The sequence below is a fragment of the Notolepis coatsorum genome, assembly GCF_963971535.1.
Source record: "Notolepis coatsorum genome assembly, chromosome: 9".
Classification (NCBI taxonomy): Eukaryota; Metazoa; Chordata; class Actinopteri; order Aulopiformes; family Paralepididae; genus Notolepis; species Notolepis coatsorum.
The window spans coordinates 48,268,943-48,413,121 of NC_140173.1; the positions used below are offsets into that span (position 1 = coordinate 48,268,943).

General features: G+C 42.4%; 2 protein-coding genes across 2 annotated transcripts; one reads left to right on the forward strand and one right to left on the reverse strand.

Moving 5' to 3' along the window:
- Positions 1–9,710: 9,710 nt before the first annotated feature.
- Positions 9,711–10,049, reverse strand: LOC311234617 (tubulin-specific chaperone A-like; the record flags this gene model as incomplete). The annotated part of the gene is made up of 1 exon (XM_084321864.1): positions 9,711–10,049. Exon 1 carries the CDS (start codon positions 10,041–10,043, stop codon positions 9,711–9,713), a length of 333 nt encoding a protein of 110 aa, XP_084177990.1. The 5' UTR covers positions 10,044–10,049.
- A 27,092-nt stretch (positions 10,050–37,141) lies between these two features.
- Positions 37,142–102,081, forward strand: fam204a (family with sequence similarity 204 member A). The gene is made up of 7 exons (XM_084321333.1): positions 37,142–37,517; positions 45,339–45,423; positions 46,633–46,675; positions 52,384–52,486; positions 54,269–54,358; positions 94,748–94,854; positions 101,134–102,081. The coding sequence occupies exons 1-7, from the start codon at positions 37,263–37,265 to the stop codon at positions 101,183–101,185; spliced, it is 735 nt and encodes a 244-aa protein (XP_084177459.1). The 5' UTR covers positions 37,142–37,262; the 3' UTR covers positions 101,186–102,081.
- Positions 102,082–144,179: the final 42,098 nt, after the last annotated feature.

Sequence of the window (144,179 nt, forward strand, 5' to 3'; positions counted from 1 at the left end):
TGATTGGATGAAGTGAGAACGGGATACCAGGAAATGTATTTTGTGTTTACTGCAGAGCAGGAAGGACTGGGAGACCCATGTTACTGACCAAACACTCTATATCAGTGATGGCTGTCAGAATGTAGAGCTATTATTTGGTAATGTAGACCACTTATTTTGCTGAGTTGGGCCAGAAAACAACAACCAAACCATTCCTTTATAGACCTAATTGCCACAACAGGAGTTACAAAATTTTTATGTGACAGCACCAATATGGAGTAAAGCCACCTCTCTCTCTTGCCATCAGTGTTGTAGTCGAGTCACTAAATCGAGTCCGAGTCCCCAGTGTTCAACCGTTTTTTTTCTCCCTCTCCTCAGACTAATCAATATGTGTGAACTGGGTAGTCAGTCACACGCTTATCCAATCACTGGGGAAATGGGCATAGTGTTGGTATTCTCCTTATTCACCTCGCCGCCGTCGTCTTTGTATTCATAGGTTGCTACGAACGCATTTCAATGAACTGATGACTAATTCACCTCCATGTATCTCAAAACACGAAAACTACGGCGATGAAAAAAAATTGGAATCCAGTAATCATGACTATAATTCCAATAGTGTTATTTTAGACTGTTGTTTTAACTCCAACTGTGTTTTGACTATTTTGATTCTTGGCGTGGCATTGTTCCAGCAAAGTTTTAACATTGAAGTGAACGGGAACTACCACATCTGTACCAAGGAAACTATAAAAGAAGGAAGGGTCAAGTGTCAAGTGTGGAAACGTTCAGTTTGGCCGACATCGAGTTAAATGAGATCGCTACGTCATCATCATTTAAACAGGTTATTACCTCAGATGTCAGAATCTGCAATCTGTTGCATTGTTAACTAGCTGACATTTTCTATATTGGTTGATGCATTTCCTCAGATAGCTTGTATATTTAAAAATTTGAATACAGGCTTCAATAAAACTGGCACCAAAAAATCTGGCACCAAGATAGAACGCCGGTATTCTGATGCGATGACCCTTCCTTCTTTTATAGTTTCCTTGATCCGTACCTCACGTTGCATCAAACCAATGTGGCAGGGAGAGTGAATAAGGTGAATAGGACAACCATCCTCCACACAGCCTGGAGTAAAGCAGACAAAGAGTTCTACACGAGCTTGTACGCAGGTACCCCGCGAAAATAACCGACGGACGTGACCGAAAATACTTACAGTAGCAGATGTTCTTTTGCCTCAAAAGAATCACGTCTTTTGAAAGTATAGATTCCGGTTAAGTTGTAGTACATTAGTTTCCACAGTGAAACAAATGTGAAACTCGTGGCAGCATAATCTGTACACCAGGGGTCAGTCACCAAAGATTTTGACATGGAGGGCAGAGAGTCGAAGATTAACATGGGTAGAAGGCCTAACCAAGTAACTAACCACAATATCTTAGGTCATAATGTCAACAAGGTTATTTCAGAATCACCCCTGATATATAAAAATGTTATTGATTAGAGATTAGCCACCAGGGGTGTTCGCCTCCTGCTGATTTGTTGTATATAATTTGTAAGTCGCTTTGGACAAAAGTGTCAGCTAAATGACTAAATGTAAACAAATGTATTGCACCAGTTTTTGTAAAATGCTGAATAATCCAAAACTGTGTCTTTTCCTTCGGTTTTTCCTGTGCAGATAATAATGTTTTGATGACTACCATATTTGTGTTTATAATATGTCGTTATCATCATCATCATCATCATCATTATTATTATTATGGCCCTATTAATGTCATGTTGTCTGGAATGGAAAAAAACAACAACCCACAAATGTATTTAGAAATGTCAGGAAAATGTTTGTTTTTAAGAGGCAGGGGGAACTTTAACCACCAATGGCAGATGTGAAGACACAGCTGTCTGGCCTGCAGTACTACAGCAGTTAAACATAGACTTCAAAAAGCAACACAAAGACATTACTTGGAAAATTACCAGCTTGTGGGAATAGTTGAAAAAAACGGTTCAGGTATGTGGATCAAAGCTACAAACAGGAAAAGACAAAACGACAAAGTTCCACTGAATCTGCCTTGCTACTGTATGATCAGGTTTGAGTGAATTGCTAAAAGTATTAAAAAGAATATACAGTATATATATGCTATGCATGTGGGGTCCTGAAAGGCCCATCTGGGGACCCAACACATTGTTTAGGAAAGACTGACCTTGACAATGTTAATCATCTTGGCCATTAGATGTATCCTATTGACTTTTATTTTGAAATCCGCGGACTATGTTACATAAATGTGTAATGAAGTTGCTATAGATGTTGATTCATAAAACTTGCCATGAAACATGACTTTCTAGATAGACTTGTTACATAAATCCCTCACAAGACATTTCTTATATGTAAAACAAAAACAAACAAAAGGGGGGGGGGGGGGTGTAAATGATTACGTAATATTTTCTAGATCAGTGTGAACGTAAACTTTTATTTATTTTTTTAAGTAATTGGATCAAGTTAGAGACGCTCGGTCAACTCCTCTGGCAAGGATTTCAAAAGATTGAATCTCCCTTTTTAAACCACTCCACAAACACAAACAGTGATAAGTCAGATAAATCAGATTTTGATATCTACAGTCCACAGTATGCATCCCCGTCCAGAAGAGGCTTGCTTTGTGTTTTGGCAGTGAGCGCACCGCCTGCATCGCTATGCTGCTAATAGTGTGCCACGCCGTCAAAGCAGCTGATCTCGGGCTGCAAGGAGCACAGCGAGGCCCATGAAAGAGCCACAGTATTTTAATCATATTCTGCAAGCCGACGGGCGTTTTCACATTCATTTATCAACTAGATTGTGGCCATTTTGCACGACTGTCCCCTTGTTGTTAATGATCTAGAGGTCTAACCGACTTACGGTCTGAACTCCCTTCTCCGCTGTTAATAATAAGACACTTGATAAATGCGGTCGTCGCTTGTGGGAGTTCATCCACTTCAAATCGCCGTCGCAGTTCAACCTCCCGCTAATATCTGTGACCAAATCCCGGATGATTGACAGACAGGTGACAGCTCCTGGGCCGCCGGGAGGGGGGGGGGCGTTTGTTGATACAGGCGTGTTTTCCCTCCCTTTGAGTGACTGATCTGCAAAGGTACACATAAAGGCCCTCCTTCAGCAATGTATACAAAACACTTCCAATGGAGTACATAAACCCCCCACCCCCCCCTCTCTTCCCCCACGACATTAAACAGCGTGGCGGGGGAGGAAGGAGGGGGGGACTCAAACAAAATGCTGGAGAGTGGCAAGTTTGCATTTGCCCACACCAACAAGCCTCCTATCTCATTAACAAACCGCTGAAATAAAAGAGTGCTTTTTTGGCTCACAGCTATAAGAAAAAAAAATGAAAAAGAAAATTATCATAGTGATGATGTTCCTCAGCCGTCAACAGAGCTGTGATAACGTTGTTTGATGATGACTTTCCCATGAATGTTAAGCAGCCGCGGCGGCGGTGGAAAGGAGCTTATCAGCGCCTAATGCCCATCTCTAATTCCTGGCCTTCTTGAACTAGCCATTTTATAACAGCATTAACTGTCAAATTTACATCCCGTCTTAATGCCACTAAAGAGAACGGGGATGAAGAGTAAATGACAGCAGTGTAATGAGGAAGGCAAGGCCCCCCCCCCCCTCTCTCTATCTCTAAGGAGTGGGGAGATTTCCACCATCTGAGAGCTCTTTCTCCTCCCTCCTGTGCCGTGATGGGGGGGCTTACCTGTGAACCCGAGGTGTAGACGAGGTAAATTAGCGGGGGGATCTTTTTTTTGTGATGGAAAAACAAGGAGGATAAATAGATTCCTTTGTTGTGTCACAAACAAACACGTGGCGCGCAAAGATGAAACCTGACGATGTGGTGGACGGGGGGGGGGGGGGGGGGCAATGCATTTCTGAGAAAGAGACCACAGTACAACTGTACTGTACCACCGTAACATAGTAGCAGCCGATGACAGCGGACGAGGAAAACGCAGTTGGCCAAAAAGGGGGTCATCCCTAGGTTCTCTCATCCCTATGTCCCCCCATTTCTAAGACATTTTTCCCCCATCAAAGTTAGGCCCCATGGATTCTTCCCCCCCCCCCCCCCAAATTAGGACCTACGTTGCCTCAGCCCTATGTTCCCCCATTTCTAAAACATGTTCCTCCCATCAAGATTAGGGCCTACAGTTCCCTCAGGCCTACAGTCCCACAGCCGTTCCCTAATGCACATAACGTGTTGTTGCCCCCCCCCCCCCCCTTAACACTTTGAGCGCCTAGAGGTCGCTGTTTACCTTGTGGTAAGAAGGCCAGCGCTTTAAAGAATAGGGGTGGGTGCGGTGTTTGCAGGGCTAAAAAACTATATTAAATATTATAGCTATGGATCTAATAAACACGTCGATTGTCAGTGAGTTTCTTCCGGTCAACATGAAAAATACAGATCATTTTTTCATACATACATTTCTGTTTTATACCGTGGTGAATATGGGTATAGTTTTAGAGTGATCCTGTCGAATCCCAATAAACTCCAGCAAACGGCGCTTCAATGCATTCCTTAGAAATCGTGCCATTTGTCGCTTGATTTATGAGTCATTCTGAAATAAACGCTAGATTATCTGTATTATGTTTCATCATGCACGCACGATAGCGGGGGAGGAAAAGTCGCCCCTCTGTCGGCGCCAACGGCACACACACACACACACAGACACGTTGTGATCGTTACGAAAAAAACATCGGATTAACCCAAGATTGGTAACATAGAGTCCTTACCTCACATCTGATGTACTGCAAAAAGAATAATCCAATTATCGCGGTCATCTTTCCAACGTTTCTCAACCAAAACACATTTGTTTGTTTGTTTGTTTGTTTGCGATCTCAGACCCATTCCCAATGATAACATCAGGCTGGATGGATGAATTATGAATGGATATAGCGAATAAAAGAAATAACGATTAAAACTCGACTTTTCTCGTGATTGGCGCTCAACCACCGGCTGTCATAATCACAGCGAGAGCGTACTTCACCCCTCCTCCTTCTCCCCTCACATTCACCACGCACTCCTGTTCATCCTCCCTTCCATCCACCACGCACTCCTGTTCATCCTCCCTTCCATCCACCACGGAAGCCTCACGCCCTTTTATGGTCAGCATCCCTTCACCTCCCGTCACTCAACCCAGCTGCACCTCATCCCGATTCACACGCTGTCAGGCACCTCACTCCTCACAGCTGTATCCCATCCCCTGATGATGAGGACCCTACTTCAACCGGACGACGCTGACCAGAAGTCGTCGTGGTGTTAGTATCATTACCTAGGTACGATGCCTCAGTCCGAAGACCTGCTAGGCATCCCTGTGTGATTATTCCCTGTTCTAAGTTTCCTCTCTTGTGCCCAGGACCTCCGTGCCAGCGTGTCCCTGTCTGGACCCCCTGGAGCCGACCAAGGAGTTCCTGCTCCCAGTGGCGTTGCGTGGGTAAAATAACAGGGGATGCCAAAAAAAAAAGTTATAAAAAAATATATATATGTTATTAATATTTTTTTTCTTTTTTCTTTTTTTATATTTAAGCCAAGCAGTCACCATGTACACCACCACTCTGTCAGGATATATGGGTAACAGTACTGTATATTTGGATACCGCAATGTCACAAATGTATCAGTACTAAATACCTATATGTCCCTATGCCATAAATGTCATGTATGTTGTGTATGTCATAAATGTCAATATGAATTGAAAATGGGGGACCCTGATGTAAACAAGACTAAAGTTTTTCATTAATTCATTAATTTGCTGTCTCGTTATAACACAAACAGCTCACGTTAGTCACCATGAACAGCTTACGTTAGTTAGCATCCAAGCTAGCCTGATAACGTTAGTAGTTTAGCTAGGCTGCTGGCCAATAATGTGGTCCTCCTCGCTCCTCCTGGACAGATAGATCATAATATCCACAGTGGTGTGCTGTGCTGGTCCTCAGTAAATGTCCCGCCGGCGAAAAATAAGTGGCTAATAAAGAGCTAAATGTTTGATACACTAATAGAGGATTCGAACGTGCCTGCTCTTTTCATAACATTTTCAATCAATCAATCAATCCCGCGAGGGGATGACGTTCAAACGTTGTCACGTGACTCACGTTAGATGCCAGTATGTGGATGTACTTTTCTGCCAGAGGGACCTGTGTTATCATGTGGAAAGTGCTTTATTAAGCTCGAATCCTATTGGCTAATAATTGGTTTTGGACTCTACACCCATGAATCACGTGGTGGAAGCTAGGGAAAGACACCTCCCTCCTCCCCTCCTGCCTGAGCTGCAGTGACTGACTGAGCACTGAGCACAGTGACTGCCAGCCTGCCTCAGTGAGTCTGACAGTGTAGAGAGTGAGAAAATAAAAAAATAAAAATTATAACTATATAATTATAAGAGATGAATTATAAGAGATGAAAAATAATGATTTTTGATTATGATTGTAAACTATATAAAAAATATATATATTCTTTTTTTTCCACATTTTAATGGGGAAGCCTGGCTTCCCTTGGCTTCCAGGAGGATTCGCCACTGCCTGCTCCCTCTCTCAACACGGACCCGTGTCTTCCGTCTGCAGTAGCACTGGAGTGCACCTGCTCCCTTTATCCCCAATTAATATCAGTTGTACATTTCTGGATGTAATTCTTGCCTACTTGGGAATACCATTAAAACAACCTGAAACGCTCCATTCTCCTCTCCTGTGTTCAGTGATTGGGCTCTGCTTAAAACCCATTCTCACACCGGCGAGATAACCCGACTTTTTTCATCCTTGGCGCCCAATGTGTTAACCTGTGCCACCCCCCCCCCCCCCCCCCCCCCGCCCAAAAAAATACCCCACTCCCCTGTCGTATTGCTGCAATAATAGTGATAATATTTGCTTCCATGAATAGCAGCCATTTTAAACTGAAGAAACATATGGCTGTGGGAACATATGGTTGTGGGAACGTAGGGCTGTGGGAACATACAGTAGGGCTGTGGGAACATAGGGCAGTGGGAACATAGGGCTGTGGGAACATAGGGCTAGGAGAATGTACACATGCTCCTGCCAAAAGAGTGAATTAATTTGCGCTAATACAAATGGCACTGCTAACAAAGCCATCACCTCATTTTGGTAATTGGAAACCTGGAGGGCAAATCTCTGAACACGCTGGGCCTATGTATATTATCAACCAGATTATAGGTCTGCATAGACACATAGTTGCTTCACATTTTTGTTATAAAGATATAATATGGTAGATTCCTACTAGGTATAAAGACAGTATGGTAGTAGTCATACTGGCCAGCAGCGTAACTACTAGTAAGAGTAGGTAAGGGATAGGGTCAATGACGTGACGCCTATTTTTTCTGTCCCACTGAATTTCTTACCTTAAAAAAAACATTAAAATTCATAAAAAGATTACATGTATCTCTAATACCTTCCCCATATACAGACCCACTCTAACTCCTCCAAACATTTGAGTTATTGGTAATTTTTCTGCTATCTGAAGTGTCAAATGTCCATGTGGGGCGACCGTCCAGCATTGACTTCTATTTGGACAACCGGCTTAAAATCACTTTAAATCTATTTAAATATTTCCCTTGCCCTATTTGGCATAATTTCAAACATGTTTTGCATTCATTGACAAAATTATGAAGCATTTGCACATATACTTCCATCATAATATACAAACGAATGTTGTCCGCATATGTTAATTTTATGAAATATCATCTGGGGCAACCATCAAGAAAACACAATTGTGGGACTTTGATTTTGAAACCACCTCAAGGACAGGATGTTGCATCAGAGGGATGTGAGGGACCCAGAGAAACAACTAGCAGGTTAGTAAGTCTCTTTCATATTGGCAAATAAATCTCTTTTTTAACTGCTGTAATGTATTTGCCACTTTTGGATGTCTTGTGGGACGACCGCACCAAAACTGTGAATAATACGTTTTATCTGAAAATCTATATTTTGATGATGAATTTGATAGTGACATGTGGTAAGAGCTAGCTAGTTTGGTTTCTGTAGCTAATGGTTAGCCTGTAATATTTGACTGACCTTAAAAACATCATCTGGGCGACAGAGTATCATATGGGGCGACCACTGCTGAGTGTTTTAGATGATAGATATATGTCCTGTATTTGTAGTTTCTGTATATTTATATTTTATTTATGTTTTATATACATAAAGTTCTTTGTTTTAGCATAACTCTTTGTATACTTTAACATATATTTTTCAACATTTCTGTCATTTTTCATTCCTATTTAGGAATTAACGTTTCTTTTTGAGTATTGTACCATCTTATGAGAAAATTTTTAAAACGGTATAGCATGACATTCCATTTAGGTAATTGTACATGTATTAGTCATGTTTAACTAGTTTACCTATTTTCTAGATGGCACAAACAAGCAAACAGAAGACTGCTCACTACAGACAGCGGGTCAATGCAGACTATCTTGCCAGGAAAAGAGAGGTAAAAAAAACTATAGGTAACATGCAGTATATCATTCTCTGGTGTATTTCAAACTGTCATGTTAGTAGGATTAGGAATGACCTTTTCTGTAATATCTTGAACTTAAGTTTGTATGTAATTTAGCCCACCAGAATTAGTATCTCATTATACACTATTGTTTCAGCGAGAAGAAAACAACAGGGCAAGATTCCATGTGAAGTCAGATGAGCTATCGGAGAGGGAGAAGGCTGCATCCAGAGGTTACAGGGAGAAGGAAAAAGATGGAAAAGGCGATGCTGGACCTGACACCACCATCCATGGAGAACACTCCACCAGTTCTGGCGGGTGTAGAAGTAGAGAAGAGCAGCAGGGCAAGCTGTGGTGGATCCCCTACCTCTAAATGAGGATTTGAATCACTAACATTTACTTTGATTCTACAGTAGGTTTAACATCCCTTGAAACCATAGGTTATATATCCAGCTCATGATCAACAGTGACATATTTCAACAATAAATGTTCAGTGGATTGCACTGTGCAACATCTCCATTATAATCTGATCAAAGTTTGTTTCGTGTTTGATATATCTTTGGGGAATGTTGACTGTAGGAGCCAAAGCTATATTGTATTGTATGAATGTTTATATGTTTATTTTTATAACCTTACATTGAAACGGCATTAGGAATATTGATTGGATTTAGATAGTCATTGAACCGTCTTATTTGTCATAATAGAACATTCTAGAACATTTGTGATGTCACAGTATGTCATGAACGAACGTTCTAGAACATTTGTGATGTCACAGTATGATGTCATGATCGAACGTTCTGGAACATTCGTGATGTCACCGTATGACGTCATAACCGAACATTAATAATTTAACAAAATTTTTGTTAAATTATTAATGTCAGTTAATTTTTTATTGAAACACATTTATTTATTCAATAAAGTACAGATTCGACTCCAAATGGAATATTTGTCAGAAAATGTTTGTATATGATATGTGTTCAGATAGGAGGGGGGGGGGGGGGCAAACAGGCCAGTTCTGTACTCTGTTATAATAATAATAATAATAATAATAATAGTAATATTAATAAAAAACTTGAGAACGGTTATTTGAACGCTTGTGAGAATTGAACACACAGGATAAGCTTGTTGAAACCAGGTGGCACATTGCAGTCAAACGTAGAAATGAATATAAAAGAAGAAAGAAAAAAAAAGAAGAAGAAAGAGTGAACGTCTCCGTGTCTGCATGTTGAACTGAGGGAATGGACGGTACGTCTGGCTGCGAGGCGGCCGTCAGTCCAGCTGCACCGCCTCCAGCACGCCCCGCGCCTCCTGGTACTCCACCGCTTCAGTCAGGTCCTCCTCCGTCTCCAGCATCTGCTTTAGGTCTGCGTGTGTGTGGAAGAGTCGGCGGTGTGTGTCTGGGATCATCATGTTGCACTCCTGCAGGACCTCGTATTGTTTCTTTATGACGTATTCGTCTTCCTCTGTTGTTGATTTTACTTTCAGCTTCTCGATCCTCTCCTCCTGCTTTAGGACGTCCTTCGCGTACATCTCCTTCTCTTTCGCAATCCTTTTAACGACACCAGTCTTGATCTTAATTTGCCTTATCCTCGGATCGGCCATGATGATGAGAGATGATGTTGTTACTGCTGGTAACGTTAGTTAATGTCTGTTATGACATCATACGGTGACATCACGAATATTCCAGAACGTTCGATCATGACATCATACTGTGACATCAAAATGTTCTAGAATGTTCGGTCATGACATCATACTGTGACATCACAAAGTATGATGCACACAATAAGAAGCACACCAAAAAACAAAACACTGATATTTTGTACATTTAATGTAAAAAATATCAGTGTTTTGTTTTTTGGTGTGCTTCTTATTCTAGGTGTTCAGGTTGCCTGATTTGTTAAAACATGCACATGTACCTCAATTTGAAATGCCTGCAGTTTACCATGAGATAATATAAAAGGAACTAGGGATGGCACCAATCCGATACTCAGTATCGGTATTAGTCCGATACTGGCCAAATTCACAGGATTGGATATCGGAAATACTTCCTGATTTTCCGATCCGATACAGGCCGTAAAGCATGCCATCACGTGAACAGTAGTAGCGTGACAACAACGTTAGCATTAGCTAAACGTAAGTCAACTTGTTAGCAGCGTGCCGCGATCATGTCAGCTGTGTGGAGTTATTTTAAGCTCAAAGAAGAAAAAGGCAAAACAGCCTGTGGTGTTATGCTAATGTGTGTGCATTAATACGACAGAGTACAGGCCACCGTACTGGGGTCACAGACAGGTACGCAGGGCAGCAACACTGGAAACTTCAACACCACACAACACTTGCAGATTAATCATATGTTCATATGTGCAACGAATGCCAAGAGGAAACGTTTTGTCGCAGCAGCTAACATAGCTGGAAACCATTCAGAAGCGAGAGAAACTCCCTGCAGACAGTAACAAAGCAAAGCTGAAGAAAACCGAGAAAATAACCACATTTATTGTGCTGGACGACCAGCCCCTTTCTGTTGTTGAAAATGTAGGTTTCCGACGCTTAGCCTCACTTCATGTTGCCAAACCGTCATTATCTCCGACACGGCTATCTCAAATAAGTACAATGTTGTGTTTCTTTTTCAAATGTAGCCAAGAGTAAAGACCCTAACCCTATCAAAACAGCAGTCAAAGTGTATATTTAGAGCCTTTAGCACAATATATAAGACAATCCCAATCCATAGAACCAATCGTAATCAAGGGCACACAACATAAAATTAGTTTATATGTGGACGACGTAATACTGTTCATGCAAAACCCCAACACCACACTGCCTCATCTGCTCAAGTTGATTGAGAACTTTGGAGATTTATCGGGATTTAAGATAAATTGGCCGAAGTCGGCTTTCCTTCCACTTAACGCCCCTGCAAAAAAAGATATAACCCTCCCAGGAGAGATACCTATGGTAAAACACTTTAGATGTTTGGGAGTGGAAATATTCCCCACCATAAGACAAACGGTGAAGCACAATTACACAAAAATCCAAAACAAAATCAAAGACGACCTTGATAGGTGGGCAAAACTTAAAAACTCAGTACAGGCACGGATATCAATAGTTAAGATGGACGTACTACCTAGAATCAACTTCTTCAGCTCAATGCTACCGTTACCCCCTCCAGAGGGTTACTGGAAAAAATTACACTCCTCCACATACAAATTTATTTGGAATAACAAACCACCACGTATAAAAAGATCCACTGCACAGAGAAATAAAGCAGACGGTGGTATGGCATTTCCAGATTTTTTCCACTATTTTAAGGTGTACACTTTAAGACCATTGACAACATGGTTTGATCCCCAAGCATTAGTATCCTGGAGAAAATTAGAAGAAAATATAGTAGCCCCACATAGACTGAAGGACATAGCATACACTAAACTATCAATTAAGCATTGCGAACGGAAATTTGGCCCCATAATTACTCATGCGATCCGGATATGGCATGAAACACAAATAAAATATCCTAACCCACATAAATGGCACAATCATACTCCCTTATTCAATAACAATGCACTCTTGATTGGAAAACAACCTATAAGATTCCCTATATGGGAAAAGCAAGGCATACACTCATTAGGGGATGTTTTTAACAAACAGGGTTTTTGTAGTTATGAAGAAATACGCAACAAATTTAATCTCACCAAGTCCACACATCTTTTTTACATACAGTTATTGTTATGTTTGAAGACTCAAGGTGTTCCATTAAAGAAACCAATTGAACACCACAGATACCACAAATTCTTCTATGAAAGAGAGACATCGAGAGGTTTTGTTTCAGATTTTTATCATCAATTACTAACGTCCTCGTATGAAACCCTCCACCTAGACTCTGTCTGGAGGAGGGATATACCAGACCTGGAAAGTGATTTTGATTGGCAAGAAGCCTGGGCAAATGTTCGACTCACATCAAGGAACCCGGACCATCAACAAATCAATCTTAACTATATTCACAGGACATACTTGACTCCTATAAGACTGAAAAAAAATGGTCTTATACAAGACTCCAAATGCTCCTTATGTACAAATGGGGACGAGGGGACATTTATGCACATGTACTGGGACTGCCCACCAGTTAAGATATTCTGGAAAGAGGTGACCCAGCAATTATCAAATCTCTTAACTTGGAATATACGTCCTGTACACCCCTCTGTATTACTGCTGAATGATGTTTTTGAGTGTGCAGTACATCCACAGCTAAAGAGATTGGTTTTATCGGGTATCACAGTGGCTAAAAAGCTGATAGCATCACGATGGTTCCAACCGGAAAAAATGTGCCGAAAGGTCTGGATTATTACATATCTCGATGTGATCTATCAAGAAATATCTACAGCAAGAATTTTGGGTCTCAATGAATCCAAAATGACATTGTGGTTAGAAGTGGTGGAGAAAATAAAAGCTAGCATATAATGGTAATGTCTGGTTAGGAGCGAGGGAAAATGGATGGATTATCCAATGGGGGGTCCGGGAGGGGGGGGTACGAGCTAGAGCATATGTGTGTAGGTTTTTAGATAACAGGTATTAAGGGTATATCCTGTATAAGACAATTAACTAAAATGTGATTTCATTGGATGTGCACTGTCAACTAATGCTTGTATATCTTATCGTGTGTTGTCATGTTTGTTTATGTGTTTGTTTAAAAAATAATAAAAATAAAATACAAAAGTGTATATTTTCAGCACTATGTTTGTTTACCAATGATTGGAAACTCTCCACGCATTGTACCGGTAAACAGACGTTTTAGACGTGAGGACAGGAAGCCGTCATGAAATCGCTGTAGTCTTATTAACTAAATTATTTGAACAAAATAAAAAGCAGCAGCACTATTGCATAACTGAGTCATGTGTGGTATGTATTTCTTCCTTTAGGGGAGTTTTTGATGTTTTATAGATGGCTAGGTTAAACACAGGTTTTTGTTTTTTAAGGGAGTATCGGATGGGTATCGGTATTGGCAGATACTCAAGGCTGTGATATCAGTATCGGACATGAATAAGTGGTATCGTGCCATCCCTAAAAGGAACTGATACAACTGTGTTGTAGTTGTTTAGCGTTGATTTCATCCATGCAACTATGTTGGTGGTTATTGTTTATTGACTCTATAGAACTGTGTTGGTGTTTAATTTTTATTCCATACATACAACTCTGTTTACCTTTTATTATTGACTTAAATTGTTAATCCCTGTCCAATGTGACTACCATCACAAAAGTGATGCTACTTAACCCACCTTCTCGCTCTCATACATTGACAAAACCAATGATGATATGAGGACATGAAAATGGACATTTGTGAAATGTTCAAGTTCCTGAAGCATGTAATGTGTATTGCACTTAAACTTTTTGAATGTTTAATGTTTTTAACATTTGTGATATTTGAATGTTCCTGACGAAGCTTGTAACCTACCGTGCCAAATGATTGACGGAGCTAGAGCCCCGGGAGTCGGTGTTGTATTTGTACAACACTGTGTACTTCAGCGCACACCTCACATATCGGCATGTAACTGAACCGCTGAACGGATTGTGTCACCTGAAATGGCTATCGACAGGCAACAAATAGGGCTTTAATTCTATATATATATTCTATTAAAATATATGCACACCCGAGCCGGTAGAGGTCGCCAAAGTGCAGGTGGGATAATCTTCCTCGCATGTTAACATGTTTTACTTTTGTGATATTTGAATGAATTGAAGAATATTTTTGTTGACCACTTGAAAAGATTGTAATAAAAACATTGTTCAGTTTTCTTTTGTCTGAACTGCATTGTGTAACATTTTAAATAGACTTAACTACTCTCATCATTTGGGGCGACCATTTGTCATGTGGGGTAACCAATGATCGTCAATAACTGTACTAAATTCAAAATAGAATATCCATCAGTTTTGGCTCAAATATTAATCACTGGTATACTATGCTTAAGTGGATACTATCTGTACACATTTTAAATCAGTGTTATGGGTTTTAGAGCAAATATGGGTATTGTAACTGCATTACGAGGGAGACACTGCCATTATAGAATAAACTTGTGAAATCATGGTTTACAAAAAATTAAATGGCACACAAGCCTGTCTTTCTTAAGATGTATATTTAATTACTGATACCTGTTAAAATATTAGTAATGTTAAGGAAATATATTAATTTTGAGATAAATTATGGTCGCCCCAAATTACTTTTATTAAGGCCATGTCCTATTAATTCAACTTTAAAAACACTAAAATCTCTTAATTAGTTTGTTTTGCATAAATGCATGTATACACTACATTCCAAATGTTTGAAAAATGGCCAAATATATCCTTATTTTTTGTATTTTAAAATTGGCCTATTGAAAAGTCTTATCCGTCAATGACTAGATATAGTACTATATAGGGGTGGGAATCGCCAGAGACCTCACGATACAATACTATCGCGATACTTGCATCACGATACGATAGTATCGCGATACTAAATATATCGCGATACACTGAGTATTGCAAAAAATAATATATATATATTTTTTATCAAATTTAATTTATTACCTTTTTTCAACTGCAAAGTCAAACTTTGTCAACATGTTTTATCTAATAAAATAAAGTTCAGTCTGTTCATCTCACTTCAATAATTTTTATTGCAGAACATGGTATTTTCTCAAGCAGACACATGTAAACACTGTAATCTGTGTTGCATGTACCTGACAAACTGAACTGTTTGTATTACAGTCATATTCCAACTTAACTGAATGCACATGTGTGTGTGTGTGTGTGTGTGGACTACTGTACTATTACAGGTATTGAAATGAACAATGCAACTTCCTTATACAAAAAAAAAGAAAAAAAAGGGTTTTTTAATGAATAATTAAATATCGATACTTGGCGTCCCTGTATCGATACAGTATCGCCACGCAGAGTATCGCGATTATCGTGTTATGATAAAGACATTGGACATTCCCTACCTCCTGTCAGTGGTCTCATGGCGCACTCTAGTGGGCACAATCGGACGGTGCAGGCAGCCATCTTGACTGGTCTGATATATGTAAATAATGTAATCAATCGTTTGTTTAATGTGATTTCATTATGTGTGTTGACGTTCCCTTCCCTGGTGTGATGTTTTCCCTGTCTGGTTGTGTTGGTAATTATGCTTATGTGTCCAGGTTTGATTATTCCTTGTGTGGTCTGATTTTGTCTTCTTTGTTTTCTCGTGTCTTCAGTTTCGTTTTTGTATTAGCGCCAGATCGGCTGAGCCATTTATGTTCTTTTTGTAACGTGTCGTCATCTAAGTAAAGTCTATATATACACGTTACCCTGCCGTCTCTGCCTCCTCCATTCCTGTCCGCAAACTGAGTTCTTATCGCCTTCCCTCACTACCCCACCACTCGTAACAGAATGACGCCACCACGCAAGAACTCAGCGGACAAAGTCACGGAGACGTTGGACATCGTGCTTGGCATGTTAGATGGGGATCTGACCAGCTACTCTCCTGCTAAATGGGTCTTCTGGTTGAAGTTAATAGACAACGTAGCGAAGGAGAGTCCAACACAGGCGCCTCAGATGAGGGTTATGGCCGACAAGGTCTGTGCTCTCATGGAGACAGCTAGGCAAGCCTCGTCTGCTAGCTTAGCTCACGCAGCTAGCCAAGCATCCAAAGCTAGCACAACCCCGTCTGCTAGCTTAGCTCCTGTAGCTAGCCAGCCAGCTAGCATAAGACTCACGGTCAGCCTAGCTCCTGAAGCTAACCAGGCCTCAATGGCTAACACAGACTTGTTCGGTAGCCTAGCTCCTACAGCTAACCAGACGTCCACAGTTAGCACAACCCCGTCTGCTAGTTTAGCCCCCGCAGCTAGCCAGGCCTCCCCAGCTAGCACAGTCCCCACTGCTAGCTTAGGCTCAAGATTCATGGTCAGCCTAGTTCCCGAAGCTAACCAGACGTCCACAGCTAGCACAGCCTGCCCGTTAGCTTAGCTCCTACAGCTAACCAGACGTCCACAGCTAGCACAGTTCCGCCCGTTAGCTTAGCCCCCGCAGCTAACCAGGCCTCCCAGCTAGCACAGTCCCCACTGCTAGCTTAGGCTCAAGATTCACGGTCAGCCTAGTTCCTGAAGCTAACCAGACGTCTACAGCTAGCACAGCCCCGCCCGTTAGCTTAGCTCCTACAGCTAACCAGATGTCCACAGCTAGCACAGTTCCGCCCGTTAGCTTAGCCCCCGCAGCTAACCAGGCCTCCCCAGCTAGCACAGTCCCCACTGCTAGCTTAGGCTCAAGGTTCACGGTCAGCCTAGTTCCTGAAGTTAACCAGGCCTCAATGGCTGGCACAGCTGCGCCCGGTAGCCTAGCCCCTACAGTTAGCTCAGGCCCCACGGTTAGCCTTTGCAGCTCGCAGACCTCCGAGGCCTAGCAAGGCTCGGAGGGCGAGCGGGGCTAGTACCGCTAACAAGGCCTCCACAGCTGCTCCGACCGTCACTACCAGCCTGGTTCCGGTCGGTGTAGCCCCGGCTGTCACCGCTTCCCCTCCGGCTTCCACGACCAGCCCAGCTGCTACGACTGGTTCGATTGTTACGTCGGGTCCCGTGCCCTCATCTCCAGTCCCTACGCCATGCCTCGTCGCCGAGACCGGTCCAGTCTCCACGTCCTGCCCAGCCTCTACGCCTGGTCCGGCTACTACACCGGTTCCAGGCTGCGTGTATCCTTTCCGCAACGGAATTCGGTTTCTGGGTTCCTCTGATTGGCCGCGACCCCCACGTGACCCGCCCCCCTATCCACCGCTCTGCCGCTGCCGCGCGCGGCAGAGCGAGCGGCCGCGGACTCGCTCGCTTCCTCAATTTATACGCATGGAAGTATTGACTGAATGAATGAATGAATGAAAACTTTATTTAACAGATTGCAGAATGGGTACAATACAGTACGGCTCAATATAGGGCTGGGCGATAAAACGATAACGATAACTATCGCGATAAATTATTTCCTCGAAATAAACATGAAACGTGGTCGCAAAGTTTCGATATATCGATTTTCCAAGCTTGGATATGAGCACACGCACTAACAACCAATCAGTGAAGGAGATGGCCGACAGCGGAAGGAGACCCGGAAGGAGACCCGGAGGTAGGACTCCAGTAGTCAACAAGGCTGGCTAGGCTAATTAGCTTGCACGGCGCTATTTTATAGTTTACCTGCCGAGTTGGTGTGTGTTTTGAATTCTGAGGGTAACTGTTATAGTAGTGTGGGGTATACGGTGGACGTCGTTGCAATGTATTGGGGTGGAACAGAGTATTTTATGGTCATATTTAGTACATTGTCATGGAATACTCCGCTTGGAATCGAGGCTGGCTAGAATAATTAGCTTGCACGGCGCTATTTTACAGTTTACCTGCCGAGTTGGTGTGTGTTTTGAATTCTGAGGGTAACTGTTATAGTAGTGTGGGGTATACAGTGGACGTCGTTGCAATGTATTGGGGCGGAACAGAGTATTTTATGGTCATATTTAGTACATTGTCATGGAATACTCCGCTTGGAATCAAGGCTGGCTAGGATAATTAGCTTGCACGGCGCTATTTTACAGTTTACCTGCCGAGTTGGTGTGTGTTTTGAATTCTGAGGGTAACTGTTATAGTAGTGTGGGGTATACGGTGGACGTCGTTGCAATGTATTGGGGCGGAACAGAGTATTTTAGGGTCATATTTAGTACATTGTCATGAGATACTCCGCTTGCTCTGGCTAACTGCTAACGTGCGCGGACTGATGACGACATCAACTCGACTCTCGAGACATTCGCAGCAGCAAAACAAGTCTATTAATAGCCCGTCCATCGGCGCCGGGCATAATAAGTTAATTAAACTTGACAGACATTATATCGACGATAATTATCGATATCGAGTTATATGAAAATAATTTTATAATTTTATCGCGATAACGTTTTTGGCCATATCGCCCAGCCCTAGCTCAATACACACAATTGTTAAGGGGATGCAGACCTGAGAAAGACGTTTGTCTTGTTTACATCAGGGTCCCCCATTTTCAATTCATATAGAACGACTACGCCGTAACAAATCATTAAAAAAAGATACCGTTAACTGGAATATGTTGTGCCTTTACACATATGTTGGATTATGTAATTGGTTTGTCATGACAAACAAATAAAAAAATCGCGATTTACCCGCTGGCTACAACAACACACAGTGACTGCATGTAGTCACTGTGTGTTGATGTTGTAGCCACGTCCTCAGAGGCAGGAATACTAAGCTCCCCCTTAAGCTCCAGGAGAGAGGGGAGAGGCTGAAAACCCTCAGTTCTTGCCCGACTGATGGGAGCCGAATCCCCGGATCCGATTTGTCTGATGAATACCCCCAAAACATGGAGGTCCCGAATGCATGGAAGTATTGATTGCGCCGTAACAAATCATTAAAAAAAGATACCGTTAACTGGAATATGTTGTGCCTTTACACATATGTTGGATTATGTAATTGGTTTGTCATGACAAACAAATAAAATATCGCATCGCCGGCTGTCTCTGGCTTGCTCCAGCGGACACCAGAGCTCAGCCCGCGGCGAGAATGTGCTGCCGCGAGCGGGATCGCTGAGCTCTGGCTCTGACTACATGCAGTCACTGAGTGTTGTTGTAGCCAGCGGGTAAATCGCGATTTTATTTGTTTGTCATGACAAACCAATTACATAATCCAACATATGTGTAAAGGCACAACATATTCCAGTTAACGGTATATTTTTTTAATGATTTGTTACGGCGTAGTCGTTCTATATGAATTGAAAATGGGGGACCCTGATGTAAACAAGACAAACGTCTTTCTCAGGTCTGCATCCCCTTAACAATTGTGTGTATTGAGCCGTACTGTATTGTACCCATTCTGCAATCTGTTAAATAAAGTTTTCATTCATTCATTCAGTCAATACTTCCATGCGTATAAATTGAGGAAGCGAGCGAGTCCGCGGCAGCGGCAGAGCGGTGGATAGGGGGGCGGGTCACGTGGGGGTCGCGGCCAATCAGAGGAACCCGGAAACCGAATTCCATTGCGGAAAGGATACACGCTTCCAGGCTCCTCATCTCCGGATCCTACGCCACAACACACCGCCGAGACCGGTCCGGTCTCCACGCCCTGCCCAGCCTCTACACCTGGTCCAGCCCTACGCTGTGATCGGCGCCGTGGTCCTCGCCATGGTCTTCGCCGTGGTCTTCGCCATTGGTCTGCGCTGTATCCTACTCCGGGGGTCGTCGCCGCCGCACCTACGTTCCGGCTCTCCTGATCCGGTCCCTAGTCCGGCGGCTGGAGGGTCCCTCGTCCGGGATCCGGCTCCGGCGTCCTTACCCTCGCCCCTTGGCTCCTTAGACAACGTTGTTCCCAGGTCCAGTCCCCCTCTCTGGGTCTCTGCGCCCATCCCCACCCCCCCTAGTCGGGCCTCTGCTCCCAGTTCCAGCCCCCCTCTCCGGGCCTCTGCACCCGTTTTCAGCCCCCCTGACTGCTATGCCCCTCCTGGGTTCTTTTTTCGGGCTCCCGGCCCCAGTTCTCCGGGTCCTCGCCTTCGCTTCGGTCCGGGGTCTCGGCCTCCAGCCTCGCCCATTCCCGGAAGTTGTTATCGAGCGTCTGGAAGCCGCTTGTTCGGGGGGGGGGGGGGGTACTGTAACGACCCCAGGCCCAGCCCTTGGTGGGCCTGTTATGATAAAGACATTGGACATTCCCTACCTCCTGTCAGTGGTCTCATGGCGCACTCTAGTGGGCACAATCGGACGGTGCAGGCGGCCATCTTGACTGGTCTGATATATGTAAATAATGTAATCACTTGTTTGTTTAATGTGATTTTATTATGTGTGTTGACGTTCCCTTCCCTGGTGTGATGTTTCCCCTGTCTGGTTGTGTTGTTAATTGTGCTTATGTGTCCAGGTTTGATTATTCCTTGTGTGGTCCGATTTTGTATTCTTTGTTTTTGCCTGGCTGTGCCAGGTGTGGCTCATCATCGTTAGTCTGTGTATATTAGTGTGTTTGTCTCTCTCCTCGTCGTGGTGTCATTTTCTCCAGTACCTCGGTGTTCCCCTGCTCGTCGTGTCTCCTGTCTTCTCCCTTGCCTTGCTGTGTTTGTCTTGAGAGTTGTAAGTAGATTAGTATTCCGTTTTTGTTCATCTTTGTTTTCTCGTGTCTTCAGTTTCGTTTTTTGTATTGGCGCCAGCTCGGCTGAGCCATTTATGTTATTTTTGTAACGTGTCGTCATCTAAGTAAAGTCTATATATACACGTTACCCTGCCGTCTCTGCCTCCTCCATTCCTGTCCGCAAACTGAGTTCTTATCGCCTTCCCTCACTACCCGGAAAAAAATCTAATCTACGAATTCCAATCTGGCTTCAGAACATCCCACTCCACTGACACATGCCTTCTCTATTTGAACGACCACATCAAACAAGAGGTGGACGCGGGCAAATACTGCGGCATGGTCATGCTGGACCTACAAAAGGCCTTTCGACACTGTCAATCACTCCATTCTGATAGACTATCAAAACCAATTGCTTTTAGCTGGTCAATCAGTGAGCTGGATGCAATCCTACCTTGAGGGGAGGGAACAGATGGTGGAGGTAAACGGTACCCTATCCCCCCCCTCACAGTGAGCTGTGGTGTTCCACAAGGAAGCATACTAGGACCGCTACTGTTCCTAATTTATGCAAATGACATGTCGTCAGCTTGTGACTGCAACTTGTTCCTGTTTGCGGACGACTCAGCCCTGCTGGTCTCTGACAAGAACAAGTTACAGGTTGAAAAAACCCTCAGCTCGGAACTAGGCAAAATCTGCATATGGCTTGCTGATAACAAACTATCATTACACATGGGCAAAACAGAGTCCATTCTCTTCGGTTCAAATAATAAACTCAGCAAGACCGACGGCTTCTCAGTTACAGTGGGTGACAATATTGTCACAAGGAAAGATGAAATTACCTACCTGGGTTCCATCCTAGAGGCTAATCTCTCCTGTGACAAAATGGCATCCAATTGTAGCACCCTGAAAATATGGCTATTATTCAGAAGTGCTGACTTGCCTTTTATCTCCCCTGGTGCACCAAGACATACTAACTAGTTTCCATTAATATTCTCTCGGACAATGACGCGGGCTTCTCCTTTTCTACCGGCTGGAATATGGATTATAAGCAGTATCACTGGATCATATTCACCCATCCAGTTTTCCCTGTGTGGCTAGTTGGCGACCAGCAGGGGGCGGTGGCAGGCAGTGAGCGTACGAGAGAGACGGGGGAGGAAGCAGGTGAATGGAGACGGAAGGAAGAGAACGAGCCTCTTCGAGTTTGGACTTTGATGTGATCAGACGTGTCTCGACAGAGCCCCCGTTGTGGAGCACACGGGCGAACGTATTGAACTTGAGTATATTACGGGTTATCCTAGAAGAGTAACCGTAGTGGAGCGTTGCATGTTTTCCCCACTGAATAACCCTAGTGATACAACAAGTTATCCTAGAAGAAGTGCGGTATAACAAAGTGTGGCTTAAGTTAAAGATATTCCCTCTAGTGAGGTGCCCCGCCAGCGTGGCCTGAAGAGGACCGGTGTTTAGAGACACCCTGCGTCATTATATATCACGGCTAGCAGGAGGGCTGTTTGGGACCCAGAGAGTAGCTTCAGTGTAAGGTAGGGCAAGTGTATGGCTGCGCGTCTATCCAGCACCGGCCGTCAACAACCAGTCTTCGCCGGCGTGGATGTCTGCTCTGCACCGACGGTCTTCAGCCCAGCACGGGAGTTCTTCCCGTCCAGCAGAGGCGCCATCATCCAGCACACGCTCACAGCCCGCTACTGCTTCCTCTGCTCCAGCCCCGCTTGCTAGTGCCCGTGACGGGAGCGTTCGACGCCATCTTTCTACCCCGAACAGTGGGGCGCGGCAAGGACGCCATCTTGGTTGAGTACAGCAGAGCGCCAGTGCGCCGGATCTTATTGCACAGTACACAGTGTAATGCGGCCTACGGGCGAAGCTAATGGTTGCTAACTACAGTTCATAGGGGTACCCCATATACATTCTATGCCAGCATTAGTATAGGACTCTTGTTTTGGTACAGTGGGCCCACATTTTTTATTTCCTTTGAGTGTGATAACGTGTTGGTTCTTTAATAATAATTCCCATTTAATTAACCCTTTCCCTGTGGGGAGGTTACAGACCTGGTGCATCATAAATAAAGCCTTAGAGAGGTGTTATTCTTGCCATATAATTAAAGCCTGATAGAGGTAGTATACATGGTACTAACCCAGACGTGGGTGATGAGTCGAGCACATTGGAATATATTATCCCTGGTACTGACCCAGAGGTGGGTGTAAATAAGAGTCTATAAGATCTTGAGTTACAAACGGAGTAATAGTAGGACTTCATTCTATTTGACCATTCTTATTAAATCCTTGTAACCGAATAGTACCAACTAACATAAAGGCTTAAATGGGGTTCTGTGTGCGTGTCCATTCCTGTGCCCAGTATTAGCCATTTTGGTGTGGGTAACGTTGCTGCAATTAACCCCTTCCTATTCCACCTTTCCCCTTCTTACTGTAAGGTTTCTAGTGTCACTGAGGGAGGGTACTGCTTGCGGGGGGAACCAAGTTATTTATTTACAATTCAGTCACTAGGTGTGGGAGGGTTAAAGGAGTAATTGGGGGAAGTGAGAGTGTGTTGGGGAGTACTGCTGACCGCCCTGGAAGGGAGAGGAAGACCAGAGTACCAGACCAGGTTGGTAAATCCCGGGCCTCATTCACTCCCACTGCCAGCCTCCAGTTGATGCTCCAGACCCAAAGACGGCGGTGCAGTCAGACAGAGATCTACTGTGTCTCGCTACCCAGTGGCTGTGCACACCCGTTCCCACGAAGCAGGGATAATCCACCCTGCTACACAATGTAATAAAAAAAGTCAACCAACAAACTCGATTCTTGTACCGGATCTCCTCTCTGGTAAACAAGAATACCCTGAAGACTCTGGCAGGAGCACTCATTCAAGGGTACTACGACTATGCCTGCACCTCATGGTACCAAAGCACCTCAAAGGCGCTAAAAACAAAATTACAAACATCTCAAAACAAACTGGTCAGACTACTGCTTGACCTTACTCCTAGAACCCACCTCACCCCTGCCCACTTTGACAACCTAGGATGGCTTAGAGTAGACGACAGAGTACAGCAACTTGCAATGGGCCTGGTCTACAAGATACACTACACGACCAAGGTACCCATGTACATGTCAAAATACTTCCCAAAGGTCAGTGAATACCACGATCACAACACCAGAGGGAGCTCCACAAATCATGTTAAACCCAGATTCGGCTCAAACAAGGGACTAAACACGTTTCGCAATTATGCCACATCAATGTGGAACGCCCTACCCAAAGCTGTAAAGGAATGTGAATCACTACCCACTTTCAAAACCACTCTCAAGGGACACCTACGGGAGACTGCAATTCGAAACTGGCCCCTGTAAATGTCCTAACCCAACCCCCTGCAATGTACTGTAATTTACCTAGTATGGTTGTCAATATTCCAATGTACAGTTTTGCTTGTTTGTACAGTGTCATTTCCTGCATTCTGGTGCAGGCATTTTTTTTATTTGTACCATTTAAATGCCAGTGTTTGTGATGGCATCACAAATTATTGTTAAAAAACAGGCTAGCATATGTATGATTAGCAACAACACTGATTTTGATGGATTTTCAGTTTTTTTGTAATGTCAGATTGAAAATAATACAATCTTTTATTCAACTTCAGCCCTGATCATAACACCACATATTCATTTTATAATTCTAACCCTTTAAATGCCAGTGTGTGTGATGGCATATATTTGCAATATATCAAATACAAAGTAGATTTTTCTGGGGGGGATTATTACAGGCTAGCATGCGTCAATGATTAGCAACAACAGTTTTTTGTAAGGGTCCCGCCTCCACCAATCACATGCGGCTCCTTTTGTGTGTGTGTGTGAGAGCAAGAGAGAGAAGAGAGAGATAGTTCTCCAACTTGTGTGAGTTGCAGTGATCTCCTGGTTGTTCCCCACCTAGGTTATCTAACTATTGCGCTGCTGAAACTAGAAATACTGTCCTGGCCTGCTTCTAAGTTCAGTGGCCTGACTGCAAAAAACAAAATAATAATAAAAAATCTTGTAAATCATCTGGCGACCCCCCCGCGGCGGCTCGCGACCCTCCTGTGGGTCGCGACCCCGACTTTGGGAACCCCTGATGTATGTCATATATGTCCTGATGAATTGAAAATGGGGGACCCTGATGTAAACAAGACGAAAGTCTTTCTCTGGTCTGCATCCCCTTAACAATTGTGTGTATTGAGCTGTACTGTATTGTACCCATTCTGCAATCTGTTAATAAAGTTTTCAATCAATCAACCCCACCACTCATAACAACTTTCCTAACTTAGTGAAACAAAATGTAACAAATGAACACTGAATCCACTGAATTGTTATTTCTTATTTTATTTCTTATTACATTATATTATTATAAAAAAATATTAAATTAAATCTTTTAAAAAATCCGATGTTAAAAAATTTAAATGTATACCCGATTTGTCATATCGGGGCCGATATCCGATATCAATATCGGATGGGTGCATCCCTAACAGATATATCAAAGGATTATGTGCAATTATGTACAGACAGATGTGAATAGATATATATAATATGGTAACATTTTAATACAGCATTATTGTACATGCTATCATACAGAGTTATATGCGTTATATGGGGGCGACAGTGGCTCGGGAGGTAGAGCAGTCGTCTGGTAATCCAGAGGTTCCTGGTTCGATTCCCGCTTCTCCCGGGCAGCGTGTCGAAGTGTCCTTGGCACCTTGCATGGTTGCCTCCTCCGTTGGTGTGTGAATGTGTGAGTGAATGGGTAAATGTGAGGAACAAAATGTAAAGCGCTTCGGATAAAAGCACTATATAAATGCACCATTTACCATTTATATGCAGATGTATAAGTAGGTATATAGAAGGATTATATGCAGGTATATTCAGATGAGATGGTTCACAATAGTGCATTATGTACCAGAGTGCACGTCCATCGTAGGACCGCTCGGCCACCTCCTGTCTCTGGATCCAGGTTTGAAAAAGTTCAAACTTCAGCTGCGTCCGTTTCAAGCCACGTGGTTCCAGCTTCCTGTCCCACTAACCCTCACAGAGACGTAGATTTTTTTCCTCAGGGACTTTTATTTTATGTTATTTGTCTGAGCTGCTCATTACACCGAATGAAACAATTTAATGGACCGCGTCAATATTTTCCTTCGCTAATATTGGCCAGATGATATCGTCCGACTGGCCGTTTTAATTCCCCGTTTCTAAATTGCCATTCCCTCCATTAGCCCAATTAAAAAAACGATGAATAATTGGGCGAGAGCCCGTCACCTCACTGACATTCAAATACAATTAAGAGTGGGGAAATTGCAATGGCTTTAATGTGAAAATGAATTTAGGTTTAAATTGATATGTTGTAACCGTTGATCTAATGCCCTATAAGAATACAGAGGCAACGTATGTAGAGGCTTTTCATCATAATAGAGTATTACCACAATGATTAACCTTGATCACACTTCACCCTCTAAGATTGCCCTCTTGCGTCTGAAAGTAAGAAGAACTGTCCTACTCCTTGCAAGAGGCGACAGCAGAAACCCATTTGTAACTACTGGTACATGTTTTCAAGTGTCAAATGACAATAAGTACATCTGTTCAGTACTAACACGACTTAACATGTGCAGTGGCAGATATATCTGTTCTGTACTGCCAACTCAACATGTGAAACCACAGATACATCCATTCGGTACTACCTACTTAACACTTGAAACAACAGATACATCCATTCAGTACTACCAACTCAACACGTGAAACAGATACATCCATTCAGTACTACCTACTTAACACGTGAAACCACAGATACATCCATTCAGTACTGCCAACTCAACACATGAAACAACAGATACATCCATTCGGTACTACCTACTTAACACGTCCAACAACAGATCCATCCATTATATACGAACACAACACATGCAGCAACAAATACATCCATTCTATACTAACACAACTCAACACGTGCAGTAACAGATATATCCGTTCAACACTAACAACTCAACACGTGCAGTAACAGATATATCCGTTCAACACTAACAACTCAACACGTGCAGTAACAGATATATCCGTTCAACACTAACAACTCAACACGTGCAGCAACAGATATATCCGTTCAACACTAACAACTCAACACGTGCAGCAACAGATATATCCGTTCAACACTAACAACTCAACACGTGCAGCAACAGATATATCCGTTCAACACTAACAACTCAACACGTGCAGCAACAGATATATCCGTTCAACACTAACAACTCAACACGTGCAGCAACAGATATATCCGTTCAACACTAACATAACTTAAGCAGCTGAAAGGACTGTATCCACGCAACGGGAAAGAAAACGATTGGTAATGTATGACTATCAGTTCAGCCCCCCTCTGATATCATGCAGGGAAGCCACAAATGTATCTATGGAAGGGAAACACTGGATTTCTAATTTATTGCTATCGTTTCATCAGTTGACCTTTGTAATAAGTGTTCCTGGCGTTTTTTTGTGTGCAAATGACGGTGCCACCTTAGGTGCTCCTCTTATGTAAATGAGACAGGTTGAAAGTTTTTCAGTGTCTGTGGGTAATTTAAGATGGCATTTAAGCTTATTACCCGAGATGCTATCGCCCCCAAATTAATTCATCAAGTAATATTTCCCATTATTCAAAAAGGCATTATGAGATGTCAGATGAGTAATGAATGATCACGACGCCTCGCGCACAAATTAGCTGCAAGTTCTGCAACATGCAACATTCTCTGCAGCGGTAAATTATACGTTAAGCGGCTGGAGATTAATGAAAAAAGGACTATTTACTGACACAACATCAGAGACTGTGGAATTAAATATAGCGTTTTGAATAATACGTGGGTAAACATTAGATCTGCAGACTTTGTTCGTGGGGGTTTCGGTTGGAGAAAGATGAACTCCTCGTCTCTTTTTTCCTCTTCCTCTATTTTCCGACACAATCAGCGAGAAAGGAATACTCAATCTTCATTTTCACACAGGAAAACTGGGGGGGGGGGGGGTGGTATAGATAACTAGAGAAGAAAAAGGTTACATTCTATCTGAGCTCTTCTAATGAAGCGTGCAAGTGAACCTATGAATATGTAGTCTCATTGGAGGGGTCTGACTCCAGTAGGGCAGGCCAGCCATGATTCCATCTCGGCCAATCTGATTGGACCATGTAAAAAGATTCAAACCGAGCTAATTTCATGCTGATCTGGTCGCCTCCAGTGAAACTATCCAAAAAGGCAAAGGGCTTTAATGATTTGGAAAGGAATGAGACAACAGATAAATGGTGAAATAAAATTCAAGGGGTCCCCCTTACCTTTGAGAAGAAATATTTCAATTTAAATGTATAATTTCATCAGGTTATAGTCCCCCAGCTGCGCGGCGCCCAGATTAAACCAATTAAACATCAAATAATGTTGAGCTAACTGCAAAAAAAATCAACAAATATGCCCTCCAATTTCGAGGGTTAGCATTTGTTCAGAGAGGTTCAATCACACCTACAATGAGACAGATCTACTGCTAGGTGTGAGTGTCTTTAGGCATGGCTCCAGCGTAATCTCGCTGCATCATGGTTTCAATAATGAGTTTAGGGAGAGTGAAAAATGTCCAGAGACCATATGGGTAGGTTTCGATCTCTACTGAAAACAGCATTGGGCACTAGTTTATTAATTAATATTTTGTGTTTAAAATAAATTGTGGTACAGTATTTGATCAACTTATTCTCGATCCTTGCTCCACAACGGTGGAACGAACTTCCCACCAGTCAGGACAGCCGAAACCCGGCAAATTTTATGCCTCCGAAAATGAAGAAAGAAAGAATTATATATAAACATACTAACCTTTTTTACTAGTATGCACTCTGCTACTAAGGAATCTACCTTGCCTATACTACTATTTACTATGCTAATATGTCTATACTAGTATGCACTCAAGTTCGACACAGTTTGACGAACAATCTTACTGACCCTTAGAGAGGCTTTGGATAAAAGCGTCAGCTAAATGATTAAAATGTTCAACCTTTCGCACATATACACTAAAATGTGGATAAAATGTCAATATCACAAAAGACGCGTTTAATCGCTATAACATCATCAATACGACGTCGGATGATATAAACTTGGGTAAACACCTTGTCTTCACACCACAGCATCCTGCACACGTTAGCGTGTCGTCTGTGCGACGGGAAGGGAGCCTCAGATCTGTCGCTGTTGTGATTTTCACTGCGAGCACAAAGGAGTGCTGATGAATCTCATCAGAATGAATGAATGAATGAATGAAAACTTTATTTAACAGATTGCAGAATGGGTACAATACAGTACGGCTCAATACACACAATTGTTAAGGGGTGCAGACCAGAGAAAGACGTTTGTCTTGTTTACATCAGGGTCCCCCATGATGTAATGTGTTTATGCTGAGCTAAGCCCCCAAAAGCTTATTGCTGTTCAATGGAGTGCTACAAAGTTACCTAATTCCCCCCCCCCCCCCCCCGGTCCTCTCAGCGCCCCCCCGGCTTGTATCTCCCGGTCTCTCTTGGCAGCCCTCACTCGTCCTCAACGCGACGGACATACTTCTGCAACCTGTGGGTAAACTGTTCTTTCTGCACTAAAGCTTGCAGTGTGAACGTGGCTAAATACAGTAAACTGTTCTTTCTGCACTAAAGCTTGCAGTGTGAACGTGGCTAAATACAGTAAACTGTTCTTTCTGCACTAAAGCTTGCAGTGTGAACGTGGCTAAATACAGTAAACTGTTCTTTCTGCACTAAAGCTTGCAGTGTGAACGTGGCTAAATACAGTAAACTGTTCTTTCTGCACTAAAGCTTGCAGTGTGAACGTGGCTAAATACAGTAAACTGTTCTTTCTGCACTAAAGCTTGCAGTGTGAACGTGGCTAAATACAGTAAACTGTTCTTTCTGCCACCTTAAACTCGGTCCATGACTGTCTCTCTTCCATCCACCTTTATCGTCTTTCGTAGGCTTTTTCTAAAGTGCTTTATTCTTATCTTTTCTCTTTTCTATGCCCCTCGTCCGTCTCATATTATAACCAATAATATAATAATATAGGACAGCCCGTCTGTATGACAGCTGACACCAAGTATTAATTAAAAAGTCATGCCTCCAAATCAATAATGTAAAACAGTTTAAACGGAACTCATCGCAAACCGCCTTCGTGTGACGAGGTGAGTCGAAAAAGAGAGATATACGGTGAGAAACGGCACAATGGAATTATCCGGAAAGAACATGTAATATTAAAATGTATGCCACCCCCTGCCCCTCCCCTCCCCCTCCCCACCACACCTATGTGTTACTTCATCTCCCACAATTACAAATGATTCACACTGTCACGAAGTGTGCTGTGCTAAACTGACAGCCCCCCCCCCGTAAGTCAGCAGCAACAGGCCGGGGGGCTCCGACACAAGGCCTGTTTAGTGTCAGCCACCCGACGGCTGTGTGTTTAAAAAGTGACTGTGAGATACTCCTTTGAGAGGGCGCGGCTGTCAGAGGGGGACGGACCAGAGCCACTAAAACAGCCTTAATCCATCCAATTATGTTCACGTTAACCCTTTCACTACCACACTACAGAAGGTTAATCTTTCACTACCACACTACAGAAGGTTAACAGTCTGTAGTGTGGTGGTGAAAGGGTTAACCTTCTGCAGTGTGGTTGTGAAAGGGTTAACGCTTTGTCGTGTGGCAGTGAACGGGTTAACCATTCGGTAGTGTGGTAGTGGTTGTACTGGGGGGGGGGGGGGTGAAAAAAACATGTCGATATATAACAGTTCCCCTGGATTCTGTAATACAACGGCTAAGCCTATACAATGTAAAAGTGTATTTCCCCGCTTTTTATGGTCAAATAAAGTCAATACAACCATAAACCATTTGCATGTTTATGCATTTCCGCCGCTATACGGGGTGTGAAGGCAAATAAGCTTAATTCAAAAACTTTGCCAGGTTTTCTTTTTTCTTTTTTCTGCGACCCATTGAGAGACACCGTTCGAAAAAGGCGAACACCCAGGATACGGATAGAATGTGACAAATTCTGTCCGAGTAAATATGGTTTAATAAATGAATTAGCTTCATAAATAATGGCTGTAATGACATTTTAGGGGACAATAAGGCTAAGCGCTGTCAGGAAATAGTTGATGTATGAGTTTCACGCCTCAGTGGTTCGTCAAAATGAATAGGGCTCGGGGAAGATAGCAGTGGCCTGCGACCAGCCTATTCCCTGGAATTATCTACTTGTTGTCAATTTGCACAGTGGAATTACACATGCAAATTGAACTGCCTGCACAAACACCACTTGGAGATGATAAAAACAAATTAACAAAGGCCATAGAAGGGGGATTTATTTCACTGGCTAACCCAGGTCAAGCAATACATGTATTTTAGGATTGTGTGTACCCAATTTTGGTGTAATTATATCAGCAAATTATTCTTTGTAATCTTATTATTCCTCGCCCTCCTCCCCCCACAACCTTCTCCTTACACACATAATTAACTTCCTTCATATCCTTGCAAAAATATATATATATAAAAAATAAATACAATATTCTGCTTGCTTTCTCATCAGGGGGAAACCCTGTACCATCTGATTTGGAGTTCATCCTTTTTGTTAATTTTATTTTTTTTATTTCTCTTACTATCTTTACGTCTTAGATAGTAGCCGACATGCAGGCGAGAGTGAGAGGTCAGAGGTCAGCGGTTTTCCAATACTGTGTTTAGTCAAACCCTGCTGGTTAACAAGGGCGGGAGACAAATCTACATGGTCCCAAGTCATCATCTTTAAATGTCCTATAATCACCTCTTAACATCATCCTTCATATTGGCTGGGAAATTAAGAGTCCCCGGACCTCCGCGTTTGCCATTAGATATCTCATTTACTTTGTACACACAGTGCTAATCTGCACTAATGAATTCTACCACACCAAGCCAGATCGAGATGACTTAAAATTATTACCACTTTCCCGCAGATATGCCTCAACTCATTTGAGGCTCAATTTGGCCGGCTCGCAAAAGCAGCCTGTCACACTAAGATACTAATAATTACAGTTTTAAGATGATTAGTTTATCTCCCCTGCTCCTACAGTCCCGGCCTCTTATCCATCGTGGCCAAAAAAAACTTAATAAGAGGCTCTAAGTTTTTAAACAGCCAACTCCAAATGACCAAGAAATTATGGAAATAATGAGCAGAGGCAAATGCCAGAGAGAGAGCGAGAGAGAGAGAGAGGGGTACTGGGAGCTCAGAAACAATAATCCAGCTGTGAAATAGAATGCAAAGTTCAGTAATCAATAAAAAAAAACACTTAAGACATAATGGCAAAAAAATTCAGTATTAACAGGATGTTGTGACTCCTTGTTTACCTCTGTATCCCCCCCCCCCCCCCCCCCCCACGCACTCGTCAACTTGTCACATATGCAATTAAAGTGACGATAATGCTGAGCGAGTGGTACCGGCTGATGGTTGCATATTTTACGAGATAGAGATTTCACATGTTGGTTGGAGATGACATTCAATATAGTGTTAAGCCCCCATCGCCACCAGTTAATAAGCATTGCATTAGCGAAGGGTGGGGTGGGGGGGTATGTGTGACATGGGCAAGGGCAGGGAAAGTCCTCTGTCTTCCAAGTTATCGGCCTGTTTGTTTTATACTGGGGTCACATACATCATTACTGACATATTAGTATTCATTATTATTTAGGTAGATCCTCCTTTGACTTCACCTTTGTGTTAAGGTACATTTTCCACCGTCGACTAAAAAAAACACTTCTTTAATCAATATCTGAAATAAAATATACAAATAAAGAAATACTACTACTGTCTTTTACTATTATGCACTTTGCTACTAAGGAATCTACCTTGCCTATATTACTAGTACCACTACCTACTATGCTAATATGTCTATAGCACTCAGGTTAAACACTGTTTGACGAACAATGTCACTGACCCTTAGCTGCCAGAGTTGTACCCTCCCTGCTGACTTGTAGTACAGAACGTCACTTTGGATAAAAGCGTCAGCTAAATGACTACATTTAAATGTTAAGATGTACACACCAGAATGCATATTCCAATGATTGTCAGATGATTATACTTGAATGTATAAACCAGAACCTGCATACATACATGAGCCACAAAATATAGGCTGTATGTAGATTATTGGCTTTGCAACAACATGTAACCAAGAGAAAGACTAATGTGAGTTAGTGTGAAAGAGCAATTTAAGGGTAGATGTTCCTATGCCAGTGCCAGGGGCTATACAAGATTTGCATGCTAATCATTCAAATAATGTAATGCCCCAAGCAGCTTGAATAAATTGCAAACCCCTGGCCACAAAAGAATGCTTATCTTCTTGAGAACATGGCATAAGTGTACGTTAACGTTTGACAAATTTATAGTATTTCAGACTTGCCAGTAACCTGGTATAGCACTCGACTATAATCACCACAGTCACAAAGCTCCACACCACACAGGTCTTGGGCTGTTAAACCTGTATATAGACGTAGACAGTGAAACATTTCAATTCGCAATCAAGGTTGACTTCAAACGCAAAACAATGCAAAAAAAATTACTCAATAATATACTGGTTTAACAAGACATTCTCAACCTATAAAATATATGATGAATTGAAAATGGGGGACCCTGATGTAAACAAGACGAAAGACTTTATGTGGTCTGCATCCCCTTAACAATTGTGTGTATTGAGCTGTACTGTATTGTACCCATTCTGCAATCTGTTAATAACATTTTCAATCAATCAATCAATCATCCATGCTCTTGTTTAGTTAGCTCTGACAAGAACAAGTTACAGGTTGTTTAGTTAGCTCTGACAAGAACAAGTTACAGGTTGAAAAAACCTTCAGCTCAGAACTCGGCAGAATCTGCACCTGGCTCGCTGATAACAAACTATCATTACACCTGGGTAAAACAGAGTCCATTCTCTTCGGATCAAATAACAAACTCAGCAAGACCGACGGCTTCTCAGTTACAGTGGTTGACGAAATTACATACCTAGGTTCCATCCTAGAAGCTAATCTTTCCTGTGATAAAATGGCATCCAATGTAATCAAAAAAGTCAACCAACGAACTAGATTCTTGTACCGGATCTCCTCTCTGGTAAACAAGAATACCCTGAAGATTCTGGCAGGAGCACTCATTCAAGGGTACTAAGGCTGTGGTTAGACTTTCGTTTCGTTTTCAGATGAGTTTCGCCGCAACGTAGCGGGAGGCGAGTCACACTTTCGTTTTGTCACCTGAGCACAGTGATGTAGTACACTGCCAAAGCAGTAGGTGGCAAACATGAAGGCAATTTTCAACCAATCAGAACTTGAATGTGCCAATACACTTCCTGCAAAGAAAATGTCAACAAGGCGGGCGCCGCCATCTTTTCCTATTTACCCAATGCAGCACTTTTTTTTCAGCAAAGTGTAATAAAAGTGCAATAAACAAAACGGATACATTTACTGTGTATTCTGCCTCTCATTTGTTGATGAAACAAAACTAACATCAACACAAGTGACCACCAAGAGCGGATAGTTTAGTCTCAAAAAGGATCGGCAAGGATTGTTAGCTACATTGTTAGCTACATGCTAACGTGACTGGAATATGCCAGTATAACAGTATAGCATTGTGGCTAGAAGCTAACGCTAGCTCACGTTAACCACCCAGCACCAAACTGATGATATCGGGAGCTATCAGTAGCTAGATAACATTAGAGACAACGCTGTGTGTATTAAACAAAGGTGAATAGATGACTGGGCCATTTTGTTTAATGCTTGTTAAGATTGAAAGAGGAGCTCTGAGCTAACAGGGTCTGATAGCTAACGTTAGCCAGCTGCTCATGCAATCGGTAATGCTAGCAGAATGAATGGATGTAAACTTTATTTAACATATTGCATAATGGGTACAATACAATACGGCTCAATACAAACAATTGTTAAGGGAATGCAGACTGTTGTAGCTTGGACTGGGGTCCTTATAACAATAACTTGACAACACATGGTAGCTGCAGCTATTTGGGACAGCTCAGTTGCTGTAAAAAATAACCTCTAAAACACTGCTAGAATACACAAGCAGTTAGGGTGCGCTGTGTTAATGTTACAATGTACAGTCGCGCGAAATAACATTATGAATAAAACGCCCGAAATAACATAACATTACAATGTACAGTTGACAGCTGGGCTGTGTTAACGTTACAATGTACAGTTTCTGACAGCTGGGCTCGCGAAATAACGTTATGGCATTATGCTCGGTGCTGCTCGAGGCAGGAGAGATGAGGCGCACGGGGCATGGGGGCTGCTGCTGCTCGGTGCTGCTCGGGCTGCTGCTCGAGACAGACAGACAGCCCAGACTGGAGAGATACACGGTGCTGCGCGCGGGCTGCTCCTCGGCCGCTGGTCGGTGCTGCTCCCCGGGCTCGAGACAGACAGCCAGACAGGAGGGATATACATGGTGCTGCGCGCGGGCTGTAGGTTACACTGCAGTCTGACAGTCTACTGCGCATGGGCGTTGAGCAACAACGGCTCCACGCAGATTACACGACTGTTGTCTGCGAGTTTTAGCGCTACTCCAAAACGGAAAACACAATTTAGCGTTTTCAGTAGGGCCACAACGTATCCGCCAAAAACGGCATTTCTATGTAAAAGGGACAGCAAACATATTCAAAAACGTATAAAAACGAGCACAAAAACACTGTGTGTAACAAGCACCTAAGACTATGCTAGTACCTCAAAGGCGCTAAAAACAAGATTACAAACATCACAAAACAAACTGGTCAGACTACTACTTGACCTTACTCCTAAAACCCACCTCACCCCTGCCCACTTTGACTACCTAGGATGGCTTAGAGTAGAAGACAGAGTACAGCAACTTGCAATGGGCCTGGTCTACAAGATACACTACACGACTAAGATACCCATGTACATGTCAAATAATTCCCAAAGGTCAGTGAATACCACGACCACAACACCAGAGGGAGCTCCACAAATCATGTTAAACCCAGATTCGGCTCAAACAAGGGACTAAACACGTTTCGCAATTATGCCACATCAATGTGGAACACCCCTACCCAAAGCTGTAAAAGGAATGTGAATCACTACCCACTTTCAAAACCACTCAAAGAACACCTACGGGAGACTGCAATTCGAAACTGGCCCCTGTAAATGTCCTAACCCAACCCCCTCCAATGTACAGTAAATGACCTAACCCAAGAAGACCCTCTTCCTGGAACCAAGTATGGTCTTTGTCGATATTCCAAGGTACAGTTTTGCTTGTACAGTTGTACAGTTTCCCCCACCCCACCCCGCCTACCCAACCCCCACCGACCTCCAATGTACAGTCCCCCCCCCCCATCGAACCCCCCCCCCCCCCACCTACCCAACCTCCTCCAATGTACAGTTTCTACGTCAAATGTATATACTCTCTTTTTTAGACTCTTTGTATCACAAACAGTACTGTATTTGTAGATCTGGCATGTCATAAATGTATAGATGTAGCAGTACTGTCTATCTGTATGTCATATATGTTATGATGAATTGAAAATGGGGGACCCTTATGTAAACAAGACGAAAGTCTTTCTCTGGTCTGCATCCCCTTAACAATTGTATGTATTGAGCTGTACAGTACTGTACCCATTCTGCAATCTGTTAATAAAGTTTTCAATCAATCAATCAATCAATCAATCAGCTCAAGAGCGCGTGTATGTCACAGCCAATAGGATTGACAGTCTCGTGTTTTAGTCCGGCAGCGTTTTCCTTAATGCCAAGCAAGCAGTGCAAAAATGCTTCCGCATTCGTCACCGTGCGGTAAAGCGCCCTTCTTTTCAGACAAATGCTACCGTGCGTGCACCGGCGGCGGCGTGCTCGCTCAGGTGCGTGCGTGCGCCGGCGTGCTCGCGCGAGGTGCCCGCGCATGCGCATGAGATCCCGCCTTGGTTCGACACGAGCGGCGCTCAATATATATAAGTCACCGCCCCTTATTCAGTATCTAGAAATAGCTCAATTGGCAAGGCCACATGGCTGTGGATCCTATGGCTCGTTTGCTGGCGAGTTCGAATCCCATCGAAAATATTTTTTAACGTGATTTTTTTTTAACGTGTATTCTTTCGCCGGTTAAGGTTAGGCATGGTTAATGTTAAGGTTAAGGTTAGGCATTGTTTCGGAGTTGGTTAAGGTTAGAACGGTTAAGTTTAGGCGCTGTTAAGGAGCTGGTTAAGGTTAGAGTTTGTCAAAGAGAATGGCAATATAATTTCTATGGTTAAGGTTAGGCATGGTTAAGGTTAAGGTTAAGGTTAGGCATTGTTTCGGAGTTGGTTAAGGTTAGAACGGTTAAGTTTAGGCGTTGTTAAGGAGCTGGTTAAGGTTAGAGTTTGTCAAAGAGAATGGCAATAGACAGCCTATTTCCGCGCGACCTGGGCGCTGGGCGGCGGAAAATGAAAGGCGCATTACTGCACTCCACTACGGTACATTTTTGCACTGCTTGCTTGGCATAAAGCTACACGCAGTCCGGCAACTGTGGTACGTCTAGTTTGATTGGTTGATAGATTTAAAGAGAGACCAGTCGGGTGCCTTATTCCGTTAAGCGTCACACTGTTTACCCGGAAATGGGAACGATTACAGCGGTGTCAAGTTGTCAACATTGCTACCATGACGTAAAACACGTGTTACCTTCCTTTTTAATGTTTACAGTTAATGACATAGTCAAACAATCTTCGACAATAACCACTTGTTTAGTATGTACAGCGGACTTCTACCCCGGGGTTTGACAGAAGCTGACCTCAGTCCGGAGGAGGAGGAGGACGACGTTGCGGATTTGAAGAGCACATCTAGTAAAAGCTCTGTTGAAAAGTTGATCGAAGTTGAGGAGGGGAATAATAGTGGGTTAGTGGTAGATCATGTAGATTCGTCTTCCACTCCCGCCGCCACCCAAGAAAACGAGTCTCCGACGTGCAGTTTAACGTTACCCGGGATTCCACAGGAAACGTGGCAGGTATGTTGTCGCAGAGTGTTAGCCAGTGGGCAGGGTGGCTATGTTTGTATGAACTTGTTGAACTATCATGGCTTGCACTCACTCTAGCCAAACTCGAGTTGTATATATTAGTGTTTTTATAATTCGGACGGGCACTAGGCTAGCCCCAGAAAGATCCTGTCCGCCCAAAATAAATATCAAAACAGTATCAAGGGAGCACAGACTGATATGGCTCTAGTCTGACCTGTGCAGTCCTCGTCTCGTCGTTATAGCAGCGGCTGCTCCGTGGTCGCTCCAGCTGTACAGGACCGACGAGATGAAAGATGGAGTGTGTGCAGACTGTGCACCTGTGTACACAGTACAATGATGAAGGCGTTCCCGCTGCTACCGCGCCGTTAGAGGCGACGTTCAGAAACCTCCACCTGTTTTCTACCCAGAACAGAAGACGACAATGCTGCTTCCTCGTTGAAAACGCAGTTCCTAATTTATGCAAATGACATGTCGTCAGCTTGTGACTGCAACTTGTTCCTGTTTGCGGACGACTCGGCCCTGCTGGTCTCTGACAAGAACAAGTTGCAGGTTGAAAAAACCCTCAGCTCGGAACTGGCAGAATCTGCACCTGGCTCGCTGATAACAAACTATCTACAGGGGTGCAGTGTTAATTTCAGAAGTGCCTATACTCTGTTTAAATGACGTGATTGATTGATTGATTGAAAACTTTATTAACAGATTGCAGAATGGGTACAATACAGCACAGAAGAAATGATGTAAACTCCATGATCAAAACTGCTAAAAAAAAATCATCAATGACAAAACTGAGGAAAACAAAAATAAACCATGTGAACTTTGGAAATTACTCAATAATCAACTAGGCTGCAGTAAAAAACTTAAAACCAGGTTCTCAAACATAAACATACAGGCGGACAACACGCTCATCACAGACAAGCTGGATGTAGCCAATTACTTAAACACTTTCTTCACAAACATAGCCACAACACTGGTAAACAAACTACCCTCCCACTCAGGGCAGTATGGGGTAGAACACATAGTAGCATACTACAAGAACCTAGGTGTCCACAAAGACGACTTCAAACTGGAAATGGTAACTACAGATGAGGTACTCAAAAACCTTGAGCGCCCTCCAACCGAACAAGGCCACTGGTCATGACAACATCCCCTCCAAATTCCTCAGAGACTCAGCAGCCGCCATCACCCCAGTCATCACACACATAATAAACCTCTCCATAAAACAGGGACACGTCCCCAAGGACTTCAAAATTGCGAGAGTAACACCCCTGCACAAAAAGGGCAGCAAATTAGACCCAGGCAACTACCGCCCTGTTTCTATCCTTACATCCATCTCGAAAGTCATGGAAAAAATAGTATACGAACAGGTCGAAAAGTACCTTGCGGAAAAAAATCGAATCTACGAATTCCAATCCGGTTTCAGAACGTCCCACTCCACTGACACATGCCTTCTCTATTTGAACGACCACATCAAACAAGAGGTGGACGCGGGCAAATACTGCGGCATGGTCATGCTGGATCTACAAAAGGCCTTCGACACTGTCAATCACACCATTCTGATTGACAAGCTAAAAGCAATTGGTTTTGATAGTCTATCAGTGAGCTGGATACAATCCTACCTGGAGGGGAGAGAACAGATGGTGGAGGTAAACGGTACCCTATCCCCCCCCCCCCCCTCACAGTGAGCTGTGGTGTTCCACAAGGAAGCATACTAGGACCGCTACTCTTCCTAATTTATGCAAATGACATGTCGTCAGCTTGCGACTGCAACTTGTTCCTGTTTGCGGACGACTCAGCCCTGCTGGTCTCTGACAAGAACAAGTTACAGGTTGAAAAAGCCCTCAGCTCGGAACTAGGCAAAATCTGCATATGGCTTGCCGACAACAAACTATCATTACACATGGGCAAAACAGAGTCCATTCTCTTCGGTTCAAATAACAAACTCAGCAAGACCGACGGCTTCTCGGTTACAGTGGGTGACAATATTGTCACAAGGAAAGATGAAATTACCTACCTGGGTTCCATCCTAGAGGCTAATCTTTCCTGTGACAAAATGGCATCCAATGTAATAAAAAAAAGTCAACCAACGAACTCGATTCTTGTACCGGATCTCCTCTCTGGTAAACAAGAATACCCTGAAGACTCTGGCAGGAGCACTCATTCAAGGGTACTACGACTATGCTTGCACCTCATGGTACCAAAGCACCTCAAAAGCACTAAAAAACAAATTACAAACATCTCAAAACAAACTAGTCAGACTACTGCTTGACCTGACTCCTAGAACCCACCTCACCCCTGCCCACTTTGACAACCTAGGATGGCTTAGAGTAGACGACAGAGTACAGCAACTTGCAATGGGCCTGGTCTACAAGATACACTCCACGACCAAGGTACCCATGTACATGTCAAAATACTTCCCAAAGGTCAGTGAATACCATGATCACAACACCAGAGGGAGCTCCACAAATCATGTTAAACCCAGATTCGGCTCAAACAAGGGACTAAACACGTTTCGCAATTATGCCACATCAATGTGGAACGCCCTACCCAAAGCTGTAAAGGAATGTGAATCACTACCCACCTTCAAAAACACTCTCAAAAAACACCTATGGGAGACTGCAATTCGAAACTGGCCCCTACAAATGTCCTAACCCAGTTGTACAGTAAATGACCAAGTATGGCTTTGTCAGTAGTCCAATGTACAGTGTCCCCCACCCCAATCAATCAATCAGCTCACTACACACTTGTTTAAAGGGGAACTATCTTATAAATGGCCTTTTTCAGTGTTTAGCATTGTTTCCTAGCTATGTGGACTTATATTAATATGATCTATGTCTCTAATTCTCATATTGGCGCATTCTTCCAATTCTCCTCTCACAATATTCACCCTCACTGAACTGAGTCATCTGAAAATGTGCTGATTTGTGATGTCAGAGAGACTCAGCTGCATGAGACTCACACACTCCACACAGTTCCGAACACAGTGGTTGGAGCCCAGGCTCAAAACGGCTTAAGATCTTGAGGTAGAAAAATGCTGTTTTTGAGGACTTGATTAGAAATACAAAACAATGAATTAAAAAAAAAATAATAATTACAGAGGTGTTCCATAAACTCACAGGAATTGTGTAAAAGTGCCCAAATAGTGAAAGAAATAGTAAAATAGTTCCCCTTTAAGGGGATGCAGACCAGAGAAAGACTTTCATCTTGTTTACATCAGGGTCCCCCATTTTCAATTCATCAGGACATATATGACATACATGACATACAGATAGACAGTACTGCTACATATATACATTTATGACATACCAGATTTGCAAATACAGTACTGTTTGTGATACAAAAAGAGTCCAGAAAAGGGAGTATATACATTTGACGTAAAAACTGTACATTGGAGGAGGTTGGGTGGGGTTGTGTGGGGGGGGGGGGGGGGGGGGGGGGTTGGGTAGGGAGGGGTTGGGGAGGGAAACACTGTACAACTGTACAAGCAAAACTGTACATTGGGATATTGACAACCATTCTAGGTAATTTACATTGGAGGGGGGGGGGGGAACACTGTACAAACAAGCAAAACTGTACATTGGAATATTGACAACCATACTAGGTAAATTACTCTACTGTAATAATTACTGTATTGGAGGGGGTTGGGTTAGGACATTTACAGGGGCCAGTTTCTAATTGCAGTCTCCCGTAGGTGTTCCTTGAGAGTGGTTTTGAAAGTGGGTAGTAAGTAAGTAAGTAAGTAAGTATTTATAAAGCACCTTTCATACATGTCATGTAGCTCAAAGTGCTGTACACAATTATAGGCATATATAACGATAAAAGCAATAAAGTCATAGTGATCAGTTAAGATCAATGTTAAAAAAAAATAATAATAATAATAATAATAATAGTAACGTAAAAATGAAAATAACGTAAAAACAGTCATTTGCTTACCAGTTTGGGAGAACAGGTCCGCACAAACATTTCCGCTCAGTGGCAACCGGAAGTGCACTAAACCAATGCACTTGTATGGTAGGTAGCAATGTTTAGGTCTTATAATGCTAGTGTAGTTACGTTTTTATCAGTGGTCATAGTTGGGTCCATAGTGCTCACATTCCTTTACAGCTTTGGGTAGGGCGTTCCACATTTTACTTACTTACTTAAGCCTTTGCACTCCCTGCGGAGCATAGGCCACTGACGATTTCTTTCCATGTTGCACGGTTTTTGGCCTCCCGAACGATGTTGTGCCATCCCAGTCCAGCCTCTTTCATTTCCCCTTCCCAAGAACGGCGCCAGGTGTTTCGAGGCCTGCCGCGTTTCCTCTTTCCAGGTGGGTTCCATCGTAGGGCTTGCCGGGTAATGTTTGTGTCTTCCTTTCTCAGGGTATGGCCTATCCACATCCACGTTCTCTTCTTTATTTCTTCTGGCGGGGGTAGTTGTTTTGTGCACTCCCACAGGTCCAGATTTGTAATGGCATTTGGCCATCTCACTCTTAGAATGCGGCGGAGGCAGGAATTTATGAAGGACTGTACTTTCTGCCTCAGCCCTACGGTTGTCTTCCAGGTCTCCGAGCCATACAGGAGGACTGATTAACATTGGAGTTAAATGTGGCATAATTGCGAAACGTGTTTAGTCCCTTGTTTGAGCCGAATCTGGGTTTAACATGATTTGTGGAGCTCCCTCTGGTGTTGTGATCGTGGTATTCACTGACCTTTGGGAACAGGGGAGGAAATTAGGCCACTTTACTGGCCAAATGCTAGTATTTTTTACGTTTGGCTGGTAAAAAAAATCAGATACCCGCCAGTTGGCTGGTAAGCCAAAAAGTTAGTTTCCTCCCCTGCTGGCGAGTATACAAAAAAATAAAACATTCTGCAATCACTGCACTGGCAAACGGTGCGCGTCTTCTGAGTGTTCGCTTTAGTTGACAGTGCCACGAGAGCACTGCACAAGACCACCCGCGGACATATAATGTTTAATAAACGTTTGCGCAGTACTGGCCAACCCGCGGACATATAATAATAAAAGTCCTGCGGTACTAGGCTAGCCATCAGGAGCACTCGCAAACAGATAACGTTAAACACAGCAGAAGATGGAAAACAGACAGACTGACCAACGGGGAACTGCATCCAACCCTAGCACAACCCTCGAGTATAAGTTACTAAGGACACATTTAAATCAGAGGTGTAATGTTAGTCTACTGGAACTGTATACAGTGGTTAGCTTCTAGTTAGCGTTTTTGCTATAGCTGCTTGCTAGCTAACGTTAGCCCCGTGTGCTCAAAGCAGCCAGCTAGGTGTATCTGTTATGACTATAATGTTTCCAAAAAAGCACCGGACTACGACGTAAGGTTAGACATTTTATTTCATGCTCAAAAGCCCCTGGCTTGCACATCGCAGTCACGAAAGGGGCTAGCTCAACCAGTGCACTGTGCACAACAGCACACCAACCCAACTGACGTTACCACAACACTTGACGGTACTTCACAGCACTGTCGTAAGACCACCGTGCTGTCTTAAAGGCACAGTGTGCCTACCCAGATGCATACACAACATTGACGCGGCTTGACATACAAAGAAGTAATTATCACAATTAGCGATTTTTTTTGTCTGGTAAAAAATCTGTTTGGCTGGTAAAAAAAATCAGATACTCGCCAGTTGGCTGGTAAGCCAAAAAGTTAGTTTCCTCCCCTGTTTGGGAAGTATTTTGACATGTACATGGGTACCTTGGTCGTGTAGTGTATCTTGTAGACCAGGCCCATTGCAAGTTGCTGTACTCTGTCGTCTACTCTAAGCCATTCTAGGTTGTCAAAGTGGGCAGGGGTGAGGTGGGTTCTAGGAGTCAGGTCAAGCAGTAGTCTGACCAGTTTGTTTTGAGATGTTTGTAATTTAGTTTTTAGCGCCTTTGAGGTGCTTTGGTACCATGAGGTGCAAGCATAGTCGTAGTACCCTTGAATGAGTGCTCCTGCCAGAGTCTTCAGGGTATTCTTGTTTACCAGAGAGGAGATCCGGTACAAGAATCGAGTTTGTTGATTGACTTTTTTTTATTACATTGGATGCCATTTTGTCACAGGAGAGATTAGCCTCTAGGATGGAACCCAGGTAGGTAATTTCATCTTTCCTTGTGACAATATTGTCACCCACTGTAACTGAGAAGCCGTCGGTCTTGCAGAGTTTGTTATTTGAACCGAAGAGAATGGACTCTGTTTTGCCCATGTGTAATGATAGTTTGTTATCAGCGAGCCATATGCAGATTTTGTCTAGTTCCGAGCTGAGGGTTTTTTCAACCTGTAACTTGTTCTTGTCAGAGACCAGCAGGGCTGAGTCGTCCACAAACAGGAACAAGTTGCAGTCACAAGCTGACGACATGTCATTTGCATAAATTAGGAACAGTAGCGGTCCTAGTATGCTTCCTTGTGGAACACCACAGCTCACTGTGAGGGGGGGGGGGGGGGGGGGTCTGGTACCGTTTACCTCCACCATCTGTTCCCTCCCCTCATGGTAGGATTGCATCCAGCTCACTGATAATAATAATAATAATAATGACTTGGATTTATATAGCGCTCTTCATGACACCCAGAGCGCTTCACAGAGTCCATTATTCGTTCATACACAGTCATACCGGTGGTGGTAAGCTACAATTGCAGCCAGAGCTGCCCTGAGGCAGACTCACGGAAGCGTGGCGAATAATCATCGCCTACGGCCCCTCCGACCACCACCAACATTCATTCACATGCATACACATTCATACGAGGCAAGTAGGTTAAGTGTCTTGCCCAAGGACACAACGGCAAAACCAAAACCAATTGCTTTTAGCTTGTCAATTGCTTTTAGCTTGTCAATCAGAATGGAGTGATTGACAGCGTCGAAGGCCTTTTGTAGGTCCAGCATGACCATGCCGCAGTATTTGCCCGCGTCCACCTCTTGTTTGATGTGGTCGTTCAAATAGAGAAGGCATGTGTCAGTGGAGTGGGATGTTCTGAAGCCAGATTGGAATTCGTACATTCGATTTTTTTCCGCTAGGTACTTTTCGACCTGTTCGTAGACTATTTTTTCCATGACTTTCGAGATGGAGGTGAGAATAGAAACAGGGCGGTAGTTGCCTGGGTCTAATTTGCTGCCCTTTTTGTGCAGAGGGGTCACCCTCGCAATTTTGAAGTCCTTGGGGACGTGTCCCTGTTTTATGGAGAGGTTTATTATGTGTGTGATGACTGGTTTGATGGCGGCTGCTGAGTCTCTTGGAGGGGATACACGCATAATATGTTCCCTCGCGTGCGCACAGAACGGATGATTATTATGCATAAATAGTAGGAAACATGTTTGTATAGGAAATTACTAGTTTTAGTTTAGTTTTTGTAAATATTGCCTTGAAATAGAGAAGCTGAAAAAGGTAACAGGATGTAGCATTCAATATATAAAGAAATTATATTGTCAACAGATATGGTTGAAAAACAAACAATGTTTTAAATGTAATTGTAGATACAATATTGTAGTTACAATTTCTTTAATTGAATTAACTTAAACTAGAAAAGTAAATACAAACTAAATTAACAATGTAACTTACAGTTTACAGAAGGACAGTTTCCTTCTGAAGCACAACTTAAGAAATGTCTCATCCTTCCAGTCGGGACCACTTTTGTGATACTCTACTGATGGTGTCATTATATATTATTTAGATAGTCAATAAGGCGTGATTATATGATGTATATTATAAATCAAATCAAACTACCCAGTGAAATATTGAGTGTGAAGGTAATAGTGTGAGGCCTTGGTGGAGGTCTGCACTCAACTGTGTGCATTCTTCTACTTGCTCATGTGATTGTGTTTTGCATGATCTAAGAGGTTCCAAGAGCTACAGAAGAAGAAAGACGAGATCAACAGGACAAAAGAGCCCAGGAGAAGAAAGAGAAGAAGACACAAGAAAGGTCTTGATGAAACCATAAATAGAGCTCCAAAGTGCCTGTCCCTATAGACCTGTTCGCTGTATATGCCAGACTCGGTGTGCGCGTGTCACCGGAGCAGAAAGGAATGTAATCCTGGTCAGAACAACGGGGCAGACTACAATATATTTGCATTTGTTAGCCATGCTAGCGATCTAAACAATCAATCCATGCCAAAGCTAGATATGTAAAAGGTGAAAGACTCGCACTAACAGCCATGCTGATTTGGCAAAATGACATCCAGCCGTTTTCGTTTTAAACAACTTTTAGTCAGGGGAGTGCCATGGTTTCTCCATAGAGCCCCGTCATGTTCTTTTGGCGCAGCAGCTCGCGCAGGTCCAGGACAACTTAGTCACGTCACGTGACTCAGTTGGTATTGCTGATTGGCTCGAACACAGTTTGTTTGTAAACAACGAACAGGTCTATGGTCCCAGAAAGGTTTTCTCTATTTATTAGGGATGGGTACCTTTCACATTTGAACCGATACCGGTACCTGTGAATCGATACCAGTACCCAACGGTACCTTTTTTCGGTACTTTAGTCTCAAGAAATTTAATTTACCTACCTCAGTCGTAAAAAAAAAAATCCAAACTTCAAATAACTACAATTTCGACAGTTTTCGGCTTGTCATTGCTCCGACTGCTTTGTTGTTGAATCAAGTCAAATCCTAGGTAAGCATATATTGTGCGTGTGAACGTTGACATGGAAAAAAAAAAGCAAAAAAAAAAAATACATTTTTTTTTATTTATTTTTTTATTTTATTTTCGGTTTCTCACTTGATTCGATACTCGGTAGTACCGACGTGTTTCGGTTCGGTGCCTCAAAAGTACCGAATTCGGTACCCATCCCTACTATTTATATAGTATTCGATCGAAGACATCTTGTCGCAGTCAACTTGATTGTAATCAAATAGCAGGGGGTTATCATTGAATGACAACCGTGGCCAATGAGCTGTGGCTCTGAATAGATCCCTTTTTTTGTCAATGTCATCTTATAGGCAAAACTCTGTTTCTATATCCAAAATCTGTGTGCATATTATTTTGAGTTGAATTCAGAGTTATCTCTCAAAACGTGAAATGGGCACATCACACACCACAGGCATGTAACACATCTCACATCTCTACTAGGAAGTGTTGCTTTTAAATAACCTACATTTACATGTAGCTAACGGTTTATTTGTGTGCTTTTTAACAGATAATGATCATGGGACAGAAAGCAAAGAATCAACAGAGAAAAGGTAAACTTTACAATATTAATGTTTTTCTCTCCCCGTACATTTGGCAAAATTGAACACAGAGGACAAATCCCTGGTACATGTAAAATGTACTTGGCAATAAAGAGATTCTATTCCATTCTATTTCTAGCGCACATGAGCTGACTCTATGGTGGCCTCACGGGCCAGAAAGAATCTTGCAAGTTGCTTACAACACAGGATTTGTCTGGAATCTTATTCTCATTCGATGGCTAGGAATAAAGTGGGCCTGGCATCAGATTTCTGACGCAAGCTAGCAGATGCAGCAGAATCATAAACAACAATGGCAGTTGACAGACTGACTGCAGCAGTGTGAGTTGATCACTGAAGTTATAGCTTCTGTTTTTAGCCTACAAGAATTGGATTACCATCCATGTAATAAACAAGGACACTCTGTCATAGATGCGAAGCATTCTCGTATATATATATTATATATATATATTCAACTGGTCCGACACAAGTGCCCCTGCCTGTCTCTCCTCCAAATCACCAAAGCCAATAGCAAAACACGACATGTCCCAGTAACTTGAATACTCATCTAATGTAGCTACAGTTTAAACATGGATCAGAATGTCAGTAGCTTAAATACTTTGCGCAATCAAAGTGGTTGCACCACAAAGACAAGTTACAGTAACTCCAATTAACAACTAAATACTAGTGGTGGGACTCGCATTTTAAACGCATATCAATATTTGATGCGAAAATCTAAATCTTTCAATTCAAATGGATTTGGTATACAAGTGAATCAATGAATATACATTATTTACGTTTAAGTTGTTTACTTGTTTATTAGCTACTACACGGATCAACTGATAAATGCAATTTTTAACAAAGTGCAGCAATTTTAGGAATAATATATAGCGTAAAGGACCTTTTGTAAACTCAAGCACTTTCAAGGTAAAAGTAAAATGCAGTACTTTCAAGTATTATAGAACAGTTGATCATTGGAAAAAACGTCTTGATTGATCTCAATTTCTCTTATTTTTTCACTGTTAGCCCCCTATTCATCCTCTGAAGCAAACAGCAGGAGGCTCTTCATATTAGCTGGCTCCTCTGTGGGTTCTGGAGTGACCCTGTTGGGTTCTTCTCACAACAGTGCCTCAAATATCTGCAGTAGATAGTTTAGGAAAGTGATTAATTATTGTACCAATTAACAGTCGATAAAATTTTTATTTCCAATAAAAACAGCAGCAACGTTTTACTATTGTGATCAATATTCAGACCCACTCCTATCCGAGCTCTGGGAGGGTCATCAAGGAGAACCTGCCTGTTCTCAGTCCTTGCCCCAAAATGGTGGAATGAACTACCCACCCCAGTTAGGACAGCCGAAACCCATCCAATCTTTCGCCGTCGACTAAAGACGCACTTCTTCAACTATTATCTGAAATAATATATTTTTTTTTAATGTCTAACCCTAACTAACCTTACTGTCATGCACTTGTCCTAATAAATTAACCTACACTGTAGCACTCAACACTTTGATGAACATTGTTACTCAGCTGATAGAGTTGTGCCCTTCCTGATGACTTGTCGTACAGAACTTGTAAGTCGCTTTGGATAAAAGCGTCAGCTAAATGACTAAATGTAAATGTAAATGTAAATGTATATTCAGTACATTTAATTTTGGAAAAGCAATTTAATTTATATTTCACTAATTCACTGTAGATTCACAAAGCTTTAATGGACAGTAACTTGTAATAAATCCCATTAATAAAACAGTTCTTGTTGTGGGTGGGTTTTTGTTTACCTGCATGGTTCAAGGAGGGTCTACTCAGCTTCTGTATTTTGGTGGTCTGTGTCCATGGCAATCCAGCGAGCCAGCCAGTGTGTAGCATTAGCTCTAGCATCCACATTAGTTGCAACATTCTTAGCATTGAGTAAAGTAGGCTTGAAATGCTCCGGTGATATGCAAAGTCTTTGCAAACACAACCGTTCTCGAAAAAAAAACTTCCATCTCCCATTCAACCGGCCAAGCAACGCAGTCTCAACTTTTCCCATGATAGCCTACAACTGTCTGACATCACCCAATGCACGCTGTGCAATGGTATAAACGGTATGCTTTGATTGAAAACATTATTATCAGATTGCAGAATGGGTACAATACAGTACAGCTCAATACAACTGCTAAGAGGATGAAGACCAGAAAAAGACTTTAGTCTTGTTTACACAAGGGAACTCGTCCACTGAGAAACATTCCGCGGTGCAAAAGAATTATAAAGTGCGCGAAAATGCGTCTTCTTTTTTTACGTAAAATTTTTTCTGTAGTTAAGGGGAGACACTGCAGGTGAATAGGCAAATATACTTTTTTTGTTGATTTTGAGATTTTGTTATATTTTGCTTCCTAAACATGTCTTCTATGAAACTAGTGACAATAAAACGTCAATAACACACATTTAGTTGTTTATTTTACTTCATTTTGCCTTATTGCATCCATAAATGTGCACATATTTAATGGGGAAGTGCCTCATTTGCATATATAAACATAAAATTCTGAAAACTTGCAATATATTTTTTCTTAGTTTATATGTACATAACAAACTGGGAAAGTTTCATAGTGATATCTATTCAAACATTTTTTGCCTATTAGGGGGTACTACACTGTACTACACTGTGTGTAGCCTGTGTGTAGTTCTGTTCAGTTCAATTATTTATATTGAATTATTATTATTATTATTCAGTTATCAGGCATGTGTTTAGGTTGTCTATTACTAATGGTTTGATTAGGTATTGTGTTTGTAAATATCTGTTTCAAAAAAAAAAAGTATGGCATTTTACAATACAGAACTTTGAAGGCGTTTTCCCAAAAATGACTTTTAAGAGTTTTTCCTCATACTCTGAGCCAGAAATCTCCACTTCAGTAACACTCACATACACCAAACCTTCCAGTTCTATTCATATCTATGTTCTGAAGGTATTTACAGAAGGGTTTGTTGATATCGCATTCATACCCTGATTTATATCACATTTTATTCCTAAAAACATGGCGAAATATGGAATTTTACCATAAAAATGGACTGAATGGAGTATTTTCTGATTTATGGAGTGATAAAAAGAGATATCCAAAATCCCCTCTGTAATAACCTTTGGCTCTAATATGTCAACAAAACTAAACTATAATTTTGAAAATGGCTTTATCCAATGTTCAGATTTCTGTCCTGGAATTATATGCAAATTATTGCATATTTAAGTAGATTATTCCTCATTTGCATATTTAAACATACAATTTCAGAAAACTTGTAATACAAAAAAAGTCTTGTCTTAATATAAGTAATCAACTGGGGAAGTTTCATTGTGATATCTATTAGTTAATTTTTTTACCCTATTCACCTGTAGTGTCTCGCCTTAATTCATCAAAATGAATGCGATAAAGTCCCAGCCCTACTAAATACGCATACCCTAGTTGAGTGAGAGCCCTTTTTTCTCTCTCCTCCAAATACTTAGCTAACGTAGCTACTACAGTATAAACATGGCTCAGAATGTTAGCCTGGCATGGTTTGAATACTGTGTTAAGCAGACTAGCACTAGCAGACTGGGGTACACCACCCGAATCTGTATAAATAGCAGAGTTGATAAGTAGCTAGTTCAGAAGTGTAGTATAGCAAAGCTAATGCTAACCGTTCATGTAAGTGAATGGAAAATAGCTACTCATTCAATGTATGTAGCAATGTATCTTAGCAACATTATCAATGGGTGCATTAAGTATTTGAGCGGCTCATCTTCGCTCAGAGCGAAAAGCGCACTTAAAGGCCTGAATATACTTCCTGTGTCCGCAGATGCGTGTTGGTGCACGTTGGTACGCGTGACGTAATTTGCGTCATTTTCGTCAACGCTCTTGTGTGCACGGACGTCGGATCCGTGTCCGTGTGCACGCTTCCGGACACCAAACACGGTGTCAGTTTTCGAGTATGTTGGGGCCTTGAAGCCCTCAACATACTCGAGAAGTCGGCGTGCATATCCGTGCGCATATCCGCATACCAACGCGCATCTGCGGACATGGGAAGTATATTCAGGCCTTGACGCGCCACTCGGTTCCGCTCACTCTGAGCCGCTCAGAGCGTTGTTGAGCACTTTCTGGGCTCAGTATACAGAAGAAATGGATCCTACACATCCGACGCCCTTACATTTGTCAAATGCGGATGGGGCAGTTGCTCAGCAGAATGTTACGTGATAAAAAAGAATTTGCTCAGCGCTCATTATGAGCATTCTCACCGCGAGCGCTCAGTTACTTAACGCACCCAATGTTAGCTATGTACCTTAGTAACATTAGCAACGTACGTTAGCAACGTTAGTAACTAGGTGCTAAAAGTAAACAGGACTCATGGTGCTGTCATGCAGTTGGACTCATGTTACTGCGATAAGCCATTCTTTCCATGAGCTTCACGGCGTGATTTGACGTCGATGTCAACCTAATGTCACTGATATAGTATAGAGTGTTTGGTCAGTAACATGGGTCTCCCAGTCCCTCCACTCTGCAGTAAACACTAAATAAATGTTCTGGTAAACCTGTTCCCACTTTATCCAATCAGGAGAGAGAACTCCATCGGGCGGCCGGGTAGTGCAGCGGACTAAGCGTCTGCCTACCACCACAGAGACAATGGGATCGAATCCAACTGTGGTGCTTCCAGGTTGGCCGACCGTCCATACTAACACAATTGGCAGTGTTAGAGGGTGGGAAACCCGGCGTGGGTGGGTCCTGGTCGTTGTAAACAGCGACTCCTACAGTTCGGTCGGGGTGCCTGCACAGCAAGGGAAGGATCTAGGAAAGGTAGTGTGACCTTCCACACGTTACACTCTCCCAGTGAGAGTCCGCGCTGCCAGGTGAAAAGAAGTGGTGGGCTGGGTACACATGTGTCGGAAGAAGCATGTGATAGTCTCCGCCCTCCCAGACCGACGGTAGGGGGTAGAGTGCGCAACAACCAGGAAGGGGATTGGGAATTGGCATAACGACTAACATTGGGAGGGGAGAAAAACGGAAAAAGAAAGGAGGAAAAAGATAATAATAAAAAAAAGGAGAGAGAACTCCAACACTGCCAAAAATGGTCTGACACAAATAAGAAATAAAAACTAGTTTTAAGCAAATATGAGCTTGAAATTTGGCTTGGCAAGATTTCTGGAAATAAGTAAAAATATCTAGGGTTATCAGAAAATGTATATTCTGTTTACTGCAGAGCGGAGGGACTGGGAGACCCATGTTACTGACCAAACACTCTATCAGTGATGGCTGTCGGCATGTACTGTAGAGCTATTTAACACTATCTTAACAAAATAAAATACCACTTACAGCACCTTTAAAAATTGAATGTGTATTATAAAAAGAATGATAATAATTAAAGAATATCTATGTATTGACTAGGGCAGCACTGCAGGTCTGTCGAGATATTTGATTAATTGAGGGTAGACTATAGTAATAGTCAGACGCTATTATCATCTATTGATATATTGACCTATCTTAAGCCCCCTGCCCTCTTTTCATGATCCTCCAATCACAACTGTTACTTCCCTCGGACCAAACCAAAGGGGCTTGACATAGGTCACTTGTCTGTATTACTTATTTAGTATCAATACCGTGATGGAGATGAGCTTTTAAAGACGGCAAATGTTTAGGGCTTCATGCCATGCCTAGTTATGTCCCTGGTAAACACTGCAGGGCCATGAAATGACCATTAACATCTATTTCCCTCCCTCCTCTGCAGAGAGCGTGGACTAGAACAGGAGAAGCACTGGGATGGGCTTAAGCAGTATTTCAACGTCAACGATAGGTTCCAGCCTCCTCCGTGCAGCAGGCCCCCTCCCAAGGTAACAAAGACTTCTGTCATCTAGCTTGTCTACTTAGGTTTAATGCCAGCGCTATCGTGCTTAGTGTCAACACATTAGCATTCTTTTTCTTCGCCACGCCAATGCATCTCCTTATTGTTTCATTCGATACGACAGGTGGATTACGAGAATCCTGTGCGATAGTTCAACCTGACGCAGAGAAGAATGCAGAAGATTATAATTAGGCGACGTTTAATGATAAGATTAGGAAGATTCTCTCGCCTCTCTCTACAGTGGGTGAGATTAAAGTCAGATGTAGATTTCCTCTGACAAGGAAGTGCAGGATCTGAGTAGTTTTTTTTCTTTCTTTCTTCCCTTTTAACCCTTTCACTACCACACTACAGAAGGTTAACCCTTTCCTACCACACTACAGAACCATTTGGTAGTGTGGTAGTGAAAGGGTTAAAGCAGAGTAACCACAACTCAATTAGTTAATGGCAAAAGGTACATTAATTAAATCTAGGGCATTTGAATTGATGATACGATACTAATGAGACGTTTGCCAATCAACACTACAGAATTTAGTCCCAAGCAGCAGATTTAGAAAATCGACTTCTTCCTTTCACTTCATATATTGCTGCACTGAAGAGATGAATACACAATTTTGAGCAATACCATGCAAATCGCAAATGAAGCAACATAATACGATGAACATTATGGCTAACCCTATAAATGAAAAGTGCCCAATTCAATTGGAAATCCTTTTAATGGCTATTTGCAGTATTATTTTGAGCTCAATTTATCTCAAAGCACCATAAAATTGAGTTTTTGCTGATTTCTGCCCTCCTTTTGAGAAGAGCAGGCCTACTCTGAATGGACGAGGAAGTGATTAACAGGCTGAATGAAACAGAACATGTCATGTCAACATAATGAGAAGGCCTCGTCCTTCAAATTTAGTTTCTTGTAATTAATACATAGTATTTGAATACTGTTAAGTCCTTTACACACTTATCAATTAAGAGAAGCTATAGAAGTAGAGATGCGGTTTCCTAATTTAGCTGACAGTTATTATTTAAACATGTCTAACTTAGTTAAAGGGATATTTCACTCAACATAAATGCCACAAGGGAGGATGTGGAAGGTCCGTCAAGATGAGATGTATTTATTTATGAGCTGTAATAGACTTTTACAACACAAGGTTACGCAATGTAGGTTCGATGCAATCGACCTCAACCCAAATATGTAATATAGTGAATAATCAAAGTACAGTAGTCAAAATCCTTCACAACAAGGCAACTACAGGCATCGGTATAAATCATATCAGAGTACAGCTTCAATATACCTCCCATTGCTACGCCTGGTAGTGTTATACTTCTGTTTTCGAACTGACTGAACATGAAGAATACAAAACACTCTTGCTTTTCTTCAGTGTCATAAAATGTTTCAGCTGCCAAAATTGTGTTGCCATGCTTCCTCACATAGTCTCATCACTGGAGAAGCGCCTCACCATCTTTAACCAGGGGCATCAGTGCCCCCTACCCCCCTCTGCTTTGGCCTGTAATGGAAATGTGTAATTAAAGAGTCACATTTATGTTTGGTAATCTCCTGTAGCATTTCTGAGATTTCCCCACTAATATCCAATCAAAAAGGTTTTCATTTGTGAAGGGAAATCTACATATTTGTAGTAATGGCAATCATATTAAAAATAAGGCCCTGGGGACTTTTTGAAGTTACTCTTTGATTCCTCCCCCTCCTCTCTCTCTCTCTCTTGCTACCCCCTATTAAAGAAAAAAAAACTCTCCATTTCTCCCCCCTTTTCTGCAGTCCGGCCTAGAAACGAGCATCGAGAGCGCCGTAGCTGAAGGGGACATTGCGAGTGCGGAGGAGATGAGCGACAGACTCGCCACTCGAGAGGTACGTGGTGCCGATAAGGGATCTGTGGGGCACTCCCGCTGTGACAAATCAGGCTAATGGATCCGTGGCCGTTTCTCCTGCCAAAGACGTAGAGGAACAAAAACACACGCCAGACACCCACCACTGAGTCCCGCAGCTCTTTTCCATTGAGTTAATGGAAAGCCCTCCCCTTTAGTTTTGAAGTGCTGTAGTGTCTAAAGGACTTTTGGCTCTGCTTTTTAATGAAGGGTTACATTGCTTTCAAGCCAACGGTTAAATCCTTCTCACAGGTAAGAGTTTCTTACCGTTTGAAGTGTAGTAGTACTAGTAATAATAATAGTAGTAATAATAATAATAATAATACACTTTATTTGTACTGCGGTTTTTCGAAAGGGGGTTTACGAAATGCTTGCATATATTTGTTTTTCATAAAATAAGAGCAAAGGGGAATAGAGCAATTTGTTTCAACAGAAACAATTACAACAAAGACATATTAAATAAAACTAATATTACATAAAACAGCTTTTACATAAAATTTTTTTTTGAGAAGATGTCATTGATTTTGCTAGTCTGACATTCTCAGGCAGGGAGTTCCACAACTGAGGGGTCCAAACTGTAAAAGCCAAGTCACCTTTGGTGATGAGGCATGTTTTAGGAACAACAACAAGAGAACCCTACCCCGAGGATCTCAGGCTCATAGGGGACTAATCGGTCTGAAATTTAACTCAGAGCCTGACCTTGTAAAGCTTTAATTAAACGTTATGAGTAAAATCTTAAATCAACTCTAAAAACTACAGGTAACCAGTGAAGAGAGGCAAGGATTGGTGTAATAGTCTTGTCTCCTAGATTTGGTTAAAAGTCCAGCAGCAGCATGTTGTAGTACTTTAGCTGGAGACAGGCAGTGGCTTCTGACTCAGTCCCGAGTATAGAGAGTTACAGATTGATTGATTGATTGAAAACTTTATTAACAGATTGCAGAATGGGTACAATACAGTACGGCTCAATACAAACAATTGTTAAGAGGATGCAGACCAGAAAAATACTTTCGTCTTGTTTACATCAGGGTCCTCCACATATACAGTACTGTTTCATCAAGAACATTTATGACATACAAGACATATATACAGTACTGTTTAAGAGAAAGAGATCTTAAAAGAAATATATATACATTCGAAGGGGAAGAAACTGTACATTGTAGGGGGTTGGTTGGGTGGCTGGGTTGGACATTTACCGGGGCCAGTTTCTAATTGCAGCCACCCGTAGGTGCTCTTTTGGGAGCGGTTTTTGGTCTAAACGTGAAGAAATATACATGGATGACCTTTTCAAGGTCTGTAAAAGATATCAAGGACCTAATTTTAGCGATGTTCCTTTGTTGGAGAAAACAGATTGTACAACTCTAGTTACTTGTAGGGTTGGGTACCTTTCACATTTGAACCGGTACCTGTGAATCGATACCGGTACCGGTACCTGTGAATCGATACCGGTACCCAACGGTACCTTTTTTCGCTACTCTAGTCTCTAGAAATTTTATCTACCTAACTCAGTTGTAAAAAAAGTACCGAAATGTGGCAACGGCAGATCTCGCATTAATCGGTACTCAGTAGTACCAACGTGATTCGGTCGGTACCCTTAATTCGGTTCGGTTCGGTACCCATGAATGAATGAATGAATGAATGAAAACTTTATTTAACAGATTGCAGAATGGGTACAATACAGTACGGCTCAATACATACAATTGTTAAGGGGATGCAGACCTGAGAAAGACGTTTGTCTTGTTTCCATCAGGGTCCCCCATTTTCAATTCATATAGACATTTATGACATACACAACATACATGACATTTATGGCATAGGGACATATAGGTATTTAGTACTGATACATTTGTGACATAGGCGGTATTCAAATATACAGTACTGTTACCCCTAGATCCTGACAGAGTATATACATATGATGGGGAGGGGACTGTACATTAGGAGGGGGTGGGTGGGTGGGAGGGAAATATACATACGGCGGGGAGGGAATATATACATGCGGTGGGGAGGAGACTGTCTATTAGGAGGTGGTGGGGGTTTTGGGCATTTACGGTGGCCAGTTTCGAATTGCAGCCTCCCGTAGGTGCTCTTTAAGGGCGGTTTTGAATGTGGGCAGGGATTCACATTCCTTTACAGCTTTGGGTAGGGCGTTCCACATTGTTGTGGCATAATTGCGAAACGTGTTTAGTCCCTTGTTTGAGCCGAATCTGGGTTTAACATGATTTGTTGAGCTTCCTCTGGTGTAGTGGTTGTGGTATTCACTGACCTTTGGGAAGTATTTTGACATGTACATGGGCACCCCGGTCGTATAGTGTATCTTGTAGACCAGGCCCATTGCAAGTTGCTGTACTCTGTCGTCTACTCTAAGCCATCCTAGGTTGGCAAAGTGGGCAGGGGTGAGGTGGGTTCTGGGGTTCAGGTCAAGTAGTAGTCTGACCAGTTTGTTTTGTGATGTTTGTAATTTTGTTTTAAGCGCCTTTGAGGTGCTTTGGTACCATGAGGTGCACGCATAGTCATAGTACCCTTGAATGAGTGCTCCTGCCAGAGTCTTCAGGGTATTCTTGTTTACCAGAGAGGAGATCCGGTACAAGAATCTAGTTCGTTGGTTGACTTTTTTTATTACATTGGATGCCATTTTGTCACAGGAAAGATTTGCCTCTAGGATGGAACCCAGGTAGGTAATTTCGTCTTTCCTTGTGACAATATTGTCACCCACTGTAACTGAGAAGCCGTCGGTCTTGCTGAGTTTGTTATTTGAACCGAAGAGAATGGACTCTGTTTTACCCATGTGTAATGATAGTTTGTTATCAGCGAGCCATATGCAGATTTTGCCTAGTTCCGTGCTGAGGGTTTTTTCAACCTGCAATTTGTTCTTGTCAGAGACCAGCAGGGCTGAGTCGTCCGCAAACAGGAACAAGTTGCAGTCACAGGCTGACGACATGTCATTTGCATAAATTAGGAAGAGTAGCGGTCCTAGTATGCTTCCTTGTGGAACACCACAGCTCACTGTGAGGGGGGGGGATAGAGTACCGTTTACCTCTACCATCTGTTCTCTCCCCTCCAGGTAGGATTGCATCCAGCTCACTGATAGGCTATCAAAACCAATTGCTTTTAGCTTGTCCATTAGAATGGAGTGATTGACAGTGTCGAAGGCCTTTTGTAGGTCCAGCATGACCATGCCGCAGTATTTGCCAGCGTCCACCTCTTGTTTGATGTGGTCGTTCAAATAGAGGAGGCATGTGTCAGTGGAGTGGGACGTTCTGAAGCCAGATTGGAATTCGTAGATTAGGTTTTTTCCCGCCAGGTACTTTTCGACCTGTTCGTAGACTATTTTCTCCATGACTTTCGAGATGGAGGTAAGAATAGAAACAGGGCGGTAGTTGCCTGGGTCTAATTTGCTGCCCTTTTTGTGTAGAGGGGTCACTCTCGCAATTTTGAAGTCCTTGGGGACGTGCCCCTGTCTTATAGAGAGGTTTATTATGTGTGTGATGACTGGGGTGATGGCGGCTGCTGCGTCTCTGAGGAATTTGGAGGGGATGTTGTCATGGCCAGTGGCCTTGTTAGGTTGGAGGGCGCTCAATTTTTTGAGTACCTCATCGGTTGTTACCATTTCAAGTTTGAAGTCGTCTTTGTGGACCCCTAGGTTTTTGTAGTATGCTACTATGTGTTCTACCCCATAATGCCCTGAGTGGGAGGGTAGTTTGTTTACCAGTGTTGTGGCTATGTTTGTGAAGAAGATGTTTAAGTAATTGGCTACATCCAGCTTGTCTGTGATGAGCGTGTTGTCCGTCTTTATGTTTATGTTTGAGAATCTGGTTTTAAGTTTTTTACTGCAGCCTAGTTGATTATTGAGTAATTTCCAAAGTTCGCGGGGTTTGTTTTTGTTTTCCTCAGTTTTGTCGTTGATGAAATTTCTTTTTGCGGTTCTGATCATGGTGTTTACGTCATTTCTTAGTCTGTTTCTTTGGATTTTTAGTTCAACCACGTGGGCTTGGAGTTCACTGTTTGAGCTTTTGGAAAGCTTTGTCTGACTTTTATGAAGTTCAGAGCATTTTTTGTCTCTGGTTTTCATAGCGGCCAGTATTTCAGTGTGCATCCATGCCTCAGCGCGATTTTTAACCCTGGTGGTTCTTATCGGTGCCATGTTGTTGAGTATTGCTGTGAATTTGGTTTTGAATCCAAGCCATGTTTCTTCAACCTGTGTACCACTGAGCTCATCTGACCAGTCCAAGCTCCCCAGTTCTAGGTTAAAGGCCTCTCTAGAGTAAGTTTTGAGGTCTCTAGATGTGACTGTTTTGTGACAGCCGGCCTTCTGTTTTAGCTTTTTGCGGGTACAGAAAATCATATAATGATCACTTAACCCGCATGCTATCACCCCTTTACTGGAGATCATGGACTTGTCAGAGGTCAAAATGAGGTCAATGGTGGTTTGTGTCGAATCGCATACCCTTGTGGGTTGTGTGATTAGCTGGCTGAAACCGTGCAGGTCAGAAAATCTACTGAAGGCCTTGAAGACGGGTGCTGATTTACGCAGCATATCCGTGTTCCAGTCCCCAATAAGAATTTTTTCTACCCCCTCCACCCCAGCTAAACACCCATCAAGTGTGTCATAAAAGCCACTCTGTTCTGGTGGTCTATAGATTGTGCCTACTAGTACTGGTTTCGCCCTGTCTAATAAGATTTCAATCCAAACAGTTTCAATTTCATCATGGTTAAGGTCAGTACGGTTGATGTATTTGGTATCCTTGTGTATATACACACAGACGCCACCTCCATACTGGTTCCTATCCCTCCTGACTATTGAGTAGTTTTCAATTTCAATCTCTGGATCCTGTACAGATGAGTCTAATTTTGTTTCTGTGAAACACAATATGTTAGCCTTACCGTTTAAAAACAACTGTTTGATTTCAGCCAGTTTAGGTCTCAGGCTATTTGTATTTAGATGAAATATGTGAAGTCCATTTTTGCTTGTAATAAGATTGACGTCGTCACAGTTGAGGTAACTCTGTTCAATTGTGTCCTGTCCTGTGGTGGGGGGAGGGGGGGGCGTTGTTGCTGTTTGTGCCGTGGGGGGGGAGGGGGTGATGCTTTGTCCTTTGCTGGAGTCTGTCTTTGTGTGAAAGCCCGCGATGTGGGGGGGGGGGCTGGTTGATTACAGATATGTCTGATTGTACTCCATTGTGGGGGAGGGGGGGTGCCTTTTGTCCTGGCCTCGGCCCGGGTAGACTAGCTGGCATGGCGGCCTTGGCGGGGCCAGCCAAGCTAACCGTCGGGTCCTTGGTGGTCTCGATGTCCCGCGCCGCTCTCCCTTTAGCCACTCGCCGAGTCCGCTGGGGCTTCTGTGAGGGTATGTCGCCGCTTGCTGGTCGGCTGGTGCAACTGCTGGCTGAAGCGTCAATTGCGTGGATGCTGTTGATCTCCGGCGCCGGTGTGAGGAGCGATGCCTCGCTGTTTTGTCCCCGCGACGTGCTGGGCGCCTCGGTTGTGAACCCCGGTTCCTTCCCTCTCGCTGTGGCCTCTCGTGGGTTCTTTTGCAGAGGTGGCAGAGGAGGAATGTTGCCGTTGATCATGTCGTTAGCCGCAGTATGTGTGGGTAGCCGTTGATCTGTTGTGCTGGCTGCTGCTTCTTGGGTCAGCAGATTTGACTGTAGTCTCTGGTTCCGAGTCATTACGGGACCAGGGTTCTGATGAATGTCACCCGACATGAGCAGGTATAATAAAAACATTGATCTCTTATTACACTTGCCTGCCGGGGGTAATTTCTTTCGTTCCGGATTTGCAGTAAGTACTGTGTGGATGGTCGTGGCTCCGAAGGCTGGATGTTTCCTCTCCGAGCCCGTTAACAAATAGAAGTCGCAATGGGACTGCTGTTTTACGTTTTCGCTACCCTCCACTTCTGTCTGGAGTTGCTGCTTGAGTTGTGAATTCAGGTACAAATCCATAATCCACAGGAGGGAAAGTAGAAAATGCGCAAAGTACTTTTTTGTTGTTGCTCTGTTGCGTTGGTTACGGGAGCTACGTAAAATGCGACCGTCCATGTTGAAGCCGGAAGTGGTGGTTAGAAGTTACTCTCTGATTGGCCACTGACATGCTTGCCAAATCGCGTGACGAGAGCTGTGTCTTTGCCCATTTCCGCGTCGAACAGCCTGCAAACTACCTGGCGTTCCATCGCCATGCTCTAAGACAAACTCTAACCATAACCAACTTCGAAAGAGTGCCTAAGCTTAACCAAACAGGCGTTGGCCAATCAGAGAGCGTCTTGCCAGAAATGCGGCTACGGAAAAAAAAAAAAAAAAAACGCTCCTGTGCTACATCTAGGAGGGAGTCTTGGCCATCAAAACAGAGATTAGGGTCAAACCCCCCCCCCCCCCTGGGGGCAGCAGACTTAACATTGGTGGACAGGCTGCCAAGATTCATTGGGTCTCATTCTCCAACGGACTTACGACAAAAAGGGCTTTCTCTTAGGGTCATTTGAGACCTTTTCGGGCAAGACATGAATATAGACAATATATTATAATATAATATAAATTATATATGTTTTATTGGGACAGTTGGTGAATCCCAAAATCTTCCCGAAAAGGTCTCAAATGGCCCTAAGGCCATGGTTAGACTAGTGTTTTTGTGGTCGTTTTTTGAATACGTTTGAATACGTTTGCTGTCCCTATTAGATAGAAATGCCGTTTTGGCAGGAAACGTTTTGGCCCTACTGAAAACGCTAAATTGTGTTTCCGTTTTGGAATAACGCCAAAAACTCGCCGACAACGTGTCGTGTAATCTGCGCGGAGCCGTTGTTGCTCAACGCCCATGCGCAGTAGATACCATCTGCGTGCCCTTCCGGTGACAACAGAGCTGTCCCAAATAGCTGCAGCTACCATGTGTTGTCAAGTTATTGTTATAAGGACCCCAGTCCAAGCTACAACAATCTGCATTCCCTTAACAATTGTTTGTATTGAGCCGTATTGTATTGTACCCATTATGCAATATGTTAAATAAAGTTTACATCCATTCATTCTGCTAGCATTACCGATTGCATGAGCAGCTGGCTAACGTGAGCTATCAGACCCTGTTAGCTCAAGCTCCTCTTTCAATCTTAACAAGCATTAAACAAAATGGCCCAGTCATCTATTCACCTTTGTTTAATACACACAGCGTTGTCTCTAATGTTATCTAGCTACTGATAGCTCCCGATATCATCAGTTTGGTGCTGGCTGGTTAACGTGAGCTAAATGTTAGCTTCTAGCCACAATGCTATACTGTTATAATGGAATATTCCTATCGCGTTAGTTAGCATGTAAGCTAACAAAATGCCACGCCGATGAGCTTAAACTCCGTTCTTGGTGGTCAATTGTGTTGATGATAGTTTTGTTTCATCAACAAATGAGAGGCAGAACACAGTGAATGTATCAGTTTTGTTTATTGCACTTTTATTACACTTTGCTGAAAAATAAGTGCTGCATTGGCTAAATAGCCGAGGCATTTAAAGATGGCGGCGTGTTGACATTTCTTTGCAGGAAGTGTATTGGCACATTCAAGTTCTGATTGGTTGAAAATTGCCTTCATGTTCGCCACCTACTGCCACCTACTGCTTTGGCAGTGTACTACATCACTGTGCTCAGGTGACAAAACGAAAGTGTGACTCGCCTCCCGCTACGTTGCGACCTGGAAAAGCGAAACTCATCTGAAAACGAAACTAAAGTCTAACCGCAGCCTAAGAGAAAGCCCTTTTTGTCGTAAGTCCTTGGAGAATGAGACCCGAGACTGATCGGGGGTCAAATAGAAGAATCTTGGATGTTGCTTCATTAAGCTGGAGGAGGTTCTCAGACATCCAGCATTTAATGTCAGCGAGACATGACACGACACGGACCAAGTTACCTGCCTCACCAGGGTTAAGTGAGACATAGAGCTGAGTGTCGTCCGCATAGCACTGGAACTGGACATGGTGTTTTTAAATGATATCTCCCAAGGGAAGCATGTAAATTGAAAACAACAAGGGACCCTGAATCGACCCCTGAGGAACACCACAAGACAGGGGGGCCAGAGAGGAACAAGCTTTACTTATAACAGCATAAAAACGTCACTATCTGTGAGATAGGAGCAAAAACAAGAGCCAAGCCCCTGATTCCAACCCATTATGATATGTGGACATAGTAGAAACCACAAGCTTATCCTTTTTCCAATTGGGTTCCACTTTCCCACATTGTCTTTCAATGTACCTTTTATGGTCATTAATCCAAGGCAGGGAGTTTTTTTACACCCTTTTCTTTAAAAAGTGCAATAGAGTCAAGAATATTCAAGCAGGATTTGTTTAAATTGGAAACTTGCTCATCAGTGGAGTAATGAGGTTGCTTAGAAGCACTAGGGGAATCAGCTTAGGCCGTTCACAGCCCATCCTTACCTTCTCAGACATTCCTTACTTTTCCTCCCTATAGCCTAAAAGTTACCTCATTAACACTTTCGGTGCCGGGCCGTGTTTTCCTTTTTACCCCGTTGTTGCCACGGTCCACGGCCCATGTAACGTTAATATCGCCTAATCTATGTTTTAAATTATGCTATGTGTCTAATCTGCCCATCGCTTATCAAAGAATCATTTTCCAGTCAACATTGGCAAAGCAGATTGTGTTTTTATCGCTTCATTTCCTTTTTATAGCATTTTGAAAACCACTCGGTTTCGAAGAAAAAACAACACATTCCCTGATAATCGCCTTTTACTGGAATATTCCAGAACGTTATCATTTGTCGGTCTATTTATGAATCGTTTTCAAATAAACGCTAGATTGTCGATAGTATATGTGTGCGCACGCACGCTCGTGCCGTGCGCTGATAATCGCTGCTATTATTTCCTCATGGCTTTTACAGTGAAACAGCCATATCACATATAGTGGAAACGCTTATATCTCCTCGAAAACGAGTCTGATTATCCTAACACTGATAACATAGATTCCTTACCTGACATCAGATGGTATCCAAATGGTATATTCCAATTCCTGATCACCATTCGAAAAAATCGATAAGTATATTGATCCAACGTGTGTACAGTATAACCCATGCTCGCCGCGGCTCAGAGGCTCCAGAATGAACTCTGGTAACTCCGGCTGCATGGGTGAGAAGTAAAATGTGGACTGGAATATCTTTTTCCCCCATCCATTTTCATTGAGTCCATTCCAAAAGGGTGATTTACCATCTGGGAGACGATAGGGGGCGCTTTTTTCACATCTGATCGCCGGCGGCCCCTGGATCTCCAACGGTAGGCTCGCGTGATGCAATATGATTTCAGATCGCTAATAAAAAAAATTAAAATAAAATCCAGAGAAAAGCCGTGACGTGGCTTTCAACGTCACAATCGTAAACCCGAGATTAGCCGTGAGTGGCGCTCAAAGTGTTAAGCAGATCATCTGATTATAAAACGGTATACTAGTCATAGTGATGTAACTGCAGAATATACCAGTGAATTAAAAAGAAAAATCACATCAGAGTGATGTGCTCATCAGAATGGACTACGGGTATTGCACTACCACCCCTGCAAGCCTGTTCAAGCCGCTGCAGTCAGGGAAGCGCCTCCGTATACACGCAACAAGAACAGAGAGACTACGGCTCAGCTTCTTCCCTCAGGCCATCAGAACAATGAACACTGATCTCTCCACACACAAGCACACATGAACACACACACACACACACACACACACACACACACACACACACACACACACACACACAACATTCTACACAAACGCACCACAGGTCACTTTAAACACACAAGAAAAGGACACTTTAAAGGAAGGAAAAGGACACTTTAAGAAAATAACTTATTGTGATTGTTGTATAGTATAGTTAGTAACAGCAAGTATAGCATAGGGACATAGAAGAAAAACTGCACATTGTATAGGAATGTACATAGGATCCAGTGCCTTTAAGCGATTTATTAACTCTAGTTATCTTTTTATTATTATTACTATTGTTGCACAATCGAAGCGGGCATGGCCAACCGCATTTCACTGTATGCCCTGGTATGTATGTGATGAATAAAACTCTTGAATCTTGAATCAGTGGTCGATCACTGATGGATGACGCCATGGTCCATCGACCCATTCCTATAAACCAATGGCCTTGGCAGGGATCAAGTGGTTTGAAACTAATTTAGTAGCACACACACACACACACACACACACACACACACACAGCGTGAAAGTGTAACTTCTGTAGGTTGTTTACAGTAATCGTCACATTGGTGTTTTCAGCTGTTAACCCAAAACATGCTATTCATTCAGATGTGCTCGTCAACCTATAGGACCGCCACAAAAGTACACTGTTGGCAGCGCCATACATACATACATACATACATACATACATACATACATACATACATACATACATACATACATACATACATGCATGCATGCATACATACATACATACATACATACATACATACATACATACATACATACATACATACATACATACATACATACATACATACATACATACATACATACATGCATGCATGCATGCATGCATACATACATACATACATACATACATACATACACACTAGGGATGCCCCGATCACGTTTTTTGCCACCGATACCGATCACCGATTGTCGTGAGCCATATCGGCCGATACCGATCCGATCGTTTTTGATAAAAAAAAAAAAAAATTATTTTATATAAATTTTTTTTTATAATTTTTTTTTAATTAAATATATATATGTGACTGGGCATGGGGGAGCGGGACTTGTTGAGTTAAGGTCCAATTTTTTTTTTTTACATATTGTGAAAGTACAGATTCATACCTTAAAAATAAGCCATCACTTGAACATTTTGGTGGGATATTTTGCAAGCTACATCCTATGAATCATGGAGATATCAGTAAACGCATTCAGAGATGAATGGTCTTTGAACTTGTGGAGAGGTTCACACCTGTGATTTAATCAACTACAACCCTACCCAGAATGCATTGTATTCCATGGCCCCCCTCTCTCTGGGGACATTAACACCTTGCATCAGGCTCTTTTGTTATGGCAATGACTCTGTCTTGTGGCAAGTTGTTGTGGCAGTTGAAATATTTGCCTTGTAAGTCTAAAAGCTAAATGACTAAATGTAAATGTTTATAAGGAAAGGTTAACCTTCTGTAGTGTGGTAGTGAAAGGGTTAACCGTCTGTATTGTGGTAGTGAAAGGTTTGTTGGAAGCCTCACATAAGCCATGTAATGTTGGGGGTCAAGGTATTGGCTGAAGGAAAGGCTACATCAATAAGCATTTAGATGTTTAGATTTAAAGGTTAACCTTCTGTAGTGTGGCAGTGAAAGGGTTAACCTTCTGTAGCTGTGAGAGAATTGTTGAATAGATACACAAATGTTCTAGAATGTTTGATTATGACATCATACTGTGACATCACAAATGTTTTCGGGCATTCATAACATTATTTTCTATGATGAATTGAAAATGGGGGATCCTGATGTAAACAAGATGAAAGTCTTTCTCTGGTCTGCATCCCCTTAACAATTGTGTGTATTGAGCTGTACTGTATTGTACCCTTTCTGCAATCTGTTAATAAAGTTTTCAATCAATCAATCAATCAATCAAGTTAACCTTCTGTAGTGTGGCAGTGAAAGGGTTAACCTTCTGTAGTGTGGTAGTGAAAGGTTAACCTTCTGTAGTGTGGCAGTGAAAGGGTTAACCTTCTGTAGTGTGGCAGTGAAAGGGTTAACCTTCTGTAGTGTGGTAGTGAAAGGTTAACCTTCTGTTAACTCACTAAACCAAAGAGGCTGCATCAAAATAACTTTTGTTTCGTAGCTGCGTTTCTGCCACTCTTCACAAGCAAAGAGACTGTTTCCATTCCGTGAAAACCCGCCCTACTCTGCTCTGATTCGCAGACTGTGGGTGGGGGGGGGGAGAAACGCTGAATGTGATTGGATCAGAGTAGCCAGACAGACAGGCAGAGCAGCCAGCCGGACAGTGGAGCACTGAGAGAGAGGAAACAGCGGAGGATTTAACGAGGCGCGTTAATAAAATTTTGTTTATCTGGCTTATTGCTGCGGATTCAAGACAAGTTGCAATAATACAGTACAGCTCAATACACACAATTGTTAAGGGGATGCAGACCCAGAAAGACGTTTGTCTTGTCATCAAATGAATTGCCAGCGCGCGTTCGTCTACAACAACAACCAACGCGTCCTATAATGATAATAAGTTGTTTGTTATTTTCTTTGAGTTTCCCTATTGAATGAATTTACTTCTTATACCATTAGGTTGCAATAAATTCACTCGAATGAAATTCGTTCGCTCATCAAATTCGTGACATTCTAAATGTGTTTTAATGTTGTTTAATTTAATGACAATACACCCGCGCCGGACTCGCGTTTTTTTTTAATCTTTTTTATATGGACAGGACACTGCGTTTGTTGCGTTGCTATAACTTATAACATTAAGATAAAGTGTATAAACATTGTTCTTCTCCCTGCTAAGAAAGGAGAGCGTTTGGCTGTGTGTGTTTCAACACCTCTTAAGTACCTGTTAAGCTGACAGACCCACACCGTAAATGCCCTCTTGTAGTTTTTCCACAGTATTGAGAGACAATACTGTCGAACTATATAACAATAATTACCTCATTTACAAGTTGTATTTAAGTTTGCAAATAAGGGCAAATAAGAGAACACATTATTGACATTTCAAAGATGTAAAAAAAAAACAGATTTCGATTTTTTTGATTTTCTACAGAGCAAGACAATTGTTCCTTTTCTGGCACTTGTTTCTCACCGGATCAAATCGGGTTTGGTCACGTCGAGTCACATATTATATAATTAGACTTGTACACTGTCTGTGTGTACTCTAGTAGCCTCCAGCTACGGCCAGGATTCTCCGGAGCTGCAGCTGGACCTATGACTCGAGTAGCCTCGAGCTACGGCCAGGATTCTCCTGCGCTGCAGCTGGACCCTATTGGTATAACGTTACTGTGCTCAGCAAGCCCTCAGCTCGAATACGCGTCGAATCAGTGTTATAAGACATTGATATCAGGAGCTATCTGTAGCTACTGCTAGCCGGATATATAACGTTGATACAGCGCCTCAGTGAATTATTTAGTTCAATGGGACATTTCGTTTTGAACAGTGAACTAACTTGCGCTAACGTGAGCTAACAGAGTATCATACACGTCTCTACTAGACTATTGCTGGAGCATTTGTTGATATCAGGAGCTATCGGTAGCTGGCCGGCTAGATACCGTTCGGTTAGACAATGCCTCATCATGTATTAAACTAAAAGTGAATAGTTGACTGGGTCATTTTGTAACGGTAGCAGCTAACGTTAGCTCAGGGAGACGCCGTCCTCCCATCCCACTAGACTAGACCCGTGTTTACATGCGTGCAGGAGGGGCTGGAGGGAGAAGCAGACGCCGCAGCGAGTGTGATCGGTTTTGACGATCGGCGAAAATAAAGCATTATCACCGATCACCGATCGCATATTTATACTGATTATCGGCCGATAGCGATCGGTGGCCGATCGATCGGGGCATCCCTAATACACACATACATACATACATACACACATACATACATACATACATATAATGAAAGAAATACATACAAATACATACAAATAATGAAAGACCCACACCACCCCAACAACAGCCTGTTCATGCTGCTGAGGTCAGGCAGACGCCTGCGAACACCAGCTGCTAGGACAGAGAGACTTCAGCTCAGCTTCTTCCCCCAGGCCATCAGAGCCCTGAACACTGAACTCTCCACACACAAGCACACATGAGCACACACACAACACACACACTGTACACGCTCACACACTAGCAGCCACTTTAACATGAGCAAGCACACACTCATGCTGCACACGCCCACACTTATGGCCACTAAGGAAAGGTCACTTTAAAAATAGTATAGTATAACCGGAGATTGTATAAATTAGCATGTACAGAAAGACACTACCAAAGGACCTAGCATGTCCTCCATGCTCTGTAAATAACTTATGTACATATACCGATATGCCCTAACATGTTACTTGTTTATTGCACAATGTTACTTGTTTATTGCACAATGTTGATTCTATTATATGTTATTTGCACATCGTTGCGGGCAAGACCACCCGCATTTCATTGTATACTTGTATGCTGTGACAAATAAATCTCTTGACTTGACTTGATATATACACACACACACACATACATATACATACATACACACACACACATACTCAGGTGCAACACTAGAACCACGTCTGTCTGGATTTCCCACTTTTTTACTCTCCCTGCCTACTGAATATACGAAAGAAAATAACTTTCAATCAGTTGTGTGTTGGTATAGTTGTGGGAATGTGCTCATTGTTACATGCGCCTCAAAGCATTTAAACCACTCTGTCCACTGGGGGGAGGGGGGGCGACAGTGGCTCGGGAGGTAGAACAGTCGTATGGTAATCCGGAGGTTCCCGATTCGATTCCCGGGCCGTGTGTCGAAGTGTCCTTGAGCAAGACACTTAACCCCCTAACTGCTCCCAATGAGCAGGTTGGCACCTTGCAAGGTGATTGTGTCTTGTTTACTATTTGGCCCAAAAATGGAATATAACGTTTTTATTTTTTTTAATTCTCTTGAATGATAAGATAAGATATTCCTTTATTGATCTCCTTGGAGAAATTCAGGCGTCATAGCAGCATGGGGGAGAGGAGGTACAGGTATAGGCAGGGTAATATTAGAAAGACATAAATATCGGCAATCAAATTATAATAACGACCTCTTGGTTGTGTTGTGTATCTACGGTGTGTAACAATACAGTAGTGTGTTGGTTGTGTATCTACGGTGTGTAACAATACAGTAGTGTGTTGGTTGTGTACAGTGTGTAACAATACAATAGTGTGTTGGTTGTGTATCTACAGTGTGTAACATGATACAGTGGTGTGTTGGTTGTGTATCTACGGTGTGTAACAATACAGTAGTGTGTTGGTTGTGTATCTACAGTGTGTAACAATACAATAGTGTGTTGGTTGTGTATCTACAGTGTGTAACAATACAATAGTGTGTTGGTTGTGTATCTACGGTGTGTAACATGATACAGTGGTGTGTTGGTTGTGTATCTACAGTGTGTAACAATACAGTGGTGTGTTGGTTGTGTATCTACGGTGTGTAACAGGATACAATAGTGTGTTGGTTGTGTATCTACAGTGTGTAACAGGATACAATAGTGTGTTGGTTGTGTATCTACGGTGTGTAACAATACAGTAGTGTGTTGGTTGTGTATCTACGGTGTGTAACAGGATACAGTAGTGTGTTGGTTGTGTATCTTACAGTGTGTAACAGGATACAATAGTGTGTTGGTTGTGTATCTACAGTGTGTAACAGGATACAATAGTGTGTTGGTTGTGTATCTACGGTGTGTAACAATACAATAGTGTGTTGGTTGTGTATCTACGGTGTGTAACAGGATACAGTAGTGTGTTGGTTGTGTATCTACAGTGTGTAACAATACAATAGTGTGTTGGTTGTGTATCTACGGTGTGTAACAATACAATAGTGTGTTGGTTGTGTATCTACGGTGTGTAACAATACAATAGTGTGTTGGTTGTGTATCTACAGTGTGTAACAATACAATAGTGTGTTGGTTGTGTATCTACAGTGTGTAACAATACAATAGTGTGTTGGTTGTGTATCTACAGTGTGTAACAATACAGTAGTGTGTTGGTTGTGTATCTACAGTGTGTAACAATACAGTAGTGTGTTGGATGTGTATCTACGGTGTGTAACAATACAATAGTGTGTTGGTTGTGTATCTACAGTGTGTAACAATACAATAGTGTGTTGGTTGTGTATCTACAGTGTGTAACAATACAATAGTGTGTTGGTTGTGTATCTACAGTGTGTAACAATACAATAGTGTCCACAATCTGACTCCTTCACACTTCTTCCTCGTCTTCCCGCTGTGTTACGAGAACTAAGTGGCCAAACGGTCGGAAGATAAAAGAAAGCACGTTGCTTGTGGCTGGAGTTCCAGAAAGCCTCTTAGAAGCACTAGTGGATCTGGGACAGACTTACCGCAGGAGAGGTTCTCCCTCCCCCCCCCCCCCCCCCCCCCCCTCACCTGCCTGGCGTCTTCCTGCCAGCCTCAGTGGTGGACTTGACAGCGGCCTGGCAGACACAAGTCATTGAATAGATAGAATAGAATAGAATAGAAATTCTTTAATAATCCAGAGGGAAATTCGGCACTACAGTACAGATCGCTCACATTGAATAGAATAGTCAACACGTTGATGATGACTAATGGGGATCCTAATAAACATAAACATAAACAATAAACATTTAGGAAGTAAATGTAATAATAATAATAATAATAATAATAATAATAATAATAATAATAATAATAATAATATTAAAAATAAGAATAAAATAAAATAAAGAATAAAATACGGTCCAGGATATACATTCTGGTAATTCTTTAGCAGTGATGACCTCATTTCCATGAGAAACCACAAAACCCTTCTGGTTCACGGTCTCCCCCCCCCCCCCCCATTTGTTATTTTAGTCATTAACACATTCCCGCCCGACAACGTATATATCCGTGTTTCGACTCCACCGGTTGAGGACCAACCACGGACATGTCTGTGGCAAGGTTGTTTTGGCTTTTATTCCATTGTAATAACCTACTCGATGTCACAGAGTGGCACTGCAGATCTACCCTCCTCTTCGAATTCTGGAAAGTGCATTACCGGCCAGATCCTCTTAGGGGCGCTGTCCCGATAATGCAGTGTGCCCTGTGGCAGAACGGTGCATTATTTTTTTTTACTTTCAATGTAGTTTCCAGTAGCTGGATTCTGGATGTGTAGCCTGTAGCTTGGAATACCTTTTGGGACGCGGATTTCACTATGCAGTAACGGAATATATCATCAGCCAATAAACATATCGATCTACCAGATTGCGATCGATAACTGGGAAATGCTCTGGGGGATCCAACCGGCCCATGGTAAGATCTTTTTCACGTAAATTACACACTGATCAGGCATTGTTTTGATAGCCATCCACCCGATCAATGAATGAGGCTAATGAGGCTAACGCGGTTATTGGTAATCAATAATCAGAAACGACGTCCCCGTCCCCCCCCCCCCCCCTTTCATGCATTCGTGGTGGACCATCATACCGATCATATGCAGTTTGAGTTTTAACTGTAGCTTCTGTATATCCGAAATGCCATTGGATTTAACGTTATTAGCTATTAGCCTTCCAGGAAATATCCCAGCCGAAATCCCTTATAGCGCTTATATTCAAGACGCTATAAAATGAGAACGTATTGCTGATTTTTTTTCTTTCTTTAAGCCATTTTGAAGGGACTGTTTATGGTCTCAATTGACAATGAGAATGGACAGATAGCAATACTATAAAGTATAGATTTAGCTCTACAAACAGCCCCACGGACTATGCAAGTCTATTATGATATGCTGGCTGTCTACAGTGATTTTAGACGCATCCAAATGGCCCCGAATGTGTTATGTGAATGTCAAATCCTCAGATACATGCAAAAGGTAATGAGAAGTGAAAACAGGCCTAATGACCGTAGTCTCTGGCAGCGAGAAGCCAGAGAATATTTTGGAATTTGAATCTGAATAGTTTTTTTAAGGATGCCCGTCTGCGTTGCGAGTGCCGCCCTGGGCGAGAGGCGCGTCAGTGTTCAAAAGATTCAGATGTTTGATTGCTGCCACTCCTGTTCACTTGTGTGACACGAGCCCCTGTGACGAACATCCAGAGGATCAATAATCCCCGCTGTGGCCAGAATCAATTTCAAGGTTATAATTGAGTGGCTCATTTGGTACGGAATGGGCTTAGATGTTTAATTTGTTTACGGTCATAACACTAAGACATGATCGTGGCAGGCTTTTTCCTGGAAGAATATAGCAAACCCGGGTTTTCCCAGCGAGAATGTAAAAGCATTCCGACAGCTGTGAAGAACTAAGAGGCCCATTTGTCCCTTTGGGGCATTGTTGTTGTGAAAACCCTGGTGCGAGGCGGATGATGATGTTTCAATGTATTTTCATCCTGAATCTAACCATTTTAGTACTTATCTCCTCCAACCGAAGGAAAATGGGAGAGGATGGGAAGCAGCCTTGTCAGAATCCCCCTTTTTAAAGAAAAATAAATAAAAGTTTCTGCTGTTTTGATCTCTCTCTCTCTACCTCTATCTCTCTACCTCTCTCTCTACATCTATCTCTCTCTCTCTCTCTCCCCCTCTCTCTCTCTCTCTCTCTACCTCTCTCTCTCTCTCTACCTCTCTCTCTCTCTCTCTCTCTCTCTCTCTCTCTCTCTCTCTCTCTGATTTCCGTTCCTTTCCTTTTTTTCTTTTTAATCTCTCAACATTAAAACAATTTGGTAAAAAGTAGAACCTTTTTTTTGAAGGCTCCTCCACAAATTCTGTTGATTTGTTCTCTTTCATCTGTGTCACTTCTGAGACGCGCTGCTTGGGTATTTCAGGTTGCTTTGAGATGTTCTTTTTTTTACTCATTATAGTATTCAAATATTTTCCCGAGGCTATTCTGCTTTGTTTTAGATACTTAAAAAAAACAAAAAAAACTATGCTCTGCTTTTAAGTTTTAAGTGAAAGTATTAAGACCCCCAAACAGTGATGACAAAGTAATCACATGATCCCCCTTTTTTTTCAATAACTGAATGTCATTCATGGCTACTTTGCTGAGACAAAGTATTCTATTTCATCCTACTTTTGTATTTTTGGAAACCGTTAATAAAGATGCAGTTTATTTTCTCATGGCGATGTAACTGTATAGTTTTTGTTGATGCTTCTCTGTACCGCGAGTTCCAGTTCTGTGTTGTTTCTCAAAAAGGCCTTCGAAGTCCCAAAATATTTTGGAAATAGCTTCTGGCCTCTAAAGTGCTTCTATTAGTTCAGTAGAATAAAATGTCCTCCAATTAAGAATACTGGAGCTCCATCCTTTGATTATTGCACATTACTTTACACTGTGAGCAAGTTGCATATGGAGTAATTAATTTCTGTAATTAGCATAACATTAAGTCACTGCTATATATATAACTGGTTCACTCCCTGTCAGGAGACTTGATAGCATCTAGCGGCTCATATTTCCCATGCATTCCTGAAAACGAGACAGTCAAAACGAGACAGTCAAAACTCAACGTGGTTAAAACCGGCACTTATTATTGCAGCGTCTCTCCATTTGATTGTAGTAAGAAATATGACTCAGTTAGATTCATAATGGTGTGTTGTGGCATATATGATTATTGCCTCCCTTTTTGCAGGCATCAGATTATCTTAGATTAGATTCAAATTTAGTGTCATTATACAGCACAAGTACAGTACAACAAAAAGAAGTTTGGCATTCAACCAGAGTGCAAATGTAACAGTAAAGTGCAACAGCAATTTACAATGTACAGGTGATTAAACTGGGTATAATATATGTACTACTGAGTGTAGAGTTGTAGTATAATGTACAGTGATACAGGTATAAAGACAGTATGGTAGTAGTCATACTAGCCAGCAGCATAACTAGTAAGAGTAGGATATGTACAGATATAGATATAGTAAAGGACTATGTGCAGGTAAGTACAGACAGGTGAGGATTGGTTTATATGCGGTGAGAATAAATATATATGGTATATACAGCATTATTGTACATGCTATCATATAGAGCTATGGGTTATATGCAGGTATACAAGTAAGTATATAGAGTGGTTATATGCAGGTATATTCATATTCAATCAAATATTCAATAAAACATGTTGGACAGGAAGTGTGCAATGATACTCATCTACGGTCAGGTGTGGAATTAAGTTGAAACCCAAGCCAGGCGAATTCCAAACATGCCTACACTGCTGCTGCACGTTCATGATATACACCCCGCTCTCCTCACTGCTGCTGCACGTTCATGATATACACCCCGCTCTCCTCACTGCTGCACGTTCATGATATACACCCCGCTCTCCTCACTGCTGCTGCACGTTCATGATATACACCCCGCTCTGCTCACTGCTGCTGCACGTTCATGATATACACCCCGCTCTCCTCACTGCTGCACGTTCATGATATACACCCCGCTCTCCTCACTGCTGCACGTTCATGATATACACCCCGCTCTCCTCACTGCTGCTGCACGTTCATGATATACACCCCGCTCTGCTCACTGCTGCTGCACGTTCATGATATACACCCCGCTCTGCTCACTGCTGCACGTTCATGATATACACCCCGCTCTGCTCACTGCTGCACGGTCATGATATACACCCCGCTCTGCTCACTGCTGCACGTTCATGATATACACCCCGCTCTGCTCACTGCTGCACGGTCATGATATACACCCCGCTCTCCTCACTGCTGCTGCACGGTCATGATATACACCCCGCTCTGCTCACTGCTGCACGTTCATGATATACACCCCGCTCTCCTCACTGCTGCTGCACGGTCATGATATACACCCCGCTCTGCTCACTGCTGCACGGTCATGATATACACCCCGCTCTCCTCACTGCTGCACGTTCATGATATACACCCCGCTCTGCTCACTGCTGCACGTTCATGATATACACCCCGCTCTGCTCACTGCTGCACGTTCATGATATACACCCTGCTCTGCTCACTGCTGCACGGTCATGATATACACCCCGCTCTGCTCACTGCTGCACGTTCATGATATACACCCTGCTCTGCTCACTGCTGCACGTTCATGATATACACCCCGCTCTCCTCACTGCTGCTGCACGTTCATGATATACACCCCGCTCTGCTCACTGCTGCTGCACGTTCATGATATACACCCCGCTCTGCTCACTGCTGCACGTTCATGATATACACCCCGCTCTCCTCACTGCTGCTGCACGGTCATGATATACACCCCGCTCTGCTCACTGCTGCACGTTCATGATATACACCCCGCTCTGCTCACTGCTGCACGTTCATGATATACACCCCGCTCTGCTCACTGCTGCACGGTCATGATATACACCCCGCTCTCCTCGCTGCTGCACGTTCATGATATACACCCCGCTCTGCTCACTGCTGCACGGTCATGATATACACCCCGCTCTGCTCACTGCTGCACGTTCATGATATACACCCCGCTCTCCTCACTGCTGCACGTTCATGATATACACCCCGCTCTGCTCACTGCTGCTGCACGTTCATGATATACACCCCGCTCTGCTCACTGCTGCACGGTCATGATATACACCCCGCTCTGCTCACTGCTGCACGTTCATGATATACACCCCGCTCTGCTCACTGCTGCACGTTCATGATATACACCCCGCTCTGCTCACTGCTGCTGCTGCACGTTCATGATATACACCCCGCTCTCCTCGATTTCTGCCCACGTTCCGTTTTACACCCTTATTGTGTAAAGTAATCATACCCTTTCTTTTATAGTCTCTCTTATACAAAAAGTGAAGAATAAGCCTCTTTTGAAACAGTCGAGGAGGGCCTGTACGTTATGCAGAGGAAGTGGCTCTGAGACGACGAGACAAAAGGCTGTCACACCGCGTTAACCGCTTCCAGTTTCCCCGTGCCCTGATCACCGCTATTAGGCCAGGCATTACCACTTCAAAACAGAAACCCTTTAGTCTGACACAATAGGGGGGTGTCGTGTCCATTCTGTGACTTCCCGAAGCGGAAGAAGAATATCAACGTATGGTAAAAGAAACCCGGCTCCTATACTGTGTAACCCCTCTCGAACCGCCACTAAGGAAGGCGGCCCGGTACGTTTACGGAGAGATCACTCGTACGGTGAGTTTGTCGTAGTAGGCGCTTTTCTTTAAGCTCAAGTCGAGTAGATGTATTATTAGGGATCAGAGGAATTCTAAGATCGCCTCGTTTGCAGTCGTCGAGGAGGTAGGTGTGTGCTGTGATCCTGCAACATATGTAGTATATTTATATCCTGAATTTCCCCAAGGGGATCAATAAAGGAATATCTTATCTTATTTCAATGGTAATTAGGCTGATAGGTACTGTATATACCCTCAACCAAGGCATATCTATATATACCCTCAACCATACCATCTATAGTTTTACAATAGGGGGCCACATCCATGTTTCTAGATTTATAACATGTAGATGGTTATTAATATCCCACAACATTATCTCCGGTTTTCAATAAGGCCAGCCGCTGAAACGAGAGCGACGGCGTCCTTGAAACGTACCCTTTGGAAAGCCTCGCTTTAAACACTGTGAAACAGAGGTGGCACGGCATCCCTTTGTCTGTCATTGTGTGCGGAGACATGGCAAGTTAGTCGAGACAAAAAGCTGAACTAAGAGCGTTTCATGTTATTTATGTTATTTAGCGCCTTTTATTTTCTCCTGTCTTTCCACCACCTTTTCCCCGCCGTGCCCATATTGGTAATCAAAGAGTTAATGAGCGTTGCTTTTTGCGGAAAGTGCTCCTTATCAGATCTTCCACGTGCCCCGCCCCGTCTCCCCACGAGGCCCCCCCCAGGCCACTGTGGGAATAGTTTAGGGAAACTCTCCCCTTTGTTCCCTTTCCTTCAGCGTACGCAATTTATCACCGGCTGAACTTTTATTGTATCTCTGGATGACTCGCATGAAATTTTCGACCCATTAATTTTGAAATGGGTACTAAGCTTTTATCAAATGCCTGGGAATCTCATTTGGATTATTGTATTTCATTAATTACTCGATAGACAAAGCATACTTTTCAATGTAGATTTGTGTGCTGTTTAATTAATTAGCATGTTTTCTCTTTTAATTAAAGCCATTTTTTTTTTTTTTTTTAAAGCCCACACATATATAATTTGTTTGTAATTAGGCCGTAATTGGTGGTAGTGGAAGCTTAGCACTCTGTTTCTTTTTTCATGATTGCCATTTCCTTGCCAGTCAGTCATTAATTAAACAGTTTCCCCCCTAATTAGCTTATAAAACTGTTGATGGCATATTATTGTATAAGTGTGAGTTCAAAGCTTGATAATAAGCCTCCCCTACTCAGAAGAGGCAGGAGATGAAGGAATGTGCACAAAGCAGGCAAACTTTCAGAGATATTTCCACCCGCTCGAGTCCCTAAAGATGACAGTCATCTGCGTATCTGGCATCAAGTTATTAGAAGAGGAAAATAGAGACATGTGTTATTATACCGTTGGCTGTTCTACTGGGGCTTCCCCACTGGAGTGGCTCGCTTTTCTTTTTGCACAACATCATGTAATGCTGTTTGTCAAAGTGGTGGTGAGATTACATGAACCTCTTGTGTGGCTGCCCCATGAAAGACTAAGCTATTGAGGGAACGCACGGTGTGAGAATATAGTAATGTGGATATTGGAAGAACCGCTCATAGAGGTAGCTAATGCCAAACGACTGTATGTTCGGCCATTCTCTGATACAGTAGAGGTTTGTACTACTGTACTACTATATATTACTACTGTAAATTCCCATTAAACCAGAATCCAAGTGGACCATCAGAGACTCCCTCACTCTCCACCTTTAAATCCCGACTCAAAACCTACCTGTTCTCCCAAGCATACAGCCTTCCCTACCCATAACCACCCTCCTCCAACCTACCACCTCCCCTTCCCCTTCCCTACTCTCTTTCTGTCTCCTGCCCCCACTCCCCCCTCCCTCCCCTCGGTTTACTTACGTCCCTGATTGGCTCCCCTACTGGCTTCTGTATTTGTTGCTTGTTACTTGTGTTTTTAATTTATTTATATATATATATATATGTTTATTGAATTCTTTCAGTGCAACCAACATTTACAAATTATATGTGCTTGAAAGTTTTCCATTAGAAACACAAAACAGGAATACAAAGGACAACAGACATCAAAACAAAGTGACAGGCAGACAAACAAACAAACTGTTTCAGAAAGAGATTATAATAATAGTAATAATACAAATTAAAAGAAATAACAAGACATAAAAAGAATAAGAAGATAAAAAAAATATATATATATTTAAAAGATGTGTACAGCAATTCATAGGTCAACCAACTCTGGTGTTGATTTGAGATGTCGTGCTCATACCAAATCTATTGCATTGATAGGTGGTTTTATGTCTTGTGTATTCATACTCTTGCTTGTTCCCTGTGGTTCTATGTTTCTTTGTTCTTTGTTTTGCTTATTGTCAGCGTCTTTGGGTCATTGAAAAGCGCTATGCAAATACAATTTATTATTATTATTATTATTATTATAAGAGAGGGTACCTTACTACCTTTACTACGGTACTTAAAGGGGCACTTCACCGGAAAAACAATGCTGATTTATTTTGCACGTAATCTCGTGCATATCCCAAGGCTCTAGATTGTTTTGCACACATTTGTTTAGTTTGACAGTTATTGAGAGTTAATGATTTTGAATATCTCCTCCTGTGATGTCATCAAAGGACACTGAGTCCTTGTGTTGTGTTAATTACAGCTCAATGAAATGATGTAGATTAGAAAATGAACAGAGATAAGGATTGCAATAGGGATCTAATCATCTACATCATGTCATTGAGCTGTAATTAACACAACACAAGGATTCACTGTCCTCTGATGACATCACGGGAGGAGATATTCAAAACTGTGCAAAACAGAACTTCTGTTCAATATTCGATTACGGTATTCTATTGAAAGAAAAAAAAACACGCTTAGAGTGTGTCACAGCCTCTTGGATAAATTATATGAGCACTGCATGAGAAAACACACAGCTAATTTGCCCATCATAATTTTAAGATAAGATATTCCTTTTATTGGTCCCCTTCCTTTATTTTCTCCATGTAAAGTTAATTTGTGTGTATGAATATATCTCTGTCTCGTGCTCGTGCATTCCTTTTTTAGACTGTTAGCGGACTGTTCTGTCTAACACGACAAAACAGAGTCCGCTACAGTGCAGTCAGTCACTAGTTACTAACGTTAGCCACAACTACTAACGTTTCACAACTACAAACGTAGCTGGCAAGTCTCAAGTACATATTTTATTAGACTGCACGGTAAAGTAAACCTACCATTGTGGCTCCTCATCTGAAACGTTCCAGGAGCTCGTAGAGGGAAGATAACTGACCATATAGCTCCATACATAGATATATATAAAGACTAGACCTTCAATACAATGCAGCCTCACATACTTGTAGAAAAACATATAAATTACTTTAACTTGGATCACCAACTTATCAGATGGATTATCAGTTTGCTTACCAATAGAACTCAGACAGTAAGTATAAATGGAAAACGTTCCAAATCAATTCTAATCTCCACTGGCTCAGCGCAAGGCTGTTATTTCTTCTCTTCTTTTTGTTTTATACACAAACGACTGTCTTAGCAAATATATAAATCACCATATTGTAAAATTTGCTGACGACAGTATTATCCTATCTCTTCTCAGTCAGTCAGATAAATCACACGGACCCATAATACAAGTATTTGTAGACTGTTGTGATGGTTATTTTCTGAGTTTAAATGTATCCAAAACCAAAGAAATTATTATATCATCAAAACACATAGACGTCGCCCCAACAACCATCCACGGAGCTGAGGTGGAAATTGTCCAGAACTACAAAGACTTATGAACTGTGTTTGATGACAAACTCAAATTTACAGACAACACAGATGTTATAATAAAAAAGGCTCATCAGCGTCTGTACTGTCTTCGTAATCTAAACTCCTTTGGAGTCGACCAGAGAATTCTGACAACGTTTTACTCTTCCTTTATTGAGAGTATTTTAACCTTTTCATTTGTATGCTGGTTCACATCCCTCTGTCAAAGAGACAAGATCAAACTGCAAGGTGTTGTCAACCTTAGCTAAAAAATTATCGGCAGAACACAAAGATCCCTAATGCAGTTTTACAAAGTGCTCAAGAAAGCACATAAGATAATTGGTGAGCCCACACATGTCCTTCATGTGTGTTTTGACCTGCTGCCCTCAGGAAAGTGCTTTAGACAGCCTGCCTGTAAAATGAACAGAAAAAAGTTTGTGTTTGTATCAGAGGCCATTCGACTGGTGAATTTTAACATTTTTGACGAAAGTGCACTTTTTTTGTACTGACCGAATCTATTTATTTATTGGACTTGACAGATCAACAATGTAGGGATCCCGTTCTGGCAGTGTCATGTCTCTTGTGCTTTGAAGTGTCATTGTCCCTGTTTTGTCTTGTTTTGTCCTGAATGTGTAGAAATGCAGCTGTTTGCCATATCATGCTCTAAATTGCCCCTTGCGGGACTAATCATTTTTTTTAATTGAATTGAATTGAATAGATGACTCACCCACGCTGCTGGCCAACGGGGACCGACGTTGCCACATGGCGGCCATGCTTGCTTCTTGCTAAATTTTCAACCGTTTGGTTTGTTGAATACGTCAGAGATGTAGTTACCGGTATCATACTGCATCCTTATAATGGACTTTCATATGAAAATAAATAATACAAACCGTTTGTAAATCCGTCAAGATTTCAGCGAGTTAAGAGTATTTTTGTTTGTGCAGATCACTAACCTTAAAGCAGTAGTCCACTGAAGCAAGATGGCCGCCAGTGAACTACGCAAGAGACTCCACCTTGCGCCATCTAGTCTTTATGTATATCTATGGCTAAGCTCTAATAGCTGCCTGGCAAACAAGCTATCATACTCCAATGCAAGTTGTTCGCTTTACTGTCTTCACCGCTCCAGGAGCTTGTATGTATACGTATATGATGTATGAAAGAATTTCTATATTTATTTTAATTCCTCATATGTCCTTCACTCCATTGTTTTAACAATACTTTGCGAAGATGAACAAGATGGAGTAGCCTGTCGAGAATGTATCCCTTCCTGCGGTGGGAGACTGGGGCGATCGGACTAGATGTGTCCCTTCCTGCGGTGAGAGACTGGGGCGATCGGACTAGATGTGTCCCTTCCTACGGTGAGAGACTGGGGCGATCGGACTAGATGTGTCCCTTCCTACGGTGAGAGACTTGCGCGATCGGACTAGATGTGTCCCTTCCTGCGGTGAGAGACTGGGGCGATCGGACTAGATGTGTCCCTTCCTGCGGTGAGAGACTTGGGTGATCGGACTAGATGTGTCCCTTCCTACGGTGAGAGACTTGCGCGATCGGACTAGATGTGTCCCTTCCTGCGGTGAGAGACTTGGGTGATCCGACTAGATGTGTCCCTTCCTGCGGTGAGAGACTTGGGTGATCCGACTAGATGTGTCCCTTCCTAGTTCCTACGGTGAGAGACTTGGGCGATCGGACTAGATGTGTCCCTTCCTGGGGTGCCAGAGTGGCGCACCACGTAACACACTGCAGTGCAACGCGGCTGTCCCGGGCTCGACTCCCGGACCCGGCGACCTTTGCCGAATGTCCTCCCCCCATATCTTCTCATATCCTTCCTCTCTGCCGGGTCTGTCCAATAAAGCAATAAAATGCCAAAAAAATGATCTTTAAAAAAAGAATATGTGTCCCTGCCTGCGGTGGGAGACTGGGGCGATCGGACTAGATGTGTCGCCTCTTTCTCCTCGTTTCTACCAGGTGCAACATTCACACATTTCAGCCAGAAAACCCATTTTTGCTTTCCCCTGCACCTCAATTCTTGGAAATGACACTGAAATTACATGTGAGCTGCCTAATCTGATATTCATTCCTTTCTTATATAGCCCTGCTTTCCAAAGTTGACTAAGGCCACATTATTTAGGCATTAAGGTAGTGTGATAAGGGAATTAGGCTGGTCATTAATCGTTTACACGTCAAATGCAGCGGAGCAGCTCGGGGAGGTGATTTAGCGAGGCAAAGCCATATAGCCCTTGTTAATCCAACACTCACCCGTTTTAATTGGAACAGGCTTCCCGGGATAGGAAATTTATGAATGGGTTTAAGGCCATTTCTTCCTTAAAGCCATCATTTATTTCTTATTGTTAATAGCAGCTTTAGCACTTTATCCATATTGAGCCATATTTTCCTCCTCTTTCATTCAACCGCTGTCTTTTTTTCTTGTGGCCGCCACTGTTTTTAATCGATGGTACTTTTTATTTATTCATTGTGAGAGGGTTACTGCTCGCAAGGTGTGAACCGTCTTCGTAACGTGAGGGGATAAACGGCAGAAAAATGAACGCGATGTTTGACTGTTCTTGAGACGGACCTGTTCTTATCTTTGAAACGGCTTACACAGGACCTATCCTGAAGTGTTGTGTTTGGGGGGCCCCCGTGTTTGGGAGTCCACTTGAATCTCCATGGCAACCCAAACATGAGTGACAACAGAGAACGCTACTATTGACTTAACCCTCCTAGTGGCCTTAAGCTACTGCTGCAGTGCAGTGCATTGTGGGGCTATGCATTTTCTGCCTTCAAATCGTCCAAAGGTCACAGTATTAATCCGTTGAATAAACCTTGTGTTTAACAGAGAGGCTCTTCTCAGGACAGACTCGAGAGAAAACAATGCATAGGAAAAAAGGCTGCGATGGGCACTAAATTGTATATTAATGTAGGACTCGTGGTAAAATAGCCCTTTTTATAAATGCTTTAAACAAAGAAGGGAGGAGGCTTTTTGTGTCCTCTTTTTTCCAGCTTTAAAAAAATAAATGTCATTCTTTTAGCACATTAAAAAAAAATTAAGAAATCCGCCAGCCTCTGATGTGAAAGGATTTGGCACTAAGACGCACACAAAGGGGAGCAGGGGTGGAGGGGGACCCCCCCCCCCCCCCTGAAATGTGGATAAAAAAAAAGTAAATGAAAAATAATGTCATATTACTGAAAATATGAGAGGCTAATTTGTGCCGACTTTTTGCTAATTTTGTTCTCGCCACAGAGAGAGGAGCCGTCACCTGCCCAGCGCCGCCGAGCTGACAGTGCCAGTGATCCATGAAATAAGCCGCCGCTGGCTTTGTTCAGATAAGAATGAACAAATCTGCACAATGTACTGCTCTCCGAATCTCATTTTCATACTTGCATGCGGGCTAAAAAGAAATAAGCTGTTTGCAGGCTTGATTAATCAGACATTTGAGGGGCTTTTTTTACAAAATTATTTTTTTGTCTCTTTGATCTGTTCTTGTCTCCTAGGTAACTTGGTTGACATTAATGTTGAGCCCCAGTAAAGACAATCAGTTACGTGCGGTTACGTGGGTTTTAATTTTGGTTTTGGAATGTTTGGGAAGGTGTGTTTTCAAGACCTTTTGCATTTCAAACGCTACCCACAGGAGAGCAGGTTAATGTGGGTAATCCTTGTGGAAAAAAATAAATACAGATAAATCTATAAACGTAAAAGCATTTAGCATCTCACAGTTTCACTTGATTCACACCCCGGAACGAGGCTTCCTGGCCAATGACATTATTTTTGGCAAATGAATAAAGCAGGGTCTGTTCTGAGAGATCTGTCAACAATTTATTAAACCTCCGATTTATGATCTCAGCGTGAATCTCGGCCACTCAAAAGCGCATTTAATAGCCGCGGCACTTAACAGGGATGTAGAGGGAGCCCCGGCGAAACATTATCTGTCTGCAAATCTACTGCAAACACCAGAGCAATCACCCATTGTAACTTTCCCCTTTTCTCCCGCGTTTCACTAGAAAACATGATTTACCAGGGCTTTAAAAACCTATAAAACGGGCGAGGAATTAGAAAACTGTCATAGTATGTTAGCTTCAGGTTATGCAGACGCTTTCACAAATCTTCCAAGTGACTGTATAGATGAATGCCTTGAGGGCCCAGCCGGGGCCCGGCACTCTCAGCCCTGCTGAAGCCCTTATCTTAAATCCAAGCAAAGTACCATTAATCTTTTTGAAAGACCTTTATGGCTTTTAATGTATCCCAAATTAGAACATTTTACACCCTTGGTTCCTGAAATATGGTGATAAAAAGCCTTTAGAGTTTAATTTCTCCTGCCTGCTCGCTCTGACCTGCTTAATCCTAGCATGCATTAGGAGATATTTTAGTTTCAGTCTTTCTAATAAAGTTTATCCCACTTAATTATAATTGAAACATTTTTTTTTCTACCAGGTCTTTTTTTCCCCCCTCCACCCCTCCCTCTCTCTCTCCAAGTAGAGCAATGGTGGCACATTTCCTCATTACCTTAAGACTTCCTTTTCCCGATTGTACTGTGAACGTTACAGGGAATTACCAAAAGGTCTGGTGAAATTGTTCCCAAGTTGTTGATCCAAAGTTCCAGTGAACTTGGTTGAAAATCTCAGGAGTGGCGGAAGAGGAGGAGGAGGAGGAGGAGGAGGAGAGGGTGAGGGGAGGAGGGAAGGAGGGAAGGAGGAGGGGGTTCTCTTTTGTTTTCCAGTGCTTCTGTGTGACTGGGGTTATTGGGATTATTCTGTTCCACAACACACACACACACACACACACACACACACACACACACACACACACACACACACACACACACACACACACACACACACACACACACACACACACACACACACACACACACACACACACACACACACACACACACACACACACACACACACACACACACACACACACACGTCTTCCCTGGGATTTGAATGTTTGCCTCTTGCAGTCACGGTCATTCTCTTCATGTCTGATTTCGGGGGGGGGGGGGGGGGGGGGGGCTGCTGCCCGCAGTACTTCCAAACGAAAAGGTCTCCTTTTACACTACATGACCGCGGAGGAAAACACCATAACGGTGTCGTTGGTGTTGTTGTTTTTTCATGAAAAGAAAAGGGTGCAAAATGATGTGCCCTCTTTCGAATGCTTTTTATTTATTCATTTATTTATTTGCACATGAAACAACATACTGTACATGGAATCACAAGGAAAGGTAACAAAGCAATATATGAGGAGGTTCATAAGCCGGAGGCTTTAGTCATAAGGCAAACTGAATTATAATAACTTGAATGAAATGATGCTCCCGTCATTTATTGTACAATCGAGGTATCGCATACTGTCCTGTAGGAAGGTAGGAGGATCAATAAGCAATATCATAATGACTTGACTTTACAGACAAAAGAATACATAGTAATATTCAATTCGGTATGTACCAGGATACAATAGATAAATTGATTGGTTGAGTCATCATATTTGCAATGACAATATACAGTATAGCTAATAAATAAAAACAATGTTAGGATCAAACATGCTACTAGGTAAATTACTATGAACAATGGTTTCAGATCAAAATCTGACCCACCCACCCAACACGCACACGTAAAGCATTAAAGATACACTAAATAGGATTACCAGTCATTTGAAATGGGACTATGTACTGTAGACTCAGCCACATACAATTATGCAGAATGAGCAATAATTGGAACGGTTGAGTCTGCAAGGACCTCATGGCCGGCCTGATGGAATGAAGACTGTGTACTGCAGACTATTCAATTATGCACTTATTCCATGTAATTGTGTGTGGTTGAGTCTACATGGTCTTGCCTATTCTACTACATGACAGAGAGATATGTATACTTTATGTCCAAACTATGCTGAGCAACGGTTTTCATCTCAAGTGTTGACCGCTGTTTGTTGTAGCACACTTGCATTTGTTGGGTAGTTACATTTCACTACCATTGCTTTGTGGTACAGTATCTTGTGATGAAATGTGTCTACTCACTTGAGAAACTGGTAACTTTCTTGGACAAAATACTGCAGAGAAATGGCAAATGTTGCCAGTGTTCCGTGCTACTAGCTTCATTCATTTTAGTTTATAAAGGGGACTGCTTACCCTTCCCTCAAACCCAACGTCTTTCCAAAAGTTTAATGAGGAAGGGAGAAGAGACAATATGAGGACAGGACAGTGGCTCGAGAGGTAGAGCAGTCGTCTGGCAATCCGGAGGTTCCCGGTTCGATTCCCGCTCCTCCCGGGCAGCGTGTCGATGTGTCCTTGAGCAAGACACTTAACCCCTAATTGCTCCTGATGAGCAGGTTGGCACCTTGGCCTTGCATGGTTGCCTCCGCTGTCGGTGTGTGAATGTGAGAGTGAATGTGTGTATGAATGTGTAAAATGTGAGTAACAAATTGTTAAAGCGCTTTGGATAAAAGAGCTATATAAAAAAGCAGCCATTTACATGTCAAGAGACAATATAAGGACAGTTCAAGAGACAATAAAAAGAGGACAGGTGAAGAGATAATATAAAGAGGACAGGTCAAGAGACAATATAAAGAGGACAGGTCAAGAGACGATATAAAGAGGACAGGATAAGAGACAATATTATAAGGACAGGCCAAGAGACAATATAAAGAGGACATGTGAAGAGACAATATAAAGAGGAGAGGTCAAGAGACAATTTAAAGAGGACAGGTGAAGAGACAATAATAAGGGCATGTCAAGAGACGATATAAAGAAGACATTTCAAGAGACAATATAAGGACACGAGAAGAGGCAATATAATGAGGACATTTCAAGAGACAATATAAGGACAGGAGAAGAGACAATATAAAGAGGACATGTCAAGAGACAATATAAGGACATTTCAAGAGACACTATAAAGAGGACATTTCAAGAGACAATATAAAGAGGACATGTCAAGAGACAATATAAAGAGGACATTTCAAGAGACAATATAAAGAGGAGAGGTCAAGAGACAATATAAGGACATGTCAAGAGACAATATAAGGACAGTTCAAGAGACAATATAAAGAGGACATTTCAAGAGACAATATAAGGACATTTCAAGAGACAATATAATGAGGACATTTCAAGAGACAATATAAGGACAGGTCAAGAGACAATATAAAGAGGACATTTCAAGAGACAATATAAGGACATTTCAAGAGACAATATAATGAGGACATTTCAAGAGACAATATAAGGACAGTTCAAGAGACAATATAATGAGGGCATTTCAAGAGACAATATAAGGACAGTTCAAGAGACAATATAATGAGGACATTTCAAGAGACAATATAAGGACATTTCAAGAGACAATATGAGGACATTTCAAGAGACAATATAAGGACAGTTCAAGAGACAATATAATGAGGGCATTTCAAGAGACAATATAAGGACATTTCAAGAGACAATATAATGAGGACATTTCAAGAGACAATATAAGGACAGGTCAAGAGACAATATAAAGAGGACATTTCGAGAGACAATATGAGGACAGGAGAAGAGACAATATAAAGAGGACATTTCAAGAGACAATATAAGGACAGGAGAAGAGACAATATAAAGAGGACATTTCAAGAGACAATATAAGGACAGGAGAAGAGACAATATAAAGAGGACAGTTCAAGAGACGATATAAGGACAGTTCAAGAGACGATATAAAGAGGACATTTCAAGAGACAATATAAGGACAGTTCAAGAGACAATATAAAGAGGACATTTCAAGAGACAATATAAGGACAGTTCAAGAGACAATATAAGGACATTTCAAGAGACAATATAAAGAGGACATTTCAAGAGACAATATAAGGACAGTTCAAGAGACAATATAAAGAGGAAATTTCAAGAGACAATATAAGGAAATTTCAAGAGACAATATAATGAGGACATTTCAAGAGACAATATAAGGACAGGAGAAGAGACAATATAAAGAGGACATTTCAAGAGACAATATAAGGACAGGAGAAGAGACAATATAAAGAGGACATTTCAAGAGACAATATAAGGACAGGAGAAGAGACAATATAAAGAGGACATTTCAAGAGACAATATAAGGACAGTTCAAGAGACAATATAAAGAGGACATTTCAAGAGACAATATAAGGACAGGTCAAGAGACAATATAAGGACAGTTCAAGAGACAATATAAAGAGGACATTTCAAGAGACAATATAAGGACATTTCAAGAGACAATATAAAGAGGACATTTCAAGAGACAATATAAGGACAGTTCAAGAGACAATATAAAGAGGACATTTCAAGAGACAATATAAGGACAGGAGAAGAGACAATATAAAGAGGACATTTCAAGAGACAATATAAGGACAGGTCAAGAGACAATATAAGGACAGTTCAAGAGACAATATAAGGACAGTTCAAGAGACAATATAAAGAGGACATTTCAGGGGAGCTCCAGTAGCTCACCGCATATCTCTGCGCTATTTCTGCGTCGGGGAAAACCGTGCTCGTCACGGATCTGGGGGACACGAGTTCGATTCCCGGACCTGCCGTCATTTCTCAGAATGTCTTCCCCTGCTCTACATCCCGTTTCAACCTGTTTCTGTCGGTCATACTTGACCAGAAAAGCGATAAACGCTAAGATATAAAGTTAAAAAAAAAGAGGACATTTCAAGAGACAATATAAGGACAGGAGAAGAGACAATATAAAGAGGACATTTCAAGAGACAATATAAGGACAGTTCAAGAGACAATATAAAGAGGAAATTTCAAGAGACAATATAAGGACATTTCAAGAGACAATATAATGAGGACATTTCAAGAGACAATATAAGGACAGGTCAAGAGACAATATAATGAGGACATTTCAAGAGACAATATAAGGACAGGAGAAGAGACAATATAAAGAGGACATTTCAAGAGACAATATAAGGACATTTCAAGAGACAATATAAGGACAGTTCAAGAGACAATATAAAGAGGACATTTCAAGAGACAATATAAGGACATTTCAAGAGACAATATAAAGAGGACATTTCAAGAGACAATATAATGACAGTTCAAGAGACAATATAAAGAGGAAATTTCAAGAGACAATATAAGGAAATTTCAAGAGACAATATAATGAGGAAATTTCAAGAGACAATATAAGGACAGGTCAAGAGACAATATAATGAGGACATTTCAAGAGACAATATAAGGACAGGAGAAGAGACAATATAAAGAGGACATTTCAAGAGACAATATAAGGACAGTTCAAGAGACAATATAAGGACAGTTCAAGAGACAATATAAAGAGGACATTTCAAGAGACAATATAAGGACATTTCAAGAGACAATATAAAGAGGACATTTCAAGAGACAATATAAGGACAGGAGAAGAGACAATATAAAGAGGACATTTCAAGAGACAATATAAGGACAGTTCAAGAGACAATATAAAGAGGACATTTCAAGAGACAATATAAGGACATTTCAAGAGACAATATAATGAGGACATTTCAAGAGACAATATAAGGACAGGTCAAGAGACAATATAAAGAGGACATTTCAAGAGACAATATAAGGACAGTTCAAGAGACAATATAAGGACAGTTCAAGAGACAATATAAAGAGGACATTTCAAGAGACAATATAAGGACAGGTCAAGAGACAATATAAGGACATTTCAAGAGACAATATAAAGAGGACATTTCAAGAGACAATATAAGGACAGTTCAAGAGACAATATAAAGAGGACATTTCAAGAGACAATATAAGGACAGGTCAAGAGACAATATAAGGACATTTCAAGAGACAATATAAAGAGGAGAGGTCAAGAGACAATATAAGGACATGTCAAGAGACAATATAAGGACAGTTCAAGAGACAATATAAAGAGGACATTTCAAGAGACAATATAAGGACATTTCAAGAGACAATATAATGAGGACATTTCAAGAGACAATATAAGGACAGGTCAAGAGACAATATAAAGAGGACATTTCAAGAGACAATATAAGGACATTTCAAGAGACAATATAATGAGGACATTTCAAGAGACAATATAAGGACAGTTCAAGAGACAATATAATGAGGGCATTTCAAGAGACAATATAAGGACAGTTCAAGAGACAATATAATGAGGACATTTCAAGAGACAATATAAGGACATTTCAAGAGACAATATGAGGACATTTCAAGAGACAATATAAGGACAGTTCAAGAGACAATATAATGAGGGCATTTCAAGAGACAATATAAGGACATTTCAAGAGACAATATAATGAGGACATTTCAAGAGACAATATAAGGACAGGTCAAGAGACAATATAAAGAGGACATTTCGAGAGACAATATGAGGACAGGAGAAGAGACAATATAAAGAGGACATTTCAAGAGACAATATAAGGACAGGAGAAGAGACAATATAAAGAGGACATTTCAAGAGACAATATAAGGACAGGAGAAGAGACAATATAAAGAGGACAGTTCAAGAGACGATATAAGGACAGTTCAAGAGACGATATAAAGAGGACATTTCAAGAGACAATATAAGGACAGTTCAAGAGACAATATAAAGAGGACATTTCAAGAGACAATATAAGGACAGTTCAAGAGACAATATAAGGACATTTCAAGAGACAATATAAAGAGGACATTTCAAGAGACAATATAAGGACAGTTCAAGAGACAATATAAAGAGGAAATTTCAAGAGACAATATAAGGAAATTTCAAGAGACAATATAATGAGGACATTTCAAGAGACAATATAAGGACAGGAGAAGAGACAATATAAAGAGGACATTTCAAGAGACAATATAAGGACAGGAGAAGAGACAATATAAAGAGGACATTTCAAGAGACAATATAAGGACAGGAGAAGAGACAATATAAAGAGGACATTTCAAGAGACAATATAAGGACAGTTCAAGAGACAATATAAAGAGGACATTTCAAGAGACAATATAAGGACAGGTCAAGAGACAATATAAGGACAGTTCAAGAGACAATATAAAGAGGACATTTCAAGAGACAATATAAGGACATTTCAAGAGACAATATAAAGAGGACATTTCAAGAGACAATATAAGGACAGTTCAAGAGACAATATAAAGAGGACATTTCAAGAGACAATATAAGGACAGGAGAAGAGACAATATAAAGAGGACATTTCAAGAGACAATATAAGGACAGGTCAAGAGACAATATAAGGACAGTTCAAGAGACAATATAAGGACAGTTCAAGAGACAATATAAAGAGGACATTTCAGGGGAGCTCCAGTAGCTCACCGCATATCTCTGCGCTATTTCTGCGTCGGGGAAAACCGTGCTCGTCACGGATCTGGGGGACACGAGTTCGATTCCCGGACCTGCCGTCATTTCTCAGAATGTCTTCCCCTGCTCTACATCCCGTTTCAACCTGTTTCTGTCGGTCATACTTGACCAGAAAAGCGATAAACGCTAAGATATAAAGTTAAAAAAAAAGAGGACATTTCAAGAGACAATATAAGGACAGGAGAAGAGACAATATAAAGAGGACATTTCAAGAGACAATATAAGGACAGTTCAAGAGACAATATAAAGAGGAAATTTCAAGAGACAATATAAGGACATTTCAAGAGACAATATAATGAGGACATTTCAAGAGACAATATAAGGACAGGTCAAGAGACAATATAATGAGGACATTTCAAGAGACAATATAAGGACAGGAGAAGAGACAATATAAAGAGGACATTTCAAGAGACAATATAAGGACATTTCAAGAGACAATATAAGGACAGTTCAAGAGACAATATAAAGAGGACATTTCAAGAGACAATATAAGGACATTTCAAGAGACAATATAAAGAGGACATTTCAAGAGACAATATAATGACAGTTCAAGAGACAATATAAAGAGGAAATTTCAAGAGACAATATAAGGAAATTTCAAGAGACAATATAATGAGGAAATTTCAAGAGACAATATAAGGACAGGTCAAGAGACAATATAATGAGGACATTTCAAGAGACAATATAAGGACAGGAGAAGAGACAATATAAAGAGGACATTTCAAGAGACAATATAAGGACAGTTCAAGAGACAATATAAGGACAGTTCAAGAGACAATATAAAGAGGACATTTCAAGAGACAATATAAGGACATTTCAAGAGACAATATAAAGAGGACATTTCAAGAGACAATATAAGGACAGGAGAAGAGACAATATAAAGAGGACATTTCAAGAGACAATATAAGGACAGTTCAAGAGACAATATAAAGAGGACATTTCAAGAGACAATATAAGGACATTTCAAGAGACAATATAATGAGGACATTTCAAGAGACAATATAAGGACAGGTCAAGAGACAATATAAAGAGGACATTTCAAGAGACAATATAAGGACAGTTCAAGAGACAATATAAGGACAGTTCAAGAGACAATATAAAGAGGACATTTCAAGAGACAATATAAGGACAGGTCAAGAGACAATATAAGGACATTTCAAGAGACAATATAAAGAGGACATTTCAAGAGACAATATAAGGACAGTTCAAGAGACAATATAAAGAGGACATTTCAAGAGACAATATAAGGACAGGTCAAGAGACAATATAAGGACATTTCAAGAGACAATATAAAGAGGACATTTCAAGAGACAATATAAGGACATTTCAAGAGACAATATAAAGAGGACATTTCAAGAGACAATATAAGGACATTTAAAGAGACAATATAATGAGGACATTTCAAGAGACAATATAAGGACAGGAGAAGAGACAATATAAGGACAGTTCAAGAGACAATATAAGGACAGGAGAAGAGACAATATAAAGAGGACAGGAGAAGAGACAATATAAGAACAGGTGAAGATACAATATAAGAACAGGAGAAGAGACTATAAGAACAGACAAAGAGACAATATAAGGACAGGTGAAGAGACAATATAAAGAGGACAGGTGAAGAGACAATATAAAGAGGACAGGAGAAGAGACAATATAAAGAGGACAGGTGAAGAGACAATATAAAGAGAACAGGTGAAGAGACAATATAAAGAGGACAGGAGAAGAGACAATATAAAGAGGACAGGTGAAGAGACAATATAAAGAGGACAGGTGAAGAGACTATAAGAACAGACAAAGAGACAATATAAGGACAGGTGAAGAGACGATACAAAGGACATAAAGGAAGAGTTTAATCTGAAACTATTTGTGTGGCTTTATTTGATACAGATCTGGCTCTTGTCTGTTATATGCACTCTCTTTTAGCTGGAAATCTGATTAACTGATATGCACTTCTTGCATATTCCTCCATATTGTATCCTCCTGATAAAACCATTTGAACTGTATGTTATTGCTATCTAAAAGGAAATTCTCCCCAGGAAGTGATGTCATTGTACATCAGCTGTACATACCTTGTTTCCTTCCCATGGGATGGTTTACGCCTGATCAGATACGAATCACAACATTCATAGGTCAATAAATGATCTGCACAATAAACGGCAATTCAATTTGAGAAATAGCATTCAGCCAACCTCGGATAATTGCATAATCCTTCTATATACTTATACACCTGCATATAACCCATATAACTCTGTATGATAGCATGTACAATAATGCTGTATATACCATATATATATTTTTAAATATTAAATATATCCATATCTGTCTGAATTAGTGCTGTCAGGCGATTAAAAAAATTAATCTAATTAATTACAGGATTTGTAATTAATTAATCTAATTAATCGCATTTTAATCGCATAACCATTTTATGCCTGAAATTCTATTTTCAATAATCATATTTCCAATTGCATGTGTCAAGATGGCAGAATTCAGTACTGTATACAAAACCTTCTGTTTAATCATCTTCCATCTATTAATTTGCTTAGATTTTTCAGGTCTGGTCAATTTGAGCATGGTGTTATTCACAGTCAAAGATAAAAAAAATATGTATTGATATTCTCATTTGGTTCATTAAAATTGACTCAAAATAAAATCTTCATTCAATCAATCACCGCACAGATTGATTGATTGAATGAAAATGTTATTAACAGATTGCAGAATGGGTACAGTACAGTACGGCTCAATACACACAATTGTTAAGGGCATGCAGACCAGAGAAAGACTTTCGTCTTGTTTACATCAGGGTCCCCCATTTTCAATTCATAATGAATTGTAAGTGTGCAACTTGCACCGTGCAATCCATTCTTTGTGGATCTAGCCCAAAGTATTTCTGACACTGGGAATACATTCCCTGAGATTCATAGATGTCCCTAGAATCAGATACCAAGAACATGCAAATGGACCATATTAAAAAAAAGTCTGTAAATGTGTATTCTACATTATCATGGAATGAATAAGATACAAAAAAAATTATATAAAAAAAAAAAAAAAAAAAAAAAAAAACTTTTTTTTTGTAATTAATTTTGAGTTAATTTTCATAACGCGATAATTTGCTGTGTAATTAATTAATCTAATTAACGCGATAAACTGACAGCCCTAGTCTGAATATACCTGCATATAATCCCTTTTACATATCTGTAGATACTATATATATCTGTACATATCCCTTACCTACTCTTACTAGTTACACTGCTGGCCAGTATGACTTACTACCATAGTGTCATACATCGGATTAGCACTATACTCAGTAATACTCATTTATATATTTTATACCCAGTTTATTCACCTGTACCTTGTTTATTACTATTGCACTTTACTGTTACATTTGCACTCTGGTTGGATGCCAAACTTCTTTTCGTCGTACTGTACTTGTGCTGTATAATGACAATACATTTGAATCTAATGAATCTAATCTAATCTGATCTAAGAATGCACGCCGTACAGCTCCACAACGTAACTGCTCTTTCCACCAAAAACACAGTCCAGAAGCCACTAAGGTTTGGACGAGAGGAGAACGGGGGACCAGAGACGCTCTCGGACAGACTTGATTTACACCCTGTAATGGACCTCGTCTCTCTCTCCCTCTCAATAGCTGGCCGTGAAAATCGCACAAGCCGCCGATTGCCGCGACTATGTGCAACACAAACAGGAAGAGGATGCTTCGCGGGCAGCCCAGAAGAAGAAGAACGTCGCCTGGGGGTATGATGTGTTCTTTGCCAGTGTTTGCCATAGGGAGGTGTAGTGGTTACGTCATTGCTGTTTCCGGCCGGCCCACCTCGCAAAATTGCAACGTATTTCCTAGGGATGCTCGATATTGGCTTTTTTACCGATACCGATATACCGATATTGTCCAACTCTTAATTTCCGATACCGATATCAACCGATACCGATATATGCAGGGTCCCCCCCCCAACAACATTACGCATACTTTTGACAATAAATAAAATCAGAATTTGTTCTTACTTGCTTGCCTGGGTAAATAAAGGTTATAGAAATGTAAAAAAATATATATATATTTTTTGAAAACCGATACCGATATTTTCCGTTATCACATTTTAATGCCGATATCGGCCGATAATATCGGACATCCCTAGTATTTCCCCATTACTTACTTACTTACGCCTGCTACCCCTTCTGGGGCATAGGCCGTCAACAAGTGATCTCCAAGCATCTCTGTCTTGAGCTGTTCTCTCCAGTTGGTTCCAGGTCATCTTCATAGTCTTGGTGTCTGCCTCCAGGTCTCTGCGCCAGGTGTTTCTCGGGCGGCCCCTTTTCCGCTTGCCCTGCGGGTTCCATGTTAGGGCTTGTCTGGTGATGGTACTTGCGGGCTTTCGCAGGGTGTGGCCTATCCAGCGCCATCTGCGTTTCTTAATTTCTTCTTCTGCAGGCAGCTGGTTTGTTCTCTGCCAGAGTTCGCAGTTGCTGATGGTGTCTGGCCATCGGATGTTGATGATCTTCCGCAGGCAGCTGTTAATGAAGACCTGCACTTTCCTGATGGTTGCAGCTGTAGTTCTCCACGTCTCTGCTCCATATAATAGGACTGCCTTGACGTTGGTGTTAAAGAATCTGACTTTGGTGTTGGAAGTCAGTTCTTTTGAGCTCCAGATGTTCCGTAATTGCACGAATGCTGTACGTGCTTTCCTTATTCGTGCTCTAATGTCAGCATCTGTGCCGCCCTGCTTGTCAATAACACTGCCAAGGTAGGTAAAGGCTTCAACTTCTTCCAAAGCCTCGCCATCCAGCATGATTGTGTTGGTGTTGTTTGCTGCATTGGTCTTGAGGATCTTAGTCTTGCCTTTGTGGATGTTGAGTCCCACTTGCGCGGAAGTGGATGCCACGTTGTTGGTCTTCTCCTGCATCTGTTGTTGGGTGTGCGACAGTAGTGCCAAATCGTCAGCATAGTCCAAGTCGTCAAGTTGCGTCCAAGGTGTCCACTGAATCCCGTACCTTCTCTGTGCTGTGGAGGTCTTCATTATCCAGTCAATGGCCAGCAGGAAGAGGAAGGGCGAGAGCAGACAACCTTGTCTGACCCCGGTCTTCATTTGGAATGCCTCTGTGAGCTGCCCTCCGTGGACCACCTTGCATGTCAGTCCCTCATAGGAGTTCCTGATGATGGAAACAATCTTGGTCGGCACCCCGTAATGTCGGAGAAGCTTCCAGAGGGTCTCTCTGTCTAGGCTGTCAAAGGCTTTCTCATAGTCCACAAAATTGATGTACAGGGGCGAGTTCCACTCTATCGACTGCTCCACGATGATGCGCAGCACTGCAATTTGGTCTGTGCAGGATCGGTCCTTGCGGAAACCAGCTTGCTCATCGCGGAGTTGTCCATCGATGAGGTCCTTCATCCTGTTCAAGATTACTCTGTTAAAAACTTTCCCTGGCACTGATAGCAGTGTGATCCCTCTGTAATTTGCGCAATTGCTAAGGTCGCCTTTCTTTGGGATCTTGATGAGATAGCCCTCTTTCCAATCTCCTGGCACGTCTTCTTCCTCCCATATCTTCATGAAGAGTGGGTGGAGCATCTTCACCGTGGTTTCTATATCTGACTTCAGTGCCTCCGCAGGGATGTTGTCTGGTCCTGCAGCCTTTCCGTTCCTCAGCTGCTTGATAGCCTTCCTAATTTCTTCCCTGGTTGGTGCGTTGCAGGCTATGGGTAGGTCTGTGTCAGCCTGTGCGATGTCTGGTGGGTTCTGTGGTGCTGGCCGGTTTAGAAGTTCTTCAAAATACTCCATCCATCTGTTCTTTTGTTGCTCCTCTCCCGTTGTTATCGGTCTTCCCTCTTTGTCCTTCACAGGTCGTTCTGGTTTGCTGTACTTTCCTGCCAGCTTCTTGGTGATGTTGTACAGTTCTCTCATATTCCCCTCTCTTGCTGCTTGCTCTGCCTCTGTTGCCAGGTCATCCATATACCTTCGCTTGTCTGCTCTGATGCTCTTCTTTACTAGCTTGTTTCCTTCTGCATACCTTTCTTGTGCCTTGGCCTTCTCTGCTCTTGTCCGGCTGTTGTTCACTGCCGCCTTCTTCTCCCTCCTCTCTTGGATCTTTCGCAGACTGTCCCCTGAGATCCACTCCTTGTGCTGGTGCTTCTTGGGGCCAAGAACTTCCTGGCAGGTAGACGTTACTGCCTCTTTTATCTCCTTCCAACTGTTCTCCAGGGTGCACTCGTCCTCTTCCAACAGCTCCTGTAAAACTTGGAACTTGTTGCTGAGTGTTACTCTGAACTCTTCCAGCTTACTGGCGTCTCTCAAGGAAGCTGTGTTGTACCTGTGTCGTGTTGTATGTGCCGACATCCAGTTCTTTTTCAGCTTCAGGCTGGCTACGACAAGGTGGTGGTCTGAAGCCACATCTGCTCCTCTCTTTACTCTTATATCCTGCATGGACCTCCTGAATTTCTTGCTGATACAGACATGGTCAATCTGGTTCTCGGTTATGTGGTCTGGCGATACCCAAGTGGCCTTGTGGATGTTCTTATGGGGAAAAACACTGCCGCCAATGACCAAGTTGTTCATAGCACACAGGTCCGCCAGCCTCTCCCCATTTTCATTCATGGCCCCCAATCCGTGTCTTCCCATTATATCTTCGTACCCCCTGTTGTCACTTCCGATCTTGGCATTAAGGTCTCCCATCAGGATTGTGATGTCTCTCTCTGGGTGCTTTTCTATAATGGACTGCAGTCTGTTGTAGAACTGGTCTTTGTCTGCTTCCTCGCTGTCATTGGTAGGAGCGTAGCACTGTATGATGTTCATATTGATCCTCTTCTTCTTGGTTCGAAAGGATGCGGTGATGATCCTTGGACCATGGGCTTCCCATCCTATGAGCGCCGTCTGTGCTGTTTTAGATAGCATCAGTGCTACTCCTTGGGTGTGGGAGGCATTGTCCTCTTCGTGTCCGGAGTACAGCAGTAACTCTCCTGAGGCCAGTCGTTTCTGTCCGGACTGTGTCCATCTTGTCTCACTTATTCCGAGCAGCGTGAGATTATAGTTCCTCATCACTGCTGCTACTTGAAATGTCTTACCCATCTCATACATGGTTCTCACGTTCCACGTACCGATATGGGCAGCCCTGGACGAAAGAAGGGTGATCGGCCGTGTGGCTTCCAGAGACTTCTGGCTTTCACCACATGGTGTCATAGACCTTCTTATCGAAGACCCTTCTCTTCCCTGGGCCAAGGTGTTGATGTCTTGTTTTTCTCTTGGCGTTTCTGTAACAATATAGTGTTTTACGGGGTGGGGATGTTAGCCCCTCGCCCAACCCCCTGGAGGGCTTTTGGAGTTGGCTTGTTAGTCCTCTTCCCACGCCTATTGTCTTCCAGGTGATGGATTGCAGCCTCATACCACGTGAGGCCAGACAGGCTGAGGGTTGTGTACAAGCTGTCTCGGCACGTCAAGCCCAACCAACTCCTGCTACTGTGTATTGAAAGCTGCACTAGGCAAGCTAACCCTACCAGCAACGCAAGACAGTATTTCCCCATTGCCCATTTCTAAATCGTCTCGTTTAAAACAAATAAAGCATGAACATTTGCATGGTGTACCTTTCTGTGCGTATTCATCCACAATCTATAGCTCAACATGAAAATATTCACAATTAATCATAAAAAGAAATCGCCGAATTGTATTTCAACCAAAAATGCTTAAACAATCATTTTGTGCAAAAATGGAAAGCTTTCCAATGTTCATGAGGCAGAATTGTTACAATAGCCGATTATCCATTTTCCCAATGATAAATCCCTATACGGGTGGACCTCGCGGGCGGTCCAAAGTGACATCAGACTACATCCACCATAGTGCCTTGGTTTAGCAGACAGTTATATCAAGGTGTTTACCATAAAAGAAGGTCAATCCTGAATACTTGGAATTCCATTTATACACCTTTATTGACTGACATGTTGGTCTAATATAGAATAGAATAGAAATACTTCATTCGTCCCGAGGGAAATTTGGCTAATATGCCGGTTCAAAAGGTTGAAGAAAGCCATGTTCCCACTCCTGGATATTAACGATGACAGTAAATAAATGTGTTTTAAATGGAGTTCCACACTGTATGTTTCATGTATAAGTACCTACTAGCTAAAACTCCTACCAAAACCTATACTGTACCTACTATAGTCCATACTATGGACTAAATCACTGTCTACTCCATTTGAATCATCCGTTCACTTGGACACTTTCAAGTTGGATAGTGAGTCTCCATGTGTTGGTTCAAGCTCTGAAGAATATGGGAATTGTTGTGGAATATTCAAATGAGCCAAACAGTAAGCTTGTGAGGATTCGCCTGTCCCTGGACCTTTTTCCTGTGTTTTCCCTGTCTACTCTCCTCTACTCTTCACCAGCCCCCACCCTTGCGATGATTTACTCTCCTCTACTCTTCACCAGCCCCCACCCTTGGACATCCTTGATCCTCTACCTTCACGCACCTGTTGGGAGTTTGCAATCACCTCGGGAGAGTACATAGGTTGCAGACTCCCCTCCAGTCCTTGTCGGGTCGTTCTGTGTTCTGGACTCTGTGTTCGTTCTGTATCTGTATCTGTGTACACTCTGTGTTCATGGAGTTCTGTACGTTACCATCCTGCACGTTACCATCACCTGCCGCGTCTCCGGCGTGAGACGACGTGCCAGCCATCACCACCTGTCGCCGTTTGCCTGGAGTGGGACACCGTCTTCGCTCTCTAATTCTCTACGGGAGGTTTTCCAGTGTTCCCACTCCAGACGTCAAGCCGGCTCGTCATCGCTCCCGATTCCACGGGAGGAAGGCGTCTCTTCGTGATCCTCGTTCCTGGGGGTGAGGCTCGTCGTCGCTCCCTAGTATTCCACGGGAGGACGGCGTGTGCCCATCCCGTTCCCCTTGGACCCAGGCTCGTCGTCGCTCCCTAGTATTCCACGGGAGGACGGCGTGTTCCCATCCCGGTCCCCTGGGACCCCCTTTGTTCTGCGCTGCCCGTCTGCAGAATCCGAAGAGGAGGAGGAGGATCTCCGTGCCAGGCCCCGCTGTCGGGCCCCTGTTCCCGTGCCAGGCCCCCGCCGTCGGGCCCCTGTCCCCGTGCCAGGCCTCCGCCGTCGGGCCCCTGTTCCCGTGCCAGGCCTCCGCCGTCGGGCCTCTGTCCCCGTGCCAGGCCTCCGCCGTCGGAACCCTGTTCTCATCCCTGTAAGCAGCTCTGGCCCTCGCCCTGTCCAAGGCCTTAACCCTGTTCTCTGTCCCTGTCTCCAGCCCGCCTCTCCGGGCCTCTGTCCCTGTCCCCCTCTCCAGTGCCCCTGTTCCTGGCCCTGACACTTAGCCCTGGTCCTTAGCCCTGGCCCTTAGCCTTAGTCCCTTAGCCTGTTCGCCTCTTAAAGGCACAGTGCCGCATTTTCCAGATTTCCTTGACTCTAGTGTTTTTGTGTTTTCCCTTAAAGGGACTGTGCCGCTTTTTGTTCTATAATAAATATTTGCCCTGTTTTGGCTTACTCTCATACCTGTCTTGTGTTGTGCGATTGGGGTCGGTTACAAACCATAACAAAGCTGTAGAAATTAAGATCAAGTCAATTTGTATATAAAAATATATAGAACATAGTTTATTTCTGCTTCCACAGACCTCAGTTTACAATCATACTAAACGTCTGACCAGAAAGTGAGAAAGAACTCTGGTCAGAACTTACATTAAATACATAATCGAAATGCCGTACACGAGATACCAGATATGACAAGAAAAGGTAAACTAAATATTCCCTAGTGAGAGAATGAAAAACAATTGGCTCTAGGGCTTATGTTATGTCTTCACACTAGAACAAGAGTGAAGGCCAAATGCCATATCTCCTAACCTTGGTCGTTGTTAAAGAGACACTGTGTTAAGACTGTCGCCTAGTGTCTTAAAGCTGTATACTAGTTGATCATATTAACTAGTCAAGCTGTGCAGAGATTTAACACAGATGGACGTGGATAACATTTCCCTCACAGAATATATTCACAGTATTATGTTTTTTTTGTGTGTGTGCGTTTGTTTTCCAGGTTTGAGGCTAAGCAAAGATGGGAAACCAAGAGCAACATGGGGTACATGTGAGAACGATGGCGTGATGATCCTGCTGAGTGGATTTCTTTGTAGATTTTCTTAAATTTTTATTATTATTATAATTAAAATGTTTTGTATTATTAAGGATATATTCGGAGGCACTCTAGTCTAGTGGCACGTCCATTTCTTTTAATCCCTGTGTGTTTTTTGAACGGCCCACACCAGTAGATTGTAAGGGTGTAAAAGTCACACGGTTAGCTGTGAAAAGCCCATCCAGAGAGTTTTTCTAATTAATTCCCAAGACACTCATTGGTGGCTGAATTGTGTTATTTCTTCAGAGTGTCCTTTTTTTCTCTCCGTCTCCTCTCAAAATTAAATCTGGTGTAACGTTACATTACTGGATGATGCGTTTATTTATTGCTGTAAAGTGGGTTAATCAGGAAGGCGCTCCTTTCTTCTTCCGAGGAAGAGAAAGGGAAGATTAAGGCCCTAATGCAATGTAAGGGATAATGTACGACGGGATTTGCGGGGGACAAAGTGAAATTGGGACGTCTGTAAACTGTTGTGAGCGGCCTGTAAACTGGAAGTTGGGTGAATGGAGAGCGCGTGCGAGACACGAAAGAGGCGCGGAAAGCGGAGGCTTTGCCTGCTTGGCCCTCGCCCATGCTGCGAGAGATGCTGCTATTGTTCCCTTCAGCCTAAACAAGAGGCACGCAGCGTTTCCCTCAGAAGCCCCACGCCAGCTGTAAAGCAGCCGCACAGAGACCCCTTCTCCCGTATGGTATCTCCCAACGCCGTCCACGCCGTAGATTCCCTTCCCCACGTTATGTAGCTCTTTGATCTTTTTTCTTCTTTTTTTTTTTATCTGCTGCGGTCGGCCCTCTCCAGCTATGGAGTCGTACTTCTGAAATGCGTTTGCCACATTCCGATTCCAATAAGTGTTATCATAATTGCAAACTGCATGCAGAAAATGTGCAAGTATGATAATTACTTTTATTCATAAAGCTTGGGTTATTATTCCCCCCCCCCCCCCAACAATGTAAAATGATTGCTTTGCTTCAAGGTAATGAGAATAAAAATTAATCCACCTAAGTTGTTTGCATTGCACATATTTGGGCCTCTCTGCCCCCCTGATGCTGTACAGTATTCTCATAGCATTGATGTGTGTTGCTGAATCAGTACATATGGAGAGAAAAAAAAATAACATAAGTAGAACATCAGCATTAAAAGTGTGCGTCTATTGTATGGAGTAATGAGACAAAACAACCTGAGCTAAAGAAATCAAGTTTTTACATTAGCTACACTGTGTTTTAAACAGATATACACGGACACCTTCTGACTGGGAAGTAGAGCTTTTTACATTAGTTACACTAACACTGTGTTTTAAACAGATGTACACGACACCTTCTGACTGGGAAGTAGAGGTTTTTACATTGGTTACGCTGTGTTTTAAACAGATGTACACGACACCTTCTGACTGGGAAGTAGAGGTTTTTACATTGGTTACACTGTGTTTTAAACAGATGTACACGACACCTTCTGACTGGGAAGTAGAGGTTTTTACATTAGTTACGCTGTGTTTTAAACAGATGTACACGACACCTTCTGACTGGGAAGTAGAGGTTTTTACATTAGTTACACTGTGTTTTAAACTGATGTACACGACACCTTCTGACTGGGAAGTAGAGGTTTTTACATTAGTTACACTGACGCTGTGTTTTAAACAGATGTACACGACACCTTCTGACTGGGAGCGGGGGGCGTGACACACAACGTCGTTACTGTAATGCTTTCATGCTTGCTTGAATTTTGGGCAGATAAAACCACACAGCAACAACTGGACAATACCCACAAAAACGATATTTATGGGCAATTTGAGAGTTCAGACCTCAACCAAAAACAAGCATGTGGAGCCTCACAGCTCAGTGGATGAAAACATGAAGCCACGTTACAAAGCACAGCACTTCCATGGCTCGCATTAGGCCTGGCAATTTTGTTTGCCATTGCTATGTCTATACATTGGTTTCTTGTTCGAATGCATTTATTTCTATTAGACCAGTAGATCAATGACATTATCTAGCTACTGATAGCTCCCGATATCATCAGTTTGGTGCTGGCTGGCTAACTAACGTGAGCTAACGTTAGGTGCTAGCCACAATGCTATACTGTTATACTGGCATATTCCATTCACGTTAGCATGTAAGCTAACAAAATCGGCGCCGATGAGACTAAACTCCGCTTTTGGTGTTCAATTGTGTTGATGTTAGTTTTGTTTCATCAACAAATGAGAGGCAGAACACACAGTGAATGTATCCGTTTTGTTTATTGCACGTTCTTTGGTGAAAAATAAGTGCTACAGGGCTATACTAGACTAGTACTAGGCTAAGCTAACTAGCGTTAGCCATTAGCTTAGCGTTAGCCCTGGGAAACGCTCAAAAGCGGACTCTACAACACCATCCATTCGTGAGAAAAGGGGGTGGGTTATATTGACAAGGCTTGACAAGAGGTTCAAATATAACTTCATATTTATTGGTTATTTGTTTATTTTATATCAGCATCCAGTCTCCGCCGCCGTGTTAACACTCTTCCTGTTTACATTTTCGAGCGTGACATCATCGCCTACGGCAAGCGTACACGCTCAAAACGCAAACCGTAAACAGAACCTGGAGCGAACCAAGACTGAAGTGTGTACACAAACTAGAGGGGGGAGAGGGAGGGGGGAAGTTCGCACCCTAACCCGGAATGAGGACGGTACGGACCGGAACGGACCCGAATGGTGAGTGAGAAAGCACCCTTAAACAGATATACACGGACACCTTTTGACTCAAATGACGAGTCATTTTACAGATCAGAGGTACAGAACCTAGTTAGGTGGAGTGAGACCAATAACCTCACCCTGAATGCTTCCAAAACGAAGGAGCTAGTCATCGATTTTAGACATAGCAAGGTATCCCATCTCCCCATTACCATAAATGGCTCAGGTGGAGATGGTGAGAAGTTTTAAATTTCTTGGGGTCACTATTTCAAATGACCTGAGCTGGCACTCCAATACCAGAAGTTCAGAACCATTGTTAAAAAGTCCCAGCAACGTCTTTTCATTCTCAGGAAACTGAAAGAGTTCACAAATAACAGGGTGATTCTACACAACTTCTATCGCTGTGTGATCGAGAGCGTTCTTACCTCCTCCTGTACAATATGGTTTGGTAATATCACAGACCAGGAGAAGAAATCTCTGAATAGAATTGTGCGTCTTGCACGCAAGACAATCGGGTCTAGCCTGCCAGCTCTAGAAGAGATCTATGGTGCCAGGCTGCTTTCCCGTGCCTCTGGCATTATCAACGACCCCTCTGGTCACCCAGCCGCAGGCCTCTTTGCCCCCCTCCCCTCGGGCAGACGTTACCGCTCTATTACATGCTCTACCTCTCGGTTTACAAAGAGCTTTTTCCCCAGTGCTGTGCGGAGCCTGAATGACTCCAAAGGCTAGTTTTGTATTTTATCCTATTTTGTTTCTGTGTTTTTATTAGTGTTATTTAGTCAGGTTTGTGGAAGTGCTTTTTTAACTATGATATGCACTTTTAGGGGATGTTCGATATCAATTTTAGCATTTGTCCTTTTATACTGTCTGTGTTTCATACTGTCTGTGTTTTTTACATATTTTTCCTGTACTGTTTACACAGTGTTTGCTCATGTATCCGTATTCCAATGTGGATTCGTCCATACATGGCAATAAAAATCTTTGACTTTGACTTTGACTGGGAAGTAGAGGTTTTTCTATTGCTCTTTCAGCCCAATCTCGCTTAAAATGTGTAAATAAGGTACTAATCGACCACAGGGGGAAAAGTACATATTGTTTATGTTATAGCCATAAGTAATATATTGACGTATGTATGATGTACAATGCGTATGTATTCCATACTTAATGTTATGTTTTCAGAAAACATGAGCTCCGCTGCTGGGCAATGACCCTGGGGAGTTCACATGGGAGGAGAGTGCCTTTAACCCCATAACCACACTGTTACCTTAAACTAACCCTAACCATAACCACACTGTTACCTTAAACTAACCCTAACCATAACCACACTGTTACCTTAAACTAACCCTAACCATAACCACACTGTTACCTTAAACTAACCCTAACCATAACCACACTGTTACCTTAAACTAACCCTAACCATAACCACACTGTTACCTTAAACTAACCCTAACCATAACCACACTGTTACCTTAAACTAACCCTAACCATAACCACACTGTTACCTTAAACTAACCCTAACCATAACCACACTGTTACCTTAAACTAACCCTAACCATAACCACACTGTTACCTTAAACTAACCCTAACCATAACCACACTGTTACCTTAAACTAACCATAACCACACTGTTAGTGTTACCTTAAACTAACCCTAACCATAACCACTATGTTACCTTAAACTAACCCTAACCATAACCACACTGTTACCTTAAACTAACCCTAACCATAACCACACTGTTACCTTAAACTAACCATAACCACTATGTTACCTTAAACTAACCCTAACCATAACCACACTGTTACCTTAAACTAACCCTAACCATAACCACACTGTTACCTTAAACTAACCCTAACCATAACCACACTGTTACCTTAAACTAACCCTAACCCTATTTAACCACACTGTTACCTTAAACTAACCCTAACCTTAACCACACTGTTACCTTAAACTAACCATAACCTTAACCACACTGTTACCTTAAACTAACCATAACCTTAACCACACTGTTACCTTAAACTAACCCTAACCATAACCACACTGTTACCTTAAACTAACCATAACCTTAACCACACTGTTACCTTAAACTAACCCTAACCTTAACCACACTGTTACCTTAAAACTAACCATAACCTTAACCACACTGTTACCTTAAACTAACCATAACCTTAACCACACTGTTACCTTAAACTAACCCTAACCATAACCACACTGTTACCTTAAACTAACCCTAATCTTAACCACACTGTTACCTTAAACTAACCCTAACCTTAACCACACTGTTACCTTAAACTAACCCTACCTTTCTATCTTAACCATAACCGTTAAATGTTAAAACTAACCATCATCATAGTATTGCTGTGTTTGTATCAGGGTGTGTGGTTTACTCTAGTGATGAGAGCACTCGCCCACGACCACAATCATTGTCGGTTAGACTCCCGGTCGTGGTGTTTGTTTTGAACTTTTTCTGATACAAAAGTATTACTTGTATTACTTATACAAGATGTAAATATGATTACTTATGGCTATAACATAACGTACATTATGTACCTTTTTCCCTGTTTCCTTTTTCCTTTCTTACTTTCTTTATTTAGGTTTTCTGACGAGACCTTGTTTAAACAGATGTACACTGACACCTTCTGACTGGCAAATACAGGTGTTTTTTTTTTTTTACACGCAAGTCAGTATTCCATGGGAGTCTTGTGTCTGAGAAGCTGTCACTTGGTGAGAATTTGTGCTAATTAAACTATTAATTATCTCTGTAATGAGAGGCGAGTTTAAACTGTGTTAAGCACATCAAAGAACAACATGGGATTCCTCCACTTTGATTTCTGCTATGAAAATTAATCTCAACCGACGAGTGAAGAAACATCAGAGATTTTCAATGTTTCATTAAAACAACAAAAGCCAGTAGAATTGTGCTTTTCTTCTTCTTTTTCTTTTAATCTTTCTTCTACCGTTAGTAGGGGTGACTCATCAAGAACAATGTATTGCCAAATAGAGGCATTGATTTAGTGTAATATAGTCTGTTTCGCTCACAGAGAATAGCCCTGGCTCAATGCAAGCGGACTGCAGGTCCTGTGTGATTAGTGTGCCTTATTTCATAAACATTGCACAACCTCAGGCCTTGAGAGATAATAAGAGCCTTTCAAGAAGGTTATATTCCATTTGACCTGTTCTTGGATTATGTTTATCTTCTCAAGGAAAGGACCCTATTGTACATCTCCTCATCCTTCTCATCCTCCTCGGTGAACGCAGTCAAACCGGAGGAACAACAGGCAGGAGTAATAAGTATATTTGAAATATGCCTTTTTTGCCACATGTGAAAGCCATCTAGCCGCTCTTTAATACTAGCGAAACGGGCGAAGGCTTGTGGAAGAGCGGCGCGCTGCCGTATCAATATCATCTCACTTTATTAATCTCTTTGAACACAGGATAATGCCTTGAGCAGAGATGCTGCTGTTTTCTAAGCTGGAAAATCCACTTTCCTCTCCTCCACGTTAAGGAGTCGCTTTCAATAGGCTGTAACTGGAGGCCAATCTTAGCCCCCTGACCCGGGCTGATTTGTTGTGAAATGCATCGGCGAATTCCTAGGGCACATGTTGAAACAAGTTGTAGAGGGGGGGGGGGGGGGGGGGGGTCTGTTGTATAAAAACAACAACAACAACAATCCTATTAAATGGTTGAAAGTGTCTGTTGAGAGATTCTTCCATGAAAAGGAACATGTGTTGTTGGTAACACGACATCAATAGTATCACTTGCCGCTATCGCCGGCTTATAGGAGCTTAACCTAGAGATAGCTCTGCCTTAACAGATGACACAGATAAGCACCAGCGATATTCAAAACACCTGACGCAATACACAGAAAAGAGACTAGGTTCTACACACACACACAAAGCATGTTTAAATGCTTGGCAACACTTGAGGTATATAATATCTTTTATTATACAACACTTATTGATCATAATGTGTTATAACTTATAAGTCAGTTTAAGTAAGCCAGGCTATTTGGACAATATAAATATGGGGTATGTTTATATGGGGTATGTTTATATTATATATATATGTTCACATACATTCTGTTTGACCTGTTTTACTCCAGTGTTCACAGATGTTAGCCTGCCAACATGAGCACACCTTTTGCAACCACAAAATACAGCAACACAACTGCAAACTCATATGTACCTGTTGTTGGCGCTTGTATGTTTTATTAAGTTAATAACATAGGAAATGAAAACACGTTTCCATTCACATAAACCCATTTGTTTATATTTAGATGATGGGTTTGGCATTTAAACCACATACTAGGATATATCATAATGCACAATTATGCCTATTAGTGATAGTTACCTTAACAAAGAGATAATATTGACAGTAACAGTGACGGTCTCGGCCTGTCGCAAGAGATAAGATACACTTATTTTAACACACTATTTGTGCGTATACGATGTTAACATACCATTGTATTGTATCTTATTAGCTATACTACACTTTACGCTATGTATCAATATTGTGCATATTATTAGAGATACATTGTAAAAACTATTGAATGATGACACTTTGCAGGTAGTCACAATGACTACTGGCAATTAAAACCTATGGAGTGGTAGAATTCTAACATAGGATTCCTGGGAAACGTCTCCTTGTTGATATGATGTTGTCTCCGTACGACAGGCAGACTGTTGACATTATTCCTCTGCTGCTTTAATGGCCTGTTTAATTCTGGCAGGTCTGTGGCCCTCACAGATGTTTTGCAGTTTTAATTAGTGTAATTATCACTCTCGAAGAAGGCCACCGGGTTGTTTAATGGGTCGTGTTTGTCAAGATGCGCAGAATTATAACACAAAAGGCGTAATGTATTCAATGCGACAGTCATTAAATGATTATAGGGTGTCACAATTGATAATTAGACCAAAAAAATTATAACTAAACGGGTTCATCTCAAAGCCAAATGAACCAAGGAGATTTGTTTGACAGTGTTTGGGGGTGTGTCCTGTTTACACAGCAGTACTGTACACACTGTACTACTGCATTACAGACTTGTCTATGAAAACTACCGTATTTGGAATGTTGTGGTGGATCTTTGTTCCTAAGTGGTTAGGATAGGTGGAATGCAGAGAATATTTTCCCCAAGGGGAAATTTAAAGGCAGTAATACTGCAGTTATACCGCACTGAGGCTACAAGGTCCAATATATATATAGTATATATTATATATACATTATATAGTATACTATAGCTATATACTGTACAGTAACGTAATCTACTGTGAAGTTCTCCAGACCTCTCTGTGGCCAACAATAGCAACCCCTCCCCTATCCTTGCTGAACTCCAACCCACACATCAGACCACAACAAAAACATTTTAACCAAAGTACAATACCAAGAGAGGAACCTTTGCTTATGAGGTCACTGTTTGATGACGTTACAGATTCTACCTTTAACTTAACAAATCCTTCCTTACTTATTCAGATTGTCAACATTTCTTTTAACAAAAACTAGGCATTGGTGATGGGAATGAGCGTAAACCAGAATCATTGACCATAATTCACACAGCTGCCATTTTGCCAACCCGATCGTGGCATAAGAGCAAAATGTCCGCCGCGTGAGTATGGTAAATTGTGATTGAATGCATCTGATCCTTTTGGCAGTGTTTTTGTATCTGTCCCTATACAAATAAACCCAATACAAATATTTTCAGGTTATGGATACATCATACTGTAATATTTTATTAAATGGAAGTGAGAATTGTTGATGAATTACAATACTCAGCAGCTAATTACACAGCTATATCCAAACGGCATAACGCTTGGGTTAGTTGGAGGCTGTCCTGTTCTAACTGGCACTCAGAAGTCCACTGTAACTCCAACTTCTTTGGTCTCTGGGAAATAGGTCAAGTAGACATAACATTTATAATTTGATAAAGGGTGTTTAAATACAATTCCTCAGTAATTAAAAAGCACACTTTTTGCGAGCTAGTTATATTATATGCCCACTAAGTTGTGTTTTAGTTGGAAAGTGCTTTGAAAGCATAGCCTTTATCATTTTACACAACATAAAGAACCCCAAATGAAAATGGACTTTCAATTAATTTCTTCTTTGCTATCATAAAATAAAAATGTTCCCAAGAACAAATATGCTGAGCACGCACTCATCGCACGCTCATCCTCGGCTGTGCAAACGGCACATTGCATTTTTATCTGTATGAATTATTAACTAAGTTAATGAATATTTCATTTTTCTTCATGGAATCATTTAACAATCCCAACAAAGGTAATGACATCTTAAGCAATGCCAAGCAATACCTAATAATAATAATAATATGACAGAAAGAAATCGACATTACTTTTTTTACTGCAATTAACACATATACAGTTGAAAGTACTGTATGTTATTTTGTAGCATAGGAGATATGAATTTGTCGTAGGCTCAACTGTATTTTGTTTATTTATTCACCTCCTTTGTTCTCTTTCATTTTCCGGGCCTCACTGAAGGAGAAAAAGATCCATCCTCAGAAGCGATCGTAGATGAACAAGAATGCAATGCATCAAGAAGGTTTCCCTGCATTTAAGACATCATGAGAGACATCATGGTTAGTGTGTAAACTTACCGTTGTTGAGTCTCTGAATCATTTAACCCTTTCACTACCACACTACAGAAGGTTAACCCTTTCACTACCACACTACAGAAGGTTAACCGTCTGTAGTGTGGTAGTGAAAGGGTAACCGTCTGTAGTGTGGTAGTGAAAGGGTAACCGTCTGTGTAGTGTGGTAGTGAAAGGGTTAACCCTTTGTCGTGTGGTAGTGAAAGGGTTAACAGTCTGTATTGTCGCAGTGAAATGGTTAACCCTTTTGTAGTGTGGTAGTGAAAGGGTTAAGTGTCCTGGGAAGGGACATAGTGATCTAGAGTAGCCGAGGGGGATTTACACCAGGCGAATGAACGTAATGGCACCATCATTAACATTATCTGGATTTGTCTCAGTAATGAACTTAACAAGTCTGGCTTTTAAGGTAATTTATTGTCTACTTCCTATAGAGAGACCTATAGCAGGTCACAAACCTTGGCTTGATTAGAAGAAGAAGAAAACACCACAGACTGTTCTTCTTCAAGTAATGCTGTTGCTATGCTTGGCTACATGTTTCAAATCAACTGCGGCCGCAAAACAATGTAATTCTGAAAGAACACCAAATTAAAACAACCGCTTTGTCAAATTATTTATGTCATCAGTAGAGGTTCGTAACCAAATAGGATCTTTTAAGTTGTGTGCGCTCCACTGCCAAACACCGCATAATGCTTTCCACCGTCTGCTTCAGCATTACAAATTTGAAGTGTAAGATATTAGTGCTGGATGCAGATCTTTATTCAAGCGTCCCCTGCTCACGGCAGTCCGGTCCTTGTTGTTGTAACGTTGACGGAGCCTCGTCTGGCTGTTCGGAGCCAGCCTGATGATGAGTATATGGAACCAATTTGGTCTCCAACCCCCATGGAACTCCAAACTCTCCGAAGTAATTCCCTCAATCTGACACTCTAAAACCTTGTCTCGGTGCAAACAATAGCAATGCTTTGTAAAAGGCGATTCTAAAACCTCTGCCAAGCGTCGTTTATCATTTGAATGACAATGGGCCACTTAACACGGCTGGAATAATTTCTGTGCCCTATCTGCTACTTGACTTTCTTTGTGTTGTAACAACGGACGATCATTAACAACAGGGGTTAAGGGACGTCCTCTTATCAGGCACAGGGGTCCTGAGAGTTCGGTTTGGAAACTACTGTTGCCATGACAGCAACTGACTGTACCCCCCCCCCCCCTCTCTCTCTTTTTAACTGGGGTAACTTAACCCTCATGTTGTCTAATTGGCACCACTGACCGTTGTTAGCGGGTCAATGTTGACCCGGGGTCTAACTCAGTCCTGACCACTAAAAAGAAAGGAGTATCACTCAATATAGTTAATACTACATCCTAACTAACATTATATGGATTCATAACCATATAATCCCATTGTAATTTGATTTTATGGCCCCCGAGACACATCATGTCCCTTATTTTTAAGATGAAAATGAGGTTGTTCAAACATAATATACTAAATGTGAAACCCATAGATAATAATCTTTTTTATATTTTTTTCCACTTTTTTCTCCCCCTTTTTCTATTTTTCCAATTCTCCCCTCCCCTGTCTTGAACGTTGCTTGCATATGCACTGGTCGGTTGTAGGGAGGATAGAAGCCTTGCATCACGTGTCCCCTCCGATACACGAGGAGGCATCCTGTCACATCTTTTCACCTGCCAGCGCGGACTCTCATTGGCGAGGTGTAACGTGTGGGAGGCTCACACTACCCCCGCCATTTCCTGTCTCTGCTGTGCAGGCGTCCCCCAACCGACCTGTAGGAGTCGCTGTCCACAACGTCCAGATTACCACCCATCGACTTCCACCCGCTAACTCTGCCAATTGAGTTAGTATGACGGCCGGCACAAGCCGGAGGCAATGCCGACAGCCGGATTCGAACTCGGTGTCTCTTGCGTTGGTGACGAGCGCAATGTCCGCTGTGCCACCCAGCCGCCCAGATAATAATGTTTTCTGACTATAATAGAACAATATTAGAATATAACTTCTGAAAAAAAGTTTAGTATATTTATTATTATTTTATTTATATTTAGTATTTTTATAGTATAGTTTTACCTTGCCGGGTCAAGAATAACCCTAACACCACAGTCGTACCTTTTTTTCTGCAGATACCTTCAGAATTTTTAAAATGGTAAAACATAGTTTTGCTGTGCTTATATATGTGTTGTGGAGGATATCATTAAGCCTTGTTCTAATAAAATCAACTACATGGTAGTTATTACATATTATAACCTTGAAACGCTGGTCGCTGGAGACCCTAACACCACATAAGGGTTAAGTCTGATGTTACATGTAGTATTTTACATTTACATTTAGTCAGTTAGCTGATGCTTTTATCCAAAGCGACTTACATATTGTGAACAACAAGTCAGCAGGAGGAGTACATCTAAGGGTCAGTGGCGTTGTTCGTCATCAAACAGTGTTGAACTTGAGTGTTACACTCTGAGTGCATAGCATCAGAATCAGCCTTTATTTGTCATTGTATAGCATACAACAAAATTGTACTTGCCACTGTAATGGTGCATAAAATAGAATACATACATAAAAACACAGGACACAGTTAAGAACAGCAGTAGTGTAAACGTATAGTTAAAAATACTACTAGTTAAAAAGACTCCCTTGCTGCCTCCAAGGCCAGCCTTAAAACCCATTTATTTTACTCTGCCTTCCTTAGGGCCTGTTTTTACTGCTCCTATGTTTTTATGTTTTTTAACCTTTTATTTAAACTTTAAAGTGTGCTATATAAATTAAATGTATTATTATTATTAGTAGTATAATTATAGTAGTCAAATTCATCTTCAGTCCTCAGCTGAAAAGCACATCATTTGAAAATATAGCCGCAAGCGACGATCTGCGGGTTTCAAGCCAATATTGACCATCAAGATTGCAAAATAAGTGCATACACACAGTTCAGCAGTGTTATGAAACATTTCCTGCAAGTTTTGTAATGTTTGGACAAAAACCTTTGATTTATAGTCTGTTTTGTGTTATGCCATGCACATTTTTTGCATTTGTAGCACCACCTAGTTGTCAATAGTTATTATGTAGTTATGTGGACATATCCTGCAAATGTCATGATGATTGGCCTAACGGTTGTTGACTTGCATCTATTTATGTACTTGGCCACACCTTTCTGAAGTTAATTGGTTAATATCTTCAAAACAAAAAAATATATCAACAATCCTTATACTAACTCTAATATGCTTCATCCAATAAGGATCCTCAGCTAATTTGGTAGTAATCGGACGGTCTACGGTTTAGGAGGAGATGTCAAAAATGTGTTTTCATCAATCAAATCCAAGATGGCGGAAAATTCAATATGGTGGACTTTATGTGTCCTTGAGGCTAATGTGTAGAGGGCATAGAGATTGGTGTCTGTATCAAGTTGTGTGTAAATCTGACTTACGGTGTAGGAGTTCTGACCTTTTAAAGTTTACCTTTAATTATAGTGCCCCCTTTTGAACAATTTGGGTGATATTTGTTGGAGACCATTTGCACACAACTTCCAATCAATGGGTCAAAGTTCATGTTGCTACCATTTACCATCTCACGGGAATTAGCAAACCAATGCTGAAGATTTTTTTTTGTTTTACGAAATTCACACACTGCTTGAAACCCTAATAAAGAAGACATGCATGCTAGGTACACACTCCTGCCGTTGCTCTTGACTGAGGTGCTGGCGTTACAGCTGGAGTTGGTCCCTGCACGCCGCACTGTGTGGCTGCCCACTCCTCTAAGTAGTTAGGATGGGTCAAATGCAGAGGACGAGTTTCCCCCCAAGGGGATTAATAAAAATGACTTCTTCTCCTTCTCCATCATCAGAAATATAATGATGATTGATAGCAGTTTTGACACCAGACTTCATGTGGTTTAACCAGGCGAAGTTGCCTAAGAGCTTTATTTTTTAATTAGAGCGACAGCCCGGGGAGCACCCTCGCAGGGAGAGGAAGGGTTACGCACAATACACACGTGTTGACAACCGCCCTGACAACCATCCTGACAACCATCCTGACAACCATCCTGACAACCGCCCTGACAACCATCCTGACAACCGCCCTGACAACCGTCCTGACAACCGTCCTGACAACCGCCCTGACAACCGCCCTGACAACCATCCTGACAACCGCCCTGACAACCATCCTGACAACCGCCCTGACAACCGTCCTGACAACCGTCCTGACAACCATCCTGACAACCGTCCTGACAACCATCCTGACAACCGCCCTGACAACCATCCTGACAACCGCCCTGACAACCGTCCTGACAACCATCCTGACAACCGTCCTGACAACCATCCTGACAACCGCCCTGACAACCGTCCTGACAACCATCCTGACAACCATCCTGACAACCGCCCTGACAACCGCCCTGACAACCGCCCTGACAACCGTCCTGACAACCGTCCTGACAACCGCCCTGACAACCGTCCTGACAACCGTCCTGACAACCGTCATGACGACCATCCTGACAACTGCCCTGACAACCATCCTGACAACCGCCCTGACAACCGTCCTGACAACCGCCCTGACAACCATCCTGACAACCATCCTGACAACCGCCCTGACAACCGCCCTGACAACCGCCCTGACAACCATCCTGACAACCGTCCTGACAACCGTGCTGGTGGCCCCTGTGCGGCTGTACTAGAGCAGTTGGGTTTAAAGGGGCACTTCACCAAAAAATTCAAACACAGCTGATCTCGCACACATCCAAAAGCTCTAAACCGTTTGGCACACATTAATTTAGTTAGAGACACTTATTTAGAGTAGATTAGTTTGAATATGGCCACCAGTGATGTCTTCAGGGACATTGAATCCTTGTGTTGTGTTAATTTACGGCTCAATGAAACTATAAGGTAGCAGTCCCTATAAGATTATAAGTATTGCTATTTTATCATATACGTGCTGTAATTAACACTGGTTTGGAAACAGCACGGCCCAGGACAGGAAGGCCCTACAGAGAGTGGTGCGCTCAGCTGAGCGTACTACGGGTATTGCACTACCACCCCTGCAGGACGTATATAACAGGAGGTGCAAATCCAGAGCCTGCAGAATAATGAAAGACACCCACCACCCCAAAAACAGCCTGTTCAAGCTGCTGCGGTCAGGCAAGCGCCTACGCACACGCAGCAAGAACAGAGAGACTATGGCTCAGCTTCTTCCCCCATGCCACCAGAACATTGAACACCAGAACGATTTGCCCACCAGCACTTTGGCGACCCCTAGTGGCTCGGGTGTGCATATTTCATAATACAATATATCAATCCGTTCAGAGGTTCTCGAGTTACATGCCGGTATTTGAGGCTTGTGCAAAGTACACGGTATTGCGCAAAATACCACTCCCGACTCGGGGCTCTAGTTCCGTCAATCATTTGGCGATCTCGAAAATGATTGTGGAGGGTTGTAGCCAATGAGTGTGGCTTTCCAATGATACCCCATCTGGGGATGTATGATCTAGGATCTAGGTGAAAAACTAACGAGCAAAAACAGGAGCAGAAAAACATACGGTTATGTATATAACCATAGTTATATGAGCATAGTGACGCTCAGCGTCATAGTGGCAATACTCTTCATATCCAGTATTGAACGGAAATAAATTCTCACATGTACCTTTACATACCATCATCTGTCTGGCCACACCCCCATCCGCTACCTACATAAGCAGGGGTGTGTCCATACCATCAGCTCCTTCCCAATCTTTCACCACAAGGCAAGATCACGGGGTCCTCAGTGAGTCCTGACGCTGAGCGTCACTATGCTCATATAACTATGGTTATATACATAACCGTACGTTATATATCGCATAGCTCTGCTCAGCGTCATAGTGGCAACACCGGAGCTGAGCAGAGCTGAGCTCGACAAATGTACCCGCTGAGGCACCCCACAACCATCAGAACCGGGGAGGACCCGAGCCCCCGAACCCCCCTAGCGGAGGACGGGGGCGTCGGGTCCGACTGCGCGAAGAGGAGACTTCAGCAACTCAACACACAGGGTGAGCAGACCGTGGGGCGTACCCACAACTACACAAACGCACAACCCGCATGCCACTAGGGAACGAACGGAAAGGAACAAACCCCTGTTACCACCCCTAATATCACGGGGTCAAGAGAAAGCCCAACCCCATGGCAAGGCCGTAGCAGCCGAGTGCGAAGGAGGACCCAGACCCAGAAGGGACTGGACCCCCCTGGAAAAAGGGGGCCTGGAGAGGCCAATGACGCCACAGCATCGAGACCTCACCAGGCGGTCACTAGTGACACCGCCCCCCACATCGCCAGCGTATTTGGACAGGGCCCATCCAAGAGCAGGCCCTTCCCCCCTATAGCACGCCGCCTAGCTCACTGATCCTGGTATACTCAGGCAGTCACCCATCCAAGCACAACCCAGGCCTGAACCTATAGCGCTTCCAAAATCGAACGAGATCGGGCGTGTTCAGGTTGACATGGCTCTAAGCTCGAAGCACTCAAGAGGCTACACCCACAGCGGGAGCAGGCAGCGCACCGGGGAGACGACCCCCAGAAGAGGTCGATCCCTCAATCCAGGCAACAGGCACTTGACCTGAGCCTGGAGCACTGCGGACTAGACAGGCACCAAAGGGGTCTGCTGAAAACAGCACCCCGGCAGAAGGGGCGTATGCTGGCATTGTTGCGCACCATGTCACAGCCTCCATAAAAAAAAAAACAGACTCTCTAGAGGGGTCGAGGCAGAGAAGGCTGACACGATTGGCAGACGTCATGAAACGTGCAGGGGCACACTCAAGCGGCCTAAACCGAGAGTTGACTCCGCTCCAACACACCAGGGAACCAACCACCCCCTTGGTTCAAACATGAGGTGGTCGTTCCTATAACCCCTCAAGAAAAAACTCCAACACAACTGCGGGTATACACTGGCTATACCGCAGTACAAGTGTTTCAGTTTTCAAAAAGGGGTTATCCCAGGCCTACGGGTCGACGAAACAATTTCGGACCGGGCCCGGCGGACCGGGACGTACACAGGGATGCCAGAGGAGTTCCAAAAGAATCACCTCAACAGCCCCCTCCCAGCCATGCTTAAGCAGGAGAAGAGAGGGGCAAAAAGAATGGAGAAGGACCAGGCCCCCTTAGCGCAGCGCAAGGTACAACACAACATGGATCAAGCAACAGTGAGGGGTAATACGTAGTAACACAACCACAAACATCTCCATAACGTCAAACCCTGTAACACCCGGACCGACCCGGCATTTTTCCTCCCGAAAAAAGCACAAGTCCCTCAGGGTACCAGAACAGCAGATCTGCGTCCCCGGCGGACAACGGGTTAACTGACCTGGACCGGCGCGACCAGAATCAGTCCCGTGCCCTAATCACGCCGACATCCCCAACACTAGGAGGGGGGTAGGTACGCGTGTCGATCCAAAACATTATAGAGGGCGCCACCCAGACGGTTCCTTTCGTACCGCGCTCGGTGGCCCACCCCAAGGGCATGCGACCCCTCTACCTATGCTTTGATCTATTCCGTTAACATCCCCCAGATATGAACGAGAATTCGTCGAGACAACACTGGCGCTCGGAAGAGACAAAACTCCATCCCAGTTGCCCCATAAAAACGCTGTTTCAATGATGAGCAACCAAGGCGCGCAAGCCCATGCGTGATTCCTATCAGAAGCACCCAGGGCCAGCACTATGTACACGTCGAGACCCAAAACACATCAATGGATAGTCTAACAAGACACCAGATACCGTTCCTCCAAGCCGCCTGGGAGAACGACAAGAAGCCGCTTTTTTCACATAAAAAAATACGGACATGGGTCCCATACGACGCGGCTGAGGGAAAAAACAACACCCCGTCAATCATGCTCCATAAAAGAGGGGACAGGGAACCCCCAGAGAGACTTCCCACGTGAGCAATAGATTGAAAAGACATATTGCAACATTGAGCTATGTAACAATTGGACTAGGACTCTCTGAGGAGGAGGCTCTGAAACTCTGAGGAGGCTCCCTCACTGAGAGGGAGACTCTGAACTCACCGAGGAGGCTCTGAACTCCCTGAGGAGAAGACTCTGAAACACCCTGAGGAGGAGGCTCTGACCCAATACACACACTACCAGTAGGGAGCAGAGCAGAAGAACAAACGTCTCTACTGCGTTGCATCACCCACCAAGCTCAATACACATACAACAGAGCAGAACTTCTTTTTAAGTTCTACTCACCTTGACAATCTGAGGAGGAGGCTCTGAAACTCTGAGGAGGCTCCCTCACTGGGAGGGAGGGTCTGAACTCACAGGAGGCTCTGAAACTCCCTGAGGAGGAGGCTCTGAACTCCCTGAGGAGGAGGCTCTGAAACTCCCTGTAACAGAGGTCCATAACATGGAGCCTGAATAACCCACGGAAGTCTTACCAATAGAAACGCGCCCAGTGACGTACTCTATGGCGGGGGAATTTCCGTGGTCCACCGCCCAATATGCCGTGGGACCAGGAAACTCCCTTTAAGAGCCCCTGTACCAGAGCTTACACATGTGACTTCTGTAGGCCAACACCTAACCCAGTTGTGGATCTTAACGACACACACAACACGACACAGTGGCACGGTGGTGTAGTGGTTAACACTGTCGCCTCACAGCAAGAAGGTCCAGGGTTCGATTCCCGCTTGGGGACCAGGTTTCCGCATCGCCAGGTACCCAGGTGGGGTATCTCCCAGGCCTTTCTGTGTGGAGTTTGCATGTTATCCCCGTGCTCGCAAGGGTTTCCCCCCCGATAAGATAAACCCAATGGAAAAACATGCACAACAACAAGATCGCTAACGCTGTGGCGTCCTTGACGAAGACGGACAGGAGCACTTGGATTGGTCCCCTGGCGCGGCTCACGTTGACGCCTGTCTGCTCCCGGCTGCCCTTGGGGGGGAAGGACGACGGGATGGGTTAATTGCAGATACGAATTGCATGCATGCATCGCATGTGTGCCGATTGATGACCTCTGAGCAGGTCCTAAATTAAATTATTATAACCCTCCATCACAACAAAAAAGGCAAAAGTACACTCTCACTACCGTAAGAGGGACGCCGTTTTTCATAACGAGAGAAGACACAAGTCCTCGATTAAGTACTGGCCACAGGCCTTGCTAAGTCCACATGATAGCGACCAAAACAATCTTTTCCCTAGGAAAAAAACGTTTTCCCAAGCAGGAGCACAACCCCAGCAGAAGCTGAGGGATTACACCGTATCCCCACAAACATAGTGAAACAATATATTGTAAACAAAACATGTTTGAGAGGAGGGGGGGGAAGCCCCAGGGAAACCGGGGGGATCACCCCTCCCCACCTTACCATTGATACGACTAGGTTGAACAGGTTAATGTGTTAATGTTAATATGTGAACACGCTACCTGTTTATTGTCATCACAGGCTGAGAGAAGGACTCACCCCTCGATCATATGTCACTAAGCATAGCTTTGCAGGATTATTAACCCAACTAGTTGTGAGCTCAACCACGTTAACTAACGTTACATGAACACACAAGTTCTCATCACAACCAAATCAGTTCATTTTTACTCACGTAAAAAACAACGCCGATTTTCTAGGTTGAGAGAAACTATACCAGCGACAAGACAATTCACACACAACACATGTCGTATCCCCAATGTAGTGAAGCAACATACGTTTTGGAAAAAAACATCGTTATTACAAAACATTTAGAAGGGAAGGAAGGAAGAGGCGTTAAGTGTCCAGAAGGAACCTACACCATGAGCGCAGGCTGAGAGGACTGCAACCACTGGTCTCTCCATGTTGACGAAAGTCCTCGCTGGCGGGGCAACACGGTGTAGGGCCCGACTACATCCTCTGTCAAAGATGACGTCATAGTCAGAGTGTTAAGGCCTGCTATTCTCACGGCTAATGTTCACCGGTGTAGCATAAGCTAACAGCCAACTCAGGCCGACTGGTAGCATCAAGCTAACGTTCCTGGCCTAGTGAACGTAACGAGCCAGCGCCGCAGCTAACAGCTAACTGGCTAACAGTTAGCTCACCCAGCTAGCATGCAAGCTAAGCAGCTATCACCGAAACTGCACACGAGAACACAATAAACCCAACACTTCAGACAGCCGCCGTCTGACTCCCTCCTCATCCTAAGAGAGAAGAGAAAAAGAAATCAACACAGTTTCCAGAACGGTGATTGACAGATATACAGCGGTGTCGGCACAATTCCCTCACAGGCTGCAGCCGACTTGAGCGTGGAGCTTCCGATAACGAAGCACCAAACCCACTTTTCCTCGTGAGGGTAACTTTCAACTTGAAAGATGGGGCCTTCACTTGACAGAGAAGAATCCGCTCGTCCACAGATCGCGGGTTTTAACCACAGATCTTGGTCACGGCCCACTAGATTGACTACCGTGGGCTTCAAACCAGGACCCTCTCTCTGCCGTCTAAGAGGCAGAAAAAGGATACTAGTCTGGGGCCCGCTTTCGTAAATTGTGCAGCTAATCCCCCCATAGCAACACAACTGGCGCCCGCGTCGCAAAATCATCACTCACCCAGAGAAAGGTAGCTCGCTTCTCACAACAGCCGACGCTCCTCCTGCACAGTCCAGCTGCAGAACCGAAGGTAATACCTGTCCAGCTGCAGCTTGGAGGACTGCAGGTGGGGATTAGACCAGCGACGCGAGCCCCTAATACGAAAAAACCGGTGGAGGTCAGAATGATCATCATCTTCCAGACACCCCAGTGACGAAGACATTATCGCCGTATTTTCTCGAAAATAGTGAGAGAGAAAACAAAGATATAATGTCAACGTAGCTCCTTGATCTTCTACTTTCTTCAAAAAATCCATCAAACTTAAAGTGTGGTACTTGCAGGCACTCAACGTGGTGAAAATTGAAGAAGGAGCTGATGGTATGGCCACACCCCTGCTTATGTAAGTAGCGGATGGGGGTGTGGCCAGACAGATGATGGTATGTAAAGGTACATGTGAGAATTTATTTCAGTTCAATACTGGATATGAAGAGTATTGCCACTATGACGCTGAGCAGAGCTATGCGATATATAACAGCCGAATGAATTGAAGTCTATGAGAACAGTACACAGTTTACCAAAATCACTCCTAATCACTAATTTCTGAATGAATCTTTATGAAATTTAAACATGTACTACATAAGGCTTCAGGCTATGGGTCCGTATGGATTTGTAAGCCATACCCCCTTCTGGGGAAATACTACCTCTGGACTACTACAGAAAAACTTGAAAAAAAACTTTTTCTACAACTCAAGTTCAGACCTATGTTACTTTATTTCATTAGCACTAAAAGTGAATTTTCTTTCTGGAATTCAGAATGTCATCTTTCAAAAGAGACCAGGCTCATGCATGTGCTATAAGTATAAAGTATGTTGTTTTGGTTTGCAAAAAAAGTATGCAGTCCTCAAAAACTAAAACTAAAATGGCCAGGCAGACTCATTGCAGGTTAAGCGGTAGGAATGAGGAAAATAAAGGTCACTTTAAGGAAAGAACTGATGTGGTTCTTGTATAGTATAGTTTATAAATAGCAAGTATAGCATACGGATATAGAGTAAAAACTGTATATTGTATAGTAGTGTACATAGGACCCAGTGCCTAGCTAAGTACGTAGCTAACATTGTATTGCACTATCTCAGGACTTTAGCATGTCTATTTTATCATGCCTATTTTATGTCTATTTTATTACCTGTTTATTATGTCTATTTTATTATTTAGTATTATTGCACAATCAAAGCGGGCATGGCCACCCGCATTTAACTGTATGCCCTGGTATGTATGTGACAAATAAACCTCTTGAATCTTGAATCTTGAAGTATGTACATATACGTGTAATGAAACAAATAGGTTCATGCAATAGAAACTTTGGTACATAAGAACATTTTGAAAGATTGAATATAGAGCTGATGACGGATCCATTTGAGGTATGGGGGCGACATAGAGAGGATCGCGAGACATCCACTCACAGGGAGACGGGGACAGGCGATAGACAGTTTGCGTGTTTGTGATGGGCGGACATAGCAATAGATACATGTAGTAAGCATATATGTGAATAGAATAGATACATGTACAGTAGTAACTAGTAAGCATATTATTAACCCAGCAATGAACTAGAACAGGCATAGTTTAGACGTTGTAGGTCGGACAGAAGATGGTATGAAGCTGATCCATGACCTCAATGGTGCACCATCGTGGGGACAGTCACTGCAATCTTGGCCATCACCCCGAGACATCCACCACCTTGGTCAACACTACGAGACAACCACTCAGAGAGATGGGGACAGGGGTTCGAGAGTTCCCATGTTTGTAGTGGGCTGAGTTGGAGCAATACATACATGTAGTGAGCATATATGCATACATGGTGACAATGTATGCATGAACAGAACAGATGGATGGTTCTACTGGACCGTTATGGTGGTTTAGTCCTGACTGTTCTGAGTCTGCACTGAGGGAGTGTAGAGGACCGGTGTGGTCTGGTTCTTACTCTTCCAGCCTGGAGGTGACCTGCTCAGGTAACACTAAACAATCATATTCAGCTGCTGATCTTTACGGTCTCACAATAAGAAGGGGCTAAAACTGGTAAAAGAACAGAAAATGTGTGGTGCCTCCGTTTCTGCGGAGGCACTGGTGAGTGAGCAGGGAGACTTTGTACTAGATCCTGAGTGAAACGGGGAGCCAGTGAAGGGACTTGAGGACGGGATCCTAGCAGCGCTGTTCTGGATGCATCTGGTGTGGATACTACCCCACACCGGATAATTTGCGGCGCTGAAATGAGCACCGAAATCACGTGGGATCCAGTGAAGAAGAAGAAATACATATGGTTTCCATGGATGAACTACACAAGTAGAGTAACGACACCAGGCAGGCTTTCAGGCAGTTTTGGAAAGAAGGTGAAAAAAATGAAAAGAATAGGCCCCCACAAAAACGAAACAACTGTTTATGTAAATAGACACTGTGTGTTTACTCTGTGGAAGAAAGTGAGGGGCTCTGAACAGTGTGGTGTAGTGTGGTGCAGCCGTACAGTAGGCAGTCTGGTGCAGCCGTACAGTAGGCAGTGTGGTGCAGCCGTACAGTAGGCAGTGTGGTGCAGCCGTACAGTAGGCAGTCTGGTGCAGCCGTACAGTAGGCAGTGTGGTGCAGCCGTACAGTAGGCAGTGTGGTGCAGCCGTACAGTAGGCAGTCTGGTGCAGCCGTACAGTAGGCAGTGTGGTGCAGCCGTACAGTAGGCAGTGTGGTGCAGCCGTACAGTAGGCAGTGTGGTGCAGCCGTACAGTAGGCAGTCTGGTGCAGCCGTACAGTAGGCAGTCTGGTGCAGCCGTACAGTAGGCAGTGTGGTGCAGCCGTACAGTAGGCAGTGTGGTGCAGCCGTACAGTAGGCAGTGTGGTGCAGCTGTACAGTAGGCAGTGTGGTGCAGCCGTACAGTAGGCAGTGTGGTGCAGCCGTACAGTAGGCAGTGTGGTGCAGCCGTACAGTAGGCAGTCTGGTGCAGCCGTACAGTAGGCAGTCTGGTGCAGCCGTACAGTAGGCAGTCTGGTGCAGCCGTACAGTAGGCAGTGTGGTGCAGCTGTACAGTAGGCAGTCTGGTGCAGCTGTACAGTAGGCAGTGTGGTGCAGCCGTACAGTAGGCAGTGTGGTGCAGCCGTACACAGAGGTCAGAGTGCACGGATGTAAGTGTTGAGTGCTACAGTGTAGGTTAGTATATTAGGACAAGTGCATGACAGTAAGGTTAGTTAGGGTTACAATTATTATTATTATAATTTCTTTTTCATTTCAGATAATGGTTGAAGAAATGTGTCTTTAGTCGACGGCGAAAGATTGGACGGGTTTCGGCTGTCGTAACTGTGGTGGGTAGTTCATTCCACCATTGTGGGTCAAGGACTGAGAATAGGCGGCTTCTCTTTGATGACCCTCCCAGAGCTCAGATAGGAGTCGGTCTGAGGCGGCCAGAAGATGCATAGCGTAGGGGTCTTGAGGGTGTGTAGTTAGAGACCATTGACCGGAGGTAGGCGGGAGCGGTTCCCTTTGCCGCACGGTATGCGAGGTCGAGGGCCTTTAAGCGGATTTGTATGGCAATGGGGAGCCAGTGCAGGTCCCTAAGAAGTGGGGTGACATGGGCTGACTTCGGTAGGTTTGTGATCAGGCGGGCCGCTGCATATTATACACTGTCCACGTCATGGTGCACAGAAGTACTCCAGAAAGAGCCTATATCGATAAATATGAAGTTGTATTTTTTGTACAAATGCCGACTTGAGCCAGAAGTTGAATGGTTGCCATTGATCATACTAAACAGAAAGACCATTTTTTATTCAGTCTAAGAGTTCCCATCGCAAGGTGACCTGTACCAAGTATCATGTCTGCTACTGCATGGCTGTGTGGCCCATCATTCCTGCCCTGTTATCCACACAGTGATAACCGGCCTAATGAGATTCCCCATTAAGAGAGAGAGAGAATAAAAAGGACCCTGACCATCTTTAAGGGCTGAATTCTATCAAGCCAGAATTCAATCGCGGCATTATACCCCCTTTGTGAGAGCGGGGAGGGGGGGGGGGGTAGTGAGTACCTCACACTATATTCATTTCAAAAGGCCTCGATTTAATTAGTTCTCAATATGTTGAAAAATTCATGAATTTGTCTGCAATTCCCTTTTCCCATTGTTGGAAATGACTTAAGCCGCGGTGTTGGGCTTTCAGGCAGTTTTGGAAAGAAGGTGGGGAAAAAAAGAAAAAGAATAGGCCCCCACAAAAACGAAACAACTGTTTATGTAAATAGACACTGTGTGTTTACTCTGTGGAAGAAAGCGAGGGGCTCTGAACAGCGCGCTAAGCTTAGCTAGGCTCTGCCAAAGGGGACCTCTCACCATCAACTTCAGTCCTATTAAACTGATTACCAACTCCAGCTAATTAATCAGAGACAGTGCCCTTTCTTGTCACGAGGGGAGGGAGCTCGACGTGTCTCACCGAGTTCCTCTCTTATACCCAACCCCACCTCCCTCCTCCCATCTGCCTCGCCTCTGTTCCCCCTTTCTGGTCCCAGCTTTGATTGAAGTAGGGGGGAACGGTAATTTCCATGCATCATCTGGGCCGGCAGGACGGGAGGACAAGTAGTAATTACCTTAAACAAACAAGGCCGAGATTGGTTGAGAAGCGACCTCTTTATTCAAAGCCGGAGGAATAAGGAGAAACCGGACCGGAGAGTAATGATTTCAAAACTCGTTTTTTGGGGCCCTCGCAGCTTTATTCATTGTGTTGAACGCGGGGGTTTCTCGTCGCAGATAAGGAATCTACCGTGCAGAAAGAAATTCAGCTGTGACATGAAAGCGGTCTATTTTTAGTTGAGTCTCTTGGCTCAGGTGTTAAATGGTGTGTTGTTTTCCCAACCTCCTCTCGCTGTCTATGCTGGAAGAGTTAGAAGGGCTTGTCTCTCTGAAGCTGCAGAATCCTTTGTCAACCCCCTGCCATGTCCTGTGTGTTATGCCTTTATTCTTCAAGTGCTGTAGCTCTCAGGGTTCGCACAAGGTCCTTGAAGTGCTTAAAGTGCTTGATTTTTGACAAAGTCAAGGCCTGGAATTCCTTGAAAACAAAAAAAAAATTAACAGTGCTTAAAAAGTCATTGAAATTCAAATCAACCATTCGCATTGAAAGTTTTGTTCATCCATGATACAATAGTTCTGAATCAAGAAATACATTTTTTTAATCTAAAGTGTAACTAATTGTCGGAAATTGGTTTTAAGCCATAAATATTGAATCCGATTTTCTTTTCAATAAAAAACTGCATTTAAAAGTGTCCTTTTAAGTCCTTTTAAATGCCCTTTAATGGTGCTTAGAAAAGTACTTGAAAGTCCTTGAATTTCATTTTGCTATGTCTGTGGGAACCCTGGTATCTTTACTTAAAACCGAAGATAATCCGTGTATATGAGACACAGGAAAACACTTCAGAACAACGTTGCAAAGTGCTTCATAGAACATCAATTAAAAAGTTAAAAGTCTAAAATGAAACTAGACATGTGCCGTCGGTGACCCGAGAGCGGGTATGTCCCCGAACGGCCCGGATTCTCAGGCCACCGTTTGACCGCCACTGTTTGTCAAGTTTGGTGGAAATGGGACAGTGCGTTCACACAAGTAACAAATCATTTCCTGTTTACCATGTGTTTTTTTGGAAATTTTATTCGATAATAATAATAATAATAATACATTCTATTTGGTGGCGCCTTTCACGACACCCAAGGTCACCTTACAGATCATAAAAAAACACAGCAAGGCAGTTAAAAGTTGAGGTTAAAAATAAAGTATAAAAACGATGAAGTTAAAATAACAAAACAAACAAACAGCAGGGGGTATAGGACAGTGGTAGAGATAACCAGTGATATGCGAGTTTGAACAAATGGGTTTTCAGTTGTGATTTGAATGATGATCCGGTCTGGATCTGGTGGTCATTATGGTTTGACCTATTAATTATCTAAATGATATTGAAGATGTTAGTCCCCAGATTCCACACAGCAAGTTTTCCCCAATAATTCAAGATGGTTGTTGTGCACAAGTAGACACATCTCTGGAGACCAGCTTCAAGACTGTATGGCTAATGGATCAGGAGAAGATTTTAAGTTTGGCCTGATGGTGGATACTAGAGGAAAGAACATTAATCAATAGGCTTCTTCCATTGGGTCATGCATGTGCACCACAATTTTGAAAAGATTTGAACGAAAGTTATCAAGTTCACAAATAGGATATTAATGTTTGGCCTGATGGTGGCGCGAGAGGAAAGGTCATGGGGTCACGGAAATCAAGAAGCTTCTTCCTCTAGAGGTCATGAATGACCTTAAAATCCATAAAATCCCAGACGCCGTTGTCGGTGAATCGGGGATATGATCACATTATAATGAAAGGAAGCAAAACAAACTGCAATAAACAGCAATAAGTCTCATGGCCAATGCAGAGAGCTTCTATCCCCAGGCCATCATATGCAACACTAACCCATCCATTCTACACTCATTGCACACACATCCACATGCACACACTCACTTTAAACATTTACCTTTTACATTCACTTTAGACACTTTAAACACTTTTGAACACTACACCATATTCTATCTATCTATACATCTATTTAGAACAGATTTGCACTACCTCTCTACCTTGTATGTTGTATATTTTGTATAGTGTTTGGTCTATCTGTATTTTCTTTACTTTTGAAAACATTTGACTGTATGAAGCACAATCTCAGGGGGCTCATACAAAACCAAGCATTTCACTGTAATGTACATCTACCTTATATGTGACAAATAAAAACTAAACTGGAACTTGAACTTTAACTAATATACCGATGCTCTAAAAGTGATTTATACTGATCTGGCTAACATTACATTCTCAGGGAGAGGTTTCCCAAGTCCAACGGTGCTGATGGCAAAAATCAACTCGGAGCAAGGATCTACAAACCACAACTCACAGGCCTTCGTTAGCACGGACGTGAAGTTGATGTATTAATTCCGCAGTAGTTCATCGCCACACTCTGCGGAACGGTGATAATGATTTATCCAAACGCTCGTTTTGCGCTATAGAGAATACCGTATTTAGAGTCAAAACCCAGTTCCAGTATCGGAGTATCCACTACGGTTTTGCCTTTTAGGAAAGATGTGCTTTGTGTGAGACTTTTCAAAAAGCCCAGATCCTTGTTCCCCCAACTCCCTTCCCGCTGTTCCATACGATTGTGCGCTCTTTGTCTTATAGCCCGACGCTCTCGCCTCCTCCTCTGGAGAGACTAATGTAGGCCTTTTTTCTCCTCCAATCTCGCCCAGTGCCAAGTGTAGCTGCTGCCCCTACTGCTCCTAATTAATGCGTGATTAAAGAGTGAAATAAGGGATTCTACCAGCGATTTATTATTTTTTTTCTTCCAAGGAGTGAGAAATTAATCCCCTTTGGATCTCGCGGAATCATTTAAGGATTCTCCTTGTTCTGTTTATCAAATAAACCAAGTAATTAGAGACTTTAGATAAGTAGGCTAAATTGATGCCCGCCCTATGTCTTCCCGAGCTAAGTATTCCCCGATAGTAACGGCGGTGTTGCTCTGGTAATGTGTGGCATTATACTTGTTCAATAACAATGCCTTTTGTGTTCGGTATTCTTGTAATTACACTCGGGAGCCTCCTTGACCGCGGTAAGCACTTGTATCTAACTTCTGGATCAATGCGTTTCACGTCTTAAACCCCTGTGATCACCAGGGAGTTTACTGGAACTTACCCTGCGGTGTAATGCAGGGTACAGCCGGCATTAGAGGCAATAAAACACTAAGATTAACAATAATACGGCATGTATAATGTGCCAGCGAGAGTCTTGACCTTCCTTTGCCCCGGGAAGCTCTGCTGTAGTCTAGTGCTGGGCGGTTCCTGACTCATCCGGGTTAAAGATCTGAATCTTTGTACTGAATAAGGAATCATGAGTCCGAGGTCTGTCTCTGACTGGCTGGCTGCTGCAGTGCTGCCTGCTAAGTACACACACAAAATGCCCTGCTATATATCTCATCCCACTCTATTGTTATTTTTATTCTAATTCGTGTATACTTGACCACATCTTGCACAGTTGTACAGCCCTGGCCTATTTTCTTTTTAAATGTATTATTATTATTATTATTATTATTATTATTATTATTATTATTATTATTATTATTATTATTATTATTATTATTATTATTATTATTATTATTATTATTATTATTATTATTATTATTATTATTATTATTATTATTATTATTATTATTATTATTATTATTATTATTATTATTATTATTATAATAATAATAATAATAATAATAATTATTATTATTATTATTATTATTATTTTTACTTATAACTAACTACTATATTCTGAGGCGGTCAGGTTGCGTAGCGGAGATTGTGCTTGTCACCAATGCAAGAGGCTGCGGTCTCGACTCCCGGAGAGTCAGCATTGCCTTGGCTCGGGCTGATCGCTATACTAACTCGTTTGGCTGAGTTAGGGGGAGGGAAGCCGTGGGTGGGTCCTGGGCGTTGTGGACAGCGACCCCTACAGTTCGGTCGGGGCGCCTGCACAGCGAGGGTAGGATCTGGAGAAAGGTAGTGTGACCTTCCACACGTTACACTCTCCCCGTGAGAATCTGCGCTGGCAGGCTGGCTGCCGGCTGGCTGCACATGTGTCGGAGGATAGCATGTGACAGTCTCCGGCCTCCCGGACCAACAGTAGGGGGGGATGCGCAACAACCAGGAAGGGGGTTGGGAATTGGCATAACGACTAACAGTGGGATGGGAGAAAAATCGCTATTTAATTTAATTTAGTTTATAATTTAGTTTATATCCCATTTTATTTGATTCCACCTTTTTATTTTATAGTTGTACAGCCCTGGCCTATTTTTATTTCATAATTCTATTCTATTGTCCTTCTATCTTAATTTAGTTAATATTTCACTCAGAGACTCAGATGCGTTCAAATATTCGGGTTAGTGATCTCCTGTCAGGGCCTCGCCGGAAGTACCTCAGACTCAGATTCGTTCAAAGATTTGGGTTAGCTATCGCCTGTTAGGGACTCGCCAGAAGTACCTCGGACTCAGATTCATTCAAAGTGCAGGAGGAGGACAGGAGTGACTCAAGTGACTCACGTGAACCGGATCACTTTAGTGAGTGACTCGAGTCCATAAAATTAACCGGATTTACCACCACTACTGTAGTCGTAGTTGGTTATACTGTGACCCCCACAATCTAATAAGTCAGCTGTAATTAAGTGAGTACTACTACATAGATGATCATGCCCCAGTAAAAAGAGATGGGTACACTCCATACCCCTGAATATACCCTCAGCTACACCACTGGCGCTGCTTGGATGTGAAACGACATACAATGTATACAGCATTTACTTTGTATATTCAACTGCTTTGTCCTTGGCTTTGGGAATGGAAACCTATACAACCAGCTCCATGTTTGTTCTTGCACTCTGTCATATGATAAACATCACTAATGTGACTTAGGTACTTTAGGCACTCTACGTTATATAGTAGAATCAATAAATTCTAAAGCTTACAGGCTATAGACTAAACTAGTTATAGACTGATGTGACACCTTCCAACACACCTGCACATTGCTCTTGACCTTTTGTTTATAATTCCTTATTATTATTATATTTTTTTAATGTTTTTTCTTTTAATTTTTCTTTTATTTGTTGCTATGATTGTTTGGTTCGACGGAACAAGATATCGTGAGTTGTTTGGAGAAATATGGAGATTAACAAAAATAAACTTTTTCATTCATTCATTCATTCATTCACCTGCATCTGAGCCTGTCGGACATGGTGTGAATAGCTCTTTGTTCAAATGTACAGCACGCGTCATGGGGATTTTCCTATCGGCAATATGAAGTGTGAAAGTGTTGAAAAGTCCTCAAACGCAAAAACACGAGATCGGGCCGCGTTGACCATATTCACACGGCAGCCATTTTGCTCTTATGTCACGCTCAGGTTGGGATTCCTTTCCATATTGAACACGGTCAGTGGCTGATAAGGGGAGAGACATTAGATGAATCCAGTCTGCCTTCCACCTGTACCGGTATTACAGTGGATACACCCCCCCCCCCCCTATGATTATGTGGTGCTTTGTGATCCTTCTCATGGAAACTGGAACAGTCATTTCTGACGTTGCGTCAGTCTTTCCAACGTAACACCTCCAGCAAGAGCTCGCTATTCATTTTTCAAACGGACACTTTGAAGCTAAGCAGCGCTGCTAGTCCATATACCGGTAATTGTCTCAATTTTCCTCTTGGTCAGATGAAAGGGGAAACGTTAACCTTCGGTATCGCAAACCGAGATTGAGTAATGCGTGTGTCATTATTGCGCCTTTTGCGACAGTTTTGTTCATTGAGTAGCATTGCCTCTATCTTTTTTAACCGTGTAAAGGAGAATTTGATTGGAATTCAAAATGTAATAGGTTGAACTCTGAGATATAAGCGGTTGGAATTGTCTTCTTCTTTGTTTGGATGGATTCTCTTGCATCCTAGGGATTGTTAGTCTGCTCTGTTACCTTAAGGCTTCAGGGAAACTATAAATGAAGGAAGGGTCGTCACAGCGTAGCGCGTGAACGCACATTGGTGCCAACTGTGGAAACTTTCAATTCGGCCAACATTGAGTTGAATGGGATCAGCCATCTCCTCGTTTATGTCATTTAACAAGGAGGTTATTACCTCGGATGTCAGAATCATCAGCAATTGGTTGCCTTGTTAACTAGCTAACGTTTGATATATTTGTTGATGTATATTTCCTTAGATAGCTGGTATATAACTTGTATTATTTACATCTCCCATAGGCTTCAATAGAACTGGCACCAGGCTGGTATTTTGAAGTGATGACCCTTCCTTCTTTTATTGTTTCCTTGAGGAACAATGTAATTAGGTGCTATGGAATGATCCACCCTACAGTACAGTGATTTATGGGGATGCAATAATCCAGTTATTCCTGTCCTCATTTATTTGAGCAGCTTAGAAATATTATGTTCATTCTTGAATCCTTTCTTGGATTGCCCCCCTCCCCACCCCACACACACACACAATCCCCAACCCCCCCCCCCCCCCCCCCCAATCGTGCATGTGATATCACATCACTGTGAGGTAAAAGAAAGATACATGTGTACTGGTACATTTATGCGTTTTGACATACAGTTTTCCTTTTTTCCCCTCGTATAAGCCTATGAAGAGATTACACATTTAAGTTATGTATAGCGCCAGATGTATACAAAATACTGTGTGTCTACTTTATCCGTTCAAAATACAGTTACGGTTGAGGGGGTGGATGGGAGATTACACGGTTGAATTTGAATCGGTGGTCAATTGAAATCACGTTAAATATACCGCAGACTGAACCCGCGTTGAATCTGAGAGTCTGTTCTCTCCTCTTTCCCCCTCTCTCTCTCTCTCTCTCTCTCTCTCTCTCTCTCTCTCTCTCTCTCTCTCTCTCTCTCTCTCTCGCAAATTTTCCATTCCTTCCCTTTTTCTGGCCTCTCTCTCTCCTCTTTCCCTCCTCTCTCTCTCTCTCTCTCTCTCTCTCTCTCTCTCTCTCTCTCTCTCTCTCTCTCTCTCTCTCTCTCTCGCACAAATTTTATATTCCCTCCCTTTTTCTGGCCTCTCTCTCCCTCTATTTCCCCCGCCCTCTCTATCCCCCCCCCCCCCTCTCTCTCTCTCTCTCTCTCTCTCTCTCTCTCTCTCTCTCTCTCTCTCTCTCTCTCTCTCTCTCTCTCCCTCTCTCTCTCTCCCTCTCTCTCCCCCTCCTCCTGTGTTTGCTGTGGCAGGCCTATAGCCGCGGAGCTTTCCTCTAATTAGATCAGGAATTATGGTGTGGATTAGGTGATGCAGGGGGGATGCCAGTTCCTCTGACCACGGTTGCTATTTCAAGTCACCATTTCAAAGTTGTATGCTTAATGCCCCCCCCCCCCCCAACCCCCTCCTTGTTTTGCATTCTAACACAGCTGCAGGAAAAGTGACAAACACGGTTAACCTCTTGTTTGCTGGCAGTACATTACAAAAGGGGGTAAAGCATTTATTTTCCCTTCTCCCTCGCTGTAAACACTCAAAATTCACCATTGTCCATTACCTCTTAAACATGGCCGATAACAAGCGTCATTAATTAAACTGTGGGTGTAAGTGGGGTTACATGAATTTAAATGAATAATCGGCTGCAGAAACAGAAATAGAATGCACATTTCGGAATTGTTTTCTTTAAAACTCCCAGACATAGCTAGATTAAGGAGTTTTCTCTTCTTCTTTTTTTGGGTTCTGTCTACGTGTGACTCTTGCAACCAATCCTAGCGACAAGGTTTAGTCATGGAGTACTCTTTTAATTAGTTTGACACATTCTCACATTTTCTTCCCCAAGAAAAATTATCAAGTATAGCATTTAATTGCTTTAAGAAAGTGAATCACTTCCCATAGCTATTATAGCGAAGCCTATTGCATATAAAGATGAAATATTTCACTTGTTTTTTAAATACCCACACGGCTGAATGGGTTTTGTGGGAACAACAATGGAGCGGTGGATGTTGATACTGGTTAGTTTGTAGTGAGATGGTGAAACACAATCCCTTTTATATTTAATTTCAAACCTTTATTTAAACTTGAAAGGTGACTGAGGTTTCCCTCATTTACAGTCAGTCACGTCGAGTGTACATACAGAGATAAGCAAAAAAATTACATAAAATCACACAGCATATAAAATCATAACAATATACATCATAACAGCAAGACGAGGCAAGAATAACAAATCAATTAAAACATGTACTTGATTGACAAAGGTTGGAGAGAGGGGAGAATCTCAATCAGATCAGATCAGATTATTTTATTGTCACAGCTTTTTTAAATGTACATTTTACCCGGCTCCTCAACCATAGTAGATTTGTAGACAACAATATACAACAATCTATACAAGCTATACAATACAAGGTAAAAAACATGGATAAATAAAAAAAAATATATTTAAATGATTCTACAGTGTAAATAGCAGCAGCTTTAAAGGAACATGCCAATTTTTGGGGAAACTAGCTTATTTGCCATCTACCCTGGAGTTAGACAAGCAGATTACATACCCTTTTCTTCTCTGTGCATGCATTAGGCTTAGGGAACAGCCGCACCGTTAGCCTAGCTTAGCGTTATACACTCCAAATACAACTCCATTTCAGCACCTCAAAAGCCCTGTTGCTTTTTGAAAAAAATTTTGGAGTTGTATTTGGAGTATATTTCGTGACTGTTGGGAACTAGGCTACACTGGCACACCTACTTCCAGTGAATGACGCTAAGCTAGGCTAACAGTGCGGCTGTTCCCTAAGCCTAATGCATACACAGAGAAGAAAATGGTAGGTATCTGCTTGTCTAACTCCAGGGTAGATGGCAAATAAGCTAATTTCCCCGAAAGTTGGTATGTTCCTTTAAGGCAGTGCTTCTCAAACTTTTTCTGTCAGGCCCCCCTTTGGCGGACCAAAATATTTTGGGCCCCCCCCCCTCGCCCCAACAAAATAGTCATGAAATGGGCCATGTTTAAATTTATTGAAATAACACCAATATCGTGACCTTTCAAATTGGCCCTATATTTTGTTTTCAGAGCTGTCATGGATGAACAGCCAGCTTCACACAGATACTGTATGTGGTGCTGAATGGTATCAACACCTTAACTGCTGCATCATGAGATACTTGGTACTCAGCACCACACTCTGAAACTAGCTCTCTAGGTGGTATCAGATGAGATTTCAAAGAGTTCTTCCAAGAGTTTGGATGGAGATGTGTCAGGAAGCTTTGTCTCAATGTTGTCTGTAAAGGTTTTTTTTTTATCCAGAGTAACTTGGTGATCCTTTTCTGTGTTTTATTAAATAATGATTTTCAGATTTTGAGAAATGGTATTTTCATGGAGAACAGTGCAGCTGCAACAGATAGCACTTTAGTGATAATTTTCTGTAATCCAATTTTTTTTTTTTTCTTTTTTTTATAAATCTCAAGGCCCCCCCCCTGTCATGCCTCGGGGCGCGCCCCCCACTTTGAGAAACACTGCTTTAAGGACTGTTCATTAGTAGTTCATTCCATGAGCTAGGGGCATCATAGCAAATGCAGATTGTATGTTTGCTTTATTGAGACAGTAGGAAGGTTGAGAGGGAATACACAGGAGAGAAGGTTATGATGAGTTTCAGTCCTCAGCCAGCAGGGGTTTATGTGGCTCCAGAATCTAAACCGCTCGATTTCTGGGCACAATTAACAGCATATTTTTAACAATCCTTCGACAGTATGGACCAGCCATCCACCAACCTAAAGCAGATTCTAAAGGACAAACTGTTGATGTGTTTAAAGTGTCATAGGATATTGATGGTTGCACAAGGGACTGGTTAGCTTCAGATATAAACACATGTACAACGCAATCAGACTCTGGTGCCATAGCAACCAGCTAGTCTTCCTGGGGTCCACACAAAAAAAACATACAAAAACAATTATTATTGCAAAAGAAAAATTATTAAAAGTCAGTACTTAACACACAATGCATAATGAAACTAACAATTAAGATGGCTACAATTACATGCAAGCACAGAAACAGAAAAACAAAAAAACTAAACAAATCAAATCAAATCAAATCAAATTTATTTATAGGGCCCGACAACACACGTTAATGTCCCCATGGGCCGTACAGGTCTTCTTTAAACAAGTCAAGAAGAAAACATAACAATAAGTCAAGAACAGAACAAGAACACCATAAGGTCCAAACATTTTTAGATGAATGCAAATAAATGAAAGAATGCAAGCACTCCCAGACATACCCCACGCGAAGGTAAGGAAAAACTCACTAAAACCTAACAATAGGGAAAAAAGCTCCACAGGCAGTGTGGAGGAGAGAAACCTTAGAAGGGCCATTCAAGGGGGGATCTCCCTTCTTAGATGTTGGTGATAGTAGTGTTGCAGACGGACAGTTGGTAAGCATGCACTCATGTGTGTGGTGAAACACAGATGAGTGCATGCAATAGCAACTGTACATTTTGAAAGAATAAAGATAGAGCTAATAGCGATAGCAACTGAACATTTTGAAAGATTAAAGATAGAGTTGATAGCGGATCTATTTGAGGCACAGGGGCGGCGCAAAGAGGGTCACGTCCTCCCCGTCTTAGTCACGGGACATTCAAAAATGGGGGAAAGAAAGGGGGGGGAAAGAGGGGGGGGGGGAAGAGTTAGAGAGTTCCCATGTTTGTGGTGCTGCAAAGGAGCAGAATACAAAACAAAATACTTTACAGTGTTAAATACAATTTAAGATTCTTTTTAAAAGTGAATCTACTGTAAATGCAGCAGAGGTTTTGAGGCAGGTTATTGTTATATGCTCTAAAAATAAAAGATCTCCTTAAAGCGTTGGTTTTTGGACTTGGCAAATCAAGCTGCCCACTACTGGAACCTCTAGTGTAATGCTCATGCACAGTATTACTAAAAACAATCTGTTTATGTATAAAAACAGGAGTTTTACTGCTTATGACCAACTTGAACAGCACAAGTATATTAAAAGACAATCTATTTTCAATGTTAAGCCAAGAGAGGCGGGCATGCATACGGCTCACATTCGACCTTAGTGAGCAGCCCAGTACCAACCGTGCTGCCCTGTTCTGGACCACCTGGAGCTTCCTGAGGTCACCACTGGCAGCAGATGACCACATCGCAGAGCAATAGTCAAGATGACATAAAACTAAACTTTGCACTATCTGACATAAAAGGGTACGGGCAACTGTCAATGTCTCTCTCTTCGTAGGCTACTAGGGATGTCCCAATAAAATTAGTCTTTTTGCCATGTGACACCCATATTGTTTAACGAGGCAGTGTAACCAAGCTTGTTGGTTGTGTTTCAGTGTTTGGGTTTTCTACTGGTTCATGTAGCCTATTTGTCCATTTATCTTTGAATTGATGTGATTGGTCGGTGTGCGGCAGGGCTGGATGATAGCGGAAGGGAGAGAGAACCAGTTTATTTTCCTTTTCACTAGGTTGTAATAAAACACTGCCTACGTATATATTGGGAATAGAGAAATACGTATATCACAATGGGGTTTAGTGTTTGTCTCCTTGTGTACCGCAAGATGCTAACTGGCTAACTGCTAGCCCTCTCTACACATAAGACAGTGTGACACATGCACTGCACAATGAACAAATAAACAGTTCTCTACACCGGCAGGTTGTAATATGTAATAGAAATGACATCTGCAAATGTGTAAGTGGATATACAGGGCTGTACGCTAAGCTTTTTCACTAGGGGCACACTTGCCCCTAAATGAGAAATTTAGGGGCAAAGAATATTTTTTAGGGGCAAATTTTTAAATAACTATTTTACCATTATAGTAGGGCTGGGCGATATGGCCTCTAAATTATATCGCGATATTTTGACATTTCCTCTAAAGCACTTAAAAATGCTTGATTTAACCCTTTGATGCATACAGTCACGCCAATATGATGATTATAATACGTCCCTGCAACATATGTTTGCATTATTAAACCATGAAGATGCTTTAAAAAATTATGTAATGAAAATGTACTAAGAGTAGTCTACTGACACACTAATAAAAAAAATTATTTACATCTAAGACAATTTATATAAAAACTCTTGGGTGCCTAAGACTTTTACACAGTACTGTGTTTTCTATCCACTTTTGACTATACCTTGTATTGTAGAGCAGCTCTAAAATAGCAATGACGTCATGTAACCACAGCGCGACTATTTCACTCGCATTTGCCCCTAAAAATAGATAGAATAGATAGGAAAAAGTTATTTAGGAGGCTTCGCGCAGTGGGCGTGTCAACACGCAATTGTCATTTCATAATAAACACATATGCGGCGCACAGCAAGTTTCAATTTCAGTTCCTGGCATTTTTAACCAGTGGAGAAAGGGAAGAGATTTCCCTATCGTTTTTCTTATATGAATTATTCTACGTTAATAAAACATACCTGGTGATCAACTACAGTTTGCTGTGAACATTATGATATGTGTGTAGTGTTCTGATAACGACGGCTGGGCAGCGGGAGCTGGATGCTGGATTTTGCAAGAAGCATGCAGCTGCAGAGCCGCAGAGCGGGGCCGCTGTGCCTGCACAGTGCAATACTCCAATTCAGCCATTGGTAATTCAGCCGTTGGGTGGGGGGCGCTGTTGAGCGGGCCTGTGACCGGACCTGAAAGCGCCCCTGCTCTGCGGCTCTGCAGGTGCATACTATTGGGATTCGTTGGGAGCAGCACGGAGTCTCGACTCTGGACTTATTTTATTTGGAATATAATGACTGTATACGCAAAAGTAGCCTAGTTTTAAGTTAAAATATTATAAATCTACATGCCTTTTGTATCCAATTTGTATGGATTCATTTAGGAGTGAAATGCAAATGAAGGGTTGAAATCAGTACTTGCAAGCTTGCCCCCAGATATTATTTTAAACTCGCACAGACCAAATTAGGGGGCAATTTGCGATCATCTCGTCGCAGTGTACAGCCCTGATATAAAATCTCTTAACTCTAGAGGAAATGGCCTAGCCTTGTGACTAGCACTCTCCCTCCCTGCTGCATTTCATTAAGTGGTAGCCTAGCGGGCCGGGGCTAGCCCTGAGACCTACGGACTCTGGATAGCTGTCGAGGTTAGCTTTGTTACTAGCATTAGGTGGACGGACTCTGTTAACTGCTAATGTTACATCCAGGGCTATATCCAGGACATATGTAGTTCCTCCGGCTCCGAGCGGTAACCGTCGGCCATCACCATGCTAGGTGAGCGCCCGAAGGCTAATGATTCACAGCGGGGGCCGTCTTTCATCCCATCTACCTGGGGTTTACTGTCCAGCGACGTGGTGGTGGGGCAACAAAAACGTTTATACGCTGTCAGACTGTGAGTATCACAGCCATCTTTGCTCATTGGGTGAACGGACTAGTTGCTGTAAAGGTTTGGACCTCTACATTCCGAAAGGAAAGAAACTGGCCTGCAATGGGGGTTATTTTGTTTAAAGGTGCTGTATGTGGTATTTATTTAGGTAATATGAGTGTTAAATAACTCTACACTCTGACAGCCATCACTGATATAAAGTGTTTGGTCAGTAACATGGGTCTCCCAGTCCCTGCTCTGCAGTAACCCAAAAAAATATATATTTGTTTACATCTCTGACAGGAGAGAGAACCCTAGATATCTTTTCTTATTTCAAGAAATCTTGCCAAGCCAAATTCTCTTACATTATTCTACTTGTTTCAAGCACATATTTGCTTAAAACTATTTTTTATTTCTTATTTTTGTCAGACCATTTTTGCAGTGTGGAGTTCTCTCCTGATTGGATGAATTGGGAACAGGATTACATTTTTTGTTTACTGCTGCGCTGCGAGACCCATATTACTGACCAAAACACTATAGTGATGGCTGTCGGAATGTAGAGCTATTATTTTAACAAAGAAAATACCACTTACTTCACTTTAAGTGCCGGATTTCTATAATAACTTGATTCATAGTGAAGGTGTGTGGGCTACAAAACACAAAATTAGTAATATTGACAGTTACTGGTTTAACCCCAAGTAAATATAGGGCAACACAGTGTCACGGAAGAAACCTTTCATGGAAAAGTTAGTGTTAAATTTTTTGCTTATTTATTATTATTATTATTATTATTATTATTATTATTATTATTATTATTATTATTATTATTATTATTATTATTATTATTATTATTATTATTATTATTATTATTATTATTATTATTATTATTATTATTATTATTATTATTTATTTTATTAATAAATGCTTTATACATTTTAATATTTCTCACTGAAGATATATTATATTCTGTCCACACACATATTCTAATTCAAAGGTAATTGGGCATATATACTATTGTTACTATAATAATAATAATAATAATAATAATAATAATAATAATAATAATAATAATAATAATAATAATAATAATAATAATAATAATAATAACTTTAAACACATTAACTGCCACGCTTATATCCATCAATGTTTGATCACTGCCACCAGTCTAAGTCTATGGAGATGTTTACCTTCTTTGCAGGGCTATAACTTTTTAAATTTTATTGCTAAATTGACATTACTATGGCCCATTCAACATCGATTATCTATCGTTCAGGATGTAGGAACGTTTTACTTTTTCATTCACACATTCATACAAAAATACCGTCAAGAACAGGGGTCAGCAACCTTTTTGACATGGAGTGCCTGTTTGAAATATAGTTGTAACTAGTGTGCCTCAACAATATTCCATGCATCGTAATTTTTTTTCTCATAATCAGGTATTTTTAATGATAGTTTTTACATTATTACATCATTATTGTTATTGTTATTATTAACAATATTATTATGATGGTTGTATCAACCCTAAATCTGAGTTGGGGGGGGGGGGGGGGGGAATGCAATGCAGACAAACAGCTGCATACAGTGCGACCATTTCACTCACATTTGCCCATTCATTTTTGGACACATCACTGCACTGTACGTGTGCTGTCATAGCTCCACCTACAGGCCTAATGGAGAACACCAGGAGAACACCAGGATGTGAATGGAGGGTGAATGTGAGGTATATCGTGTAAATAAGTTTTGATTGATCGCAAGACTACACTGTAAAAAAAATTATAATAATAAGTTACCAGAACTTAAAAATATTGAGTTCAGTTACTGTGCATTAAGGTTTTCAGTTTTCAATCCATAATAAGTTAACAGAAAAATAAGTACACAACCACATTATTTCAACCTAATAAAACTATGTTTATTGTCATTGTTTTAAGAACACAAGTTGACTTGGTAATACTCACATTTTGAGTAAAAAAAATGGCTTTTAACATGTGCAATGTTCAATGAAATAGAAAAATAAATAATAAAAATTGTTGATTAATCCCACTGGTCACAATGGTGACCGTAATAATGTTTTTGTTATAAGGCTCTGCAAATGTTACTGAATGATGTAGCAATGTATTTCCAGCTAAATTGAAATAATAAACAAATAAAGGGTCTCAATTAAATATGTGGTAGTAAAAAGAACCTGTGGGAGGATTTCAACAAGATAAATGCGACAACAGTGCAAAATAGTTCACTATAATATTTCAGAGCAAAAAAGAAAAAAAAATATATATACTTTTTTTTATTTTTTTTTTTATTATTACTGCTGCCCCCTGTGCCTATGCAAATGCCCCCGCGTGCCTATGCAGGCACGCGTGCCTAGGGTTGCCTACCCCTGGTCTAGAATATAAATATGTTTTTATCGTACAGAAGAACCTTTATCAAATAAAAATGTAATTGCTTTTGACACATTCTCACAGAACAATGTGTTTTATTAAAATACAAAGAATAATACAAGCAGGCTCTTCTATCTTAGTGACATTTCCCCGATCCAAGTTACTATATATATACCAAACCCAGGTCGCTGCCCTTTATAGAGTCACCAGAGCGTTACATAAACAACAACTGTAACCCATTAGCTAATAGTAAAGCATTCATTCACACTTTTTGAGCCACAATAAACTTCTCACACCTACTGTAAGGTTTATTTATTTTTTTCAACTTTTGAATTTGAAAGGAAATCCATCCCCTGAATAGATTGAATTGAGAGTGAACAGACTGTTCTGAAGCGTGATTCAAATCGAGTATAGCATGTTCTATTCAGAATGTTGACATTACAGGGACAGCGCTGGTCTCTCTAAGGATCTCAGCATGGCTGACTGAAGACAACAGCCATTAAGCTCTGTTGTCAGGGAGAATCAAGTTTAGACATGCCCACCAGCATCTGGCAAGGGGAGGGCTGGAATTCTTCATCCAAATGCTTTGTAATTGAATTAACTTTATTCCTTTTGAAGCGACAATTACATTATTAACAGGTGTTGCAGAGGTAATAATATTGAGAATATAGGCGATTATTTAGTGATTACATGTTATATGTTTGTCTGTTTGTTTTTGATGGAATTAAGTGTTTGCTCTTTTCATGTCATCCTTTGGATTATTTTGTCTTGCAATTTCCATAAATAAAATAAAATCAAGGGCGGCTGGGTGGCGCAGCGGACATTGCACTCGTCACCAACGCAAGAGACACCGGGTTCGAATCCGGCTGTCGGCGTTGCCTCCGGCTTGGGCTGGCCGTCATACTAACTCAATTGGTAGAGTTAGCGGGTGGGAAGTCGAAGGGTGGTAGTCTGGTCGTTGTGAACAGCGACTCCTACAGGTCGGTTGGGGCGCCTGCACAGCAAAGTCAGGAAAAATGGCGGGGGCAGTGTGAGCCTCCTACACGTTACTCCTCGCCAAAATGAGAGTCCGCGCTGGCAGGTGAAAAGATGTGACAGGCTGCCTCCACATGTATCGGAGGGGACATGTGATGCAAGGCTTCTATCCTCCCTACAACCGGTCAGTGGGGGGCATATGCGAGCAACGATCAGGACAGCGGAGGGAGAATTGGCACGAGAGGTAAATTGGGATGGGGAGAAAAATCAGTAGATACAAAATTTAAATCAATAAAACATTCATACAATCAATTTCCTGAGTCTATGTGTTGGTAACGTTTTACTGAAACTTAGCAATTGAATGGACTTTCTTCCCTTTGAAGTTTCATTGCTTCATGTTCATGGGCTACTTTCATTTTGAGATTATGTGTTTGGTGGTGTCTGTCTGTCTGTGACATAGTGAACCTATTGTCGTTGATATACCTATGCATTAAAAACAATTTGTCCTCAGTGAGTCTCTTAGTTACATCAATATTATGCTGTCAGAACAGTCTTATATTTGCAGGTTAAAGTATTTAATGTTCGCGATTGCCTATTACTAGGCCACTGTCATTTTATCAACCAGGAAATGCTCATGTAAAACCTAGTTCTATGCTGCCCCTCTTTTAATCCTCTCTCCCGCTGCGCTCTGCCCCAGTCATCTGGACGGTGGTTTGTTGCACATTCCTGTTCAACAAGGACCAACATAATGGCAAAAGAGTATGCAGTGTATCGATCTGTTCATTTAACCGTGATGACAAAGATCTGATCTGAGAAAGTTGTCCTTCATGTTCTTGACTTGAATTGAGACGCTGGAATGTCTGGTTGAGACCATGTCTCACTGTGGCCTCAGCTTGCATGTCTGTTTGAGGCACCAGGCAGGCGTTGTTAATGACAGACATACAGGCTACAGGCTACAGCCTCCACTGAGCCCACCTTCCTAGTTGTCTGTCTATAGGTTCTATTTTGAAATGTTTTGACTCACAGATACATCAGGAGAGCCAATGATTTCCTGGTTAGGATCAGGTTAAGGTTAGGGTCAGGTTAAGTTTAGGGTCAGGTTATGGTTAGGGTCAGGTTAATGTTAGGGTCAAGTTATGGTTAGGGTCAGGTTAAGGTTAGGGTCAGGTTAAGTTTAGGGTCAGGTTATGGTTAGGGTCAGGTTAATGTTAGGGTCAAGTTATGGTTAGGGTCAGGTTAAGTTTAGGGTCAGGTTAGGGTCAGGTTAAGGTTAGGGCTAGGTATGGGTAACGGAGAGAAAATATTTGGTTTATAGGCGAGCACAAACAGTTTGAGCTAAGCGTTTTCGACACTTTAAAGATGTCAGTGTATGACGTTAAAATTGACATCTGTGATATTGTTTTCAAAATGAATAGGACATTCAAAATAGGTGCGAGTGCCCATGAGAATGCCCCTGGGACGTTATAGTACAATCACATTCGATGGACCGAACGCGTCGTTTGAGTCTTCTACCCTCAGCGTTGACATGGAGGCGACGCGACATGGATGTGTGAGCACATGGGGTGCTATTTGCTTATTGATGTCGGTGCCAAAGTATTGTGGAGAATGAGGGGGGCGTGGACTCTCAATGAGATCGCTTTCATGAATAAATGATGAACACATTTCAACAGTAATTTCACCTTGGGGGAAAGAAATTAAATAAATAAAAAGCCAATACACCTGACACATGAACTGATTATCAAAACCTAACAGCTTCCCAAATCACAAAGGATGACGCCCCCCACCCAGCTCCCTCGTAACTCAGACTTGCATTAGACGTACTGGGGTGGTTGGGGGGGGGGGGGGGGGGGGGGGGGGGGCCAAACACCTGCTATAGAAGCCACAGTTGAAATCCATATGGTTTGGCGATAATTGGAGTATACAGGCCCAGGCTTGACACGCCGCATGGATACATAACGGCCTCTGTGGGTGGGCAGAGGTGGCTGGAGGTTTGAGGTCCCTCCTCATATCATT

Excerpts from the sequence above, each read along its gene's own strand:
- fam204a (XM_084321333.1), top strand. The coding sequence starts at position 37,263 with ATGTACAGCGGACTTCTACCCCGGGGTTTGACAGAAGCTGACCTCAGT. Across the intron at positions 37,518-45,338 it reads TTCCACAGGAAACGTGGCAG|AGGTTCCAAGAGCTACAGAA; the intron begins GTATGTTGTCGC and ends GCATGATCTAAG. Across the intron at positions 46,676-52,383 it reads AAAGAATCAACAGAGAAAAG|AGAGCGTGGACTAGAACAGG; the intron begins GTAAACTTTACA and ends CCTCCTCTGCAG.